The 108733-nt window shown below is 42.9% G+C and overlaps 1 protein-coding gene across 1 annotated transcript; it reads left to right on the top strand.

Moving 5' to 3' along the window:
- The first annotated feature begins 24375 nt into the window (after positions 1-24375).
- CCKAR (cholecystokinin A receptor) lies at positions 24376-81204 on the top strand. Its single transcript, XM_075260053.1, has 6 exons — positions 24376-24615; positions 25807-26058; positions 53640-53901; positions 65048-65166; positions 68369-68382; positions 80632-81204. Exons 1-6 carry the CDS (start codon positions 24483-24485, stop codon positions 81172-81174), a joined length of 1323 nt encoding a protein of 440 aa, XP_075116154.1. The 5' UTR covers positions 24376-24482; the 3' UTR covers positions 81175-81204.
- Positions 81205-108733: the final 27529 nt, after the last annotated feature.

The following is a 108733-nucleotide window of genomic DNA, read 5'->3' as shown; positions in this document are numbered from 1 at the left end:
AATCTGCAAAAAAAAAAGCTGCATTTCCGCACTATGGGGCCTTGGCCTTAGGCTGAGTTCACACTGAATTTTTTGTTCATGGATTTTGAGTTGGAATCCACCTTAAAATCTGTCTGCAAAAATCTCCTCACCATACAGTCCTATGTAATCCGCTTGTACTTTTTTTCCGCAAACGACATGTCCATTCTTCAGGCAGATTCCGCCTGAAAAAATCAACGCAAGGCAATAGGAGGTGGTTTTGAATGCGGATTTTGACGCATTTTTTTACTCGTAATTGACAAAAAACACCATTTTTTAGCTCATATTGAGTTGAGGTACTTTTTTTTGGAGTGCAAGAATAGTTGAAAAGCAGCAATTCCACAATTGTTCTTTGAGTTTTGCCTTCATGGTGCTCACTGTGCAGTATAAATGACTTGCTGACTTTATTTTGCAGGTCAATATGATTACTGCAATAGCAGCATGTCCAGACTGACATTATGGCATATCACAGAATATTACAGGGAGGGAGCGATATGAGGGGAGAATTACAATTCTCACAGTATATAAAATCAGTTTTAGAAAGAAAACAACATGTTGGAGAAAAACTGAAAATACCTCATGTGCACATCCATAAAATGTAATAATCATTGCCATATACTCTACATATAATGTTAATAATACCAATTGGAATATATCCAATTATCTTCTTTATACCTCATGATGCATAACATGCCATATACTGAAGTATTTCTATGAGCCTATATTGTCGGGAATGATCCAGTTTATTAAAAGAGAGATGTTCGGAAATCACACCATCAGCTTTACCAGTATGTGCCCCTGTGCTGGAGATATCGGTGCCATTAGTTTTGGGACAAATATCTCTCCACTGTCAGATGGGCAGGCCTTACAGCCTAGTGTCATCACTGGGCTGTGAGGAATGCCTTCCCTGAAAAGTACTCTTACAGAGACCTGTAATGTTGGACGCGTTCCTCACAGCCTAGAGAAGACGCTAGGCCCACCTTTCTGACAGTGGAGAGATATCGGTGTCAAAACTAATGCCACCAATATCTCCATCACTGGGCACATACAGGATAGCTGACAGTCTATTGGATTCAATGGACTAATGGCTTTCTAGCGGTATATATTACCCCATATCTCTGAGGACATGAAAGATATCTCTAACCTTTGTGACTGAGGACAAGTATATATACCCATCATGCACAAGTTTCCTTCTCTCATTTTCTCCTATCCCTCCCCCCTTTTCTGCATTGGGAAATGACTAAGAAAAAGAACATTTTAATTCAACATGTCCGTAGCCATATCTGCCAAATGTCACAAATCAGGTGTTTTTTTTATTCATCTTGCACAAATAAATCCGCCAATGCATCTTCTCCTATTGCAAAGCTATATTTACATAGCTAATATGAACCCTTTTAAAACCTTGTGAACTAATGTATCTTGACATCACCATTTTTCTAGCAAACAATAGAAACTATTTATCTGCCTGTCAATTTTTATTTGTCACAAAATGAGTAATTTTAGATACAAGCTACTAGATCCTCCAGAACATCTCCATTAAATAACTGTGTAATAGTCAATAACATCTGTGTACAAAACTTTCTCCATTTATAGCACAATCTACTCATAACATGGCGCAAATCTGCTCTGATCTCTTTGCATACAGAACATACTGGGTTCCTGTTTTTATCAAATCTCGCAATCTTAGCTGGTGTAAAGTATGTTCTGCATATTATATACAGCAATACTAAACTTATTTATGCTAGGTTCACACCTTCGTTGGAGATTCCATTCTTCGGATCCATTTGGCGAACTGAAAAAATTGAAATCCAATCAACTTAAAAAGTGGTTACCCATGGAAACCCACAGACCCCATAGAGTATGATGGGGTCTGCTTGTGACAGACACACCCGGCCCCGCCCACAAACCCACCCACAGGCCCACCCAGCCCCGCCCACAGGCCCGCCCTGGCCCCGCCCTAGTAGATCTTTTGCCTTGGTCAGCAAATAAAGTAGCTCACATGCTGAAAAAGTGTGAGCACCCCTGCTTTAAGGTAACTGTACCAGCCTGGTAAGCTTCTGCAGCATTCTGGGTTCTCCTAGGCTTATCCAGTTAGCATTTGTGTTCCCTGACATGTGTTGTCTTTGAGATTTATCAATAAAATACTTTGCTTGATTCACCTCCCAACTTTTTCAGATCTGACTTACTCAACTCTGTTCATATCCATTGGATGGTATATTGCCCTAGAGCAGGGGTGGAGAATTAATTTTCCCATGGGGCATAAGAAATTAAAACTTCTAGAGGACCGTGTTGCAGCAAATTTAGCTCCACCCACTTCTATGTTGACTCCGCCCATTCTCAATCATCTCCCCATGTGCCCCCACACAGTATAATCCTCCTACAGTCACCCGTACATTATATGTCTCCACATTATAATGTTCCCTTTCAACTGCCCCACAGTATTAAGTTCCTCTCCTGGTGCCCCAGTTTAAACTGCTGGAAACTAGAGGGGACATGAAACTGGAGCAGCTGGAGGGGGACGTTAGCAGTAGGGGTAGTTGGAGGGGGGCAATAAATTAATGGCAGATAAAGTGAGACATTAAACTGGGGGCAACTAGAAGGGGACATTAAACTCAGGCAGCTGGAAACAGACATTAAACTGTAGGGGTAGTTGGAGGGTGACATTAAACTGGGGGCAACTAGAGGCAGACAGATCCCCCTCCAGCTACCTCCACGGTTTAATGCCCCCTCCAGTTGTCCCCAGTTTAATGTCCCCCCAGTTTAAGTGCCCCCTTCATCTACCCCCAGTTTCATGTCCCCCCTCCATTTCTCCCCGTTTCATATCTCCCTTCATCTCTCCCCCAGTTTCATGTCCCCCTACCCTCCATCTCTGCCCCAGTACAATATGCCCCTTCTATCTCTGCCCCTAGATTACTGAGACACACACAAGCACCCACTCCTTTCCCTCTCAGTACCTTAGGACACACACCACACATGTCTCCATCTTCTTGAACTGTCCTGCTGGCACTAAGACACGCCCCCCCCCCTAGTCACGTGATGTCTGACGTCACACACATGTTCTCTCAGTACAGTAATACAAGCTTTCCCCGATCACTCCCTGCTGTTATAAGAGCGGGGATGATCAGGGGAAAACACTAAAGGGACATGCAGGGAACTGCGCTTTTATCCAACAAGCTGTGCGGGCCGGACTGATTCAGTCAGAGGGCCGGAGATATGGCCCGCGAGCCATACATTGCCAAGGTCTGCCCTAGAGCTTTTTCTTCTGTGGTGCTCCACAATCCCCTTCCATAGATGCAGTACATCATACAGAATATTAAAGAGGACTACCACTACCACTTCCACTACCACTTCCACTACCTCCACCAACTCCAGTTCTTAGCATCTATTAATAGGCGCCACTCCACTGATTCTGGCACAGTTGGAATTGTTTCTGTTGACCCCACCATTCCAGGCAATTGATGCCTGATATGCTATTTAGGCTCTGTACTGTCAGGCAGGAGCAGACAAGGGCTGTGATTCTGAGCTCTGACACTGGCTGCCGCTGATTGGAGCTCTGAATCATCACCCTCATTCTCAGAGGTGAACCTGCCCTTTTCGCCGCCCGAGGCGGCTGACAGAAAGTCGCCCCCCCTCCCCGGGGGGAGGGGGTGGAGCAGAGGGGGCGTGGCAGAGCAGAGGGGTGGGGCTTCATGAAGGAAGCGGGGCTTAGCACCGTTCGCAGGCAGAGAGCAGGCACGGAGAAGACCTGCTCTCTGCCTGAGTGTGAGGGGAGGCTGCCGGAGCAGTGCTGCTCCAGCGGCCTCCCCAATCCACCGCTCGGTGCTAAGCCAGTCCAGGACAGCTTGTCCTGGACTGGCTTAGGTAAGCAAAAATGCCGCCCTCCCTGGGGCCCTGACATAGCGCCGCCTGAAGCAGTCGCTTCAGGTCGCCTCATGGGAGGTGCGGAGCTGCTCATTCTCACACTGCACTTTTGACATTACAGATCTCCAATAACCTTCTAACCACCAAAGCCAAGCGCCATTACTCTGTCCTCTTCCTCCTTGACCTCTCCTCTGCCTGTGACACAGTTGACCACTCTCTCCTGTTAGAAATTCTCTCATCCCTTGGCATCTCAGACCTGGCCCTGGATCTCCTCATACCTCACCGACCGCACATTCAGCGTCTCCCACTCACACACCACCTCCTCACCACACCCTCTCTCTGTAGGTGTCTCCCAAGGCTCCGTCCTAGGACCCCTTCTGTTATCCATCTACACCCTTGGCCTGGGCCAACTCATAGAATCTCATGGTTTTCAATACCATCGCTATGCAGATGACACCCAAATATACATCTCTGGACCAGACATTACCTCCCTGCTGGCCAGAGTTCCAGATTGCTTAGCGGCCGTAGCCTCCTTCCTCTCCTCCCGCTTTCTCAAACTGAACATAGAGAAAAAGGAGTTCATCATTTTCACCCCATCCCGTATGGCCCCTCCACCTGACCCATCTATCAAAGTTAACGGAACCCCACTTTCCCCTGTCCCACAGGCCCGATGTCTTGGTGTTACCCTGGACTCCGACCTATCCTTCAAGTCACATGTTCAAACCCTCAACACCTCCTGCCGCCTCCAGCTCAAGAACATCCATCGAATCTGCTCCTTCCTCACCCCTGAAACTACCAAGATGCTCGTCCATGCCCTCATAATCTCCTGCTTAGACTACTGCAACTCCCTTCTCCATTGACTCCTAGAAAACACCCTCGCCCCCCTCCAGTCCACCTTAAACCTTAATTCACCTCACCCCCCAATCTTCATCAGCTGCTCCCCTCTGCCAGTCCCTCCACTGCACCTATACTGCAGCGAATTGAGTTCAAGCTATTAACGTTAACATTCAAAGCGATCCACAACCTGGCCCCTCCATATATCTCTGAACTAATCTCCCGCTACCTGCCCACTCGTAACCTCAGATCCTCCAATGACCTCCTACTCCGCTCTGCTCTCATCCGCTCCTCACACAACCGTCTCCAAGATTTCTCCCGTGCATCCCCCATACTCTGGAACTCCTTACCACGACACATAAGACTGACCCCCGCAATCACAGGCTTCAAGAAGGTCCTGAAGACTCACCTATTCAGGAAGGCCTACAACTTCCAATAACACTATCACTGCACCACCATCTGTACAGTCTCCCCCTCTCCTTCTGTCTCTACCCCTCTTCCCTCATAGATTGTAAGCCCTCGTGGGCAGCGCCCTCTACCCCCCTGTGCCAGTCAGTCATTGTTAGTATTATATCTACCTGTATATTTTGTGCATTTATGTATGTAAACCCTCAAATGTAAAGCACCATGGAATTAATGGTGCTATATAAATAAACAATAATAATAATAATAATACAGAGCATATCACACACCAAAACTGCGCTAGTTGCTCAGGAACGGTGGAGGATAGAGAGAAAATTCCAACTGTGCTGGAATCAATGGAGCAACGCCTATTAACAGATCAGCACTCACACAAGCGTTCTGTTACTCCATTCACAACGAGACTTTAGGAGGACTTTTTGTCCCACATTCTCCTGATTACAGGGGAACCTAGCGGTTGGGCCCCTAGTGATCGGATTTATATTCTGCTAGTCCAGGCATTTTGTGACACAGGGATGCCTAATGTGTTTTAAGTATACTCATTATTATTTATTATTTATTTGACTTTTCACTTTTTTATGATATATATATATATATATATATATATATATATATATATATATATATGTATATATATCGGAAACTTTCATTTTATTGTTATTGTTTTTTTTATTTATATATTTTTTGCTATTTTCCTTTTCTTTTTGTTTTCCAGCTCTTTAACCAGCAATTGCCATAGACTACAATACTACAGAATTTTAGCCTTTGGTAAAATTCTTGTATAACTATTGCAGCCTTCTGCAGGAAGGCCTCAATAATTATATACTATGCGAGACATAGGAGCTTTTAGATGTCATTGCATCTTGAAGAGCATGAGCCGTTTGGAGTTTGGAGGGTACTGATAGAACCAAAACACTCGGTGTTGCGTCACATCAGACCATGGCATCCGAGGGCTCTTAACCTGTGATCAGAGATTGTTGTTTCTGATGTCTGTCCCCATTTTGATATAAAGAGCTTGATTGAGACCCAGCCCTTAGTAAAATCAAATAGTCCAGCAAAAAGTACCTCTCACTCTGGAGGATCACTTGATTTTTATGGTTGCAGCTGCATTTGATCCTGCTGAAGGGGTTGATTAATTTCAGGGTGATTTGCAGATTTAATATGGGGGCGTTTACACTATCATATGTTGTTCTGATCCATCATAGGGTGAAATCAACTGACTGCAATGCTGCCAGAATGGCTGATACAGGTGGAAAACCTTCCATCAGCATTCATCTCCATTCACTGTCCTACATATACAACTTTATCTTCCTATAGAAAGGTAAATAAATGCGTCCGTATCATTTTTTTAGCTGGGCATTGAGTGTTACAGTTCATTGCTCTGATCCATGATAGGACAATAGTGTGAACATACCCTAAGTTTGTTCATATTTAAACTAGATAAATTATAAGGACCCCCTATGCTTTGTTGCAGCACAGACACCATGACTGTAAATAGAGAATGATATTACATGAGTAATATAAGTATTATAATAGTAATTAAACTTCCTACAAGTCCTTATCTTTATTTTTCAAATGAAATGCTTTATTAACTATTTCTTAATTTACAACTTTTATTTCCCCCACTGGGAGATGGTAAGAGCACTCCACAATGAATCTGCTGCCGGAGTGTTCGGACATGTTTATTACTAGTAATCTATTCATACAACTTTTCTCTGGGTTTAATGTGCTTTTGACCAACCTTTTTCAGTAGCTGCTTGTTTAGAGGAGACTATAGAATCCCGACTCTTGAGATTACATTTTCTCATGTGTATAATGATGATAATAATACAATACAGCACTTTTGGTGAACTCGGCCGTGTACGTAGAAAACCTCATAAGGCTAGAGCTATTTTAGTCTTCTGTGACCAATATTTATGTGTCTGATTGCTGAAAATAACAGATAGAAGCGTGTCATTTATAAGAACTGAGCGCCTAGGTTCATCCAGGCGATTGCTTTTGCTGTGGCGGCACATCTGAGAAAATATGAATAATTATAGTGAGCACAATAGATACCATTGCATCGGGGATGGGTTATAATAAAATGGAGCATAAGTAAAGAAGACTCAGAAATAGCAAAACACAATAGACAAAAGATACATTCCTCCACCGGACCAGAAGTATTAAGAGGCTCCGACCTCTTAATAATTCAAGCACACTCCTGTGCCGCAGAATGGATTTCCTATAACTTAGGAGTTATAAATTTGTCAGGCTGAGGTTTCCCTGCCTGGTCTGCCTTGGTCTCCTAAAAAATGGCGAACGGGACTCAAGAGAAAAGTGGCCAAAAACGAGTAATAACTATTCCAGTCCTCACCAGTTTTCTATCTATAGGGAATAATACATTTCCCCCCAGTATGTTTATGGTTTTGGCAGCTCTCGAAATAATCCTGAAAGTCTGATTCAGCTTCATTGATCAATATACAGAATAGCTTAGGCTACATCTGCATCGGAGTCTCAGTTTAGAGTCATAGTGACCGTTGAAAATCGCCAGCTGAAAAAGGGCTCCAAGTCTGCCAGTCAGTTTATAACACCCTAAAGATCCCATTATAGTCAATGGGGTAGATTGTGCACCATTGGGGTATTTTGTTTTTGTAATTTGTGTGTCCATTGTTCTGGTCCTCTGATGTCAGAGGACCAGAACAATGGACACACAAATTGCAAAAACAGCAGACCCCAACGGTGCACAATCTGTGGGATCTGTAGGGTGTCCAGAAAAACAGACACCTGGGGCGCAGATGTGAACATTGAAATGATTAAGATACACATGTATGCAACCTAATGATTCCTATATTCCCTGACAGTTGTAATAACCTGTAAATGATATGATGGTTGTTGTAATGATCAGTGTTGATAGGTAAGACACGTCTAACTATCAGCATCTGCTCTTGCTATGCGTCGTACATTAAGGTTGGCCACTGGGATATATACAAGGTACAGTAGGTGTATCATTGCAATCCCAAATATAATGTGCCTTCCTGTTGTTGAGGAATGCTTTTGGAATAATAAAAGAAGCTTCATTATGCTCAGTGTGAAGGTTTATTGATTGAGCGGTATGAAGTTTCTGCAGAAAGTAGGATATAAGGCTAGGGATAAATGGCATCTTTAACAATGTCCTTTAATGACTACAAGATATCCAAACCAGACAGATTTCTTGCAGCGGTCCTGTCACAATTACAACAACTTGCAACAAATTACACAACGTGACTGAATACACTCTTATTACATGAGATGAACACATTACTGCACTGTGATCTTTTGGGGGCATTCACACGGAGTAATGCCGGGCATTTATCACAGCCGTACACGCCGGCGTTATGGCAGACTGCCGAACACTTCCCATTCACTTCAATGGGAGCACTCGTAACAGCGGCGTTTACGAGCTACATGCCCGGCGTTACTCTGTGTGAATGTCTGCACACCTTGTGTTATAGACAAACTTGCAGTGTAGTCCATAATCCGACATTTTCTGGTGTTACCGCAAATTTTAGTTATCTTAAAATCCCAATAATAAATGTTATTCTCTGGCACATGATATCGATTGTAATAAAGGTAATCTTAATAGTGGATGTATTAGTGAGATATCCACTCATTTCTGGTCTTCAGCTGTGTCATGTGACCAGTATTCAGGCTCTCCATCTGATACATCTTATTTTTGGGTTTATTTATTAAGCAAAATGTACCAGAATTCTGGCATATTTTGGGACAATAAATTGTCTAGCATGCTGTGTGCCACATTTATCAAGTGTTTTAGACACGTTTTAGACACTATACCGACTTGATCTGAGCAAAAATCTGTTTTTCCATTCATTCCGACGAGACCCACAGCGAGGCTCTCAAACCAATTTATATGGAGAAACTGACTTACTGTCCACTTACATGAAGCTGTGTGAGTTGGAAAGTCTGATTGCTGCTCACATGACACATCTGAGGACCAAAAAAAGAGTGGATAACTTACAAATACACTACTTTTAACAAGCCAGAGACTAAAACATTTTGTGGTAGTTCTACTTTAAAGGGGTTTTCCAGGCTTATTATTGATTACTTATCCTGTATATTATATAGTGGCTGTGCTGTGCTTGGCATGGCGATTAGGGCGCAATCACTTAAATGGGGCTGACCTGTGAATAAGCCATGTAACCAGCCCCGCACCGCTAATGAGGCGATGACCTCATGTGGCACTCCGGAGGGGGGCGGCAGCCGCAGCAATTTTTTAAACTTGTTTTTCCTAAACAAGCGCAGGAGAGGGGCCACTCAGAAAACAACCCGAGTGGCCTTCTCCTGTGCTGGTTTAGACCTCTGCGTCTCAGCGCAGGCGGCGTCATCACGCCTCCTGCGCTGAGATGCAGACGTCTTATTGCCGGGTGAAGAGGAGGCGACAGCGGGAGCAGCGGCGAGGTCGGTAAGTAACATACCTTTTTTTTGTTTGTTTTATAATAGGTCGCTACCTGCTGGATTATCCCCAGCAGGTAGCGGCCTATTTACCAACCTTCCAGGGCCTGCTCAAGCCGCAGTCCCACTACCGCTATTATTATACTCGGGGGTCTTTTCAGACCCCCGAATATAATAATCGGAGCCCCAGGGGAGGTGAGGGAACATAATAAACAGTGTTACTCACCTCTCCGGGATCCGGTGTTAATCCTAGCAGGCTTTGGGCCTATATGGTACTGTCCCAGATGTCACATGGTCTGGGATATTACCATATAGGCCCAAAGCCTGCGCTAGCAGTACCATACAAGCCCGAAGCCTGTACTAGTAGTAATAGCCTGTTACTGCTGGCACAGGCTTTGGGCCTGTATGGTAGCAGGCTGTTACTGCTAGCACAGGCTTCGGGCCTATATGGTACTGCTAGCATAGGCTTTGGGCCTATATGGTAATATCCCAGACCATGTGACTTCTGGAACATTATCATACAGGCCCGAAGCCTGCTAGGATTAACATTGGAACCTGGAGAGGTGAGTAACAGTGTTTATCATGTTCCCTCACCTCCACGGGGCTCCGATTATTATCCTCAGGGGTCTGAAAAACCCCCGAGTATAATAATAGTTCATGAGTGTGCAACTGTGGGGCATAATATTTGGGTGGGCACCTGCCACGACAAGGCGACCTCATTTAGATGGGAACCTAAATGAGGTCGCCTTGTTGTGGCAGGTGGGCTTCATACTATTTGATCAAATTTGCATAACTAAGTACCTCTATATTATATAGAATATTAGGTGTTTTTATATTAGTATTGCCCTTTAGGGTTTTCACATGCCCTTGTGCTGTGTGCGGAGTGCCCTGCAGTTTATATATATATATATATATATATATATATATATAGTAAGCTGATGGCTGGTCAGGTAATGGAGTGGGTGTACATCTCACCCAGACTACTAAAGTGGGTGAGATGAGAAAACTCCAGAAGGAATGTTTGTTCTCAGCAGACAACTTTCGTCTGCTGAGCGTTTTGGTAAATGCTCAGTATTTGGCTGGATTTTTAGGAATGGCAGGTAGGTTGGTAGTGGGACCTGTCATTCCACCCCCCTCCAGTCCACACTTTGGGGATGTTCCGGCAGCGACTCAGCTGCAGAGAGTCTCCTCGTCAAGGAGGCTTAAGAACCCAGCTCCAGCAGCAGACTTTGGACAGAGCTTGTTTGGAGGGCCAGCAGGAAGGTCAGACAGTTGGAGCTGTCCTGGTTGATGCAACCTACTGTTGAGTCTGCTATTCTAGGTGAGTTAACCTATTCTATGTTGAGTTAGAGCCTAGCTGGGCAGGTATTTATTTTTGTATTGTTTTCCTTTTGTTGCTGCACTACCTTTTTTTGAGTGAAAATAAATTCTACCTTTGTTTTGGACTAAAGAAACTGGACTTGTGTGTCTATGCCACCCCACCTAGCAACCCCAGACCCTGACTATATATATATACTAGAGGGAGGACCTGGCTTCGCACGGGTATATTACATTTTATGTTTGTGTAGTGGCCCCATAAGAAATGTCCAGTTTTGCACTGGTGTATTTTGTATGGGGTTTGTGTGTATGTCCATAAGCGTCATGTGATTATGTGTATCTCATTTTGGATATCAGTGAAAAACCTGTGATCAGTTGTTATGGAAACCTGGAGTAAAGCTGTATCTAATCCTTCCCCGTGTAGTACTGTGTTTAGATGCAAGTATCTAATCCTTGTTGGTGTGGTACTGTGTGCAGATGCACATATCTAATCCTCCGGCGTGTGGTATTGTGTGCAGATGTGTGTATCTAATCCTCCCCCGTGTGGCATTGTGTGAAGAGGCACGTATCTAATCCTCCGGTAATTGAAACTGTGTGCAGAAGTGCATATCTAATCTTACGGCATGTGGTACTATGTGCAGACGCGCGTATCTAATTCTCTGGCGTGTGGTACTGTGTGCAGACAGGTGTATCTAATCCTCTGGCGTGAGGTACTGTGCGCAGATGCGCGTATCTAATCCTCCCCCATGTGGTACTGTGTGCTGAGACGCGTATCTAATTATCTGGCATGTGGTACTGTGTGCAGAGGCATGTATCTAATCCTCCAAAGTGTGGTACTGTGTTCAGATGCACGTATCTAATCCTCCCCTGTGTGGTATTGTGTGAAGAGGCGCGTATCTAATCCTACGGCGTGTGGAACTGTGTGTAGACGCGTGTATCTAATCCTACAGCATGTGGTGCTGTGTGCAGACGTGCTTATCTAATCCTCTGGTGTGTGGAACTGTGTGCAGATGCGCGTATCTAATCCTCCCATGTGTGGTATTGTGTGATGAGGCACATATCTAATCCTACGGCGTGTGGAACTGTGTGTAGACGCGCGTATCTAATCCTACGGCATGTGGTACTGTGTGCAGATGCGCGTATCTAATCCTCTGGCATGTGGTACTGTGTACTGAGACGCGTATCTAATTCTCTGGCTTGTGGTACTGTGTGCAGAGGCATGTATCTAATCCTCCAAAGTGTGGTATTGAGTGCAGACACGTATCTAATCCTCCCCTGTGTGGTATTGTGTGAGGAGGCGCGTATCTAATCCTACGGCGTGTGGAACTGTGTATAGACGCGCGTATCTAATCCTATGGCATGTGATACTATGTGCAGATGCGTGTATCTAATCCTCTGGCGTGTGGTACTGTGTGCAGACGTGCATATCTAATCCTCCCCTTGTGGTACCGTGTGCTTAGATGTGTATCTAATTCTCTGGCTTGTGGTACTTTGTGCAGAGGCATGTATCTAATCCTCCAAAGTGTGGTACTGTGTGCAGACACACGTATCTAATCCTTCTCTGTGTGGTATTGTGTGAAGAGGCACGTATCTAATCCTACGGCATGTGGAACTGTATGTAGACGCGCATATCTAATCCTCTGGCGTGTGGTACTGTGTGCAGAGGCATGTATCTAATCCTCCAAAGTGTGGTACTGTGTGCAGACACACGTATCTAATCCTTCTCTGTGTGGTATTGTGTGAAGAGGCACGTATCTAATCCTACGGCATGTGGAACTGTATGTAGACGCGCATATCTAATCCTCTGGCGTGTGGTACTGTGTGCAGATGCGCGTATCTAATTCTCCCCTGTGTGGTACTGTGTGCTGAGACACGCATCTAATTCTCTGGCTTGTGGTACTGTGTGCAGGGGCATGTATCTAATCCTCCAAAGTGTGGTACTGTGTGCAGACACACGTATCTAATCCTCCCCTCTGTGGTATTGTGTGAAGAGGCACGTATCTAATCCTACGGCGTGTGGAACTGTGTGTAGACATGCGTATCTAATCCTCTAGCTTATGGTACTGTGTGCAGAGGCATGTATCTAATCGTCCAAAGTGTGGTACTGTATGCATACACACGTATCTAATTCTTCCCTGTATGGTATTGTGTGAAGAGGTGCGTATCTAATCCTACGGCGTGTGGAACTGTGTGTAGACGTGCGTATCTAATCCTACGGCATGTGGTACTGTGTGCAGACGCGTGTATCTAATCCTCCGGCGTGTGGTACTGTGTGCAGACGTGCCTATCTAATCCTTCCTGTGTGGTACTGTGTGCTGAGACGCGTATCTAATTCTCTGGCTTGTGGTACTGTGTGCAGAGGCATGTATCTAATCCTCCAAAGTGTGGTACTGTATGCAGACACACGTATCTAATCCTCCCCTGTGTGGTATTGTGTGATGATTCATGTATCTAATCCTACGGCATGTGGAACTGTGTGTAGGCGCGTGTATCTAATCCTACGGCATGTGGTACTGTGTGAAGACGCATGTATCTAATCCTCTGGCGTGTGGTACTGTGTGCAGTGCACGTATCTAATCCTCTGGCATGTGGTACTGTGTGCAGATGCGCGTATCTAATCCTCCCCTGTGTAGTACTGTGTGCAGATACACATATCTAATCCTCTGGCATGTGGTACTGTGTGCAGATGCGCGTATCTAATCCTCCCCCGTGTGGTACTGTGTGCTGAGACGTGTATCTAATTCTCTGGCTTGTGGTACTGTGTGCAGAGGCATGTATCTAATCCTCCAAAGTGTGTTACAGTGTGCAGACACACGTATCTAATCCTCCCCTGTGTGGTATTGTGTGAAGAGGCGCGTATCTAATCCTACGGCATGTGGAACTGTGTGTAGATGCATGTATCTAATCCTTTGGCATGTGGAACTGTGTGCAGAAGCGCATATTTAATCCTCTGGTTTGTGGGACTGTGTGCAGACGCGTGTATCTAATCCTCTGGCGTGTGATACTGTGTGCTGATCTGTGTATCTAATCCTCTGATGCGTGTATCTCAGTTTGGATATCAGTGTTGGGTTGTGTATGTGGAGTGACCGTGTGTATTGCAGTTGGAATATGAGTGAAAGACTTGCAGGTTTGTATTGGCTAAGGGGGGGGGGACATTGTGTTTGGAATGCTGTATCTCAGCAACGGTACGTCCGAGCAAGTTGGAGTCTCATCTTAAACCTTCCCGGATACCTGAAGTATCTCTGTACCAAATTTGGTGAAGATCGGTCCAGTCGTTTGGTTCGCATTAGAGAACAGACAGACAGACAGACGGACAGACAGACAGACAGACATTCATTTTTACTAGAGGGAGGACCCGGCTTCGCACGGGTATATTACATTTTATGTTTGTGTAGTGGCCCCATAAGAATTGTCCAATTTTGCACTGGTGTATTTTGTATGTGGTTTGTGTGTATGTCCATAAGCGTCATGTGATTATGTGTATCTCATTTTGGATGTCAGTGAAAAACCTGTGATCAGTTGTTATGGATACCTGGAGTAAAGCTGTATCTAATCCTTCCCCGTGTAGTACTGTGTTTAGATGCAAGTGTCTAATTCTTGTTGGTGTGGTACTTTGTGCAGATGCACATATCTAATCCTCCCCATGTGATATTGTGTGAAGAGGCGCGTATCTAATCCTCCAGTAAGTGAAACTGTGTGCAGACGCGCGTATCTAATGACTCTGGCGTGTGGTACTGTGTGCAGATGCGCGTATCTAATCCTCCCCCATGTGGAACTGTGTGCTGAGACGCGTATCTAATTCTCTGGCATGTGGTACTGTATGCAGAGGCCTGTATCTAATCCTCCCCTGTGTGGTATTGTGTGAAGAGGCACGTATCTAATCCTCCCCCGTGTGATACTGTGTGCTGAGACGCGTATCTAATTCTCTGGCTTGTGGTACTGTGTGCAGAGGCATGTATCTAATCCTCCAAAGTGTGATACTGTGTGCACACACGTATCTAATCCTCCCCTGTGTGGTACTGTGTGAAGAGTCGCGTATCTAATCCTACTGCATGTGGTACTGTGTGCAGACGCGTGTATCTAATTCTATGGCATGTACAACTGTGTGCAGACGCGCGTATCTAATCCTCTGGAGTGTGGAACTGTGTGTAGACGTGTGTATCTAATCCTACGGCATGTGGTACTCTGTGCAGACGTGTGTATCTAATCCTATGGCTTGTACAACTGTGTGCAGACGCGCATATCTAATCCTCTGGAGTGTGGAACTGTGTGTAGACGCGCGTATCTAATTCTACGGCATGTGGTACTGTGTGCAGACGCGTGTATCTAATCCTATGGCGTGTACAACTGTGTGAAAACACGTGTATCTAATCCTCCCCTGTGTGGTATTATGTGAAGAGGTGCGTATCTAATCCTACAGTGTGTGGAACTGTGTGTAGAAGCATGTATCCAATCCCCCGGCATGTGGTACTGTGTGCAGACGTGCGTATATAATCCTATGGCATGTGGTACTGTGTGTAGATGAGCGTATCTAATCCTCCCCCGTGTGATACTGTGTGCTGAGACGCGTATCTAATTCTCTGGCTTGTGGTACTGTGTGCAGAGGCATGTATCTAATCCTCCAAAGTGTGGTACTGTGTGCACACACACATATCTAATCCTCCCCTGTGTGGTATTGTGTGAAGAGGCGCATATCTAATCCTTTGGCGTGTGGAACTGTGTGTAGACGCGCGTATCTAATCCTACTGCATGTGGTACTGTGTGAAGACGCGTGTATCTAATCCTATGACGTGTACAACTGTGTGAAGACACGTGTATCTAATCCTCCCCTGTGTGGTATTGTGTGAAGAGGTGCGTATCTAATCCTACAGTGTGTGGAACTGTGTGTAGACGCATGTATCCAATCCCCCAGCATGTGGTACTGTGTGCAGACGCGCGTATATAATCCTATGGCATGTGGTACTGTGTGTAGACGCGCGTATCTAATCCTCCCCCATGTGGTACTGTGTGCTGAGACGCGTATCTAATTCTCTGGCTTGTGGTACTGTGTGCAGAGGCATGTATCTCATCCTCCAAAGTGTGGTACTGTGTGCACACACACGTATCTAATCTTTCCCTGTGTGGTATTGTGTGAAGAGGCGCGTATCTAATCCTTTGGCGTGTGGAACTGTGTGTAGACGCACGTATCTAATCCTACTGCATGTGGTACTGTGTGAAGACGCGTGTATCTAATCCTATGGCGTGTACAACTGTGTGCAGACGCGCGTATCTAATCCTCTGGAGTGTGGAACTGTGTGAAGACGCGTGTATCTAATCCTATGGCGTGTACAAATGTGTGCAGACGCGCGTATCTAATCCTCTGGAGTGTGGAACTGTGTGTAGACGCCTGTATCTAATCCTTCGGTATGTGGAACCGTGTGCAGACGCGTGTATCAAATCCTTCAGTGTGTGGAACTGTGTGCAGAAGTGCGTATTTAATTCTCTGGTTTGTGGGACTGTGTGCAGACCCGTGTATCTAATCCTCTGGTGTGTGATACCGTGTGCTGATCTGTGTATCTAATCCTCTGATGCGTGTATCTCAGTTTGGATATCAGTGTTGTATTGTGCATGTGGAGTGACCGTGTGTATTGCAGTTGGAATATGAGTGAAAGTCTTGCAGGTTTGTATTGGCTAAGGGGGGGGGGGGCACTGTGTTTGAAATGCTGTATCTCAGCAACGGTACGTCCGAGCGAGTTGGAGTCTCATCTTAAACCTTCCCGGATATCTGAAGTATCTCTGTACCAAATTTGGTGAAGATCGGTACAGTCGTTTGGTTCGCATTAGAGCACAGACAGACAGACAGACAGATAGACAGACAGACAGACAGACAGACAGACAGACAGACAGAAATTCATTTTTATAATATAGGGAGATAATATAGAGAGATATATATGGGTTGGGTGCGTGGAGAAGTGAGTAGTCAAAGATGTCTGTGTTGTAAACTTTACAGAGTCAAGTCACAGCTGGAAGAAGTGGTCATGGCGGTCCAAAGGGAGGAGATGGGAAATGTGGGAAGACGCCTGAGTATTACTGCACAAAATATTACTGCATTGTATTTATTGTAATCTTCAATTCATGATCTATCCTAACGATGGGTCATCAAGTCCTGGAAAGCCCCTTAAAGAGAAAAAGCAAAGTCATCTTTTTTCAATCATACCAGTTTTATCACAACCTTGCCCAATCATGACATCTCGGGTATGTTTGGGGGCATCCCAGGGGCAACGATTAAGTGCCTTGAGTTTACAAATGAAATTGTTAGTAACTATGGTGTAGCCCTAGCCTAAGTCATAGCCTTTAAAGCTTTTGTAGAACATGTAAAGCACATATAGGGCCCCTATCTTTTCTACAAATTTTTTAGGACATTCTTGGCGTAATTGGGGATGGGGCTTAAATATATCCCATGAATTGGGATCAATATGCTCTTAGGTATGCAACCTACTATACCTTTATTAAACTTACCACTATAACATGGCTACTATTGTGTTTTAAGTCCAATATACTGTGCTGGTTATCGTAAGTTCCTAATATGTCTCTATAGGACATAGGTTTCTTGACTTGATGAATAATAGAATTCTGACTGCAAGCAGCCACCTCTAGAGGGAGCTATTCAATGCACATGGAGCAAGCGTTGAATTCAGTGGTCTTTGTAAAAATCTGTATTACAGTGAGTCCGTATAGTAATGGCTGCTTTGACAATGTCATTGCAAGCAGGGGAAGCATTTGCAGATAGTCATGGCAAGTTGTACTTAGTTCACTAAATGCATCTCTGTGAGATTTAGATCCGTTTCCAAAGCCTGTTTTATATAATTTTGGCATTCTGACAAACACAAAATGTCATTTATATAGATATTATTTATAGACCTATCAGTGTAGATTCTCCATTGACATATATTATAGAGACATAATAGTATAAAGATGACTGGAAAGAGCTGTTGAATAAATCTCAGAGTAGCAAAAACCTCCCTTTACTAGCGTCTTGCAGCCATTGATGCGCATACATAAATGTCTCTTTATTAATCTTGAGGCCTTGGTCAGGCAATATCGTAGACCATATTAATTTTAGTCTGTTCAAAGCAGCTGGCATATGGTCAAAGAACAGCTACACCAGATGGCTATGGTGTACCTGCAAATGTCTCTCTGACTGATACATTATATTACTGCAGACCCTTTCTACCCTGGGACATATTCACACAGCCTGCAACCTAACAGATTCTCCACACTGATACAGGTCGTGCTCAGAAAATCACTGCAAAGTAATGCAGATTGGGTGCTACCATAGGCTGTAAGGGAGTACAGGCTCACTGATATATAATAATGCAATGTGAGTTCACAGCCCGTCAGAACTAATCCACAAATAGAGATGCACGGACCAGTCCCCCGGATAGGGACAATAGATACAAACAAAAAAGAAAAAACTAGTCCAGCATCATATGATGTAATATGCTAAAACATAGCTTTTAATTAAATAACAAAATTTAAAAACATTTTAAAGGCTCACGGTACACAAAAACATGCTTTCTTCTAATTCGTCATATGTCCATAAATATGAAAAAAACTAATGAACAAAATGAGCATGATTGTGAAAAAGAGGAAAAAACAAAACAAGTCCACGTTCACATGGTGGAGAGAGCTGACGCGTTTCGAAACTGTTGTCTCTTAGGCTATGTACTACTGTATGATTGATATATATATATATATATATATATATATATATATATATATATATATATAAAATCAGTCCTTTGTTCTTATTGAACATAGGACCAACGGACTGAAAGGCTGACAGAATGGCTGAAGCAAAGGGAGCACCAGGGGAATAAAAACATAAACACCCACTGTTGCCTGTCCCCCAGCTCCGCTGCAGTCCTCCGCTGTCGGCCTTCTTCAATGATGTCGGACGTCACATGACCCGGGACGCAGGCCGGGTTCATGTGACGTCAAAGACGTCAGTCAACAAGGCCGAAGCCTGCCCGGAGCCTGGAGAGGTAAGTAACATAGTTTTTTATGTTTCTTATGTCTCCTGGGCCTCCGATCATTATACTCGGGGGTCTGCAGTTTTGGAAATCGCAGCATGTCTATAATACCTACAGAAACGCCAGTGGTTTCCCCATAGGTATAATTTAAACAGAGTCCGCAAAGGAAACCTCTGTGAACTTTCTGTCTAAAGCGCTGCGGGAAGAACCGTGACGCATTGCCGCCGTAGTTTTTCCCATGGCACTTTTTTGCTGCGGGACGCTACGTGGGGTCTTCGCCTTAGATGAATAAGTGTAAATGACATCCGCGAAAACTGTGGACACCACACGCATGTGATATGCAGACATGTGAGTAAGGCCCTAGGAATACATAATGAAGCGTTATAGGAAACTTTTCTGTGTCTAAAAGAAATATAGCTGAAAGGTTAATGCTATAAAGACGTGTGAAGTAATCAGACATGAGGAATCTTCACAGATTTTTTTATCCTCCTGATTTGCTGCAAATCTGAACCTTAGAGAATAATTTCTTGTATGTGTGCTAGTAATCAGACGCTATGTAAGACTGGGGTCACCAGACAAGTACATACTGCATCATTGCCATCCAATTCCGCAGCATGTTCCTCTGCTGGTCACCATGGCAAAAAAACACCTGATATAAGCTATTTTTTGATGTGACTCACGTGCAGGTTTCTTTTGGGGTTAAACCTGGAGGGCTGCAGTTTGTGCTTCCAGCATGTGGATAAGAATTGTATAAATCCACGACATCTCTACTGTAGATTGCAGCAGGTCAGGTGCTGGAAACTTACAGAGCGTGTGACCCTGGCATAAACAGATTTTAGCATATTCAAAGCAGTGGGAACTTCAGAGATCAGACATATGATCTGTCTGTAGATGTGTAATAAGTTGTTTTTCTGGAACAATTCCTTTAGAGGGAGTCTGTAAAAGAACAGTCCCTATTGAACCATAAGCACAACCAGGGCATCACTGTTGCTGTAAGTGCACCAAAGAGCCATATGGGAAGAATATGCAAATATGTCTCCCAAGATGTAAACAGGAAGACAGTGCCTCTGTTATGCCGCCCTCTATGGGAAGCACCCTGAACATCATGCCCGACTTCCCAGAAGTCTTTACTGCATAATGCGGGGTTATAACCAAATCAATTTCTCAGTTATTCTCACCCAGTTCCTCCTTGCTAGGGCAGATATGTTCACTGTCTGGCAGAGAGGTAGCTCCTTGCTGTGATAAGAGCAACAGTGACTCCTCATCACACCAAACAGCATACCTTAAAGAAAGCTAATATCTCAGAAAAAAAACAGAAACAGAAAAAAAAAAACCTTTTATTCAAGTCACTATCATTTATTTATGTATTTAGTTCAATAGGCACTGTTCTAGTGACAGACTCCCTTTAAGTCTATGTCTCAAAATTGCTAAAAATATTAGATTTGGTACATATGAATTGTTATATGTTTATAGACCTGCCTTAAGGAATGGATTATAAATGCTGATGTGAATGTACCCTTAGTTGTTGAGTTATCATACATTTCCATGAGGAGTAACAGAGGAACCACACCAACTATAGTTCTAGTAAAACAGAACACATCAATTTATGCTTTGTTCACAATAGCACTGGCCATCTGTTGTTTGGGTCCATGGGGCGGCTCTAACAACAGAGAGGCAGACCTCTAAAACATGGGTTACACAAGTGTCCATCATTTTTACAATGAAAATGGTGGATGAAAAAATCCTCCATTCTGGAGTTCTTCCCTCTCCGATTTTCGACAGACTCTAACGCAGAAGTGAACCTAGCCTTACTAAAAAAGACGTGTCTGGAGAGGAGGTAGTACCTCTTTAATTCAATACCATGACTAATATATTCCCAACCCTCCATATATGTTAGGATAATAACCCTGTAAAATACATATTGACCCTCCATGTATATATTAAGATAATGAAACAAATCAGCATAAATTATCATTGACTCTATCATGTCGTGGATGATACAGCACTTGACATATGTGCTAATGAAATGCAAGATAAGATGCAATGTGACAAACAAGAAACCTTTAAGTATGTCTGGAGCTAATTACATTTCCCTTTTATTAGACAGACCCCTTGAGATGTATATATTATACACGGCTCATGTAACCATTGTTTGTACATGTCATTAGTTTGTAATCCAAACCTATTTTTCCACATTGACATCTGACACAATAAGGCAGAGGATACTGTCATGTAGCTGAATCTCTGCTCTTTTATGTGTATTGTGTAAACAGTGATATATGTCTTTTACTAACATTTAGGCTGTATTTATTCTGTGAATTATCCTTGCCATAAACAAGATATTTGGTGTCTTAAAAATTCACTGCTTTGTATTCTGAAGCCCTGTGTTGGTTTCATGGCAGCAACTAGGTATACTTAACATTGAAGCTGTAGTTATGCTGACATGCTCATATAAGCCAGAAGAGTCCTATTGATAAGAAAGGGAAATATAAAAACAGCGGAACCAGGCGTAGAACTAGCGGTCCCCATTATAATCTATGGAGTATGCAGGCTTCCACAGGTAATTGCTTTTTAATTAGACAGAGACTCTCTCGTTCGGGTCCCGCGGATCATTTGATTCCCCAGAGACCCAAGCTCTAGTGTGAACCTAGCGTAACTCACACCAGTTTTATAAGTCACACCACATTTATTATAACTTACACCAATTTTTTTTAGAAATCAGCTGTGCCCTGGGCCTTGGGCCTGCCTGGGCTTTTATTAAGACTGGTGTACTAAATGTCAGTCTTAATCAATTTTCCCCATTGTTATTCAGACAATGCACATTTTTATACAATGGGGCACATTTACTAATATAGTCTAAGTTTTAGGGAGCCTTCACACGGAGTATACGCTCCGCTCATTCTGAACGTAAAACTCGTTCAGAATGAGCACGTAAAAACCAGCTCCCATTGATTTCTATGGGTGCTGGCATACGTGCGCTCCCCATTGAAATCAGTGGGAGGCTTTTTTCCCTATTGCTTTCAATGTGAAGAAGATAGAGGCATCACTGGAGATTTCTCTTGCAGCATTGTGGACGCCCCCGTGCTATTTGAGCTCTGGGGCCCACCCCCAGTGTTGCGAGAGAACTCATTAGAACTCATACCGAAGAAAACCGGGATTTATACCGAACGGTGGTGCGGAGAAGACATCTAAAGGTAGGAGAAGAATAGCCTTTCTTAAGGCTATTCCTACGTGTTATGGACAAAAAAATGTCATTTTAATGAAAGAATCTCTTTAAAGGGGTATTCCCACGTTGCATACTCACCAGTCTTCACTGCTGTAAAATCTTCTTTCTTCCTGGTTTCTTGCATCATTTAGTGGGTGGAGTTTCACATGCAACCTGCCGTTTAGTTCTGCCCCCAAATTAATTTGTACCTCCGCCCACCACATAGAGTGATCCTATGGGGCGGCTGAAGGGCCTGTGATGTCATCAAAGGTCCTTAAACACTATATGCACAATATTGGACTATGAAGTACAGGCAGGAGCAACTCCATTCTGTGTTACATACAGAGACTGCCTGTCTCTGCCATAATGAACACAATTGAATTCGCTAACCTGATAACTGGTAGAACAGAAGACGAGTTCAGAAATGAAAGCAGCTCCTCTCCCCTATCTGAGAGCAGGACCTAGGTCACATGGTATAGACACAGGAATAGCTAGAAACACAGGCTCGCTCCCTGCACTTAGCCCCTCCTCCCTCCCCCTGAGAGCAGGCAGCTATATCACTTGACTGTTGAGCAGATAAGTCAAGGGCTGTGTCAACAATGAATTGAATAAAGTAAGATAGTGGACAAACAAAGCAGTTTTGCTGAAGCAGTGTATTTAGGAAAAGTCTTACATCCACATTAACAAGCAGTATAGATAGGATCCTTGTGATGGGACAACCCCTTTAAGTACTAGACGTAATAGGAATCAGTCTTTTCATAATAAGGATTACTTAGGGGCTTCGCAGTGTTTGCAAAAATGGGGATCTAGAAGTTCCCCTCAGTGTTTTTGTCACCACTCCATTAATTTATATGGAACTGCCTTTATTTACATGAGTCACTCAGGGAAGTTTGAGGGCTCCATGCTCCTGATTGTTGAGGTCTACATTAAGAAAACCCCTTTAAGAGGTTGCTTCGTAAAGTGTGGTAAAATTGTGGCATTGCTGTGACTGTAGGTTTGCAAAAGAAGTTTGCAAATGACCTTGTATAATTAAAAATTATATAATTTTTCCAGTGATAGCAAAGTCTCATAATACTGAATCAAATTGTAAAAATGACCTTTTGTATGCTATTCTCATTGATTGTATCCTGATTTATTTATTTATTTATTTATATTTTTATAGAAGAGCAGTGGTTTACATACATAGGTAATAGATAGGATATTCTCATCTGGGCATTTATGGCTATATCCACTACATATGCCATAAACTCACAATAGATGTGTGTCCCACCTTTGAAACCCAAATTTGCCTCAAGAACGTGGGTCCCCTGACCTCTCTCTTATTGCTGCAGTGAAGGAAAGGATTCACAGGCCTCTACATTTACTTGTACAGGAGTGTGCGTAGATAGGGGTGCCCCTTTAAAAATGAATCATAAAGTAGATTCATGAATAATGGCGGGCGGAGGATGACATATACCTCCTCATAAATCAGACCTTAGAATCAGGCGCCTGCATTAGAATCTACACCAGCTCATAACTGGGGTAAATGATGATAAATCTGGCCACCATGTCCTCGCCATGCCTTCTTATCAGAGAGTGGTGAGGGTTGTCAATTGCAAACTTAGGCTGCATTCACACAGAGTAACGCCAGGCGTCATTTGTGTGTAATTTGTGTGTCTTTTACGGCCGTCATAAAACGTTTACATAGAGTTCTATAGGAAAAGACGGCTGTAATTTACAGCCGTCATTTACGGCCGTCATTACAATGACGGCCGTAAATGACGGGCGTCTTTTCCTATAGAACTCTATGTAAACGTTTTATGACGGCCGTAAAAGACACACAAATTACACACAAATGACGCCTGGCGTTACTCTGTGTGAATGCAGCCTTAGCGTTTGCAACTTTTTTACACCACCAAATTGCCCTCGAATATTCATAAATCCCTCCCATTGTGTTATACAATAGAATTGACGACAGATAAAGAAATCATTTTAATCCGTATACTACAGTATATGCACACACAGAATTCAGGTTCCACTTTTTGGTAAGGAGCCACCTTGTGTTCTCAGTACTGTTGCCCATTAGTGAATTATTATACAAGGCGACTAGGGGGGAATGTGAACAGAAAATGTCAGGTGTGCTGTCTTTTACCTTTTTGATAACAGGTTTTTTCTTACTAGAAATGAGGAGGTCCTGACCAATAACCAGAGAGGGAGGAACACTGCAGAATATGAGTTACCCTTCAGTGTGTGCAGTGCATGCAGTGTGTGCAGTTGGAGCCTGGATAGAGGGCTGCACACACATCTCTCTCACAGGAATTCTGCCAGCAGACCTCAGCAAGCGTCTTATCACAGGCAGGCATGGGAAGCCACTAGTCTCCTATACACCCTACAATACATTGTCAGATATGGAAGCACTCTATAATCTTCATGTGGACAATTACACAAATGACAATGGGATACTCTGTGAGATCACAAATAGTGGAGCTATCATCGGCTGCTTAGGGGACTATTCACACAATGCAACTCTTCCTGGCAAAGGTATGTGTCATAACTGCATGGATACAATGTATACAGATCTTTACAGAAAGTAGAAGGAGTGCCTTGTAGAACTAAAAGTCAAAGCATGACAACTAGTTTGGAATACGACTTTTAGCCATAAAGGAATGTAGATTTTACAGTGTTATGATGTATGTGTACAGTATGGGTAGTTGTAGGGTTAGGCTATTTTTTTCTTTGGGTTCACTACAATTGAATAATGTTCACACTAATGAAAAAGTCATTTTGGTACATTGTAATAAAACCTAATACGCTGCAATTTTCAATGGAGCCACTAAGTGGCTAATGTAATCCTACAAATGTGAAGAGAATAAAGTTTTATTAACTGGAGATTTCCATCAAGTCTACTATGTCTTATCAGATGTAGCAAGGCTTGTCAGATGAAGCAGAGCTGAGTTTGTCATTTGTCAATTGATTTTTAGGTTTTCCTAATGGATCATGACAAAAAGGGTTCCCGATTCCTCTGTGTGCACATGTGTGACCACAGGGGAAATAGGGGACTGACAGAGGGCTATACCCAGCTTTCTCTGTCAGTCCCATAGAACTGACGCATGCGCACTATTGCTCCATTCACACCGTGGACTTAGTGACACCTCATGATTGCTGGGTGGGGGTCACAGTTGTCAAACCCCCAGAAATCAGACACTTATTCCCTATCCGTAGTACAAAGACCCTGTTTAACTTGCCATCTTGTCATGATGCAAGAGCAGCCTCAAAGGTGTAACAGAGCTGAATTTGTTAATAGGCACCACTCTGTACCATATGAGAATTTGTACTTATAAATACACAAAGACTACGTCCCCAAAGAGCTCAATAACAAATACAGCTCTGCTACATCTGGACCTTATTGTAGTTATTTGTTACAATTCCATTAAATAATTAATACAGGGGCTACATGGTGGCTCAGTGGTTAGCACTGCAGCACTGGAGTCCTGGTGTCCAAATCCCGCCAAGGGCATAAAACCATCTGCAAGGAGTTTGTATGTGTGTTTGTATGGATTTCCATCCCATATTCCAAAAAAAAAAAAAAAGTACATTGTGAGCTCTATGTGGGGCTCACAATCTACATTAAATAATAATTAATACAAATGGGAATAACAACAGTGGATTATGATATCTAACGTGCAATTACAGAGCGATAAATTCTAATAGATCCATATTTTTGTATTGCAGATATGCACCAGGCAGTGAGGATTTTTCTGTATTCCTTGATCTTTCTTTTGGGAGTCCTGGGCAACAGTCTGGTTATAGTGGTCCTAATAAGGAATAAGAGGATGAGGACCGTCACCAACATCTTCTTATTGTCATTAGCCGTCAGTGATCTGATGCTTTGCATTTTCTGTATACCCTTCACTCTTATTCCCAATTTGCTGGAGGACTTTATATTTGGTAGCACCGTCTGCAGAGCTGCTTTCTATTTCATGGGTAAGTGAACAGTTTGATGAACCATAAGATTCAAGGGATGGACCTTGTCTTGTTCAAAAGTTATGAAAGGGCATCATGTAAACCAACTGTGTATTAAACTGGCAGAGGAAAGAGAAAAAAGAATAGTATCCAAAGTGCAGAGACAAAGCAAGGCTTTCCTAAAAATATTCTGGCCAAGGCAGAGTGGCTTACTGGTGTCCTCCCTGGCACCTAGGTTAAGGCATATAACATACCAATTACCCTAAATAGCACCCCAGTGTCATGGTTATAGCCCTATCAAAAAGTCATTATTACTACATTATATGATCTATGTAAAATAGCAACACATTCATGTCTACTTTGTAGGTTAATATAAAAGTTTTAGGCAGGTGCGGAAAAAATGCTGCAAAGTAATGCCTGTTAACATCTGCATTCGCTATTCCGTTTGGGGAATCCGCTTGGGGACCCTTCAACGGAATACTGAACGCATTAAAAAGCGGTGAGCAATGAAAGCACACGGACCCCATAGACTGTAATGGTGTCTGCACAAATCATGTGGAGAGAAAAGTAGTTCATTGAAGTACTTTTCTCTCCACATGACTCGTGCGGACACCACGTGGAAAACACATGGAACCCATTATAGTCTATGGGGTCCGTGTGCTTTCATTGCTCACCGCTTTTTAATGTATTCGGTATTCCGTTCGAGGGGTCCCTAAGCGGACTTCCCGAATGGAATACTGAATGCAGATGTGAACCGGACCTAAGGATGCTTTCCAGAAATAGAAGTGCTAATAGTTTATTTTTGGGGTTAATGTTCCTCCCTAAGGAGAAACCACCTATTAGATGTGTGGAGACTTATACAGGCGTAGTCGCTCTACTGCAAGGGAACATGGGAGGAATATGCAAATCTGTCTCCCAAGATGTAAATAGGGAGACAGCGCCTCTGTTATTCTGCCCTCTATAGGAAGCACCCTGAACATCATGCCCGACTTAATAGGTGGTTTCTCCTTAAGGAGGAACATTATCCCCATAATCTGGTCTCTCAGCCTCTCACTTCTACCAAGTCAGTTCTCTCTACACTGCGCTGACGAGGTTCAACCAGACCGAAACGGCCGTCCGTAGCTGAGAAATTGACTTGGTAAAAATCCCACATTATGCAGTAAAGGCTTCTGTGAAAGTCAGGCATGATGTTCAGGGTGCTTCCTATAGAGGGCAGCATAACAGAGGCACTGTCTCCCTAAGTTACATCTTACAAATCTGACTTCCATGATGTAATTAGGATGCCAGTGCCTCAAGAATGCACACCAATAGAGGGCGCTCACTGAGAATGTGCAAGTCTATCTTCCAGAGTCTCAGTCAAGCAAATCAATAGAGGGCGCGCCCTTTAACATCATGCCGACCTTCTCGGAGGCCTTTGTTTGCAATGATGTTGGGATTATACCAGGTACAGTCTCTCAGCCAAGGACAGCTGTTTCGATGTGTTGCATCTCATCAGCTTGGCGCAGAGAGGACTGACCTGGCAGAGGTGAGAGGCTTAGACAGGGTTGGGGGGATATCGGTTCCAGTCAGATTTGCATATTCTTCCCATGTTCCTTTGCACAGTGGAGCGCTCAAGGCTTAATAAGACTCCACACACCTAAATGGTGGTTCTCATAGGGATATGGAGTGACGATATCCCCCAACCCTATTTATATCTTGGGAGACAGATTTGCATACTCCTTCCATAGTTTATTTTTGTCAATTAACAAAATGAAGTGAAGGAACAAAAGAGAAATCTAATTCCCATCAATATTGCGTGTAACCTTTCCCCTTCGGGGCTAAAGTACCACGGGACATCCCTCCGCAATAAAGCACTGTGGGAAAAAACGTGGCAGCAACACATTGCGGTTCTTCCCGCAGCGCTTTAGACAGAAAGTTCACAGAGTTTTCCTCCGCAGACTCTCTATTATAATTACATCTATGGGAAAACCGCCGGCGTATCCATAGATATAATTGACATGCTGCGATTTCCAAAACGGCACCAGTTTTGGAAATCGCAGCATGTCCGAATGGCGGTTTTTACCGCAAAGTGGGCATGGGATTCGCTTGAATTTCATATAGTTTGCCTGTACTGTAAACGCCGCAATTTTTCCCACTGGGTTTCCGTTGTGGGTAAGTTGTGGCGTTTCTGGCACATGGGACCCCAGCTTGAAGGAGGAGTCCTGGAAGTGATGATGCGTCCTCCATAGAGCCCTGATCTCTACATCATCCAGTCTGTATGGGATTACATGACGAGATAGAAGGATTGGAGCAAGCCTACGTCTACAGAAGATCTGTGCTTATTTCTCCAAGATGTCTGCAACATAGGTCTGCCTAACAAATTTGCAAAACACTGTAGATGTAGCAGAGCTCAGTCTGCGCACATTTACCTAAATTTACTGTAATATGTAGAATCTACAGTGTGTCTTAGCCATACAGCGTGAGAGCTCCCGTTCTGCTACATCTGTAAGACATGGGAACGTCGTCCTAGCTGCATTAGCTTTTGGACTTCCTTCATTATCTTCATTATCTCTATATCGGATAGTGAACACTGTCAGAAGACCATTACAGAGACGAGCGGTCAAAATAAAAAGCAAATTAGACAAGAAAAAGATAATTACATGCTTCAATGGCAATGGGACATTTCTGTAAAGGCTATACTGGTAATGAACTATATATTGCTCGATTAACCCCCTTCAACCATTGCAACACAGAATGAGAACTTACTCTGTATTTCTAGTTTACAGTATTTAAAAGAACAACATAACCTTGTTATGAGCTCTGTAGTATCGTATCCGATGGAAAATGTCACTCCATATGCATGCTTTTAATACGTATTAAATGGTGTCCTATGGAGATATAGTACAGCATCATACAAGGCTCCATACTGGGGCCATTCACATCACAATTCGGTTACTTTTTGGCCTCAGATGATAGGATACTTTTGAACCTATCAAATATCTTATTCCCATAATGGATCCAATTTTTTAATAAAAAAACTGAGGCAAAAGGTGCGACTTTTAGACCTGTTTAGCCTGGTGTGCGTTTGTATATATGTATTTTTGCACGGACACAAAAGCGTGATGATTTATGATGCAGATTATAATCTTCAAAATGTGAATTATGCTGCACCTTTTGCCATAAAACCTGTAAAATTTGATGTCAAATTTGCAGCATTTCCATAGCATCTACATGAAGATAATCTGCCATTTTGGTGCATTTCTTTCTGCTGCAGTATTCCAGTCCTGTGGGAACATATCCTTCATGTTTACTTCTAGTGGATGATTATCTGTCCTGGTGATGTAATAGACTGTGACTGTAAGGGCACAAGGTGCGGACACGCTGCTGAATTTTCATCAGGTTGCAATGGTTGAGAGCCATTGAAGACTTGCCATACAGGTCAATTTGTAGGCCAGTTTTAGTCGTGACTTGTGGATGAGATTTAATGAAATCTTGTCCACTGTGCTGTTGCGGTACATGCTGAGGGTTAGTTGCCATTGAGCCCTGAGTAGCAGAACCACTGCCTAAGTATATGTGCACATAGGGATATTTTTCATGTTATCTTTAATGCTGATTCTCCATCTCAAATCCATTCTGCTGAAAGAAACCTTTCTTAGGAAATATCACTGCATTTTACAGCAAATCCCTTCCCCACTTTGTGTTAAAATACGCACTGCAGATATGCAGGGATTTCCAAAACCGTTGAAGTTTTGGAAATCACAGCATGTCAATTATATATATACCTACAGAAAAGCCGATGGTTTCCCTATAGGTATTAATGAAGCAGATGGTTGTGGCGGGTGTCAGACATTCTCACCTATCCTTGGCACTCCATTGGGATTCATTGCATCAGAAGTGGAGAGGCTCGCACGAACGCTGATAGCAATTTGTGGCTTCAGCAGTCATTGGAGAGAGACCAGAGGCATCACTCACATACGTCACCATTTCCTAACCACGACCAGTGAAGCCACTCACGATCATGTGAACCTCTCAGCTCTCGGCTAGTCCCGGCACAGGAGGAGAGGGGAAAAGGGGAACAGGACTGGACAACTGCGTGCCAGAGATAGATGACTGTCTTTTTTTTTTTTTGGCTTTACACCCACAACGGACATCACCTTTAAGTTTTCTAGTAAAAACCATACTTTAAAAAAAAGCCCAAAAATAAAAAAAATTGTATATATAGTGTTTTTTTTTTAATTTAATTATATACTGTAAAATAACAATTGGCTGCAGTTTTTGACCGATATAATACAGTGAAAAAGTCAATGAAAAAATGAAATCTGCAGCATAGCGCTGTGTTGTGATTTAAAGCATTGTAGAACATTATGTTTATAAATCAAAAGTACAAGTGAATGTAAGAAAATTGTAATATTTCTTACTAAAGAAAAATCCCTTTTTTTCTTAATGCATCAGACTGCTTTTCTTCCCTATTCATCGCTCAGTCTGTTATCTGTCCCTACCAGGTCTTTCTGTCAACCTGTCTTCCAACAAAATCTACAAACAACAAAAAAGTTTTGTCTATTACCCCAATGTTCCAGAAATGCAGAAAAAAATGTAGTACCAACAAAGCAGTGGCTTTACCAGGAATGGCAAGACCCCCCCTCCCGAAGACAGCAACCGACCCGCCGCACTCCTACAGACACTATTATTCCCTATAGTGGCCCCTGCACACAGTATTATGCCCCATAGTGGCCCCTGCACACAGTATTATGCCCCATAGTGCCCCTGCAAACAGTATTATGCCCCATAGTGGCCCCTGCACACAGTATTATGCCCCATAGTGGCCCCTGAACACAGTATTATGCCCTATAGTAGCCCCTGCACACAGTATTATGCCCCACAGTGGCCCCTGCACACAGTATTATGCCCCATAGTGGCCCCTGCACACAGTATTATGCCGCATAGTGGCCCCTGCACACAGTATTATGCCCCATAGTGCCCCTGCAAACAGTATTATGCCCCATAGTGGCCCCTGCACACAGTATTATGCCCCATAGTGGCCCCTGAACACAGTATTATGCCCTATAGTAGCCCCTGCACACAGTATTATGCCCCACAGTGGCCCCTGCACACAGTATTATGCCCCATAGTGGCCCCTGCACACAGTATTATGCCGCATAGTGCCCCCTGCACACAGTATTATGTGGACCACCCATGTACAATTATTATACTCTGGGGGTGGGGGTTTCAGACCTCAGAGTATAATAATCAGAGACCCAAGGGAGGATACAAACATAAAAAAGACTGTTAATTACTGCTCCCTGGCTCTGGCGCACTCTCTGCTGATGTCGGCCATCTTCAATGATGGATGGGACGTCTCTTGAGACAGGCCTTGTGTTGCAACACATAAGGACACAAGCCTGGCCCATGTGACATCACCAAGTAGGCCAAAAGCCTTCCAGAACCAGCAGAGGTAAGTAACAGTGTTTTTTTTTTATGTTAACCTCACCTCCCCTGGGCCTCCGATCATTATACTCGGGGGTCTGAAATGACCCCCGAGTATGATGATGGTGTTTGTGGGGTTCATGGGCCCGCGGCCTTACTTACTGATCCTGACTCCTGCTCATGACTGCCTCCACATAAGGGAAAGCACTGGCGGCCGTAAGCAGGAGCGGGATCGGTAAGTAAATAGGGCCCTTTACCTTCTGGAGTTACTATAGAAAAAAAATAAAGCGGTAGCGGCTGCTGCTGGGCCCCCTAATGTTCTTGGCCCTGTGACTGCTGCTACTGTTACCCTTGCAACAAAGCAAATGAGATTTTCGTAAATCTAGAAAAGGACTTTGCGGTAGGTCCTGTTTAACCATCATACTTTGGATATTTACTTTCTTTGCAGGGAAATACTTGGCAGAGTAGCAGATATAGACAGGCATTGATGCCTAAGGGGACCGATAGGTCGAACTGCCATATAAGAAGACAATAGTATTATAAATGGCCCTTGGTAGGTGAAGCCCTGTTATGGATAGTGCATGAATTTAGGCTGGTCCTTGGAGACGCCTAATTTGGGCAGTCATTTTGAAGAATTACGGTATTTTTGGTCCAGCCATATTTACATGACTAATAACTTACAATGAAACTTTGAACAATATTATATCTCATGAGCCTCATTTACTCAATGGAGTAAACTTTGTAAAAAAAAAAGATGTTTAGTTTCAAGTAAACAAATTCCTAAAACTTGATGGTTAGAAAAACTTTAATTCACTTTGTAAATTAGTTTTCTAGCTGTAGGCAATACATTGTTAAATTGAACGTGCCCCTATTCAAAGCAGAGAGAGCACTTTCTCCGGGGTGTCTTATGTTTAAGGCTGCACATAAGATAACAAAAGATCTGAATGACATTTCCAAAGGTTCCAAAATCCAACACTTTAGAACTCCAGAGGAAGACGATTAAAATGATAATTCCTTATTGTTGAACTCATGGATTAAATGCCACATAGCTCACATCTCGGCGCTGGATTTTGGAACCTTAGGTGACGTTCTACAGTTCTCATACTGCTGTGTGCACAGATGGGAAGAAGATTGAAGCTGTGGTGAGATGAGGATTTTTACATTTTTAAAAGAACGAAATGGAGTTAGGAGAATTTACATAAAGATTTTAGGTTAAAATTGAAAGACTTGCAGGATCTTGTTGAGCACACGGTTCTATTACTGTATTAACCTTCATTACCTTTGTTTCTGTATATTTTAAGCAGAATGGGTGATGGAGTCCCCGAACGCTAGTGTGACCGCAGTCCTAGTGTTTATCTATCAGTTTTTCTGCTGCTAATAGTCCTATTATGGCGCAACACATTTAGCATTTCTCTCTGCGGCACAATACAAAGAAGTCTGCCAGTAGTATAATGCTCCACTCTTCTTGCCCCGCTCTTCCCATGAGCCTTTACAGCTCCCTCTAAACAAAGAAATGACTCTTCATACAAGGAGAATTATAGATCCTCTGCGGTTGTATAGTAATAATGGATGGGGTTTCATAAGAACAGGACTTATTGTATGGAATAGCAGAGAATCTACAATTTTCTATGCATAAAGAGTGATTTATTTGGATAGAGGGACCATCAAAGCCTAGTGGTAAGTGAGATCAGTAAACTACTGGTAGACTTTTCTGTATTGTCTTGTACATGGTCTCTGCCACTGAGAATACGTAAAATGTGCTGCTGCAATAATGAGGACTGATCGGAAAAAAACTGATAAACCAATAATGAAGCCTTATACAGTGATAGAGCACACTATCCTGCAATACTGTACAGAGACAGCCCATGGACTTGTGTGGAGCTGTTTTTGGAAACAAAAAGGAATTTTTCTTAAATCTTGGATGACCCTAAGTTTTTAATTATGATGTAATATCACTTATTTGTTTACTGTTATTTAACTATTAAAGTGTATCCTCCTCCTGCTGCTCCCCTCCCTTTTCCATCAGGAATGTGTAACCTGGTCAGTAATGGTAAGGATACTATTCTTGGTAAGGACCCTTCCTTCGGGACCACCCCCTGTGTCCACAACAATCTCGGTGACTGTTAGTATTAGATACTTTGTCCCTGTCAGACAAGGTGGGTTAGGGCTGCATTTAGTAGAGGCGTATCCACTTATTGTGACTTGGACTACACTACAACAAGAAATACCAATGCGGAAGATAAGTAATGTTTAGGAAACTAGAAGTCTGTATTATCTTTCAAGATGTATTCTAGCTGTAAATTTTAGGGTGACAATTCAATTCGGTGGCAAAGGAGAAGAAATAACTTGGACAAAAGTGGACAAAGAAGCATTTTTCTCTTCTAAGATATAGTACAAAGCGTCTTAGATGTGCTTGTCTAATCGTGTTGAAAAGTTTTATGTTCTCTTGTGGAAAGACCCAGTGTCTAATCAGACCACACCTGTAGTCATGTGCATGCCTGTCTTAGACATGACTGCATGCCGAATGTTGTGGCAATATGACATTTCTATCTAGGTACATTATTATTTGTCTGTGAGTGTATATATGTTTTTTTGGGGGGGGTTTCAATTCAAAATTTTTATTGCAAATTTTTAACAACACAACATGGTCATAAAATAGACCTAAAAGGAATAAACAAATATACAAAAAGTACAAACAAAATAAAGTGTTTTTGGACCGCCAGGAGGTCCCAAGACTGACCATGGAAAGTGCTGAAAGGTAGAATAAGAATGGAAAAGAAGTGGCAGAGGCAGAAGAAAAAGAAGAGAAGCGCCAAGGGGGAGAGGTAGAAGGAGAGAGGAATAAAAAATAAATTTAAGGCGTGGGAAAGGTGCGAATAGAGGGGGCGAGTAAAAAGACAAACCGACTCCATACTCGGTGGACCGTAAATCCATTGCCGGAGAGCACAAATCAATAAAACTCCGAAAGTAAGGATGCATCTGCCCGCGACAACCACAGACAGAATGCACCACACAGATCTAGGAGGAAGGTCCAGAGCCCAGGAGCATCTGATATTCCCCAGACCGTTGAAATTCAAACCAATAAAACCAGGTTTTAGTGTAGGCTTCAGTCGTACCATGCAAGAAAGAGGTGAGGTTTTCCATATGGATGATCTCATTGACCTTCAAAATCCAGAGGGAGAGAGGAGGGGGTTCAACTCACTTCCAGTAGAGCGGAATGCAAGCATGGGCAGCGAGGACCAAAAATCGAAGCAGAGAGCACTTACAGACTTTCACCGATGACTCACAGTGATTGAGGAGGAACAAAGATGGGCCTAGCTGGTGAGGAGTCTGATAAATGCAAAAATGATATGTTTAACACCGTTCCAGAATGAGGACAATGCAGGGCAACACCAGGAGACATGGAGTATATCCCCCTCTACCTGCCCACATCTCCAGCACAGCGGGGAGACCTGTGGGAAGAACGTGTGTAATTTCGTAGGAATCCTGTACCAACAAGACAGGATCTTGTAGCTGGTCTCCTGGTAGCTGGACCTGACAGAGGTTTCATGAGAGAGGCGAAAAATACTCCTCCTCTGATCCTGAGAAAGGGAAAGAGAAAAGTCCGTCTCCCACTTCTGCATGAAAGAAGGTACAGACCACTCGAGGGGAGGCAGGCTATCAGGAGTCTATAGATGAATGAGAAAGAATGGCGGAGGTGGCCATCCCCTAGAGGGTATATATGTTAATTGTGGTGTAGGAAGTAAAAGGGAATGGAGGACTCAAAAATGTAGATATGCATTAGTTAGATTTGTAGTCACATTTTCAGATTCACGGTTGTTTGTTCGAATTTTACCTTTGAGTTTCTCAGAAGCTGTATCTGTTTAGTTCTGTTCTCTGAAACATTTGCGCTTACATTTCTGCATCTTCTGGGTTCCTAGTATTTAGTCTTTTCATTGCACTTTGATTAGTATTTAATGCAGACTTGCTGTATATCGCTAACTATATGCAGATATGTTGTCTTAAAGAGTTGCATTAAGTGCGGTAAATGACACTTATTTTAGTAAAGTAATGATGTAAAAAGCCGAAGAGTTTGATTAAGCAACAGATGGGAAGGAAAATATCACTGATTTCTTTGGATTAAATTATCTGTACTGTGAATAAGTCATCGAGACGGCCGCATTCAGTGGTGTTCTAAAATTTATTGATCCAGACAATTACATAAAAAATACAATACATGAGCCTTTCAGCTTGAGGAGCCAGAGCATCGCATACGGGGAGGGATAATCCCTGGAGAGTGGATTTGTAGGTGTTGGATGATTTCAGTTGCATGCAGTGCTGTTCTACCTGCTAGGGCTCAAGCTATGTGAACAAATCCTACAATGATGCACAAAGTCCAGATGTTTTTATACTGTATTATGGATCTGTAGACATGCCATATGCCACTTTATGGTGTCTTTATAAGGGACTATTGTCTCCTTTAAATGCAATGCATCTAGGGCTGAATACCTCCATCATATTTATGAGATGGAACATGTTTTTTTTTTTTGAATGATTATTATAGAAAATATTTTCATGTGCCGCCCTACAAATTTGGAGATAGGTGGCGGTACAATAAGGGGAGTAGGTTCTGAGCACTGGATTACAGATCTTTTTTTATGTAGATTGTGAGCCCCACATAGAGCTCACAATGCACATTTTCCCTATCAGTATGTCTTTGGAGTATGGGATGGAAATCCATGCAAACACGGGGAGAATATACAAACTCCTTGCAGATGTTTTTTCTGCCCTTGGCAGGATTTGAACCAAGGACTAACCACTGAGCCACCGTGTGGCCCCAGCACTGTCTTACAGATCTGTGCCACATAGGTCCATAATATGATCATGTGTGAGGCCAGAATTTAAAGCTCCCGGACCTCAATTCAAAGTCTGGGTTCACATGTGTCACTTGTGCCTGGATTTTTTAGTCTGAGATGGTCAGAACTGAAGACATTTGAGCAGATTTATAAAGAGTGGCATTACTCATGCTAGGCTTTATAGATCCATAATCAGCGGAGGATGTGCGTTATATAGGATGAGACACATGCCTCCTCATAAAAGAAGTGCACCACCCCACTGGGCTATGATCTTAAGGGAAAATGTATGCCGGCTTGTAGCTGTTGTACAATTCCCCTATCATTTTGATTTCTGGTGTAAATGATGATAAATCTGATGGCGTCAAATGACCCATTCCTTCACAACCTTGCCTCACCCCCTTTTAAGGAAAGTGGCGAGAATAACATAGAAATGAAAAAGTCATAATGTTTTGTATAAAAAATCAATAGCAATTGCAATTTTATCTTGCTATGTAAATTGCAACTTTTTACACCTTGTACATGGGAAAACTGGTGCACAAGGCATAACAAATCCTATAACAATAATCTTATTTTGCTATACATTTGTGCTATCCGTTTGCGGTTTTGTTAGGTGGCCATCTTATTTTGCTAGCCAAACTCTGGTGATGTCTCTGACATTCATGAAAATTTGTATATATGTTACTGTATTATAGGAATGGATTTTTCCACTGGTGCTAGCGTCTTCTCTGCTGTATTACTGTGTATAATACCGAGCTTGAGTGGACTGGCATAGGAAAATGAATGTTGCGGCCATTCTGGTGTAGTCAGCTACAGAGAATGCAGCCACCAAACTCTAATGCTGGGATCTACTTAGTCATAGTATAACTTTTTACTAGTGTTAACGTTTGCACTGGGGATATGTACTATTCTAGCATTCCCTGCACTGAACATCTTCAAGGCTTTCTCTTCTACTTTCTTCCAGAACTGTAAACAATTTAAAGGGGTTATTCGGGGAAAAATTCCCTGGTCCTTCTACTGCTGCCACTCCAGATTTTTGTAATGTCACTGACTCTTCTCTTCTCCTGCTGAATATCCATAGAGTAGAGCAGAGCGTCAGTAGGGGATGTTGAGGAATGAGATTTCTGGCCTCCCCTGTTGTACTCTGCAAAAGTAACCATCAAGGGACCAGAATATACAGTATATTACTAAGTAAGCTTATCTAGTCAAGGAATGAACTCAGAACTTGGATGTACAGTTTGTCATCTTTCACAGCTGATGGTAAATGGAGGATCTTTGATATTTAGTATATATTGCAAAATGCCTTAATTTCTCATGCACTAAATATGGCATGAATGTTTTTCTGCTGACCAGACCATAAACAGAATCCCTCGTGCCATAGTAACATTTTAAGACTGGCCATAGGGGAATGAGACTAAGTATGGGGAGACAAGTCTGTTGTGTGACTTCTCCCCACCATGGCTTAGATCAGACCTGGGCAATGTCCGGCCCACGGGCCACATCCGGCCCTCTGACTTCTTCTATCCGGCCCTCATAGCTAGTGGAAGGTTTGTTCAAGGACCTGTGATTATGTCATCACAGCCTATCACCAGGATAGGATATGACTCGTTAGTGGGTGGAGCCACACGGGACTGTGCGCTCTCTGCAAGCTGCCGGCAATGGAGGCTACTGGATGATAAAGAGAGAAGAGACAGCATGTGTGAGCAAGAGGGGGGAACTAGGGGCAGATGTAGGGGGGCGGTTAAACTGAATGCACATGGAGGGGTGACATTAAACTTGGGCAGCTGGAGGAGGATATTAAACCATGGGGGTTAGCTGGAGGGGGACATGTTTGCCTCTAGTTGCTCCCAGTTTAATGTCCCCCTCCAACTGCCCCAGTTTAATGTCCCCTCTAGTTTCTGCTAGTTCATACTGGGGCACCAGGAGAGGGGTTAATATTGTGGGACATTTGGAGGGAAACGTTATAATGTGGGGGTGTATAATGTTAGGGTGACTGTAAGAGGATTTTACTTTGTAGGGCACATGGGAAAAATGATTGAGAATGGACGGAGTCAGTGTGGAAGTGGGTGGAGCTAAATTTGCCACGGCGCGCATGGCCCTCTAGAACCGTTACAATTTCTCATGTGGTCCCATGGGAATATTAATTGCCCACTCCTGGCTTAGATTAAGGTAACATGCACACGACCATGTGTGTGTTGCCAGGTCGTGATTGAACAGCATGGACGGCACATGCATGCAGCAAAACGGATAGGAAAAGCCGGACTTGTCCTAAGTGTTTCCCCCAGCTCAAGGCCCCATACATGGGACTGTGAAAATACACGGGGCCATAAAAATGAATGGGTCAGTACAAAACCCAGCTAGTACACTGACAGTGCACATGGTTGCTGTGTACATGAGGCCTAATTGACAGGTTTTTCACTATTAGCGATCAAAAATTTTTTTGAGTCTTCAGTAGTTGATACCCTTTTTATTGGCTAACTAAAAATGATGACAAATTGCAAGTTTTCGAGGCTGTAGGACAGGGGTGGGCAATTAATTTTCCCATGGGGTCGCATAAGAAATTGAAACTATGCTAGAGGGCCGCGCCATGGAAAATTTAGCTCCACCCACTTCTACGTTGACTCCGCCCATTCCCAATCATCTTTCCATGTGCCCCCACAAAGTATAATCCTCCTACAGTCACCCGTACATTATATGTCCCCACATTATAATGTTCCCTTCCAACTGCCCCACAGTATTAAGTCCCTCTCCTGGTGCCCCAGTTTAAACTGGTGGAAACTAGAGGGGATATGAAGCTGGGACAGCTGGAGGGGGACATTAAACAGTGGGGGTAGTTGGAGGGGGGCAATAAATTGACAGCTGGAGCAAGACATGAAACTGGGGGCAACTAGAGGGGGACATTAAAATCGGGAATCTGGAAGCAGACATTAAACCGTAGGGGTAGCTGGAGGGTGACATTAAAATGGGGGCAACTTGAGGCAGACAGGTCCCCCTCCACCTACCTCCATGGTTTATTGCCCCCTCCAGTTGTCCCCATTTTAATGTCCCCCCAGTTTAAGTGTCCTCTTCATCTACCCCCAGTTTCATGTCCCCCCTCCATGTCTCCCTCAGTTTCATATCCCCCTTCATTTGCCCCATTTCATGTCCTCCCTCCATCTCTCCCCCAGTTTCATGTCCCCCCCCTCCATCTGCCATCTCTGCCCCCAGTATAACATTCCACTTCCATCTCTGCCCCTAGGTTACTGAGACACACACATACAGATAGACAGACACATATAGACACACACACACACTCACACACACACACACACACACACACACACACACATAGACAGACACATATAGACACACACATATACAGACAGACAGATATAGACACACACACACACATACATACAGACAGACACACACACTCCCCCCTGCATCTCACATTCCCCAGTACCTTATGACACACACCACGTCTCCAACTTCCTGCACTGTCCTGCCGGCACTAAGACATGCCCCCTAGACACGCCTCCCTAGTCAAGCTGTGCGGGCCGGTCTGAATCAGTCAGAGGGCCAGATATGGCCCAGGGGCCGGGCTTTGCCCAGGTCTGCTGTAGGAGAACCTCGAAAGATTGCAATCTGTCATCATTTTTAGTTAGCCATTAAAAACCACTGAAGACTCTCAAAAGTTTTTTATATTTCATATCCACTGGCTAACAAGGTACAAAAATATTTTTTCCTATTAGCAATCAGGGAGGGAAAATATTAACTTGTCACATGTACCACACAGTGAACTTGTAAGAAAAAGGCAAAACTGAATTTCATTTTCCACTCCATTTTAAAATGTTTCCCGCTTCTAAGAACATTGTATGGAATATTAAATGGAGCCCTCATTCTACTCTGTAAATGGAAAAATTTAAAAGGTATATTTTTTGGAAGATGAGGAATAAAAAACAAAAGTGCAAACACAAAAAAAATGACTGTATCAGGAATGTAAATATCCTCACTACAACTTTTCCATTCAACAGTCATCCTTCTCATCTGTGCAGCATTGCTGATATACTGTAGATTATCTGTAGTAGCTGCATATACTACATGTAAGTTGCTTTAAAGGGGCTCTATCAGTAAAATCATGCTGATAGAGCCCCACATATGCGTGAATAGCTTTTAAAAAGGCTATTCAGGCACCGTAAATATTATATTAAACTACCCCCCAGTTTAAAAATAATACCCTAAAAAAGAATGTGATCTACTTACGCATCGTGCACGATAGGCGGGCATTCAGGGTCCGCCGTCTTCTTCATCCTCCGTAGTTTAATATAACTTTAGCGGTGCCTGAATAGCCTTTTTAAAGGCTATTCACGCATATGTGGGGCTCTATCAGCATGATTTTGTTGATAGAGCCCCTTTAAGGTTGCTATGCCTAACAGTTGAACTTTGGCTGGGTCGGTTCAGCCAATCAGGGCTAATCATGCTGCCAATCAACATCCAATCATGGGCTAAGGTGGCGTATTTAAACCTGTTTCTGACGCTTATTAGCTGCCTGTGATTACATTAGTTTTCTAGGCTCTGTGTTCTCAGAACTTACTCATAATACATTTTCCTCTATTCTGAAGATTCCCTGGTTTTCTGATTTTGGCTTGCACTCCCAACATAGAAGGGGATTCTTCACAGTAAAAACAGCGAGGCTCTGGAACTCTCTGCCCCAGGAAGTGGTGATGGTGGATTCATTAAACTAGTTCAAAGAGGGCCTGGATGCCTTTCTTGAACAGAACAATATTACAGATTATAGACTCTAGATTTTAAGGACACGTTGATCCAGGGTTTTCCCCCCTGAAATAGGACAATTGGCATGAGCCTCATGGGGTTTTTGGCCTTCCCCTGGATCAACACTGTAGGGATTGTAGGGTTATAGGTTGGACTTGATGGACTAATGTCTTTATCCAACCTCATCTACTATGTAACTATGTAACTCTTTCTTGCTGATTTGGCTTTTTCTGTGACCTCCTGGACTCGACTATAGCTCTGGCTTCTGATATTCCTCTGGCTTTGTTTAGGGTATTCTAGTGCACTCCTGTTTTAGCCCCGACTTGAGTCTTATTATCATGCCCGCAATAAGATTTCTAGTTTAGTCCTTAGCCTGCAAGTGTACCTATTACTTGGCACCTTGTTCAGCCTGGGTTCTGAGCAGCCAAGTCCACCCTGCCTTGTGGTGGGCTCTGGAGTAGCTTTAGACCGATGTAAACCAGTGTGGTGTTGGATTATTAGTAAGTTATATACTTGCTGTCTGTTGGTGCTGTCAGTAAACGTCTGGGTATTAGAAAATGTCTTACATGGCAATTCCATTACTTTTTGGGAATTGCTTAAGCAGCAATTCTATAATAGACTGCGGTGGGAAGGTGTTAAACATATAGCTGAAAGGTAGCACAAACCAGGAACAGGAAATTTAGTAATAATTTAGAGTAAATAGAGATGCATAGATAGATAGGCTGATAGACAGATGGAAAAGTAAAACAGCAACACTGCAAGTTAGCAAAAATCAGTGAATGTCTTTATTCTAGTTTTTGCTGACTTGGAGCACTGCTGTTTGCTTTTCTATTGCTGAACTGGATATGCCAGTCTGCTAGGATTTGCACCATTGACTGCTGGAGGGTTGTATACTCTTTTGTGCTGCCTTGGACTATTTGTTTCAGGACAGAATGATAGATAGATAGATAGATAGATAGATAGATAGATAGATAGATAGATAGATAGATAGATAGATAGATAGATTAGATAGATCTTGAGAAAGAAGTGTTATTACAAGTAAGGATGAAGCTTTGGTTTATATGTATAAGACTATTTAGTATATTGTTGGTGCTCCGGGAGGTTCCAGTTTTTACATAGCTCCTAAATGAGTGCACCTCCCTCCCCCTTATATTCTGTTTGTGTATGATAAGTAGACATATGGTTTTATTTGTGCTGAACGATTCTGTGAGCTGGTTAATGGAAAGCTCTGCTCATCCTCTATCAGCTGCCTGAAGACATGAGGAGTAATTTCCCCTTTTCTCACTCATCCCCATTACATTCACATCAAAGCAAATCTGTACAATGTATTAACAGTTAATAATTTTCCTCTGCTCTGAAGCATAAATCGTCATATCAGGAAATACACAGGGAGGCGACTGGAGAGGTCTTTCCTTTACCACAATACAAGTCGTTGTTGTGTATAGATATTTATTATAAACACAGATGGGAATTAATCCCCTTGTAATATGGCGCCCACTGCCATAGCAACTCGCCAGAGATCATTCGCTATATGACTATAACACATTGCTATTCATGGGAAACCTATCTGAATCCCTGTTTACACAATAGCCTCGTATATACATTTGTATAAAGAGTCTTGTGTCTTTTGTTACATTTTTATTGACAGTTGTAATAATCTGTGAATACGGTATATTGAAACCAATGTTAGCATACAAGTCTAATATAGAAGTTTAGGAGAGGTCAGGCCCTCATACTGTCTATAGAGGGAAAAAGCTGATTAAATAGTGTAACCTACTCTCTATAGCAACCATTCACACTTTGCATAAAAAAATGGCATCTATAGTAATTTCAGAAAATGGAAATATAGCCACATTATAGCACTTGTATTATTGCTGTGAGAACCCTACAAGCCTTCTAAACCAAACTGATTTAAGGCTACATGTACCAAAATGCAGCTGAAAAACAAAACACTGCAAAAATGTTATCCAAAAACACATGCTTTTTTGCTACATTGTGCAATCTAATTCCCCCCATGTAAGTCTGTGGAAAATAATAACATAAATAAGTAATATAAGTAAATCTATAATATAAATAAATAAATGTATAACATAAATAAATAATATAAATATATAACATAAATTACATAAATATATAACAAATTATAATCTAACTATATAAATAAATATTTAATATAAATAAATTATAATATAATATAAATAAATAAAATAATAAATACAATCTCATTCATTTTGCTGGGACTGTAGAGTGCAGCTTTTTTGTTAGGAACCTGATGCAACAATAACGGACAGTTATTCCAGGGCAACCAGAATCCCTAAACAAGGCCAAACAGTCCTGAGTGTACGACGCTCTCCTAACCAGAGCAGACCAGGCCCCAGAGGTCTTCGCCAGAGCTCCTGATGGTGGAGTTGGACTTGGAAAATTCTGGAACCCAGAACCACAACTGCCCAGAGAGCACAGCACACTCAGCGAACTCCAAGTAGCAGAGGACCCCCCCAAAAAGCAGAAACACTAACCTCAGCGGAAGAAGAAACGGGAGGAGCTGATCAGCAAAGAGAGAGAGTGTTCTGAAGGATGCCACGAGATAGCGGACGCACCGCAGGAGGGTCGTACAGGCCAAGTGGGTACACAGGAGGTATCGCAGGTTCCAGGGAAAGCCAAGTCAACAAGCCGGGTTGGTAGACAGGAGGTCACGAGGTAGCAGGAGGGAGAAGCAAATGTGTAGTCAGGATAGCCAGGTCATACACAAGAGGTCAGAATGTAGCCAAATCAGGAGGTGGAGAGGTAGTCTGGAAGGCAAGCCCAGGTAAAAAAACAGGAAAACAGTAGAAGGCACAGGAGGTTCAGGGTCAGAAGCAGGAACAAAGCACAGGGGGAAGTTGTCACCAGGTGAAACTGAATAACCATTGGTGAGATGGAGCCAGAATGAGGTCTAAATAGCCTCTGGCCCGCCACATGACCCCCCGACCCCGGAAGTGTCGGTTCTGACCCCAGGAGGGGACTAGAATATCCGCAGACTAATGCGGAGGTTCTGGCCCTCCTTCAAAAGGGACCAGAGGCGCCACTCCGGCACAACAGACAGAGCGGGCTTAACATTTTTTTCCCACTGTTTTCTACAACATGTAGCATCTGACCTGTCAGGGCACTTAGAAACATTAAACCATCCACAGGTTATGATAGTGGATTTAGTGTCACAAATCGCCCTGTTTTAAATCCATCTGTGCCCACATTAAAAAAAACAAAACCTTTATACTTGCCTAGAGATGAGTCTGTTTCTCTACGGACTCGTCTCTGGTGCTCCCAGTACCTGCGCAGTTCTTCACTGAAGCCAGAGGAGTATATGTGCGATTTTTATTCTCTAATGTTCCTGATCAATTATTTCTGTCAGTTTTAGTACAATTATACCCTCTGCTTTCAGGTGGGCAGTCTTGGGTTGCCTGCTCTAACCCAGGACCGCCCATCTAACAGTAGAAAGTATACAGTAACTATGCTTTCCTTGCTAAAGAATGGTGGCTAGAAAAAAATTAAAATCAAAATCAGTGGAATGATGCCTATTGAAAGATTCAAAGAATTGGTGGAAGTGGTGAAAGGTCCTCTTTAAAGGGAGTCTGTCAGCAGAACCCAGCATATCAACTAAGTTAGGATATTGGAATCAAACAGTATTTTCCCCTTGTGAATTGGTGCCTTTGTTACTGAGATATCACTTTTTGTGTCAATATGCAAATGAGCTCCTTGAAACAGTGAGGACATTATCGCTTACCTCTTTGGAGCAATGGTAGTGCCCTTGTTGCTCCAAACAGCTTACTGACAAAAACAGTGGTATCTCAATAACAGAGATACGATTTACAACAGGAAAACACTGTTCGATTCAGGCGCCTATAATTTATCTATCTATGGGGTTGGGTTAATATCATCTGTTTTGGTGACCACTCCTTTTAAGGGGTTTCCAGGGTTATAATATTATCTTAAATTATATAAGATAAGATAATAATAATATCTATAAGATAATATATAAGATAATATCTTAGATTTAGCACCCATACCAATTAGGTGTATGAAGTAGCAGCTTCTGCTTCACAGGTGAGTGATATTGGATTCATCAATCACATGGTCTAGCTCAGTCCCTTTCAGGTGAATATAACTGAGCTACAATATCAAGTATAGCTGCTGTATAATCTACACTCTGTGCTTAGGAAGCAGTAAATGACTCGGAAATTTATTTATTTATTTATTTATTTATTTTAAATCAATTACAAAATTGTCTGACCTCTGTATAAGCAATGCCGCCCCTGCTACCTCTTGTGTCACCCCCTCTACCTCATAGATTGTAAGTTCTTGTGAGCAGGGCCATCAGTCCCATTGTGTGATAAATGATTTTCTTTGTCATGTATCTTTCTGTCTGTATTTGAACCCTACAAATTGTACAGCGCTGCGGAATATGTTGGCGCTATATAAATAAAATGTATTATTATTATATTATTAATTGTATTTTTAAGGTATAAGTGGAAATTTTAGACAAAAAACGTACATTATTGTAATTGATGTAAACTTGCTTGCAGTCTTATCAAAAAGCTGAATATGTAGGAATTCCACTGGAACACTGGGAAAGTGACTGGTTGGTTGTATTGCCTTGAAGTTTGTTGACGGTCACTTGCAGGGAATTTGCACCATAAGGGTGCATTCACACTACGGAACGCCATCGTGTATCACAGCTGTACACGCCGGCGTTACAGCAGGGCTGCCGGACACTTCCCATTCATTTCTATGGGAGCCGGCATGCGAGCGCTCCCCATAGAAATGAATGGAAAAAAGCAGTCCATTCATTTCTATGGGGAGCGCTCGCATGCCGGCTCCCATAGAAATGAATGGGAAGTGTCCGGCAGCCCTGCTGTAACGCCGGTGTGTACGGCTGTGATACACGCTGGCGTTCCGTAATGTGAATGCACCCTAACATGAGTTTCTGCAACATACAACTCACAGGAGGGAACCGGAGGATGGGAGGAGTAGTAGCTGTGTTGCCAATGAGAGGCCAAGAACACTCAACCACCTACTTCAGCCCACCTCCCAAGTTGGGGCAAGGTTTAGGGGGCCCGCATTTGTACCTGTTGGTGGTGGGAGTTTCCCCGGGGAACTTCCAGCCAGAAGATTAGCCATCACTTTGCTCAACTTGATAGAAGTTACCTCTTCAGTGAACATAGCAACTACTACTCCCATTCTCTGCACACACCTCTTCGTGGTTGCTGCAAATGTTTGGGGTTGCTGGGTGTCAGACCCCAACCAATGTGATATTGATGACCTACCCTAAGGAAGTAATCCTGGAAAACCTTTTTACGTATAGATACAGTCCCTATTATTATGTGTAAATGTGGACCTACACCAGCAGATGACATGGCTCCCCAAACCATCACAGATTGTGGAAACTTCACATTAGACCTCATGCAGCTTGGATTGTGTACAGCAGCCTCTCCACTCTTCCTCCAGACTCTGGGACCTTCCAAATGAAATGCAAAATTTACTTTAATCTGAAAACACATTTGACCACTGAGCAACAGTCCAGAACTTTTTGATAAATATTCTAATTTATTGAGATACACTAGTATGTAAATTTATTATATAAAATTTAAGGGGAATTTAATATACATTTCACACTAATAATAATAATAATAATAATAATAATAATGTATGTATCCCCCAAATGTAAAGCACCATGGAATTAATGGTGCTATATAAATAATAATAATAATAATAATAATAATAATAATTTGTCCCTATAGAGCTCTTACAATATGGAACTGTAGAGACTCTGTGTGCTGTCATATAATGTCCACGCAGACAGCATTGCCGTGATCATGAGGTCTTCCAGCTTAATGCTCCATCTAATAAATCTTTTTCTAACCCCCTGTCAAATTTTAATTTATGTGACTCTTCTAATTTGCGTAGGTCAGCTCATTCAGAGTTTGGAAGGGGCATTTAACTCATCCCTATAGAAATCAATGCATGTTTTTTTTTTCTAAGGTGTTTGAATGTTTGCAGTGTAGATAGTATTTGATTTCTTGTATGGATTTATTTGAGATGGATCACATCTACAAAATCATCAGTTTGCAAAAGTTTCACTAGAATCTTCATTTTTGTAGAACATTCTCTGTTTCTGTAGCACAGATGTAAATCTTATAATATAAAATCGTATGGATATAATAGTGAATTTCTGCTGACTGTACAGATCTGCACCAAATTTGGCACTTACGTTGGGTTGACACTAGCGCCCGGACTCCGGGTCCGGTCATGAGCGCGGTTGAGCGTTTTATGCCCTTCGCCGGAAAACCGTTTTTTTTTAAACCAGACACAGAGTACTGCATGTCCGATTCTGTGTCCGGTTTTAAAAAAACGGTTTCGCGGCGAAGGGCATAAAACGCTCACCAGCGCACACGGCCGGACATCTTTCAAACACATTCAAATGAATGGGTCTGAAAGAGTCCTGCAGCTTTGCGTCTCCTGCTCTGTTTTGTGCAGGAAACGGAAACCTGTATGAACGGAGACCGGGCGCAGATGTGAACGAGTCCTTAGCTAAATCAGATGCTTCCAAAAGGTTTTTGACCACCTTTTGACAGATCTGTGAGACCTATCATTCTTGATATATTCACAAAAGCAAATATAGTATGCTGCATATGATATAACATCAGATGACCCGTATTAGCCAATAAAAAGCTCTCAAGTCCTTCATTGGTAGCCTCCGCAGCTTTTTTTTGTTGCAGATTTTGTTGCGGTTTTTTGAGCCAAAACTAGGACTAGATTGAGCAGAAGTTAGAAGTATAAAGACTTCCTATATATTTTCAGTTCCATTTGTAGCCGTTCTTGGCTTTGGCTCAAAAAACCGCAACAAAATCTGCAACAAAAAAAGCTGCATTTCCGCAATGTGGGGCCTCAGCCTTTAGACAAGGTTTCTATAACAATCCAACAATTTTTTTTTTACATTGTGATTCTATAAGAAGTACAATTTGTCCTGCAAACAATAAGCCCTCTAAGAAAAAGAAAAAAGTTATGGGGTTTGGTAGGTGGGGAATCAAATCCAATAATCTTCTATTAAATCAATGCAAAAACACTGCTAAATGTTGCACCATTTTTATTGTCAAAAATTTCAGAATTTCTAATGGAAGTTCTAAATGGAGCTCAATGTAAATACACCCTAATATACCTCAATGTAAACACACATTTTTTATACCAAGGACCACTTTCATGTAAACCAATTTTCATGTGGCGTGGAGGGGGGATTGGGGATAGAATTGGGGTTTTCGCTGGTAGGTCAGAGATGGGCAATTGGGTGGCTCATAAGAAATCACAAATAAGTGTATATTTAATTATTCCATTTATACAACCCTATTCTTTATTAAGGAGGCAAATCTCCATATTATGCATAATTTATTGGTGGTATGGAGAGCTCCTTTAATAAAAGTATTGGTAGGGCAGGGGGGGAGCCCTCACTCAATTATTGGTGGTATGTTGAGAGCCCCCTTAATAAAGTCTAGATAGGGCAAGAGGGACCATCACTCTGGGGGCGCTATTACTGTAATAGTTCCCCCGACAGGTAATATTATCTGTGTGTGAGGGGGCTGTTATTAGCTGTGTGGGGCATTATAACTGTAATAGTGCCCTAATAGAGCCTCTCCCTACAGGTAATAGTCTCCCCACACACAGGTAATGTTATTAACAATGTGGGGGGGGGACGACACTATTAGGGCCCCTTCACACGGCGTATACGCTCACTGCTTTGGAGCGTGTAAACGTTCCGTAGCAGCGGCGTCTAAAAGCAGATCGCATTGATTTCTATGGGAGCTGGCATACGCGCGCTCGCCATAGAAATGAATGGGCTGCTTTTTCCATTCATTTCTATGGGGAGCGCGCGTCTGCGGGCTCCCATAGAAAACAATGGGAAGTGCTTTAGACGCCGCTGCTACGGAACGTTTACACGCTCCAAAGCAGTGAGCGTATACGCCGTGTGAAGGGGCCCTAACTGTAATAGAGGCCTAATAGTACCCACCACAGGTAATAGTCCCCACCTCCCACATACTGGTACTATAACTACAAATACATTACATTTACCTGATTAGTAATACAGCTTCCGGGACCTGTCTGTACATAGGATGTGTGCATCTGCTATTCTGCTCCACAGTCTTAGCAGGCACCTCTGTAGCCCAATCATTAGTGTTGTCGGCCCTACATCAGACCCAAAAAACAGAGGGACTTATCCTCATATATCATGACTATTTAATCTCCTTCGCTTTCAGCTGGTACCATTGGTAACCATTTTCTGTTCCTTGGGACTTTGATCTGGAAATCTTGAGGACGGTTTGGTGGGTAGTATTTTTGCTCATTTTTTTCCGTTTTCACCATGTATTTTCAAGTCTGACCTACAAAGGTTATACCATATATTTATTGCACTCCTCAAAGTCACTTATAAAATACTGCAACACAACTAAGTAAAGAAAAGGCACTCCTTTTTTTGATTATTTTTTTTTTAAATCCATATAAAGGTCTTCAACCTTTTTCATCAATGTGTCTTAGAAATAGCTTTAACTGCAAATGCATGTCAAGTCTACTTGGGTTAGTCTGTGTGAACATCGTACATCTTGACACTGCAATTTCTCTTAATTTCCTTTGTAACATTATGTGAACTACATAAGACGGCGCAGAGATTCGAACTCTTAAGACGCTCTGCAGGATCATAATGGACTTGAAGTCAGGGCTTTGATAGGGTCACTCCAGGATATTGATGGCATGTACTCTGAACAATAATATCTGCTCGATAAAAAACTCTGTCCAGATCAGCTCTCACACTCCGAGTGCAGTAAGTGCTATAAAGAAATAAAACATATTATTGGGTCAACAGCGGGATGACCGTGACCTGGACTAAAAGAGTACCCATAGCAATCGCACCTTCTGTCCACCTCCCTTTCAAAAGGTGCATCGGGAAGTGGCACTAGAGATTCACTCTCACCAGGATAAAAGGATGTCAGTAAAAACTATAAACTAACAATGTCTTCACCATTTTCAGTTCCCCTGGAGATGATGGTAATAAGGTATGGCTTCTGGTGGTGAGGGTCATTGTGAAAAGGTCACAACTTGGCAGGTGTTAGCCTACATTCAGATAAACGTGGGTGAAAACAGCTATTCATTGTTGTCACAGACTAGCAAAATATAGGTCATGCTCTGCTTTTGTCTGTTTTATATAGATGATCCATGTTTAGCATTAGGAGGTGTAAGACACCTGGGACCTGCGCTGATCAGCTCTTCTTAGCAGCCGCTATATGCAGAACAGAGAGGCAGATAGCTCTGTTCTTGTTGTAGTGACCATGCTCAGCTCCCATACAGATGAATAGTTCTGACCCCCAGTGATAAGATAGTGATGACCTATCATTTGCCCTAAAATAAAATAAAAATCATTTTCCATCTACATTACTGTATGTTTTTTATGTAGGTGACACAGTCTTGTGTCGCTGGGGTTGGGGCTGTAACTTGCGATGGAGGTGTGGTATTGTATTTTTTTAATTAAACTTAATTTAACTTTTTTTTATATTTTTGTTTATTGACTTTATTTATTTATATGTGAATATATTGTGCCCCCAGTTCATAATAGACCTTTGGGGGGCAGTTTCATATCACTTTTTTACTCCTTATTTTCCCTGTAATTGGGGCAGGTCCATTTGCCCCAGTTAAAGAAGGAATACAGCCTTATTGGCTACATTGAACATTTGACCTGGGTCCTGGATACAGATATTTTCTTGCCAGTGGCATAACTAAAGTCTTGTGGGCCCCGGTGCAATCTTTTGTCCGGGGCCCCCTATCTCATCCCTACAGCTAATTCTTGATCGTGATGGTTACAGGTGCTAAGGAGTTTAAACAACCTTATTGTGGTTAGGGTAATCTTTGGGTCTCTTTGGCTTAAGGGCCAGATGGAAGTTGCAATCTCAATACTGATGCCAATGCTTATGGGCCCCCTAAGCCTCCTGGGCCCTGGTGCGACTGCACCCTTTGCACCCCTGATTCTTGTAGAGATTGCTGCCGACAACCTGGAAATATATATATATATATATATATATATATATATATATATATATAGTCAATGGGTGGTCAACATCTGATTAAAGGCTTTTCCCACCTTATAAAGTGATAACATATCTCTGGGACATACCATTACTCTCTGAACATTGGGGATCCCCACAATCCTGATAATGAACAAGATGTTGCATTAGTGGTGCTGCATCCATTTCCTTGCTCGGTGGTACTCCTATCCACCAATGCATGAAATTGCAGCCAGCCCCATTCACTTGGAAGTTGCACCTCCTTCATTCTCATTCTTCATTCATTCAGGATTGGGTTCCATAGATCAGACTCCCACAATGACTTTATAGAACAGGACAACTCTTTTAAGGGTAATATTTAAGACGTTCAAGATTGGCATTGCATACAAGAGCTCAAGACATTGACTCCAAGATGCCGTGGGCTTATATAAAGGGAACTTGGCACTAGACTTGATTATGAAACCAAATCACAACCATGATGCTGAAGTGCTTGCTACATTTGTACATATATTATTATTATTATTATTATTACTATTAATAATAACAATTTACATAGCACCATTAATTCCATGGTGAAGTACATTATTATATTAATTCCATGGTGCTGACATTATTATATTAATTCCATGGTGCTGGACATTATTATATTAATTCCATGGTTCTGGACATTATTATATTTATTCCATGGTGCTGGACATTATTATATTTATTCCATAGTGCTGGACATTATTATATTTATTCCATGGTGCTGGACATTATTATATTAATTCCTTGGTGCTTTACATTTGAGGTTTTACATATGGTACACAAAATAAACAAAACAAATATGATACTAACAAGGACTAACTGGCACAGTGGGATAGAGGACCCTGCCCACAAGGGCTTACAATCTATGAGATTTCCAGTTGGAGTCACTCATTTTAAGGTGAATTACTGAACCTGGGGAGTTATTTTAAGGGGGACCCACATCTATCATATAGCTTATAGATACGCCATAAATGCCTTTCCTGGATGGACCCCCTTAAGTGGCTTTTCAAGCATAGTTAAGAAAATAGGCATTTTGGATCAAGCAACATACAAATGTATAGACCTGGATTCCTCTTCTTGGCTACTCGCATGCATTATACACTGATCAAAAAAATAAAGGGAACACTCAAATAACACATCCTAGATCTGAATGAATGAAATATTCTCATTGAATACTTTGTTCTGTAGAAAGTTGAATGTGATGACAACAAAATCACACAAAAATGATCAATGGAAATCAAATGTATTAACCAATGGAGGCCTGGATTTCGAGTCACCCCCAAAATCAAAGTGGAAAAACACACTACAGGCTGATCCAACTTTGATGTAATGTCCTTAAAACATGTTAGAATGAGGCTGAGTAGTGTGTGTGGCCTCCACGTGCCTGTATGACCTCCCTACAATGCCTGGGCATGCTTCTGAGGAGGTTGCGGATGGTCTCCTGAGGGATCTACTCCCAGACCTGGACTAAAGCATCTGCCAACTCCTGGACAGTCTGTGATGCAACGTGACATTGGTGGATGGAGTGAGACATGATGTCCCAGATGTGCTCAATCGGATTCAGGTATGGGGAACGGGCGGGCCAGTCCATAACTTCAATGCCTTCATCTTGCAGGAACTGCTGACACACTCCAGTCACATGAGGTCTGGCATTGTCCTGCATTAGGAGGAACCCAGGGCCAACCGCATCAGCATATGGTCTCACAAGGGGTCTGAGGATCTCATCTCGATACCTAATGGCAGTCAGGCTACCTCTGGCGAGCACAAAGAAATACCACCTCACACCATTACTGACCCACTGCCAAACCAGTCATGCCACTTTAATTTTGGGGGTGATTCGAAATCCAGGCCTCCATTCATTAATAAATTTGATTTCCATTGATGATTTTTGTGTGATTTTGTTGTCATCACATTCAACTTTGTACAGAACAAAGTATTCAATGAGAATATTTCATTCATTCAGATCTAGGATGTGTTATTTGAATGTTCCCTTTATTTTTTTGAACAGTGTATTATTTTTCCTGGGTGTGGTCTCTGTAAGCAGAGGAATAGCTGGAGGTGGGACTGGTTGAACCCCGGGTATTGGGGAATGACACTAAACCATTCTGCCTTGGCTAAGGTTTTTTGACACAGGAACAAAGAAAGAAATCCTTACCCAAGGTGAAGGAATACCTGGCTACAAGACTAGCATTAAAATGCTATAAAGTAATTTATTCTAGAATAATTTAAAAAAATACTTAGAGATTTCTAGAGAATTCTAAGGTTATTTGTTTATTCCTTTGAATGAGTTGAACATACTTTATCATCTCATACATATTTATGTAACTGTCTGCCGAAACTGATGTGAGATTCACCTTTATGATTCATTGCACTTAAATAACATTTGACCATATCAGCCGCTCATTAGTAATAGGGTTATGTGATGTCAGTGTAAGATGCATGTTCCACCTTCTAATCTGCTACCGCTTATTTAATGCAGGAGATAACAATGTATTCTTGTTTCCTTGGATAGGTATCTCCGTAAGCGTGTCAACATTCAATCTGGTTGCCATATCTCTGGAGAGATATAGCGCAATTTGTAAGCCCCTACAGTCAAGAGTATGGCAGACAAAGTCACATGCTTTGAAGGTGATTGCGGTTACATGGTTCATTTCATTTACAATGATGTCACCATATCCAATTTATAGCACGTTGGTGCCGTTTTCAAAGTATGACAATACAACGGCACATATGTGTCGCCTGGAGTGGCCCAATGACCTCACCCAACAATCATGGTAAGAACGGGTCATTTTTCCTTATTATCCGTAAACACAACCGTATTACAGGAACTGCTAATTATTTATATTGTTAGTCTAGTATTGAAACATTATTTTGTATATCGTATTTGGAATACTTGCTCCTACACAGTGACCTCAACACACTACAGAGCATGCCCACAACACTCTCTTATATTTTCTATTGCTATTTTCTGACTTGGATTGCTAATGTCCAAATTACTACTGTAAAGGATATCTGGAATAGTAGTTCAGGCAAGATGACTTCCTCGATCATGTACAGAATATAGAATAAAAAGTATATACATACAGTTTGACGTTGCCAACGGACAACTGGGGTTCGGCCTGGCCCTGACCTCGGCAGCATGTATCCCATGTACTCTTCTTTCATCTTGACTCTTGTACTGCATGTCCTGCTATTTGCAGCTCTACCTGTATACAGACTCTGTATGTATTGACTTGATATATATATATATATATATATATATATATATATATATATTATATTAAAATAAAACAAAATTGTTAAAAAAAAACCGTAAAAATTAAAAAGAGAAGGATAAGTCTTTAATATTGGATTGGTAGGGGGTCTCGGCACCTCCAATAATTAGCTGTTTCAAGAGGCCAATTTGCAAAGAAATAAACAGGGAAGTAGCTAAAAGGATTGTAGAGCCTTTGAGTCTCACCACTATTTTGGTACTTTGCAAGTGGGGACTCCATTACATACTTGGCATTGGGGTCCAATAGCTTCAAGCTACTCCTCTAAAAATAGAAATGGAGTTGTTTAGATTTTCTGTGGGGTTTTTTATAATATTTATTGAAGTTTAGGTTTTTACAGAGGAGGCAAGGTATACAGCGCGACAATACATACAGAATTCATGGGGAAAAACATGAGTAATAGAACAATACAATGCATAAGAAATAAAGGGGATGGGAAAATTGACAAGGGAAAAACAAGAACGTATAAGGGGGGAAGGGTAGAAGAAAAGATGGGATCCTCGATCATAGAGCTTGCAGAATGCAGTTGGTGTCCCAAGGACACCAGAAGACCTGGAACGCCTCCATTGAGTTGTTGAGGTTGGCTGTCAAATACTCAAGACTACAAATATCTTTCATTTGGGCCACAAAGTCAGAGCCTGGCGGAGGGAGCTCTCTTCCAATTCTTAACTATGAGAAATTACGCCTCATTGAAGAGGAAGAGGAAAAGTCTAGATGTTTTCTTGCCCAGGTGTCTAGAAGGGAGTTTCAGGAGGTAAATAAGAGGATCTAAAGGAACCCCCTGGAGAAAGAGGGCATCTGCTAAGGTTTTGACCTCCCTCCAGAAACCCAGGATCAATGGACACTGCCAAAAGATGGGAGTTCTTATGGCACAGTGACAGTAGATTTTTTGCGTCTTTAAGAATCAGATTGTCTTCCTCTCTCTCTCTGCAAGTGTTCCCTGATAAGAGTCAGACCAATGCTTGGATAGTGCCTCTGTTATCTCTGTATATAAATCCAGAAGTAACTGTGCAGTTCGGAAGCACACTATTCATGTCAGAACTACGCCTCTGGTATGAGCTAAAAATCAGGAAGTGGAAGGGAGAGGAGACAGGGGAGCAGGAGAAACCCTGAGATGGAAATATTCCTCTAACTTGGAAGTCTATCAGAAAGGCCCAACCCTACCAATGCATATAACTATATATGGGTAAGATTTTATTTTTCAAAATTCCAATCTATTAATGTATTCTTGATTGAGTCAATTAAAAGATTAAGAGCATGGCATTGCTAGTAGGTGCAATTCTGTATCACTCTTTATTACTTCCCACTAATCGTTCTCTCTCAATGATTTCCTCTGTCTATAATTTATCAGCAAATCTGAGAAACACTACACTGACACTTATTGTAATACAATTGGAATGTCTTCCTTACTTTGACTCCTGTCAGGCTGTTTCATTATTTATCACCCTGCCTTCTTCGTGCACTGATACAATAGATCTTATTGATTTTTGTCCTTTTCCCCTTCTGGATTAAGAGATGGGGCACGCATTACATTAGCCAATACTCTTATTAAAATTTAACACCCGTCAATGCTCCCCTGACATGTTTTGCTGTCTATCATTGCTTTATCAGGTGACTGGGATCTTTGACATGCAGGACATACACATGGCCACAGACTAAGACTGTTTTATATCTCTACTCCTGCCTGACAAGTCTGGTTTACAAAATACTTGTGTTCTCTAGAAAATACTTCTGGAATATATTTTTTACATTCCGGTTATCCCTCCTAAATATTTTACAATGAATTGTCGAATTGGTTTTACCATTTCCCTCACTAAAGGGTGTGTCCCTACAGATTCTGTGAAGTGTAGCTCCCCAGTAGAGGAAGGTCAGTAGGATGGAAGTAGTAATCATAGTTGTGACTATGGCAAGGATCTCAACCAGATCCTTCAGCTCTCCTTCAAGGATGATGCAGTGCTGAAGGAGCTTGCAGGGTGTCTGATGGTGGTAGTTGTGTTTCCCAGGGGATGTCCTAATGGTTGTATGTCTCCTTGAGGATAAGACTCAAGAGGCAGGGTTTTGCAGAGTCTTAAACCATTGGTGATCATTCTATAATAGTACTTCATGGATTAGTGCATCATGCCATACTAGTGAGGACATGGTGCCCGCTAACAATGGTGTAGTTTTTTTTCGACAGATCAGATGCCTGTTAAGTTACCTGGGTCAGCCATCCTCTGCCTTGGCTGTGATCCTACTAGAGGATTTTTTACATAGGTTGACAGCTGTTATACACTGATGAGCAAAATGGTAATAATTAGAGATGAGCGAACAGCGTTCAATCGAGTACATGTTCGATCGGATATCAGGCTGTTCGAGATGTTCGATTCCAGTCAAACACCAGGTGGAAAACTCACAAAAAATTTGATTCCCCTCCCACCTTCCCTGGCGCTTTTTTTGCACCAATAACTGTGCAGGGGAGGTGGGACAGGAACTACGACAACGGAGGCATTGAAAAAAAATCAGAAAAAGTAATTGGCTGGCTAATTCAGGTGACCTCCAATTTATACGAATGGTGGATTTAATATCCGGTTCATATGAGACTGTGAACTATGTGATTGTGAGACAGGGACAGATGTACTGGCAGGGTTAGCTAGGGATTACTTTTATTTAGATGGAAATGTTACTCAAACAGCTCTTTGGGGCTCTATCTGGTCGGGATCCATGTCAGCTTGCGATATGCATGAGCTGACTTTTTCCCATAGGAATGCATTGACCAGCGTTGATTGGCCGAATGCCATACAGACTACAGCATTCGGCCAATCAACGCTGGTTCTGCCGGAGGCTTGTCTGTGAGGAGGCGGAGTCTAAGATCAGACCAGAATGGAGACTGCTGTGGACCGATCTTAGACTCCGCCTTCTCCGGTAAAACCAGCGTTGATTGGCCGAATGCTGTATGCTGTATGGCATTCAGCCAATCAACGCTGGTCAATGCATTCCTATGCCGAGATGTAGCAGTGCTGGCTGTGCGCTCAGCACTGCTACATCTCTGAGATGCAGCAGAGCTGAGTGTGCAGTAGGGTTCAGCGCACACTCAGCTCTGCTACATCTCTGATGCAGCAGAGCTGAGTGTGCAGCAGGGTTCAGCACATCTACTGTATGATGCAGCAGAGCTGAGTGTGCAGCAGGGATCAGCGCACACTAGGCTCTGCTTCATCTCTGGTGTAGCAGTGCTGAGCGCACGGCCAGCACTGCTACATCTCGGCATAGGAATGCATTGACCAGCGTTGATTGGCTGAATACCATACACAGGGCCGCCATCAGGAATTTTGGGGCCCCATACAGCCTAAGTGTCTGGGCCCCCCCTGCCATTTTTGCTTTGCGCGCCGCGGGAAATTTAGCCCCACCCACTGTTATGTTGACTCCGCCCACTCATTAATTTTCCATTTGCCCGCACACTGTATAATCCTCCTACAGTCACCCGTAAATTATATGTCCCCCTCCGTCTCTCCCCTAGCTTCATATACACCCTCCATCTCTGCCCCCAGATTCATGTCCCCTCCATCTCTGCCCCCAGATTCATGTCCCCTCCATCTCTGCCCCCAGATTCATGTCCCCTCCATCTCTGCCCCCAGATTCATGTCCCCACATTTCTGCCCACAGATTCATGTCCCCCCATCTCTATACCTCCCAACTTTTGAAGAACTAAAAGAGGGACAAAATGTGTGGCGCGCTTAGCGCGCCGCAGCAAATTTAGCCCCGCCCACTTTTGTGTTGACTCCACCCACTTGTTAATTTTTCATGTGCCCGCACACAGTATAATCCTCCTACAGTCACCCGTAAATTATATGTCCCCCCTCTATCTCTCCCCCAGTTTCATATACACCCTTCATCTGCCCCCAGTTTCATGTCCCCCTTCCATCTCTGCCCCTAGATTCATGTCCCCACATCTCTGCCCCCAGTTTCATGTCCCCCCAAATTCATGTCCCCCCAGATTCATGTCCCCCCTCCATCTCTGCCCCCAGATTCATGTCCCCCATCTCTGCCCCCAGATTCATGTCCTCTCCATCTCTGCCCCCAGATTCATGTCCTCTCCATTTCTGCCCCCAGATTCATGTCCCCACAGTGTCATGCCGTCCCCTCCTTCATCTGCCCCAGTGTCATTCCGTCCTCTCTTTCATCTGCCCCCAGATTCATGTCCCCACAGTGTCATGCCGTCCCCTCCTTCATCTGCCCCAGTGTCATTCCGTCCTCTCTTTCATCTGCCCCCAGATTCACGTTCCACCTCCACATTAAACTTACCTTCTCCTCCGCTCCCTCGCCGCTCTCTGCGCGTCTCTCTCACTGACACATGCGGCTGAAGGAAGGAGCTGACACAGGTCAGCTTCACGCTTCGCCGCTGGGTGTCTCTCTCGCTGACGCTGACATGTATGCGGCTGAAGCGAGGAGCTGACCTGTGTCAGCTCCTCACTTCGCCGCTGCCGGCTCTCTCGCTGACACATATGCGGCTGAGCCGGGTTCCGGCTCAGCCGCATATGTGTCACCGAGACAGCGGCGAAGTGAGGAGTTGACACAGGTCAGCTCCTCGCTTCAGCCGCATATGTGTCAGCGAGACAGGCGGCAGCGGCGAAGCGAGGAGCTGACCTGTGTCAGCTCCTCGCTGACCTGTGTCAGCTCCTCTGGACGCAGATCTGAGTTGAAACAGGACATACAATGACTGCTGCCGGCGCCAGGGGGCCCGGGCCCCCCCCATTTTAAAATTTGGCCGGGCCCCTGACGCCAGTAGCAGTAGTACTGGCCTATCGGCGGCCCTGACCATACAGCATTCGGCCAATCAACGCTGGTTTTATCAGAGAAGGTGGAGTCTAAGATCGGTCCACAGCAGTCTCCAATCTGGTCCGATCTTAGACTCCTCCTCCTCACAGACGAGTCTCCGACAGAACCAGCGTTGATTGGCCAAATGCTGTACTCGGTATGGCATTCGGCCAATCAACGCTGGTCAATGCATTCCTATGGGAAAAAGTCAGCTCGCGCATATTGCAAGCTGAAAGGGATCCCAACATAAGACAGTGACTTGGGCTTGTTAGATGCCCCCAGACATGCTTCCCCTGCTGTCCCAGTTGCATTCCATAGTTGTTGGCATCATTTCCTGGGGTGTCATGGTGGACTTGGTGACCCTCCTGAGTCGAATAGTGGTTTCCCCCTAAACGAGTATTTATTCCCCATAGACTATAATGGGGTTCGATGTTCGATTGAACAGTCGAGTATTGAGTGGCTACTCGAATCGAACTTTGAACTTCGAACATTTCACTGTTCTCTCATCTCTAGTAACAATGTTTTGAACTTGTGACTTTCAGGCTCCACATTAAGGTACTCGCACCAGCGATCTTCTGATCACTCATTCGGTGTTATACACTTCAGTACAGAAGTATTAGTGTACACGGACAAGTAAAAGGGTAACAATGTTTTGAACATTTGACTTTCAGGTTCCATATCTCACCATCTACTACAACTCCAAACATGAGAGTACCATCATTTTATAGACAATCATCTTGACTATCACGTGTATAAATTTGACTTGTAACTATTTAGCATATGCTTAGTTATGCAGATTATTGTCTTGTAACTGCATTGTTACTGTTTTGCTCCTGATGGTGGAAAAATCTTTTTCTTCTTGTATACTACAAATTATAACCTGTCCTCACATTCCCTAATAGCTGATTGTGAGTATCCCACAAGACGAGTTACTTCATACACTCAAAAAGGCAGACACAGTGTTCCGTCAGGACAATGACCTGAAGGACATGTCTAGATTAGCAAAGAAATGGTTCAATGACAATGATGTAGAGGTGCTGGATTGGCCCCCCAGTCCCCAGACCAAAATGCAATCGAACACTTGTGGGTACAGTTGAAGAAAAAGCTGTATTTGTACCCAAGTGAATTGACCAGTATGCACCAACATTGGAAACATGTAGAAGAGACCTGGACCTTTCAGTCGAGACATGCTTGAATCTGATTGACAGCATGCCCAGAAGGAGTCAGGCAATATTGAAAGCCAAAGGTGGATTTACAAAATAATACAAATTAAAATTTAGATTTTTAGGAGCAAAACCATAACAATGCAGGTACATGACAAGAATCTGCATAACTAATTATATGCTAAAGACAAATTTATGTATGAGATAGCCAAGATGATTGCCTATAGCTACATCTCTGACTATAACCACCAGTCAGACAGGGCAACCCCTGAGAATCTACATTCCGCAGCCTGGAAATTGTAGGAAGTTGTGGATTCTAAGACTATAGCATAATAGAAAAGTGATAGATTGCCCCAGCAAGGGAGATACAGATTTCCATCAGGAAGTATCCTCTGTCAGCTTAGCGCCAATCCCAGGGGCTGCTCTCCAACAACTGTTCCTTCAGTATGTGGCAGGTGTTGGATTTACTATGAGCCATGCTCAATTAACCCCTGGAAGACATGGCCTAAAAACAGCTTTTGGACACAGTCCTATTTTTCAAATCTGATGTGTCACTTTGTCTGGTTATAACTTTGATATGTCTTAACATTTGAAATCAAGTTTTTTCATGAGACATTGTGCTACATATTAGTGGTAAGCTTTGGTCTATATTGTTTTGCATTTATTTATGTTTTGCATTTAAGTTTTCCCCTACCCAAAACTCATGTTCTATATCCTTTAGTAGGATTCTAGTCGGATACTACCATAGTACTTATGTAGTACAATGGCCAAAGTCAAACTGCATAGGGACACACCTCCAACGGGTAACACCCATTTGTCAATTTGTTTGTAAATTTATAGCAGGAATAACACAGGATCGACACAATGCAGAGCTCCGAGAAAGGATGTTCAGTTCTGTATTTACATTGTGCCGATCATCTGTTAATCCAACAGGAAGTTTGCAAATTAATTGGCAGAATTGTCATTGCATAAAGAATACCGGAGCATTCAGGGTTACACAGCTCTCATCAGTGAGCCAGACTGTTTCAGAATTAGTCTTCATGTATGTCTGGGATCACTGCAACCATTTCTGCTTGTGAGCACTGTTTAAGGGTGACGAATAGTAGGGTAATGCACAACTGCAAGCCTCTCAGGGATCCTACACCTTGAGGTTCATGGGACTCCAGAGGCACCAGCAGCTTCAAATACCTACTTTAGCAGCTGCTGTCTTAGTCCCATGAATTTGTCTTGCAGAAACCTTCCTCATTATGCCTTTATCTCCACAAACCTGTCTGTGCTATGAATCCGCCACAAATCTCTTCACAGTACAATGATCATGCTTCATTTTTCATGAAATATCTGTTTTCATACCTTGTCCAAGACATTGCACTACTGGATGCTTTTTGGCAGTAGAGAGATCCTTTCTCTTTCCCATGTTGCTTAAAACCTAATGTGCAACGTCCTTCTTAAGTAGATTTCATTTAATTGGGCTCACTAATTATCATTAATTATTTATCATAGGTGTTTGAAATTGATGTCAGTCATCCAAATATGCCAATAATATATTTAATATTTCATTGATTGTACTGGGGACACCTTTTTATCCTGTGCGCATGCGCACCTTTCACTGTGGCAATAAGTTTCTCTTGCGATTTTGTGATATAATGAAACTTCTCACCTGTGCGATTAGTTACCCTATGCTCATTTGTGTATGCCAGTGCTCGCCTCAGATAATTATTATTACCGTATATACTCGAGTATAAGCCGACCCGAATATAAGCCGACCTCCCTAATTTTACCACAAAAAACTGGGAAAACTTATTGACTCAAGTATAAGGCGAGGGGGGGGGAAAATGCAGCAGCTACTGGAAAATTTCAAAAATGAAAATGGTCGGAGTTTTTGGGTGCAGTAGATGCTGGGTGCTGGAGAAGGGGAGGGGGTGTTTTGGTTGTCTGTCTGCCCCTTCCCTGAGCTTGAGGACTGTTTTTTTTTTTTTTCCCCATTTGGAATTCAGCCTGGCTGTATATAGGGTATCTGCAGTGCTCCTATTAACCCCTTCCCGAGGGAACAGGAGCACTGCAGATCCCATATATTCAGTAGACCGGACACTGTCAGACACAGGGATCCCTAATGTGTTTGTGTTTCACAGTAATTCTCTACTTTTATATGTATTCTAGGGAAAGGAGGGATTTAGAACTTTTATTTATTTTATTTTTTTATTATATATTTTTTTAATGCTTCTTTCCCCCCCCCCACCACCACTATTTTATGGGAGATTCTATACATTACTATTGTGACTGGTCATAGACCCCCCTCCCCCCAAAAAAATAAATAATAATTTTTTTTTTCTTGACTCGAGTATAAGCCGAGGGGGGGCTTTTTCAGCACATAAACTGTGCTTAAAAATTCGGCTTATACTCGAGTATATACGGTAGGTAATTATTATTTGCTATATAAGGACACTTTCTTTTGGCTATTGAATACCCCTGAGAAGCCTTTTTGGTGATACATATGGGGATTTACTTTATAGACCACTCCTATTGGGGTGCTATATCGATGTAGCATTGTATAATGTTTTGCACCCTGACTTCTTCATCTCAGCCTCTTACACAATGGGATATCTAAACATTTGCCTAAATCACTTGGGAATTTATTTCTTAGTACGTTTCTGTTGCTATTTTGTTTAGCCTGTTTTCGGCTTTGTATAACATTTATATGATATATATTACTCCTTGTCTGCTCATTGTTCAGATTGCTGACACTATATGCACTTTGCTCATAAACACTTTCTTAGTTTAGGGACAGCCATTTATTTAGTCTCTGGTTGGATTCATTTGCAGTTTTTGTCATGGTGTACATTCTGGGTAATTTTTGTATTCTATTCTGAATGGTCCATTATTGCTATGTTTTAAAGTGATTTTAATCTTTGGTGCCAAACTGCCAAATAAAATGTATGTATTGTATATTGAAAAAAAATTTTTTTTTTTTTGGGGGGGTGATATTTTCTTATATATGTATACTCCTTTTTTTGTCATACATCTTTCTAGCATAAACGAACTGATCCCCTTATAATTGGTGCTCGCTGGTGCTCTCTCTTCCACATATAGTTATTGCCGTACGTGTTGGAACCCCTGAAGTTTTCCAGAAAATAAAGTATTTATCCCAGAAAATTTTGCAATTACACATGTTTTGGTATACACATTTATTTCCTTTGTGTGTATTGGAATAACACAATAAAAATGAGAAAAAGAAAACAGACATAATTTCACACAAAACTCCAAAAATATGGTGGGCAAAATTGTTGGCATCTTTTCAAAATTATGGGTAAATAGCTTTTGTTTGTCAAGCATTTGATGCTCATTTCGATTCACCTGTGGTAAGTAACAGGTGTGGGCAATATAAAAATCACACTTGAAACCAGATAAAAGGAGAAAAGTTGACTCCATCTTTGCATTGTGTATCTGTGTGTGCCACAGTAAGAATGGAGAACAGAAAGAAGAGAAGAGAGCTGTTTGAGGGCTTGAGAACCAAAATTATGGAAAAATATCAACAATCTCAAGGTTACAAGTCCCAGGCCTTTAAAAAAAATTTATTTTTTATTTTTGCCCGAACAACCCCTTTAATTAAATTTTACATTACCGTATATACTCAAGTATAAGCCGACCCAAATATAAGCCGAGGTCCCTAATCTTACCACAAAAAAACAGGGAAAACTTATTGACTCGAGTATAAGCCGGGGGGGAATACAGCAGCTACTGGAAAATTTCAAAAATTAAAATGGTTGGAGTTTTTGGGTGCAGTAGTTGCTGGGTGATGGGGAAGGGGAGGGGATGTTTTGGTCGTCTATCTGCCCTTTCCCTGAGCTTGAGGACTGGGTTTTTTTTTCCCCCACTTGGAATTCGGCCTGGCTGAATATAGGATATCTGCAGTGCTCCTATTATCCCTTCCTGATGGAACAGGAGCACTGCAGATCCCCTATATTCAGTAGACCGGGCACTCTCAGACACAGGGATACCTAATGTGTATGTGTTTCACAGTCATTTTCTACTTTTATATGTATTCTAGGGAAAGGAGGGATTAAGAACTTTTAATTTTTTTTATTTTCTTTTAAAGGGGCTCTATCAGCAAAATCCTGCAGATAGAGCCCCACATATGCGTGCATAGCCTTTAAAAAGACTATTCAGGCACCGTAAATGTTATATTAAACTATTCCCCCCCCCCCCCCGTTTTAAAATAATAACTTAAAAAAGAATGTTCTCTACTTACGGAACGTGCACCCTGGGCGGGCATTCAGGGTGTGCCGTCTTCTTCTTTCCCGCCTCTTCTTCCTCTGACGTCTTCGGGTCCCATCCTCCTCCGGCGCTTGCTCGCGGACACTGATAAAAAAAAATAGCCTGGGCGCATGCGCAGTAGCCGTAGTAGAAGCCGCGTGCTACTGCGCATGTGCCTGGGCTATTTTTTTTTATCAGTGTCCGCGACTCGAGTATAAGCCAAGGGGGGCTTTTCCAGCACAAAAACTGTGCTGAAAAATTCGGCTTATACTTGAGTATATTCGGTACTTTTTTGCTTTTACTTTTTTTTTATTTTTTAACTTTGTTGCAATTTTTCTGATCAAGAATTCTGCATCCAGTATGTTAGTGTTCATTATAGCGAGTCAATGATCTAGATAGAGTCATTGTTATTCCCTGACTGTTTCTTATGTTTTCAATTTTAGGTATATTTTTCTTCTGTTAATTCTCTTCCTTGTTCCTGGGATTGTTATGACTATCGCATATGCCTTAATATCCTTGGAATTATATAGAGGAATACGATTTAATGCAAATCCGAAGAAAGGTAACACTTTCCGCATAGTAATGTTGTGTTGTGTGTTAAGACAAAGTATAGTATAGACTTCTGTATTTGGCATGGAGACAGATGGCGGTGACCCGTTTCTACAGATTATAGAAACATAAATTATTTGGTGAATTTTTATAAGATTTTAATGGAAAATGTGGTTTCCTTTTTTGAACAATGAATTATTCAGTTTATATTCATCTGTTTATTCAAAAATAAATTGGTTCATCTATAAGAGGCTTCTGTTGCAGATTCCATCACATTTGATAGAAAAATAGCACTACTTCTCAATAGTATAGAGAGACTCCTGGTCCCTGGTGCCCTGCATGGGCTTTTGACTGGAAAGGAGAATTACCGGATAGTAACCACATTATGTTTCTGGGACGGTAATGTGTCCTTCCCTGAAAGTAATATGTTGCAGAAAGAATGGAGCAAACTCTTTCCTTCAGATCCCGTCCTTGTTCATGTGCGTCCTGGAATACTGTTGTGTCCTTCTATAGAGACTTTTAGGCTCCGTTTTCACGGAGTAACGCACCGCACATTTAGACACATATACACGTGTCAAAGCACGACGCTTTAAAACAGATCCCACTGATTTCAATGGGTGCCGGCTTACGCGCGTAACACATTAAATCAATGTGTTACAAAGCCTCCTATCGATTTCAATGTCTAGCACGAGTAAGCCGGCACCCATTGAAATGAATGGGATCTGTTTTGAAGCGCCGCGTTCTGACACGTGTATACGTTTCTAAATAAGCGGTGTGTTACTCTGTGAGAAAGGAGCCTTATTGGCAGATAAGAACATGTCCTGGTCACGTGATGGGCACACAGGTACATGACTTATTACAGGACACAGTTATGATAACCATATTGTAACAAGCCATGTGCCTGTACAGTATGTTCATCACATGACATAAACATTCGAGGTTCAATGGTAAGGTTCCTATCCTTTACCTGACGCACAACAGAGTATGTAAATACACACATCCTATTAATATTATGGATGTTTGTGGGTTTGTGTGTTTGGATGTTTGGATGTTTGTTCCTCAATCACGCAAAACCCGCTCCACCGATTTGGCTGAAATTTTCCACAAACATAGTCACTACACTCGATTGCGCAATAGGCTACTTTTCGTCACAATAGCGCACATACATTTTCCCAGGACCCCCACAAAACCCAAACTCACATCACTATCTCTGCAATCTCACACACTTTGGACCATAGCAAGCCACAAAATTCATATTACCCTCTACAGCAGAGGTCAGCAACCCCTGGCACACATGCCAAGAGTGGCACTCCTGCCATATTTCACTGGCACACCAGCAGCACAGGACCTGCAAGAGTTAAATGAAGTCCCTTCAGTGCTCTGCTAGAGCTCAAGCATAAGGACACTCCCCTTTGAGAGGGGTGCAGGAAACCCAGGGGGTGGAGCTTAATCGCTCAGGTCTGTGCCTGCTATAGTGATTGCTCCTGCCGTCTGCATCCTGCAAAGGTTCCCTGAGGAGGCGAGGAAGCTGCTAGCAAAGTGAAACTGAAAAACACACAGGTACATAGGATTACTATTCTCATTAATGTCAGGCATTTGGGGTTATTAGTTTAGTGTTAGTAACTCCATGTGCCTCACATTAATAGCAATAAACCCCATCATGTCCCTCATATTAACCCCTGTGTGCCTCATATAAAGGTTACTAATATGTGAGACATATGGAGGGACTAATAAAAGACCTCAATAATGAAGATACTTAATTATTACCTCCAAGTCTCTCACATATCAGTAACTCTTACACAAGGGTTAATGTGAGGGACATGATGGGGTTAATTGCTATTACTAAAAGGCGCATGGAGTTACTAAACTGTCATGCACAGGGCCAGACTTTATGTTGCTTGCTCATGAGTATCCTGTGCCCAAAATGTACATGTACTGGCGGAAAATAACAAATCATACAATGTCGTATATCAAAGTATATTAACCTGAAATACCTCTGTCCCAAAGACACTATGTACAGTTTCTGAGAACACCGTATAGCAGCTGAAATACAAATTACATTCAACACAAAAGTCTCACGTATTCTCTGAATTACAGCAACAACAAGATACAAAGTTACATTTCATATCCCATACCTTATACACAGTACGAAAACCTTACCGGCGCCTGTATTTACCCACTTCTACAATCACCGCAGACGAAGTCGCGGGTACCAGCTAGTATATATATATATATCTTATTGTCAGTACATAAAATTGGGTATTTGGATCAATAGCGACTCATGGTATCAAGGCAGTCCCCCTATCTTCCCTTGGCACCATCCACAGTGCAAACACAGGGTGCCATGGAAGCTTAGAGCCTGATGAAGGACTGCCAGTCAGCTATTTTGTACAATCTACCAGAGACATTACACTGTCAGGCATAGCAATCACATGGCCAAATTCCGTGACACTAAAGTTTGTTTTTGGGTGCATTCACACTAAGTATACGCTGAGCTGATTCTGAACGTAAAACACGTTCAGAATCAGCGCGTACAAAGCAGATCCCATTCATTTCAATGGGAGCCAGCATACGTGCGCTCCCCATTGAAATGAATGGACTGCTTTTTTCCCTATTGGTTTCAATGTGATACGCGCAAAGCTTTAAAAAAAAATATTTTAAAAAAGCAATATATTTTCCCCACCGATTTAAAAGGCTTAAGGCATACATCCAGTTATAAACAACTTCTCTTAAATGAACAGTGCAGGTGAATCTAAAAACTTTGTGATAGATCTTATAAATGAGATCTGTTTCCTTCTCCACTTTTTGAAGGGGTATTCCCACGTCGCATACTCACCAGTCTTCACAGCTGTAAAATCTTCTTTCTTCCTGGTTTCTTGCATCATTTGGTAGGTGGGGTTTCACATGCAACCAGCCGTGTAGCTCCGCCCACCCATATTGAACTATGAAGTACAGGCAGCAGCAACTCCATTCTGTGTTACATACAGAGACTGCCTGTCTCTGCCATAATGAACACAAATGAATTATCTAGCCTGATAACTGGGAGAACAGAAGATGTTCAGAAATGAAAGCAGCTCCTCTCCCCTATCTGAGAGTAGGAATCTAGGTCACATGGTGTAGACACAGGAATAGCTAGATACACAGGCTCGCTCCCTGTACTTAGCCCCTCCTCCCTCCCCCCTGAGAGCAGGCAGATACATCACTGGACTCATGAGCAGCTAAGTCAAGGGTTGTGTCAACAATTAATTGAATAAAGGAAGATAGTGGACAAACAAAGCAGTTTTACTGAAGCAATGTATTTAGGAAAAGTCTTATATTCACATTAACAAGTAGTATAGATAGGATCCTTGTGATGGGACAACCCCTTTAAGCTGTTCTCCTGCTCCCTATCTTCAATCAGGATGGTGTTGATCCAGCCTCATACACAGAAGTCTATGGAGGAGGAGGAAGGAGGATGTTGATTTATTGCTTCATTCTGTGTAGTCTTATCTAGAACATATAGCAGTATCAGAGTATTCACAGAGTAGCAGAATGCAGCAGCAGCAGCAATTATTTGACTTTCTTTTCCAGCAGCCTCATCATGTCATGTAACTGCATTGTTACTGTTTTGCTCCTAAAAAATCTAAACTCTTCAGACTTTCTGGGAAAAACACAGTGGAAAAGCGATATGTTCCCACCACAGTCTTTTCATTATTTTTATTTTTTACTATGGCTCACTGCATGGGTCCTTAACCAAGGCCCGGGCCCCATTTTGCAAAAAATGTAGAGTTTTGGCCACAGTGGAAATGCTGCAGCAAAAAACATTACTTTTTACATTACCTGCAAATTGGATGGGATTCTGACTAATTCCATTCATACATTGTAGAAAAATCTTCATAGCAGAAAGGGTGTGTTTACAAAAATGTTTTTATGACTGGGGCCCCACGGGCCGGAAATGTTGCAATTCGCCTGTGCCGGAAACGCCACAAGAAAAATTGCAGCGTTATACAATAACAGTAAAGTGGATGGGATTCATGTGATTCACGCTGCGATTTCCAAAACCACAAAATGGGAACAGAAAGTCTGTGGAGGAAAACTCCGTAAACTTTCTGTTCAAAGTGCTGCGGGAAGAACCATGATGTGTTCCCACCGCGGTTGTCCCCGCAGCGCTTTAGCACTGCGTTTCCGGCCTGTGAGGCCTTAGCCTAAAGATCTCAGCTTTCTATGGTCTGGGAATTGTCAGAAACCCATCCATGATGATCTTATTGTGGCCGGGTTATCAGGCAGAGACACTACATGTATGAGAAGATAACCTGGCCACAATAAGGAAATCATGGCTGGGTTTCTGACAAGTGTCTGTTACAGAGTTGGCTGTATGCATTGGCAAACGATCAAGACAAGAGACTATCACCGATAAGATGGTTAGAGAAAATCTTTAAAATTCTCCAAAATCATGCGCATCCTCTGCCAACGCAGGAGATATGAAGACCCACTTTGACAACACAGATCATAAATCCCCCCATTATTTCCTTCCAGAAATTGCGTGGTATTGAGCATTGGTAATGAAAGTTATGGCGTGTATACAGATATGCATACAAAATTATAGCTAAATAAATTAGCATCCTCTCCGTATTCTTCACCAACTCCATACAGAGAGACTTAGGGTAAGTTCACATTGGGTTTTTTGGACTGGAACCGCCTCAAGTTACGGTCCAAAAGCTGGGTAGCCGCAACTGAAAGCTGGTGCACTGCAGCGGCATGTATCCAGCCGCGCACTCCACTCCGCATTAGACCCAATGAATAGGCCTATTCCGGACAAGGGAGTGTCTTCAGGCCGAATCGCGAGGCAACTCGGCCTGAAGAATGAGCTCACTTCTTTGTTCTGGGAGCCGGAAGAAACTGCTCCCTGTAGATACTCCTGAGCAGCTCCCATTGATTTCAATGGGAGCCCTCTTTTTGGTCCTGATTTTGAGGCGGATATGGAACCTGACCAAAAAACTCAGTGTGAACTTACTCTAAAGGTCTTATTCACATGAACATGAAAAACAGCTGTGTGATGGCTGCTTCTTATGTATAATCAAAGTTTATTAAGGGTTTTTAAACAGGGAAAAAAAAACAAATGTCTGCTTTTTATTGCCCATTACATGGCTGTGTTACAATCAATGAATTCCTATTCACATGTCTGTTCTTTTGAAAGACCATGAGGACAAACCATAAAAAATAGGACAGGCCCTTTTATGTCCATTTTCCCAATATTCTCAAATCTGCAAAGGGATCTGTGAAGACAGAGGCCACATAAAAGGAAATTGGCATTGAAAAACGTCCAATTGCAAAAACGGGCAAATGTTCATGTGTGAATAAGGCCCTAGTTGCAAGACCAGGGTTAGCGGCCTCACAGCATAGTGGTGTGAAGTTCCCATCAGACGTAGGAAAACTGGTGTCAGGTGCACCTGCTTGTAAAGTACAATCCTTAGATCTATCAGTACTGAAGGGTAAATAGAAAGGTAAAGGTGTGGACCATGTAGCGTATTTATACAGACTATATACACTGCTTTGTCACTACTGCAATGTCAGGTTTAGTTAATCCTTAGTTCACATTTGCTGCATGTTCCCTTTGTAAGAGTGTCCAGTCCTGCTGTGTATGGGGTTATTGCTAATGTATTACGCTGGAGCCTGTCACTTTGTAAATCTTACAGGGGTAAATAGAGTGACATTAAAATAAAATAAAAAAGTGCTAATGTAGTTCATGTAAATCTAAGGCTTTTTTGGAAAATAACAGAGAATATTGTGCATATAGAGTTTTCTGGTAGAATTTAATATATTTACAGCTTTTATGTTCTGTACAGAATAGTTGTTTGGGACCAGACAACGATCTGAAATTTATGGGGCTAACAGATGATGTTTGGGTACAGAGGCGTAGCTATGGGATCAGTACAGGGGGCAAACATATCCAAGTAGGCCCTGTGCCCCCCACAGATCAGCTGTTTGAAGGGACTTTAGCTCTTGTGCAAGCGCTGTGATCTCTTCTCTGCTTCATAGTGGCCGTGCAATGTAAGACTGCGGGGATTAACCGTATTGCAATAAACATACCCCTTACCCCTTTAAGGCACTTCCCAGGCGAATAAATCATACAGACAACAATTAACCTTTTGTGTGGGTGAAAGTCGGCCACAGCTTATTTATTTATAAACAATAGATAAGAACAACTTTGGGTTGCCATGGAAACCAAAAAACCATGGCAACCAAAATGTAAACATCATTAAATAACATCAGGTAAGAACAACACTGGTTGCCATGGCAACCATCACCATGGCAACCGAAATGTAAACAACATAGACTGGTCAGGAAACAGGTGACCCGGCCCCCTCCCGCGGAGGGGCATCATCTCGCCGTCACCCTACTTCCTGTTCATCACCGCCACGGAGGTACCCGCGTGGCTACACCGGGTGCCGACCCCCACCCAACAAAAATAAAGCCTGCTCGATGCCATCTTGGAGGCCCGACAGGAATATGTCGAGGCCAATCTCATTGGGGTGTACCCCATCCTCCCTGAGTAACCGAGCATTATCCCCCTCAAGTTGATGATGCCGTATAACAACACCTCCCCGTGAACGAACAAAACGAGCCATACGGGAATTCACCGACCGCCGACACCGCTCGGCGGACTCGGCATCCCTGGAGCCATGCCAGCGAACTCGAGGAACAATCTCGGACCAAACCAAGACAAGCTCCGAGAAAAAACCAGGTAAACGCTCCAAGTCCGCCCGCATGACCGCAAGAAGTTCGGCCATGCGAACAAAACAAAGATCGTTCCCGCCGGCATGCACCACCAGGATTACCGGGCCGTCGACGCCTCGACTGAATTCCACTGCCTCGGGAAGACCTTGAGACCACCTCATGCCGCGTACGCCCCTCCAAACAACCTGTATACGCTGGAAACCAAGGCTGCTACCACCCGGACGAGATGCAGCCCTCTGCTCAGCCCAATAAAAGAAGGAGTGTCCCAATAAAAACACGACAGGATCCCGCTGATCTGAAAAAGAAGGTAAAAAATTAAAGAACTAATTCGGGCCTGATGTACCGGGCATAACACCCAGAACGCCAACGCCCAATCCGCTTAAGTTCCTTCTCAGACAGACCCGCGCGAGCTGCCTCAGTCGCGGCCCCGATCCGAAACGAATGCGTGCCATAATCAGAGGACGGCAAACCAATGTACAAAAGACCCCTTTTCAACAGAGATTCGAACTGATATCTGGACAAAGGGGACCCATCACTATGCGCAAGGAAAACAGGGGACGCCGGGCGAACTTGTACATAATCCGCAACAGTCTGCACTGGGCAAACCGGGCCCGAGACTGCTTGAAGCAGTAGCCACTCCCCTCTACCCAAAACATCCGTCTTGGACCGATGTACCCGGACCCGAATCGAGCTGTGAGACAAAATTACATCACCCTCTAGTAAACCCCCCGACCGCCTAAGGGAAGGGGACACCAATTCGCCTACCCGCAGGGCCCCAAAAAACGCCAAGCAACACGCCGCAGAAAACAACTTGGACTCATAAGGCTCAACGCAGAAAAAAGGGGAAGAAGCTACCAAACGCGTCAAAACCTCGTACGTGATCGGACGCCTGCTATCCTTACTCACACGCTCCCTCCTCCAGCCCTTCAAAGCCTGCCGAATGCAAAAACACCCTGTGACATCTTCTACACCCGACAATTTAAGGAAAAAACCCACACCTGCTAAACGACGCTGGGCCACACACGCAGATACCCCGGCCTGACGTAAACTGAGCAGATAATCGATGGTCAAACGTAGCAAGGACATACGATCACCCCACCGAATCTCACCCTGCGCCAAGGCACACCATTCACCCCAGGCCTTACCGTGACCACGCCAAGTGACCGGAGCAACCGAGGACTGAATCAGCGGCAGGAGTCTTTCGCCACCAAATCCCACAAGTGGGAGGGACACGGTACACCCTCCTGTGCAGCCTGTGGAAGCACCTCCCGGAACTCCTGCCAACGAAAACGTGAGAGAAGATCAGCCACCACATTCTCAACACCGGGGACGTGACGTGCCCTGAACCAAATATTCAGCTCAAGACACCTCAGCACCAGGTGACGCAGCAGGGAGAGAACTGGAAGGGAAGAAGATGTTAGTCGATTCACACAATGAACCACAGACAAATTATCCGTCCAAAACCGGACCCTACTATTCCGGAGCTCATTCCCCCACACCTCAATCGCCACCACGATGGGGAAGAGCTCCAAAAGCGTAAGATTAGTACACAAGCCGGCGTCCCGCCAGGAGGCCGGCCACGACTCAGCACACCACTGCGTTCCCAACACCGCCCCAAAACCCAGACTGCCGGCAGCATCGGTAAAAAGCGAAATGTCAGAATTGGATACCTCAGGAGTCTGCCAACACGTGTGACCATTATATGTCTCTAAGAAGGTCAGCCACGTGGACAAATCAGCCTTTATCGGCTTGGTAACCCGAATGTGATGCCCAGGGGAAGAAACCCCCCCAGACGCCAAAGAAAGGCGCCTAGAGAAGACCCGTCCCATAGGCATGACCCTGCAAGCAAAAACCAATAAACCCGAAAGGGATTGAAGCTGTTTCAACGTAACTTTTTGAACCGAAAGGAAACCTAACAGCAGGTCACGGAGCTTCGTAAGCTTATCCTCCGGTAGGCGGAAAACCATGGCCTCGGTATCGAACTCGATACCGAGGAAGGAAAGCCGTGAACAAGGACCCTCCGTCTTCTCGGCGGAGAGCGGGACACCAAAATCCTGCATCAGGGACCGGAAAGTATCCAGGAGCCGTTCACAAAGCCCAGAACCTGGAGGACCGACAAAAAGGAAGTCGTCCAGATAATGAGTGATAGAAGCGGACCCCGACTCAACACGGACCACCCATTCCAAAAAGGAGCTGAACATCTCGAAATAGTGACACGAGATGGAACAGCCCATGGGGAGGCAGGTATCATAAAAATACCTGCCGTCCACCATACACCCCAGCAAATGATGGCAATCCGGGTGGACGGGAAGGAGGCGAAAAGCCGATTCAATGTCCGACTTAGCCAACATGGCCCCTCGGCCAGCGCGGCAAACTAAATCCACCGCCCTGTCGAAGGAGACATACGAAACAGAAGCCTCGTCCTTGGAAATGCCATCATTCACAGAGGAGCCCTTAGGGAATGAGAGGTGCTGTATTAATCGAAACTTCCCTGGTTCCTTCTTCGGAACCACCCCCAAAGGGGAGACCCGGAGGTTCGGAAAAGGAGGAGAATCAAAAGGACCAACCATACGTCCCAAGGAAACCTCCTTCCAAACCTTGTCCCTAAGGGCATCCGGGTGATCCCGGGCAGATTTCAGATTCGGGGCAACAACCGGGGATCTAGAAAAAACAAAAGGAATAAAGAAACCAAAAGAAAAACCAAATCTCAACTGAGCGGCAGCCTGGGTGTCAGGGTAGCGGTCTAGCCACGGTAGCATCCTTACTACGTTCACCGGAGTCCTTGGATTCCGCTGAACCTTTGGTTGAGGGCTTAGGGGGTCTCAAGCACCTGGCTGCAGCATGAGGCCCCCCGCAAGAGGAACATTCATGCTTAAATTTACAGAGTCCGAAGAAACGGCAATGGCCTTCATTGAAGAGCCAGCACGTTCCCGGCCTACGTACGGCCACCTGACCGGGGGCGGAGGCTCCCGATCCGGCGGCCCCGGACTGAAAGGGCGAAGGCTTTTGCGACATCATTAACCGCAGCCAGACCGAAGTGGCCTGGACGGCCCAACCCAGCTCCGGTTGCATGGACAAACGCCTCCGGAACTCTTCGTCATAGCGCCACCAGGCGCTGCCGCCGTGCGACTTGTACGCACCATAAATCGTGTCCATATAGATGAACAGTTCCGAACAACGTTCCGGATGGCGCTGGCCCATAACACAACCCAAAACCGAAAAAGCCTGGATCCAGTTATTGATTGTCTTAGCGACGCGGGGGCGTCTATCGACCGCCCGCTCCGTGGCTACCCTCCTCTCTTTGTCCACTGTATGCTGGTCAACGGACAAGAGAGACCAAATGTCAACATACTGATTACCATATATCTTCAATCTGGTCTCCTCATCCAGGTGGGCCCCTAAAGGGCTGACACCACAAAACAGCGACTCTTTAAATAAACTAGCAGGAGGAGGTTTAGACTCAACCCCCCGCTTCTTTTCTAGCTGCGAAACCAACGCTCTCAAGGTAGGAAGCATGTCACCCCCCTCCCCCGCCCACCAAGCCCCAGCAAATTCACACTCACCACTCGGAGGTACAGCAGGTGAGTCCACTGCCGGAACCGATCGTGGTGCCGTGCCGGCCCGACTGGCCTCACGGGAATCCCGCTCTCGCGGGGCATCAGGCACCTGCCTCTGGCTACGTCGACGAGACGAACGGGTGGAACCGCGGGGGCTGGAAGAAGAACTGGAAGAAGAGGAGGACGGGGACCGGCGGCGAGAGGACCTGGATCGCTTGGAACGAGTGGATCGCCTGGAGGATCTGGAACCCTTCCTGCCACGGGCACGTTTACGCTTCTCCTTACGGCGCCTACGCCGTGACCGATCCCGAGAAGAATCAGAGGAGGAGGAAGACTGGGACCTATCCCTCCTATGGGACCTGCGATGCTGAGATCCGCTCGCAGACAACTGCTCCATAGCCACTGGGGCACTGTAGAGGGACAACACCTGAGCTGGAGGAGACAGAGGAGGGGGAATATAGTGAGCCGCCTGGCCAGATGTCCCCGCCTGCGGGGCTGGCCCCTCTAAACTAGCATCAGCATGTTCACGCCTCTCCACATGCTGCGTGGGCGGGGGAGTCAAGGGGGGGGGGCCGGGGGGGTTGGAGCAGACTCTCGGCTGCCCATAGCTGCTGCGCCCGATGTAAGCTGCGCAGGGCCTGGAGGGAAAATGGCCGCCGATAACGCTGGGCCGGAAGGGGCGGGGCCTACAACGGGCGGGAGAGGAGAGGACGCAGGTTGTGCCGAAGGCACCGCCCACCCCTCAGCACGCTCCCCGCCACGCCTCCGAAGAGGCGGGGAATAGCTAGGACTGAGACGCTCCGGAGGCCGAGAGCGTCTCACAGTGCGCCGACGAGACCCGTCGCCAGACGACACAGCAGCAGGGGCCGAATCATTCCTGACACCCGCTATCAAGCGAGTCAGGAATGAATCCCCTTCTAACCGAACTCCCTCCCGAAGCGCTTCCAGGAGGGAGCGCTCGCTCGGCCTACCTTCAGCAGACATGAAAATCGGTTGATCCGTCCAGTGCGGAGGCAGCCGGGGAAGAAGGGGGAGGAGCAACCTGCATAAGTCCAGGCAGGCTGTACCACAATACAGACACAGGAAGGGGGGGAGGAAGCAGAGCAAACCAAATCATGGAGAAATGTAAGTAACAATTACTGAGGAGGTAGAAAGAAGGGGAAGGGGATGGCAAACTCATAATTTTTACTCACCCCACAGTCATGGGATTTGCTCCTACCGTCCGCAACCCTCCACTTCAGTCTTGTCATATTCATTTCTATGGGGTGAGACTGTAATTGCATAGCACAGGCGCTATAAAACAGATGGCCTACAATGTAAACTGTGAAGGGGTCACCATGCTTGCATGTGCATTGTCGCGCCTTGAAACAGCTGATCAGCGGGGGCCCCAAGTGTTAGATGCCCACTGATCCTTTATTGATGACCTATGCTGAGGATTGATTATTGATATAAAGCCCAAGTAAGTACCTTTAATTAATACTGCTCAAATGGTCCCTTATATTATGCCCCTGACATACACTGTCTACCAATAAGTATTTGGATATCCAGTAAAGGTCGGTGAGGTGGAGTTATGGTCTGGGGGTGTTTCTCCTGACATGGACTTGGACCCTTGGTCCCAGTACATGGTAAACTCAACACCGACACCTATTGCACTATGTTAGATAACAGTGTGCTTCCTACATTATGGAGGTTCTATGGGTCGGACCAATGTTCCTTCCAGGATGACAACACCAGCGAGGTCTACCATGGCTTGGTACAGTGACAATCAGGTTAACCGACTGGACTGGCCTGCCCAGAGCCCAGACTTGGACCCTATCGAGCACCTCTGGGATGAGTTGGATCGCCGAACTAAGGGGTGCAGCAGCCGACCAAAATCGATGAAAGAACTTACCTGTCTTCTCCAAGCCAAATGGAATAAAATACCACTAGCCATCATACAAGGACTTGTGGAAAGCATGACCCACAGGGTTGAGGCTGTAATTGCCGCTCGTGCTGCTCGGACCACAAGTGTCCAAGTACTTATTGGTAGTGTATATACTGCCCTCCTTGTATTAGTAAGGCCTCCTTATATAAAGATGCTTCTTTATATCACTTATAATGCTAATTATAATATTCCAACTATAATATAAACTTCCACTTAAAATATAATACAATATGCTACTTATACAGTAATATTCCACTTATAATATAAAATGACACTTATAATGTTCAAAGCCCATAGTATGCAACAATAAATAATAAAACTTATACTCCCCTGCCTCCGATCCCTTGATATAAAAACATTTGTCCCATATGGTAAACACTGTAGCCGGAAAAAATCTAAATTTCTCCTTTTGCCTGCCTAAAAAATTGGAATTAAAAGTGATTAAAACAGCATACATTCCCCAACACGGTATCAATAAAAACTACATATTGTCAAACAAAAAGGACACCTTACACAGCTCCGTCCACTGAATTCTAAAATAGTTACAGGTGTCAGAATATGGTGATTGACAGAAACAACTATACATTTGGTATCAATGTGTTTGTACTGACATGCAGAATATAGCTAACATAGCATTTTTACCGCAGAGATGAAGCCTTAAAAACTAAATTGGTCAGAAAATGGCTGTACTGCATTTTTTTTTTCAATTCCACCTTATTCAGAATTTTTTTTCTGCTTCCCAGTACATTGTACACAGTACTATACAGAATATTGTAAGTGGTACCATTTTGAATTACAGCTTGTCATGCAAAAATCAAGCCCTGATATGACTACATAAATGGAAAAATGAGAAAGTTATGACATATGGAATGCAGGGAGTAAAAAACAAAAAAATGTCTATCACGTAAGGGTTAATAAAATAAGATAATCCTTTAATAGTCCCACCATGGGGAAATTCAGTGTGTCACAGCAGCATGGATAATACAGTAATATATTACAAGAAAGAACACATACAAGTTCATAGCAGATAGAGAAGATACTAGGAGTCATAGCAACTAAGAAGAAAAAAGAAAGACTCAGGATCATTTAGTTCTCAGTGCGGAGTGATCTCCGCTTAGCCTGATGTTGATTATACAGCCTGACCACGGATGGTGGTTCCCTTGATAGATTCTAGTCCATTAACCCCTTCCCGACATGCGCCGTAATAGTACGGCGCATGTCGGGTCTGTAACTATGGCGACCGCCCGGGAGTCGGGCGGCCGCCATAGCCGCCGGGTGTCTACTGCTTTAAGCAGTAGACAACCGGCTCTAATGCCTCCGATCGGCATTAACCCCTCCGGCGCCGCGGTCAAAGGCGCTGGAGGCGCCATTTTCCCGGCGGCGCATGGGCGCTGCCATTTTGGCCGGGATCGCCTGCTCCTGGAGCATGCTCCAGGGCTGACGTCCCGTTGCCATGACAGCCGGGAGCCTTGTTCAGGCTCCCAGGCTTGTCTGCAAAGCCTCTCTTTTGCAGGCTGGTCTATGCAGCCTGCAAAAGAAAGGATGCTTTTTTGCAATGAATTGCAATGCATTAGCATTGTATTGCATTAGTGATCAGACCCCCTGGGGTTCAACACCCCTAGGGGGTCTAATAAATGCAAAAAAAAAAAAAATATATAAAAAATATAAAAAGAATTAAAAGTTCAAATCACCCCCCTTTCCCTAGAACACATATAAAAGTAGTTAAAAACTGTGAAACATATACATGTTAGGTATCCCCGCGTCCGAAATCACTCGCTCTACAAATCTATAAAAATATTTTTCCTGTTCGGTAAACGCCGTAGCGGGAAAAATAGTCGAAAGTGCCAAACCGCCGTTTTTTCACTGTTTTGATTCTGATAAAAATTAGAATAAAAAGTGATCAAAGCAATAACATTTCCCAAAAATGGTAGACCTAAAAATTCACCCGGCCCCGCAAAAAAAGACGCCATATGCATCCCCGTACACTTACGTATAAAAAAGTTACGGCCGTCAGAATATGGCGACTTTTAGAAAAAAAATTTTTTAACACAGTTTTGGAATTTTTTTTAGGGGTCAAAATGTAAATAAAACCATATAAATTTGGTATCCCTGGAACCGTACCGAAACACAGAATATAGGGGACATGTCATTTTGGCTGCACAGTGAACGCCGTAAAACCACAGCCCGTAAGAATGTCGCAGAAATGCATTTTTTCTTCAAATCCACCCCATTCTGAATTTTTTCCTGCTTCCCAGTACATTATATAGAATAATTAATGGTAGCATCATGAAGAACAATTTGTCCCGCAAAAATTAAGACCTCATATGGCTCTGGGAGCGGAGAAATAAAAAAGCTATGGGGTTTAGAAGGAGGGGAGTCAAAAACGAAAAACGAAAATCAAAAAATGCCATCGGCGGGAAGGGGTTAATGGATCCATGAAAACTTGGCTGTAAAAAAACCCCATAATTTTTCATGGCCAAGTACATAACCCTGTTGTATAAATACAATGCACCTTTCATCACATCCACCAAATCCAAAATTTTACATCCTTCAATATATGTCGCTCTATTGATTACAACATAGTTGGATTTTTTCTCTAACCCCATGGGTTCTCAAGCAATTATTTGCACTGTTATGCTTTCTATTGTCAGGTGGGCTGTTCCTGTCATTATGCTCCAGTCTAGGACCGCCCACTTGACAGTAGAGAACATAATAGTGTTAAAAATAATAGAAATTATTGCTCGTGAACAGTCATGGCTACAGAAACAATTCCAACTGTGTCGGGGTCATCGGTGTGGCACGTATTGAAGGATGCAAATAGTTGGAGTTGGTGGATGTGGTGAAAGGTTCTGTTTAAGATGAAATATCTGCTCAGCAGGTGATCTGATACAAGACCTGTTATGTACTATTCTTCTTTCTAAACAGTAACATTAGTGACTAATAAGAGAATATTAGATTTATTCTGGTCATTAAGTCATCAGACACGGCACAAAACCGAGCCAACAAAATAATAAGTCCTTTACTAAAAATTCCATGATGTTTTGATGTAAAATTTCCAAAACATGAACTCATTGAATCCTATTAGAGTTTTTTGTAGGTCATGTTGTTCCTTACTAAATATCAGGCTCATTTGTGTTGCAGGCAACGTTAGGTAACTCAACAAGCAGATGTCCGGATGTCTGTTCTTCTGGATATTACACATTATTTTGTTACTCTGTGTATTTCTATTATTCATTATTGTGTTCTTTCCTCCCTTTTTGGTCTCGTCCTCCATGCAGAGCGGACAAGCAGTATCAGCAGTAACCAGTTTGAAAATGGAGATGGCTGCTACCTCCAGAAGATGAAAAGGAAGAAGAAAGTCGAAATGCGCCAGCTCTCCATAGCTCACAGCAGCACCAAGATCGAAAGAGTCCGTAGCAACAGCTCAGCCGCCAACCTAATGGCCAAGAAAAGAGTCATCCGCATGTTGATCGTCATTGTTATCTTGTTCTTCATCTGTTGGACTCCAGTTTTCAGTGTCAACGCCTGGAGAGCCTTCGATGCCTACAAAGCACGGATTATCATGTCTGGAGCACCCATCTCTTTTATCCATCTGCTCTCCTATACCTCAGCTTGTGTCAATCCAATCATTTATTGCTTCATGAACAAGCGGTTTCGGCTTGGATTCTTGGCTACCTTCAGCTGTTGCCTTGGAAGGGGTGTACAAAGCCAAGGAATGGTGCCTGGAGTAGGAGAAGAAGATGGAAGGTCCACTGGGGCTTCCTTATCCAGGTATACCTATACCAACATTAGCATCTCTGCTAGCGCCACTGGCCCAACATGAGCAGGTAATGGACTCTCACCCGAAAAAGTACTGTAATGGATTTCTAAACATTGGATACGTCAACCACGGTATGTAATTGGCGGAAGGAACTTTATAGTGCACTGTGGATTATAAGTAGACTATATCAATAAGAAGGTTATGACGGCAGCCTGGACGACCCTCACTAGATCAGTCATGGTACGGTGTCTGGTTGTTACGTTATCATTTACTAGCTGCAAATCTGAATTCAGTTCAATCACTCAAGACTGTATCATAATATCATAGCATATGTACCATGGGCAAGAACTCACGTAGGGCTGAAGTACAGTACCGCTAAAGACTGTTGGTTCTATGAACATCGCTAACTGTGTATATGGAGTACTCTCGTGTTAGGAACATGGATTCATGCATGCATGTTCTTGTAAAATAGCCGCAATTTATGTATCATTTCTCTATAATGTTCTGTAATAAAAGTTTTGTTCGGAGCAAGGTTTTAGCAGTGTACCCAACGTTTGTCAAAATCAAGCGTGTATGGTAGGTAACTTTGTACTCATAGTATGGCATTGTAATTTAGAGCTAAAATCATACACAAATAGCATTTTTTATCAAGGCACATTGTTGTGTCTGGTACTGGAGCCCAGCCAGTGGCTGCCATAGGGCCTGGGACATTAAGGGGCCTGGCGACAGCCGCTACCACTGCGTTTTTTGGGGATTTTTTATAGGCCATTACCGGGTCCTGTGGCAGCTGCTACTGTGGTAGTTATGCCACTGGCTGGGCTGCAGTAACAGAATCAACAATGTGCCTTGATAAAAACCGGGGCCTGCGTCCTTATGCGTCGCAACGCAGGCCTGGGTCATGTGACGTCACATACGTCATTGATGATGACATCAGCAGGGAGTGCAGCGGAGCCAGGGATAGGTAAGTAACAGTGTTTTTTATGTTTGTATCCTCCCACCCCCCACCCCCCCTCGGGTCTCCGATTGAAAAGACCCCGGAGTATAATAATTATTTATGGGTGTCCACAATGGGACATAATAGTGTGTTCACGGGCCACTATGGGTCATAATACTGTGTGTGCAGGGGACACTATAGGGCATCATTCTTACTGTGTGCAGGGGCCACTATGGGGCATAATACTGTGTGTGCAGGGGGCACTATAGGGCATCATTCTTACTGTGTGCAGAGTCCACTATGGGGCATAATAGTGCGTGTGTGTGTGGGGGGGATGTTGGTTGGTTGGTCAGGATCTTTGGCATCGGTCTGGGGGACCCCATGTGAAATGTTTGCCACGGGGCCTCACCATTCCTAGTTACGCCACTGAGCCCAGCACATTCAAATGAACCGAGGGGAACTGTAATACTACTCTGCCCTATCAACTTGTTGCAACGTCAGAGTGTTATAAGATCTCGCTGACACATCATCTTGCTTGATAGGACTATAGTACAGGATCACTGCTCTGCAGACCCATCTTTCAAAATGAGGAATCAGCAAGATCTTTTGGCCAAGCCACTCTGACGTTGCCATAAGTTGATAGGGCTGCGTCATCGGGCTCAGAAAAGAAGTGTACAGAGGTCTCTGAGATAGGTCTGTTCCGCAGTGATCCTTCTGAAAACAAGGTCCTCTTTAAGTCTGCTGTTGTGTGGGCATTTATCCCTGGGTCTCAGAGCTAAGAGGACCCTACAGAGCCAAGCACCAGACTACTGACAGCGGCCCAGGGCAGAAACAAGCAAGGGCTGGGTTGAAAGCTACTACTAAAAAATAAATTTATGTTGGTGACATTTTAGAAATTCACAAACAAGAGTCAGGTAATATTTGCATGTAGTGGTATAGAGGGTTCCAGAAACCCCAGTCTGACACGGCCTATACCAGGGGTCAGCAACCCCTGGCACTTCAGGCATATTTACTCGGCACAGAGATGCTCCACGTAATCCTTCGCTCTTATGGACCATATAAACACAGTTGGAAGGGAAGAGACAAGCTAGGCGTTTCTTCAATTCAACATCCAAAGGAACAATCTGATATAAAACATAACTTTTACTACATCCCAATAAAATACATGAATTACAAATATTCAAATATAGAGAATACCAACAATGAGACAACGAATGGGCAAAAATGTATAAGGATAATAACGCTTAGCAATAACCAAATAACAATGAGGCATGGCGGTCTCCAAAAATCAAAACCGTGTGACTTACCGTGATTCAGTGGTCAACGTGGAAAATGACACCTTAGTCAAACAAGGCCCAAATGGGGAAAGAGGGCTGCCACAAGGGAACAATGCAAAAAAGATATAGACAAACGGGAGAAAATAATCTATCCCTAACAAAACAAATAGGGAGAAAGGGGCTATAATATCCCTAAAGGCCTAACTTGGGGTCACCACTAGAGATGAGCGAACACTGTTCGGATCAGCCGTTCCGAACAGCATGCTCCCATAGAAATGAATGGAAGCACCTGGCACGTACACTTGCCAGGTGCTTCCATTCATTTCTATGGGAGCGTGCTGTTCGGAACGGCTGATCCGAACAGTGTTCGCTCATCTCTAGTCACCACCCTAAATAGCGTATGCCCTGACTAGAACTTTGTACCCTGACGGATGTCCCTAATAAACTATTAATAAATATGCAAAACTGAAAAGTGGTTAAACCCTCACAGAAAGCCACCGGGTCTGCTATCTACTTAGATATACCATAATCTGGGTGATAGCCTGCATTCATCACTCAGCTGTAAGCTTGTTTTAGGCTTGGAGTTACTGCGATTTACAAAACCGTTGCGGTTTACTTAATTGACTCTAATGTAAAAATATATATATATGTTGTGTACTTTTTCTTTTTTTTTTCTTTTTTGGTAGAGTTGGAAGGGACCTCAAGGGCCATCGGGTCCAACCCCCTGCGAGTGCAGGTTTTCCTAAATCATCCCAGCTATATGTTTATCCAGATTCCGCTTGAAGATTTCCATTGATGGAGCGCCCATAAGAGAAGAAAAGAGAAGAAAAAGTTCTTCCATCAGAAAATGTTTTTGTACATTGGAGTGAATGCAGAGGGATGATGCCCTGTCTGTATTGGTCACTCCATTGCTATTAAAGTCCGTTGCTCTGATCCTATGACACATATATAATGGTACCCTATCAGAATAGTTATTGTGGTGCAGCGTTTCATGTTAGGTCTCTGCAGGGAGCGCACTGTAACTTTCCTGTCCATCCGGACCACTTTAATATAAGTTCTGCAGCACAATGTAATAAAAGAACGCAAACAGAATCGTGTTTTTGGCAGAACCTTCAAGAAGTGACTGTAGAAGTGACGTACGCCAAGAAATCTTCTAAACAGCGGTGTCCACCAGGATGATGAGGGGGCTTTTATCTGCTTGAACTCAGTGTAACATGCTGGCACATTGTAGACGGCTACATAATAAATGGATGCGGAGACATTTGTCAGCTACCAGCTTTGTACTCCGTTTTGGCATCTGTTAAAGAGAACTGATCACCACATTTCATTCTGTGTTTATATAGAAACTTGCCCGTATTTTCTGGCATTCCTCCTGTCATAGGAAGCCTATTTTAGAAAAGATCAATTTTGCGCAGTTAACTCTGTTATTTCCACTTCTATTACTTGCACATTTGACTGTGAGGTGGGAGGAATGTAGTAGTAGGGGCTATGGCATAATATCAGGGCCACAAAGATAGATAGATAGATAGATAGATAGATAGATAGATAGATAGATAGATAGATAGATAGATTAGATACAGACAGATAGATAGATAGATAGATTAGATATAGACAGATAGATAGATAGATAGATAGATAGATAGACAGATAGATTAGATACAGACAGATAGATAGATAGATAGATAGATAGATTAGATACAGATAGATAGATAGATAGATAGATAGATAGATAGACAGATAGATTAGATACAGATAGATAGATAGATAGATAGATAGATAGATAGATAGATAGAGCTGACCTGGCAATGCACCCAATAACATTCCCCCCATGTGTTGTGACAACAGATGCAAATGGCTACTCCAGTAGACATGGTGGCATTGGGGAACACCGAATAGCAACCCTCCAATTACAAATCAGTTTTTGATTAAACACAAGTGAATATATGAAACTTTTTAATATATCTTATTCACACAGGATTTTCAAGAGGAAGGGGGGGGGGGGGGCCACAACAGGTGATTGGGCTCCCCAAACACAGTATAACGCTCTCCTAGTGCCCTGCCACAGTATAATGCCCTCCTCAGTGCCCCAGTCAGTATAGTGTCCCTTCACTGTTCCCCACATTGTATAATGCCCCTCTAGAGCCCCCATACACAGTATAATGCCCTCTGCAGTGCCCCCAGTCAGTACAGTGTCCCTTCAATGATCCCCACACTGTATAAGGCCCCCAAATTGGTATAATGATGCTTTAGAGCCCCTATACACATTATAATGCCCTCCTCAGTGCCCGCAGTCAGTATAGTGTCCCCTCAATGTTCCCCACACAGTATAATGCCCCTTTAGAGCCCCCATACACACTATAATGCCCCTTTAGAGCCCCTATACACATTATAATGCTCTCCTCTGTGCCCCCAGTCAGTATAGTGTCCCTTCAATGTTCCCCACACTGTATAATGCCCCCACCTGGTATAATGCCCCTTTAGAGCCCCCATACACAGTATAATGCCCCATCCTTCATACAGTATATTTGCCGTTAAGAATGAATCCGTGAGTTGAGTAAAGAAAATTAAACAAAACTTAATAAAGTTGATCCATTTTTCATGAGAAGACAGTTAATAAATGGGTTCTAAAAGGATGTTAAAAATTGATGAAAAATATGTGAGACACGGATGGAAAACAAGGAACATTTTATCTGTTTTTAATGACCGTTTCTTACGTTTATGGGCATGAAGCCTAAGACTGGTAGTTTTCATGATGTTGAATATATAATGACTTTCTGTAAAATACTTTTCGGTGCTGGCGCTGACGGCTTCACACTTGGGCGTGTTGCCATAGATCTATGCCCCATAAGCCCCCACAAACCCAATAGACCATATGATCCTCTACATTCGGCGGTGCCAAGTAGCAAACAATGTTATGTGTCTTATTTGCTTTTATTTGTCCTTGCTCATTGCTTGGAAGTATATCTGTATTTGCGCTTTTTAACCTGTTCCAACACCCGTGTGATTGAGTACACCTGTGTAACCTTCAACCATTGCTCTTTATCTTCCAGCGCTCACACTTGCTGCACACCATTGTACAGACTGCATTAGTTAACACATTAAAAATAAAAAAAAACTACTGTGAGAAGCCTGTTTATCTGCTGCCTGAATTATACAGAAACTTATACAGAAAATGACACTGCCAAAGTGATTAATGGCCCTCATATAATATGCAGGAACTTTGTTTGCATCTAAATACTGCCATCTAGTGTCGTGTGGGAAGAACTACCAGGACGTTTTCTGCACGGTCCAGGCTCAGCAGTGGGATAATAGCAGATACTTGTTCAATGGAGATAAATAACATGCTGAGAATTTGGGAGTGAGCGCATCTGCATGTGTTTAATGAAGATTTTCCTTTCCTTCACTATATGCCTGTATATTAACCAACAATGTACTCAGCATATACGTCTGTCAGAGGCAGTGGCGTAACTAGGAATGGTGGGGCCCCGTGGCGAACTTTTCACATGACCCCCCCCTCCTGACGCCGAAGACCCCGACTGATTACCGCCCCCGCATTCCTGCACACACTATTATGCCCCATAGTGGCCCCTGCACACACAGTATGATGTCCCATAGTGGCCCCTGCACGCACAGTATGATGCCCCATAGTGGTCCCTGCACGCACAGTATGATGCCCCATAATGGTCCCTGCACACACAGTGTGATGCCCCATAGTGGTCCCTGCACACACAGTGTGATGCCCCATAGTGGCCCCTGCACACACAGTGTGATGCCCCATAGTGGCCCCTGCACACACAGTGTGATGCCCCATAGTGGCCCCTGCACACACAGTATGATGCCCCATAGTGGCCCCTGCACACACAGTATGATGCCCCATAGTGGCCCCTGTACACACAGTATGATGCCCCATAGTGGCCCCTGCACACACAGTATGATGCCCCATAGTGGCCCCTGCACACACAGTATGATGCCCCATAGTGGCCCCTGCACACACAGTATGATGCCCCATAGTGGCCCCTGCACATACAGTATGATGCCCCATAGTGGTCCCTGCACACACAGTATGATGCCCCATAGTAGCCCCTGCACACAGTATTATGTCTCATTGTGGACACCCACAGAATACAATAATCAGAGACCCAGCGGGATACTAAGATTAAAAAAACACTGTTACTTACCAATCACTGGCTCCGCTGCACTCCCCGCTGATGTCGGCCATCTTCAATGACGTACAGGATGTAACTTGACCCAGGGCCTGCGTCACGACGCATAAGGACACAGGCCCTGGTCATGTGACATCAGGGACGTCACACAAGTAGGCCTGAAGCCTGCCCGGAGCCAGGAGAGGTAAGTAAATTGGGCTCGTTATCAGCTGGAGTTACTCCAGCCGATAACGGCCTATTAAAAAAAAAAAAAATGCAGAGGAAGCGGCTGCTGCCAGATTGATTGACTTCCTATGAATGTAGAAACTATCGAATTAATCATACAATACTAATAGTTTTATAAAATGATTAAAAATTATTCATAATTTTATTTTGAAGCCGAAGTCGGTAAGTGAGTGTTCAAAAATTAAAATGAAAAAATTCCAGCACTATGAGGATTTGTTGAAAGAATAATACAATTTAGCTTATATACATGTGCATTACAAAAAAAAGTATAAAAATCAGAGAAAACATGAATAGGAAGAAAAACATCCAAGAACCACATGCATGACAAAAAGACAAAAAACAAAAATGAACACTTCATGGTAACTCTAGTTTTTGCTTACATGTTTTAAGGTCTGAGCCTCTTGGTATATCTAGTGCTATGTCATGCATATGGTTTTTGGATGTTTTTCTTCCTTGTCATGTTTTTTTTCCAGATTTGCAATGCACATGTATATTAAAAGCTAAGTTTTATTATTCTTTAAACCAATCCTCATTGTGGTGGAATTTTTTATTTTTCATTTTTGGATATTATCAGCAGACTCTAGCCAGGAGGCTTTTTTTCCATTAAACAGTGGGCAGCTAGAGGAAGACATGTCTCCCTCCAGCTAACCCCAGACGGTTTAATGTCCTCATCCAGCGAACTCCACTATTTAATGTCCTCCTCCATCTCCCCCAGTTTAATTCGCGCGCCGAGTTTCTACACTTCGTAGACGGCGTCAGACGAGAAAAAAAAAAAAAAAAAACACATATACAAGATCATTCATCCAAATTTAATGAGCAACATGGAAGAGGAGAAAACCCACATGGTGAGCTGCAACACTTGCTATATGTTTACAGATCTGCCGGACCATAAAGCCAACTTCACCTGTATGAAATGTAAACTAGTGGCCCTTTTAGAAGAAAAAGTGCAGAGGTTGGAAGAAAGAATAGTGACGTTGAGAAGCATCAAAGAAAGTGAGGTCTTCACTGATGAAGCTGAAGCAAGCCTCCAGAACACAGTAGGGGATGAAAGTGCTAGAGAGCCTACAGTTGCAGAGACTGATGCAAGTCCCCCGAATACAGTAAGGGAAGATTACTTGAGAGAACCTACAGAGGCAGAAAACTGGACACATGTGACCAAGAGATGCAAATGGATCACAAGGCCATCACCACTCACACAGCTAAGTAACCGATATGAAACTCTCATGCAGGCGGATGAAAATGACAAAAATAACCTATCAGCAAAAGAAGAAACAAAAGTCACCCAGAGACAATCAGGAGCAACAAGAAATGATGTTGCAAGGAAGAAAAGAAGAGTAGTGGTTATGGGTGACTCACTGCTAAGAGGCACAGAGGCAGCTGTCTGCAGGCCAGACTTAACCGCACGAGAAGTATGCTGCCTCCCAGGAGCAAAAATCAAGGATGTGGCCGATAGGATACCAAGCCTCCTCAGCTCCAAGGACGACTACCCATTCCTACTGATACATGTGGGTACAAACGACACGGCAAAAAATGATTTACCAACTATCTATAAAGACTTTGAAAATTTGGGGAAGACAGTGAAGGAACTGGATGCGCAGGTAGTATTCTCATCAATCCTCCCAGTTGATGGTCATGGCATCAGGAGATGGAATAGAATACTAGAGGTAAACACCTGGCTTCGACGGTGGTGCCGAGAGCAAGGATTTTTGGACCATGGCGTGAATTACCTCTACGATGGACTCCTTGCTAGAGACGGGATACATCTCACAAAACCTGGGAAAAACATATTTGCCAGAAGACTTGCCACACTCATCAGAAGGGCTTTAAACTAGAAGAAGAGGGGATGGGAAGAAAAAAGAAAGACAAGAACATGCAGCTAAAAGACATACTTAACAAGGTTACTAGATGTGGTAAAGAGGACCCAAGACAGGATACTCAGAAGGAAATTACGAAAAAGGATGCAGCAGAGCACAATCTGAAATGTTTTTACACAAACGCACAAAGCATGGGAAACAAACAAGGAGAACTAGAGCTGATGATACACAAGGAAAACTATGACATCATCGGCATCACAGAAACCTGGTGGAATGACATGCATGATTGGAACATACAGATGGAAGGATACAACTTATTCAAAAAGAATAGAACTAATAAAAGAGGGGGTGGAGTTGCATTGTATGTTAAAAAAAGAACACATCTCCACAGAAATTACAGTTTTACAGAATAATAATCTACTGGAAATTATTTGGGTAGTAATTCAAGGGAAAAACAATGATAAGGACATCATACTAGGCGTTTATTACAGACCACCAGGACAGACAGAAGACATGGATGAGATTTTTTCACAGCAAATGACCACGCTCTCAAAGAAACATGAAATAGTGATCATGGGAGACTTCAATTACCCTGACATTCATTGGGAAACCCACACAGCCAAGAGTAAAGGCTCCATCAAATTTTTATCCTCTCTAGCAGACAACTTCATTGCCCAGCTAGTAGAAGAAAACACGAGAGGAACATCCATTTTGGACCTAGTCCTAACCAACAAAGAGCACATGGTTGAGGGACTACGGGTAGCAGGGACACTGGGATTCAGCGATCATGCTATACTTGAGTTTGGGGTTGCAAGAAGAAGAAGACCTGAGAAGACACAGACTTCAAGGCTCGACTTTAGAAGGGCAGACTTCAAGAGCCTGAAGGCAAGGGTTAGCAGAATTCCATGGTGCAAAATTCTTAAGCACAAAAATGCACATGAAGGGTGGGAAATCTTCCGTAGGGAAATCATTAAAGCACAGGAACTAACAATACCTAGAAGGAAGAAAAATGGGAAGCACCTAAAAAGATCAGGATGGATGACCAAAAAATTACATAACCTGCTAAAAAGGAAAAAGGAAACATACAAAAAGTGGAAGATGGGAACTATACCTAAGGAAGAGTACACAGCAGTCTGCAGACTCTGCAAGACAAGCATCAAAGGAGCTAAGGCTGAACACGAATTGAAGCTTGCAAAAGAGGCAAAGACTAAGGTAAAAGGATTTTGGGGATATGTTAAAAGCAAAAGAAAAGTGAAGGAGACCATTGGAGTCCTGAAGAATGACAAAGGAGAAACAGTTAACATGGTGGAACAGCAGGTGGAGCTACTAAATTCATATTTTGTATCCGTCTTCTCCCAAGAAACTAATGGAAATATCGACATTAATGGTTATGGAGATGAGGGGAAGGAGGACTCCAAGCTGACTATAAGCGAAGGTCTGGTAAGAGAGCACTTAGCCAAGTTACAGGAAACCAAGTCCCCAGGACCAGATGATTTACACCCTAGAGTCCTGAAAGAGATAGCAGAGGAAATAACAGAACCCCTTGCTATAATCTTCGGTAAGTCATGGGAAACAGGAGTGGTTCCTTTAGATTGGAAAAGGGCAAATGTTGTCCCCATCTACAAAAAGGGGAAAAGGGACGATCCAGGAAATTACAGGCCAGTAAGTCTGACCTCGATAGCAGGAAAAATCTTTGAGCAAATTGTCAAGGAACATTTACTTCGGTACCTGGATGGGAAGGCATTAATTAACCAGAGCCAGCACGGCTTTATGACCAATAAATCTTGTCAGACTAACCTGATTTCCTTCTACAACAAAATCACTGAATGGTTGGACCAAGGGAATGCCGTGGACATAGTATATCTTGACTTCAGTAAGGCATTTGATAAAGTATCACATAACCTTCTTATTGAAAAAATGATTAAGTATGGCTTTGACAAAAAATCAGTTAGGTGGATTCACAACTGGCTTAATGATCGGGCACAACGAGTAATACTAAATGGCTACACATCGAACTGGAAGAAAGTCAAAAGCGGGGTGCCGCAGGGCTCTGTTCTGGGCCCAGTACTTTTTAATACCTTTATAAATGATCTGGACGATGGAATTATTGGGGAACTCATAAAATTTGCAGATGATACGAAGATAGGAGGAATAGCCAACACTAGAGAGGAGAGAGAGTGTATTCAAAAGGACTTAGACACACTGGAACAATGGGCTGAGGCGAACAAAATGGTATTTAACAGGGAAAAATGCAAAGTTCTACATCTGGGTAACAGAAATGTAAAAAACATATATAGTATGGGAGGAATAGAACTAAGTGATAGCATAGGGGAAAAGGACTTGGGCATAATAGTAGATCACAAATTCAACATGAGCCAACAGTGCGGTGCTGCTGCAAAAAAGGCTAATAAAATCCTGGGATGTATTAAGACAAGCATTGAATCTAGATCAAGAGAGGTCATTATTCCGCTGTACTCTTCCCTGGTCAGACCACACCTGGAATACTGTGTACAGTTCTGGGCGCCTCAATTCAAGAAAGACATCGATGTATTGGAGCAAGTCCAGAGAAGAGCAACCAAAATGGTGGAAGGTCTGCAAACCATGTCCTATGAGGAGCGGCTAAAAGAACTGGGATTGTTTAGTTTGCAGAAGAGAAGGCTGAGGGGAGATTTAATAGCAGTCTACAAATATCTGAAAGGTAGTCACAGTGCAGAGGGATCTCCCCTATTCTCATTAGCACAAGGAAGTACAAGAAGCAATGGGATGAAACTAAAGGGAAAGAGATACAGATTAGACATTAGGAAAAACTTTCTGACAGTGAGGGTAGTGAGAGAGTGGAATAGGCTGCCACGGGAGGTGGTGGGCGCTCCATCAATGGAAATCTTCAAGCAGAATCTGGATAAACATATAGCTGGGATGATTTAGGAAAACCTGCACTCGCAGGGGGTTGGACCCGATGGCCCTTGAGGTCCCTTCCAACTCTACCAAAAAGAAAGAAAAGAAAAAAAGAAAAGAATTCCCTCCTCCATATGACCTCAGTTTAATGTCCCCTTTCATCTGCCTCCAATTTAATGCCCCTCTTCATTTGCTTCCAAGTTTACGATAATAAAACACTGATAATCACCTCTCCTTGTTCCCCTCCCGCTCTGTGTGGTGTCTTCTCCTGGACTGTTCAGGGCGCTGCAGGTGAGATGTAAGTGATGTCATCACATCACGCCTACAGCTCCTGGGGAAAGAGCCCACTGGGAGGTGCTTCAAACAGACCGGTGACGCAGGAGCTGTTTGCAGATGCCTCATGCTTCACCATTGAATTTAACTCGTGCATTCGGAGGACGCAGATGAGTTGATACCGGTACATTATTACCGGCGACCAGACATTGGGACAGGACAATACTGCTGAATCTGGATGGTTGGGAGGTATGGTAAATGGTACCATTTCAAAGTACAATTTATCCCACAAACATTAAGACCTCATATGTCTCTGTGAATGGAAAAAAAAAAAAAAAAAGTTAAGGGGTTTGGAAGGCGGGGAGTCAAAAATGAAAAATGTCTGGAAGGAGTTAAAAGCAAAATTAACTTATTAGCCCATAGCAACTTATCACAACGCAGATTTTATTCTGTATTGGACTCCTGAAAATGTAAATCTGTGTTGTGATTGGTTGCTATGGGCTATGAAGTTAGTTTTGCTTTTAGTCCATTCTGATAAATGTGCGCCAATGACTTACAGCAACAAGTGGCTATGGCTCCTTTCCACTTCCTCAAGTCCTCTGATACTTTTTACAGGACCTTCCACCACTTGGGACACATGTTGTTTTATATACCACTAGAAAGCCGACAGCTGAATTCAGCACACTGTCGGCTTTCATGGTCTGTGCCCCAGGTGAAGCGCTATCAGTGCCGTACATCTTCACTGTCAGAAGGGCGTTTATACCATCTATAGTGTTGTACTGTGAGATCGGGGAGTAACGCCTCCCTCTACTCCTGATAGTATGTGTCCATAGATGAGTACTGGGGAAGCGTTCCTCCCCGCTCTGACAGTACAGCGCTATAGATGGTACTGTGAGGAAGGGCGTTCCTGACTGACTGTGAGAAACGCCCTTCTGACAGTGAAGAGCTACAGTACCGGCACTGATAGCTCTTCACCCGGGGCACAGAACATGAAAGCACTGTCGGCTTTCTAGTAGTATTTAAAACGCGTGTGCCCCAAGTGGTGAAAAGTCCTCTTTAATGTGGGGGCCACATTAAGGAAGACATAATATGTGGTCCATTATATCATAGGAGATACATGAAGATATTGTACTGTGTAAGCACCACAAGGGATCACTAAATGGACAATAAGGGACATTAATAAGAATGGGTGGAGTCAAAAGTAAGTGGGAGGGGATTACATTACCTAAATTCTCCGCAGTGTTCTACCCTGTTTCTCCGAAAATAAGACAGTGTCTTATATAAAATGTTTGTATTAAAGATATGCTATGTCTTATTTTCAGGGGATGTCTTATTTTATTTTTGTGTGATGCTGCCACCACTGCGCTACGCTAAGATGTGCTTGCTGTGCAAAGACTGTATGAAGAAAAACATTGCAGCCGGCTGAATGCTGTGTGTGGGCTGCTGCTGTGATACCGTACGTTGTATCCACTGTTCCTGCTGCTGTGGGATGAGCTGGGAGAGTGGACCCCTGCCGCATACAGCAGCAGGAACAGTGCATACAATGTATCGCAGTGGCGTCAGGGCACAGTGTTCAGCCGGCTGCAATGTTTTTCTTCATACAACCTTTGCATGGAAAGATTATTATTATTGGGGGATGTCTTACTTTTGGGGGGTGCCTTATATTAGGCAATTCAACAAAACCTCAGCTATGTCTTACTTTCGGGGGATGACTTATTTTGGGGAAACAGGGTATGTGCACTGCAGATATTGTCCCTCTTTCAGTTCTTTGAATATTAGGAGGTATGGCTAAGGTTATCTTGCTGATGAATTGTACAACTTAACCCCTATCTGATGTGCCGTACATGTAGGGAAGATGTCAGGATGTTAAACATTGCGCTGTGTTTTACACATTGGAGACTCGTGGCAATGCCTCCAGAGACTACTATTCTCATTAGATACCTCAGTTAGTTGTGACAGGGGCATCTGAAGAGCATCGGCCTAAGATTACCATCTCCTATAGCTAGATCAACCAAATACACATACAGTCCTATGAAAAAGTTTGGGCACCCCTATTAATCTTAATCATTTTTTGTTCTAAATATTTTGGTGTTTGCAACAGCCATTTCAGTTTGATATATCTAATAACTGATGGACACAGTAATATTTCAGGATTGAAATGAGGTTTATTGTACTAACAGAAAATGTGCAATATGCATTAAACCAAAATTTGACCGGTGCAAAAGTATGGGCACCCTTATCATTTTATTGATTTGAATTCCCCTAACTACTTTTTACTGACTTACTGAAGCACAAAATTGGTTTTGTAACCTCAGTGAGCTTTGAACTTCATAGCCAGATGTATCCAATCATAAGAAAAGGTATTTAAGGTGGCCAATTGCAAGTTGATCTCCTATTTGAATCTCCTCTGAAGAGTGGCATCATGGGCTACTCAAAACAACTCTCAAATGATCTGAAAACAAAGATTGTTCAACATAGTTGTTCAGGGGAAGGATACAAAAAGTTGTCTCAGAGATTTAACCTGTCAGTTTCCACTGTGAGGAACATAGTAAGGAAATGGAAGACCACAGGGACAGTTCTTGTTAAGCCCAGAAGTGGCAGGCCAAGAAAAATATCAGAAAGGCAGAGAAGAAGAATGGTGAGAACAGTCAAGGACAATCCACAGACCACCTCCAAAGAGCTGCAGCATCATCTTGCTGCAGATGGTGTCACTGTGCATCGGTCAACTATACAACGCACTTTGCACAAATAGAAGCTGTATGGGAGAGTGATGAGAAAGAAGCCGTTTCTGCACGTACGCCACAAATAGAGTTGCCTGAGGTATGAAAAAGCACATTTGGACAAGGCAGCTTCATTTTGGAAACAAAAATTGAGTTGTTTGGTTAAAAAAAAAGGCGTTATGCATGGCGTCCAAAAAGAAACAGCATTCCAAGAAAAACACATGCTACCCACTGTAATATTTGGTGGAGGTTCCATCATGCTTTGGGGCTGTGTGGCCAATGCCGGCATCGGGAATCTTGTTAAAGTTGAGAGTCGCATGGATTCCACTCAGTATCAGCAGATTCTTGAGAATAATGTTCAAGAATCAGTGACGAAGTTGAAGTTACGCCGGGGATGGATATTTCAGCAAGACAATGATCCAAAACACCGCTCCAAATCCTCAGGCATTCATGCAGAGGAACAATTACAATGTTCTGGAATGGCCATCCCAGTCCCCAGACCTGAATATCATTGAACATCTGTGGGATGATTTGAAGCGGGCTGTCCATGCTCGGCCACCATCTAACTTAACTGAACTTGAATTGTTTGTCCAAAATACCTTCATCCAGGATCCAGGAACTGATTAAAAGCTACAGGAAGCGACTAGAGGCTGTTATCTTTGCAAAAGGAGGATCTACTAAATATTAATGTCACTTTTCTGTTGAGGTGCCCATACTTTTGCACCGGTCAAATTTTGGTTTAATGCATATTGCACATTTTCTGTTAGTACAATAAACCTCATTTCAATCCTGAAATATTACTGTGTCCATCAGTTATTAGATATATCAAACTGAAATGGCTGTTATAAACACCAAAATATTTAGAACTAAAAATGATTAAGATTAATAGGGGTGCCCAAACTTTTTCATAGGACTGTAGCTTTTTATTGTATTTCATTTTTTTAATTTCTCTTCGACATTTGCAAGCCAATTCCAGGAGTGGGTCTAAAACATGGAAGATATACAAATCTTTCCATTTTACCTTATCTCTTACTTTTGATTAATAAATTTTGAAGCAAAATAGTGACCAAAAATACTGCCAAGTGATAGGCTGACATTAAGTCCATTAGACTCTGCCTTTGGCAGGATCTAATAGGTTAACTCAAAAAGCAGACGGGGACAGTGACACTATTTACTGTAATGTCTAATTTAGGGTGCATTCACACTAAGTATACGCTCATCTCATTCTGAGCGTACAACACGTTCAGAATGAGCGCGTACAAAGCAGATCCCATTCATTTCTATGGGAGCCAGCATACGCGCGTATCACATTGAAAGCAATGTATGCCACCTCCCATAGAAATGAATGGAATCTGCTTTGTACACGCTCATTGTGAACGTGTTTTACGCTCAGAATGAGATGAGCGTATACCGTATATACTCGAGTATAAGCCGAATTTTTCAGTCCAGTTTTTTTTTTGGGAGGGGGGTCTATGACCAGCCACAATATCAATGTATAGAATCTTCCATAAAATAGTGCAAAAAAAAAAAAAAAGGAAGATTTAAAAAAAAATAAAAGTTCTAAATCCCTGCTTTCCCTAGAATACATATAAAAGTAGAAAATGACTGTGAAACACATACACATTAGGTATCCCTGTGTCTGACAGTGCCCGGTCTACTGAATATAGGGTATCTGCAGTACTCCTGTTCTGTCGGGAAGGGGTTAATAGGAGCAGTGCAGATACCCTATATTCAGCCAGGCTGAATTCCAAGTGGGGGAAAAAAAAAAAACAACCCTCAGGCTCAGGGAAGGGGCAGACAGACAACCAAAACACCCCCTCCCCTTCCACAGCATCTACTGCACCCAAAAACTCCGACCATTTTAATTTTTGAAATTTTCCAGTAGCTGCTGCATTTCCCCCCTAGGCTTATACTTGAGTCAATAATTTCCCAGTTTTTTTGGTAAAAATTAGGGGCCTCGGCTTATATTCGGGTCGGCTTATACTCGAGTATATACGGTATCTGGTTTATCTAATGCTCAGAAGTATGAACAGAGTACAACAATATTGAACTGGTCTCAGGGGAACAGAGAGCCTGTCTAGCGGGAATAGCTCACACTATAAGAGAACACAAGAGAGAGAATTATAGAATGAAGTAAAGTTAAAAAGGGAGGAGGTAAAGGAGTCTCATAAAAAGTTTTGGTATTTTGGAGTTGTTTTTGTTCTAACATTTCCCTAAAGTTATGCCACCGTCTGTACAACTTTCACAGTTGAGAATCTGCTAAAGCTGTTGTATATCAATTATTACACGCTCTGCTGCATATATTCTGGTCCTAACCGATTACATTAATGCCTATTGCTATCATAGAAAGAAACAGAGTCGGTGTGCTTTGGCCTACGGGTAGTGGCACATAAACACTTTTGTAGTGAGAATCAAAACAGCTTGACTTTTACATTCTGCCTGGAGTCTCTTTCATGCCAGCTGCAAAAGTTGCCTAAACTCAGATATGTTCTCAAACAACTCTATAGAAAATGTCGCATCAGGACAAATTTTAGATAAGCAGTAATGTGCAAAGATAAGGCTAATATAAGACGATAATGTGAAGTGCACAATGCTGGTTTACAGCCTGTTAGTGATGCTCAAAAGGAACTTCTTTACACTAGATGGTCAGATACTGGACCATATCAGGATCTTCCCGACACCCCTGTTGGTGGTGGGTACTAGGGTAATAATGGGGAGATAATGTTAGCCAAATAACTGACTAATAACTAAAAACTAAGCCCTACATTAATAATAAAGTTATAAAAAGTTAGATATGTAAAACAGAAAAAAAACATTTTTATTGAAATAAAACACACACAACCCTTTTTTGAACATTTTACTCACCAAACTCCACTCCCATTCATGCCTGCCTCCATTTCCCCTTCTGTCCTTCAGGGGTCCTGTGTGTCCCGTTTCACATCAATGCCAGTGATATATTGTGGGAGGCACAGGGTCCCCTGGATGTCTGAAAGAGGATCGGTAAGTAAATAGGGTCCGTTACCTGCTAGGGGTCCCATAGCAGAGGCAATAGTTATGCTGTTGCCTGCAACTTCCTTTACATGCTCCATGTGCATCCAGTGGTCATGCACATGAAGACTACCAATCAGTTCACTTCTATGGGACTACCAAAGACCACCATCCCAGCAGTCTCATGGATGATGAAGCAGCAGAGAAGCATAGATATGATGTCTCCATTTACATGAAACTCTCAGGGGAACTTGTAGGTCATAGTGGTCAAATGGCCCCTGAGGACACCATAAGGACCACGGTTCTTCAACTGCAAACCGTTAGCGACCACAATTATGGCTTTCCACAAAATCTCCCCTCTCTGGTTTATAGCTTATATTTTATCTATTTATTGACTGTACAGAGATCATCATCACCCACATTACTGTGGGTACTGAGCTGCAATACCCCAAACCACCTGAAGACAGGTGTGGCACTGTTCTTAAGAGTATAATATAAAGCCAGGGCTGTGGAGTGAGTAGACCAAACCATCAACTCCAAGTCCCATTTCTTCACAGCTCAACTCTGAATCCTGCTCAGACTCCTTCATACATGGCTGAAAGCCATAGTCAGACGGAAGCAGTAAAGATCCTCTTATTTAATGACATAAGTCAGAGATTGATTCCTATGAAAGAAACAGCTAATTATACAATATTAATATCTGTGTAACATATAATAATTCAGCATTTTTATTTTCAAGCTGGAATAGCAACTTTCCCCCCCCCCCCCCCCCGACTCTGGAGAAGACGGTATAACCAAAAGAGGCCATGGCCAGCATCCAAAACGACAAGAGGTTATACAATCACCTATGTGTATAATCATATGTGGAGCGTCTTCTGCTTCCTGTAGAATGTCGCAGCGGCAATTATTAGAACATTGATACATTTAATTGGAGAGTTAATTACCTGGCACAGCTGGCACCGGTGTATTTAGCAATACTGTCACATCCAGGCGGCTGGCTCTATGCACAGCTGTTCTGTTATGTAACCGCTGCTGCACGCAATGGGACATATGTATGGAAACTAATCTGCTGGTGCCTGCACAGAAGAGGCTATAGCTCATATTAAGCAGGCCAATTCCCAGATCTCACTTATTGACTTCTAATTAGATACATCATGCATTGTCCCTCATTAACCCGACCTCTGTGTAAAATCCTAGGTATATAAAAATACATGGCCTTAAAGGGAGTCTGTCACCAGAACCAGCATATCAACCTAGTACCCGTAGATTGATTCAGGTGACTCTAACCTTACCATTTTCTCCCTGTGAATTGGTGCCGATATCTGATTTTCTCTCTTTATATTATAAAAAGTTTTTCTGTCTCTCTGTTCTTTATGCGCGACCAACCAAATTTGGCACACAGATACTTCAGGTGTCTAGGAAGGTTTAAGACCAGGACCCAAATCGTTCGGACGTACCGTTGCTGAGATACAGCATTCCCAAAACAATGCCCCCCCCCCCCCCCCATTAGCCAATACAAACCTGCAAGTCTTTCACTCATATTCCAACTGCAATACACGCGGTCACTCCACATGCACACAGCATTACCATAACTGAGATACACGCATCAGAGGATTAGATACACAGCTCAGCACATGGTATCACAGATCAGAAGATTGGATACACAGCTCATTATACACCATCAAACATCAGGGAATTAGATACACAGCTCAGAACACACAAATCACACAGCACAGGATTAGATACCAAACTCAGCACAGTATCGCACATCAGAGGATTAGATACACAGCTCAGCACACAGTATTACACAGAGGATTAGATACCCAGCTCAGCACACAGCATCACACATCAGAGGATTAGATACATAGCTCAGCACACACCATTGCACATCAGGGGATTAACTACATAGCTCAGCTCCCACCATCACAATCAGCGGAGTAGATACACAGCGCAGCACACAGTATCACACATCAGAGGATTAGATACATAGCTCAGCACACAGTATCACACATCAGAGGATTAGATACATAGCTCAGCACACAGTATCACACATCAGATGATTAGATACATAGCTCAGCACACACCATCACATCAGAGGGTTAGATACACAACTCAGTACACACCATCACACATTAGATCTTTACTCCAGGGTTTCCAGAATAACCCAGCCATTTTTCTTCACAACTGCAGGTCAGCTTTAAAGCGGCAGGGCGCTGTGGATGACATGGTTACACAAGTTTACATTCACACAGCTTTACTCCAGGTATCCATGACAACCGATTGCTAGGAGTTTATCTCCCAGCATTATGATCAGGACAACATATGGACCGATTTTCATGAGAAAGTCAATTGTGTGAATGTGGGATAAGAATGTGTTAAAAAAAACAGAAGTTCGTTTTCAATTACAAAAAAATTAAAAAATAAATGAGAATGTACAAAAAAAATCTAAATCCCATCAATATTTGCAGTGACCTTGCTTTGCCTTCCATCGATTATTCTAGATACACTTGCAGACAGTTTTGAAGAAACTCGGCCGGGAAGTTATTGAAAGCATCTTAGAGAACTAAGCGCAGATCTTTTGTAGATATAGGCTTGCTCCAATCCTTCTGTCTCTTCATGTAATCCCAGACAGACTGGAAGATGTTGAGATTTGGGCTCTATGGGGCCATATCATCACTTCCAGGACTCCTTGTTCTTCCTGACTTCGGAGTTGGTTCTTAATTACATTAGCTCTATGTTTGTGGTCATTGTCCTGCTGCAGAATAAACTTGGAGCCACCCTAAAGGAATCGCATGATGTGTATCTACTTGTGTTCAGCATTGAGGATACCATTACCCCCTGGACTTACAAGAAAGCTCCACTATGTCTCACCTTTACCCGAAAACCTTTATTTTACAGATCTGCAGCTCTTTAGTGAATAAATTGCCTTCTGAAATAGACGAATCAAAATGTGAAATATTTGGCTGACATTTTTCTGCATTCCATTTCTCAAGTTTCTGTGAATGGCCTTGTTTCCAAATTGAAGGTATGGTTTTATAGTTGCATTTCTTCCAAGACGGCTACATCTGGACAGATTTCTCCGAACAGTAGATAGAGTATACCTGGGTCAACTATGGTAACAGTACTGTATATGCTATATTTATCTATATGTAGCCACTCAGTGGTGGCGATGAGAGTTTCCGTCTGTTGAGGATTCTGCTGGCATATCATAAACTTGCATAGAATACGTTTCCTAAGAAAATAAGAGTCCTAAAGTAAAGGGCACCATCTTTATAGTGGGGCACAAAACCTCCCATAGGGTAACACCAACACTGTAGTACAGTGTATGTGCAAGATGTCTTATGTCAGAACCAGCCTGGAAACCTGATATTCAGAGAAAGAGAGAACCTGGACAGGAAGAGCGCTCTAAGAAGTCCTGAGATAACCCCCTTACATTGACATTAGAAGACAATTTATTTGCCCGAGCAACGTAAGCCCCATATTCTATACAATAAAGGAAGATGACACACGTGTCTGTGGAAATAGAGCATTAACAAAATTTAATGTGTAAAATTGTCAAAAATATATACACAAATAAAACAGTTACAAGGATTAGACACAATGGTATAAAAATGTAACCTTGCTGCCAAGGTCTAGGAGAATAGAGTGCACCTTGAATCCAGACTAAAGATCTGGCTCACATTAAGCAAAACTAATGACAGCAAGCGCTTAACATGTTAGTTACTCTGTATTATGTGGCTGTGCTTCATGTAATAGCGAGACATAATGAGAACACATAGGACGTAAGAACATTTTACAGGTTTGCATTAACCTTTATTGAGACTACCCATATAGCAGGAGAAGGATTTTTCTTTCTTGGTGAAAAAATTTTTTGAGCAGAGTCAAACAAAAAATAAAAAAATTAAATTCTTTGTCGCTGAACTATTTTATTGCTTAAAAAAAAACAGGCGCACAGTTGTACAATGTAACTCCTCATAGACTGGAAAGAAAGTTGGCGTCTTCGTAAGACAAATTTCACCTCGCCAACTAGATTAACATGCAAAGCTGGAGGGAGGGGGAAGAAACCAGAGACAGATTTAGTTTTGAAGGGGTTACCCAGCAACCCCAATTGTATTTAACACATTAGCATGCCAGAGATGCCGTAAATTGGGAGAACAATTTTTTTCTTTAAAGGAATCTGGTCACATATATACAGTGGAAGCATCCATTATTTTTTAATATTCACAAAAAGTAACAATTCACCAGGAATTAGTCACTTGTGAATATCTATTGGATATTGAGGGCTCCCTACTATGGGGCCCTACTGTACCTCCAAATCGTGATAGGTTAGCAAGAGGGGTTTTTGGATCCATATCCATACGAATCAGACTTAAAACAAAAATTATGGCAACTGCATTGGATACCATATTCTGGATATACTGCCCCCTAGAAGCAATGGGGAAAAATTCAGTAATATGGCACCCCACGGAGTCACTGCACCTCCATATCATGAAGACGCTGGTACTTTGGCCATTGTACAGTCTTATGCATATGGATCTACCATGTGCATGAGACCTTAGTAATAAATCGGCCTTTAGCAAAGCAATAGGCTGAATGGTATATACGGTATTATTTTAACTGGAGATATGCTAAAAAAGGAAATATTTCATGTATTGGACTGATGGAGTCCAAAAGGACAGTCTTCCATCTGGTAAACGTAGGTCCTATGGATACATCCGACCTATATGCCGGGATCCTTCGCAGATATGCATTGCAAGAAGTGTGTTTCCATACTGTATACTGCATGTGTCAGATCCCTTTAAGGCTAGATTTACATGACTGTATCTACAGAAAAACAGAACTGAATCCCAACCTTAGATATGGTCATGTAAACGGTCCCTACAGTTTGTAACAGATGCAGTCACAGTTTCTAGAAAACTGTTCGGTCATATTTTGAAAAATACATTTGAGTCACTCAATGGCAGACCTCACTATAAGGTGTAAATCTGGCAAAAAAAAAAATTCATACATTTGTTCAATACGTAAAAGGCACAAACACACAAAGGAAATCAATACAAATTCGCTATCTTAAAACATGAATTATTTGCAAAATTATTTGGTATATATCAAGCTTCCATAATACAACTGCTCGGGTTTCATACTGGCAGCCCTATTGTAATAAAAAAAACAAAACAAAAAAAGACAAAAATCAACAAAAACAATTATCCTTGGCGCTGGAGTGATTGGCAAAATGTACATAGACACGTCCGACACGGTTATTGATTAAAGGCGTTAAAAAATGGGGAGATATTGAAGTACATTTAACACAAATTGCCCAGTAGCGGAGTAAAATATGGCCGAATACTAACGTCCATCCATTCAGCTTCAGAAAAAAAAAAAAAAAATTACAGGTTTTTCGATTGCTGACTACCTCAAACATTCACAGATTCTATATAGAGGACCATATACGGTTACAGTGCAGCAGACCATCGAGAGTACAGTTGCCGGGAACATAACACGGGCTATACATCTGAGATATAAAAAGAACACAACTATGGAAGACGGCCCTAGAGATACATCATCATCATCATCTAACTCAGGCAGGCACAACATTACACGTCAATGTCTTTGTAGTGTTTGGGGTCATATCTGCTGGTGATATATACAAGAGACTCTGAACACAACATAAAAGTAACATCATTGCTGGTCTAGTTGTCTAACTCGACAAGAAAACAAAAACAGCCGCCCACTACTCCCGCACCCCCAAAAAGAAAAGAAAAAAAATCCTTTGGTAATTATGATACATCTGTTCGCAATGCTTAACCAAGATAATCGGCGCAACGCTGAAGACACGAACACGTCCCCCCACAATCGAACCCACCAGACACGTCACTAGAGCAAAGGAAAGTCGAGACGGGACACGACATGAATTCCAGTAAACTATTCACAGGAAAGGAAAAAGCCAAGAGATAAGGCCACAATGGATTCAGTTCTTGGTCAATGAAGGAGATGAGGGGGCAAGGCAGTTTTTCCTAGAAGCAACAAGCAAAGTAAACCAACCAAAAAGAGCGTATAAAAATACAAGAAAGGCTAACGCCAAGATGGATTCCCGCAGAAATCTCTCAGCTGTGAACGTAGATTTTTTTTTCTTTTTTTTTTTTTTACTTCATTTGCATCAAATATATGGGATAAATGTGGGACAGACACACACATACATGCACGACGACATACTGGATTATAATGCTGAAAAAATTGGATTTTTTTTTTGCTGGTTAATGTCAATAAGAAGCACACCGAGAAGGCACGTGATGCTACGTAAATTAGCAAAGAAAATAATAAAAAAAAATTAGTCAAAAAAGGTATGACCCTATAAAAATGCTTCTTGTAATGGGAGTTTTTTTTTTGTGACAGGCACAGTGATAAGTAATGCAACTCGAAGAAGTTACGGTTTGCATCAATATTAGAGAGAGGGTAAAAAAAACCAGGAGGCCCATTAACGTACACAGACTTCCACCACAAATGTCGCACACATGGTCTATGGCAATGTGCAGTCTTCCGCTGCCTTGAGGATAGAGATATGTAAAAAGGCATAGAAAATCAGGCTCAGCATTACTAGGCCGGTACCCAGGACTAACCTACTAAATCAAAAAGTCACTAAATGGTTTGACCTAAGGAGTAGAACACTAAATGGGACACAAAAAAAAGATAGATGTTAAGTTTCTGTCCACGTTCAGTTATGTTACAGCTAATTTCTTACATTAATGTAGATAAAGCCAGAGGGAGTCATACAGAAGGGGGAGCGTATGCTCAGTCAGGCCCCATCAATAGAGAAGGAACTTGTGACAACTGTGAAACAAGATCACCATTGCCCTGTGAATTGATAATCTGCATTGTTGTGAACACTTGTGTCAGCGCTATCAGAAAACAAAAAGGACATTCACATAAATGATGCCGGTCCTGTAAATGTAACTGTTCTAGTGCAGAAGTCACCCCCTGGATGGCAATGAAAACATTAAAGTGTCCATAATCTTGTTTGGCTGACGACTGTACTAACCTTATATACATGCATAATGGGCTGAGCATGTGTGGTCAATGGGGAGACAGGAAGAGGCCATCGCCGGGCACCTCGGGGGTGGAGCTAATCTCCTCTGATTGGGTGTTGATATTGTTCCTTCCCACATCAAAGGGAAAATCAGGACTGGAGTTTAAGGATAATGCCACATTTGTATATCCGGTTTTAATTTAGTATAACCATGCTCTCAATAATAAAAGGTCTCCATTAGTGGACAGCAACGTAGGTTTTGTGAAAGGGCCTTAAGGTCCGATATTCCCTTAAAAAGCTTACTTGGCCGGTAAAGAGGAAATGTAGTATTACATGGTGTCCAGTCCATTAACGGTTGACAGCTTTGTGCAAGGACTCAGAGTGGACTTCCAAGCGGGGAATCTGACCCCTGTAATACGGTGACACTGGCTCGGTTCACATCTGTGTTCGGGAAATCTGTTCCCCTCTCCACATGAAAAATGCAGAGAGAAAAGTGCTGCAAGCATTTTTGGTGCAGAAATCACACAGACCCTATGTTAATCTATAGGCTCTGCAGGTTTCCTAAGGTAACCGCTTTTTTATGCGGCTAAGGTTTCTGTTCGTGCTGTCCCCAAGCGGACCCTGCAAATGAAAACCCGAACACAGATGTGAACCTAGCCATAGTGTGTCCATATCAAAACTTGCCACAAAGAGTATTAAAAACACAACCCACTGAGCCACAACACAGAAGCCCTGGTTCAGCAATGACTAGGAGATGGTAGTGGGGGGAAGGATTTTACTAAATAAATATAGTTATTTTGTATTAAATCGGGTTAAGTGCTTGACATGGTTGATAAAGACTGACAAAAATGTGCCTTGAGAAGAGAGAAGACATCACACTTAGACTTCTATAAAATAACTGACCCCATCCACATATGGCAAAGTCTGATTTCACAGCAAGTGGTGCTAAAATGCAGAAAGCAGGAGGGCACCTGTAACTATTTCAACCCTCATTATCGGGCACAAATTTGTCGTCAATGATTGGCACAACTATTGTAAGGAGGAGTCTTTCCAATGTTAGTGAAGGAGCATACTGAGCTCTGTGGCCTTAAATCGCAACGTTCATGGCCATACTGATTAAGTCTATGTAGGCCTATCCTATATCTGTCTCCATGGTAACAGACAACAAGCTCTGTGTAGTCGGATTATGAAGACATATTTGGTAGAGAGACATATGGTAGAGTATGGCTGTAAGAACAAACTCTACAATATGAAATCTGTTGACAAGTAGCTATAGACCTGCAAAGGAGCTGAAACAAAACCACTATATCAGTGGTCCTCTACGTGCGGTACGGCATACCCCTGGGGCCAAGCCTAAACTTGTTGGAAAAGTAGTAATGAGAATTGGTTGTCATCCCCCTATGCATGCGGGATTTTACTTGATTTGCGACACTATATGGTGTGGAGGATCAATATGGGAAATTATATCATGTGGAAGGCTGCTATGGGACATTACACTGTCACAGGGATCTTTGGCATGAACGGGAAAGGGTGCTCCTCTGCTCAGGCCGAGGCCCAGGGTACCCTTAATTTGTCCCGGTAGTACATAATTAATGCAGCTTACCAATCCCTCTATTGCTGAGCACGGGGGCCATTATATTATATGTGGGGGGTGGGCACAGTGGGGGTCAATGTATTATATGTCAGTGGACACTGTAGAAGCCAATATACTATATGTAGGGGGTCACTGAATTATACGTTGGTGGACACTGTAGAGGACATTATATTGTATGTAGGGGCACAGTGGGCATCAATGTATTATATGTCGGAGAACAAATATGGAGGCCGTCTTTTTATATCTGGGGGCACTGTGAGGCAGTGTGTAGGGCTGAAGGGGCCATTCTACTACATAGGGGCACTGACAAGGAAATCCTGCTGAATGTGGTGGCACAGGGGTTCCAAACAAAGCTATATTTTTATTAACATTTATGAAGTGACCGCTACTTTGGGGAGGGAGGGGTACTTGGGACCTATGACATGTGAAAAGGTTGGGAATTTTAATTTTTTTAAATTTTTTTATTGGTTAAGATTAACTTGTATCTACTACGGGCCAGGAAGAATGTCTGTGGGCAACACCATGGTTGGTGACAATGCAGCCTATCAATTCACTAGACAGAGAGTAGTAAACAGTCAACCGATAGGCTAGCTCACATTAATACAAGTACAACCCACGCCAACACCTAAGACACAACTGCTACTTCCTAACCAGTGCAGAAAGATATTTGGTAACCTGCTCACTTTTCAGCTCCGTCTGTTCACCGTACAGGTATTAAAGTCCCAGAGCCTAGTGCCAGTAAGGCGAAAAAAACAAAAACAAAAAAACCACAAAACAAAAAGAAAAACAAAAAACACAGCAATAAAAGCATCAGGGAAGAAAAAAAAAATGTAATAAGACACTTAACTTACACTTAATACATGTTATGTACAAGATTTAAAAAACCTGAACCTTAAAAACATAAAAATGATTTTTTTTAATTTTTTTTTTTACTTAAGTTTTAAATAAAAATATCCATATCTGATGCATGGAGTTGAAAGATATGAAAGTGATTGTTTAAATGCCATGTGTATTTTTGCATGTATTTTTTTTTGAGGGGGGGGGGGGGTATTCTGGACCATAAATAGTCTCTATAAATACACCAGCTTCTTTATGGAAGAGAGTTATCAACTCTTTTCAATAAAAAGGCAACAAGAAAGATATCATATATACATTTAAATACATGGGGGAGGGGGGGGGATGTGACTACCCGGGGTGGGTCTTCAGTTGCTGCGTTCCGAACATTAGGCATTAGCAATAAGAGAAGATCCTGTTCGCCAACAACTGGAAAGCCACAGGTTTACCGCTTCTGAACTACATTAAAAATGGGTATATCAGACGAGGACTGAGTAGAAAGTACTATCCATATACACACGTTTGTATTGCAGGCAAGGTAAAGGCATCTTTTTAAAGCTTTTGCACAAACTTCATATAATCTTAAAAAAAATAAAAAAAAAATGCTGGCCTTTACAAGGTTTGACATGCCAAAAAAAAATTATATAAAAAAAAAATTCCAGCCATTGACCAAAAATATATATCTTTTTTTTTTCTTTTTGTAACTGGAAGATTATGATAATTAGATAACACGAGTAAGTTCAAGCTTGGAACCTGACTATACTTGGAGGAAAAAAAAACAAAAAAAACACAATCAGAAAAAAAATAAACTATTTGGTAACAAAAAAGTACTATAAGTTGGGATAGAAAAAATAAAAAAAAGGTATGATGAAAATGTACCTTTT

The sequence above is a fragment of the Leptodactylus fuscus genome, chromosome 1, assembly GCF_031893055.1.
Source record: "Leptodactylus fuscus isolate aLepFus1 chromosome 1, aLepFus1.hap2, whole genome shotgun sequence".
In the NCBI taxonomy this organism is placed as follows: Eukaryota; Metazoa; Chordata; class Amphibia; order Anura; family Leptodactylidae; genus Leptodactylus; species Leptodactylus fuscus.
The sequence above is the reverse complement of the archived record's forward strand: the minus strand, read 5'-3'. Positions and strand labels throughout refer to the sequence as shown.

Coding starts and splice junctions, on each gene's coding strand:
- CCKAR (XM_075260053.1), top strand. CDS start 24,483: ATGGAAGCACTCTATAATCTTCATGTGGACAATTACACAAATGACAAT. Junction 24,616..25,806: donor TGCAACTCTTCCTGGCAAAG/GTATGTGTCATA, acceptor TTTGTATTGCAG/ATATGCACCAGGCAGTGAGG. Junction 53,902..65,047: donor GACCTCACCCAACAATCATG/GTAAGAACGGGT, acceptor TTTCAATTTTAG/GTATATTTTTCTTCTGTTAA.